The sequence below is a fragment of the Oncorhynchus keta genome, chromosome 34 (assembly GCF_023373465.1).
Source record: "Oncorhynchus keta strain PuntledgeMale-10-30-2019 chromosome 34, Oket_V2, whole genome shotgun sequence".
Classification (NCBI taxonomy): Eukaryota; Metazoa; Chordata; class Actinopteri; order Salmoniformes; family Salmonidae; genus Oncorhynchus; species Oncorhynchus keta.
Genome location: NC_068454.1, coordinates 15,615,004 through 15,759,182, shown reverse-complemented (window position 1 = coordinate 15,759,182; position 144,179 = coordinate 15,615,004). Strand labels below are relative to the sequence as shown.

The 144,179-nt window shown below is 45.5% G+C and overlaps 4 protein-coding genes and 1 long non-coding RNA gene across 15 annotated transcripts; all 5 read left to right on the top strand.

Moving 5' to 3' along the window:
- Positions 1-10,110: 10,110 nt before the first annotated feature.
- LOC118366776 (renin receptor-like) lies at positions 10,111-14,763 on the top strand. Its single transcript, XM_035749431.1, has 9 exons — positions 10,111-10,293; positions 11,354-11,484; positions 11,998-12,126; positions 12,251-12,346; positions 12,586-12,723; positions 12,826-12,879; positions 12,973-13,122; positions 13,276-13,395; positions 13,755-14,763. The coding sequence occupies exons 1-9, from the start codon at positions 10,218-10,220 to the stop codon at positions 13,947-13,949; spliced, it is 1,089 nt and encodes a 362-aa protein (XP_035605324.1). The 5' UTR covers positions 10,111-10,217; the 3' UTR covers positions 13,950-14,763.
- Positions 14,764-15,121: 358 nt separating this feature from the next.
- On the top strand, positions 15,122-19,152 carry LOC118366775 (uncharacterized). Its single transcript, XR_004822034.2, has 3 exons — positions 15,122-15,297; positions 15,453-15,542; positions 18,096-19,152. It is a non-coding gene; the product is annotated as an uncharacterized LOC118366775 (long non-coding RNA).
- Positions 19,153-28,836: 9,684 nt separating this feature from the next.
- On the top strand, positions 28,837-48,163 carry LOC118366774 (sentrin-specific protease 7-like). Of its 11 annotated transcripts, none has more exons than XM_035749429.2 (23): positions 28,854-29,843; positions 31,410-31,556; positions 31,694-31,765; positions 31,999-32,114; positions 34,346-34,597; positions 34,899-34,984; positions 35,296-35,444; positions 35,593-35,986; positions 37,469-37,599; positions 40,151-40,282; positions 40,392-40,425; positions 40,658-40,879; positions 42,737-43,140; positions 43,280-43,410; positions 44,016-44,132; positions 44,263-44,382; positions 44,608-44,700; positions 44,776-44,993; positions 45,433-45,488; positions 45,595-45,638; positions 45,735-45,803; positions 45,882-46,032; positions 46,288-48,163. In XM_035749429.2, exons 2-23 carry the CDS (start codon positions 31,509-31,511, stop codon positions 46,450-46,452), a joined length of 3,204 nt encoding a protein of 1,067 aa, XP_035605322.2. In that variant the 5' UTR covers positions 28,854-29,843; positions 31,410-31,508; the 3' UTR covers positions 46,453-48,163. The 11 variants fall into 11 exon arrangements, 10 of the variants coding, with proteins under 10 accessions (XP_035605322.2, XP_052349227.1, XP_052349229.1 ...); XM_052493267.1 differs by having other exon boundaries at positions 31,410-31,571; XM_052493269.1 differs by lacking the exon at positions 28,854-29,843 and having other exon boundaries at positions 31,965-32,114.
- A 29,572-nt stretch (positions 48,164-77,735) lies between these two features.
- Positions 77,736-110,316, top strand: LOC127914872 (interphotoreceptor matrix proteoglycan 2-like). Its single transcript, XM_052492612.1, has 5 exons — positions 77,736-77,763; positions 79,969-80,006; positions 84,795-85,000; positions 97,762-97,820; positions 110,181-110,316. Exons 1-5 carry the CDS (start codon positions 77,756-77,758, stop codon positions 110,314-110,316), a joined length of 447 nt encoding a protein of 148 aa, XP_052348572.1. The 5' UTR covers positions 77,736-77,755.
- A 679-nt stretch (positions 110,317-110,995) lies between these two features.
- LOC118366608 (interphotoreceptor matrix proteoglycan 2) lies at positions 110,996-127,180 on the top strand. Its single transcript, XM_052492611.1, has 12 exons — positions 110,996-111,003; positions 111,132-111,385; positions 115,145-115,203; positions 117,291-118,151; positions 118,660-119,628; positions 119,863-120,117; positions 120,259-120,478; positions 121,963-122,173; positions 123,502-123,690; positions 124,431-124,632; positions 125,035-125,114; positions 126,086-127,180. Exons 1-12 carry the CDS (start codon positions 110,996-110,998, stop codon positions 126,168-126,170), a joined length of 3,393 nt encoding a protein of 1,130 aa, XP_052348571.1. The 3' UTR covers positions 126,171-127,180.
- The last annotated feature ends 16,999 nt before the right edge of the window (positions 127,181-144,179 follow it).

The following is a 144,179-nucleotide window of genomic DNA, read 5'->3' as shown; positions in this document are numbered from 1 at the left end:
TGTTATGCTCCACATTTTGTTATTACTATTGAAGGGTTTACAAGGACCCAACTAATCTTTGAACATAAGGCACATTCTGGCATTTCAAGACCAAATCTGTCTAGCCTGGACCTACGAAGACATCCAGACAGTTAGTGCAAATCCAAAGTTGGGCGACTTCAATATTTAAGCTGTACACTTTAACCTACATACAGGAGCTACTTGTTTAGCTCCCAAGTGGCGCAGCGGTCTAAGGCACTGCATGTCAGGTTTGAATCCAGGCTGTATCACAATCGGCCGTGATTGGGAGTCCCATAGGGCGGCGCACAATTTGCTCGGCATCGTCTGGGTTTGGCCGGCATAGGCCGTCATTCTAAATTAGAATTTGTTCTTAACTGACTTGCCTAGTTAAATAAAGATTAAAATAGTGTAGCTAGGCTGTTCTGAGCCACATCCTGAATGCTCAACAATAAGGGGTTGGAGAGGAGAAACAGTAGCCTACGCAAGTAGACTCAAACTCCCTCAAGCCAAATGAAGCCAACAAAGTAAAGAAAACACACAGCATACCGTTTGCTGTGGATAATCACAAAGCTTTGGGAGGAGCACTGCTGCTACCTCGCTCTCAAACCAAGGTGCTTGAATTGAGGAACAAACTGCAGTAGAAGATATTCAGCAACTCTTGGAGGACAATGGAAGTAAATGCAAAAAAGCTTGTTTATTGTTAAAAGTGAAAACACACCGCATGGCGCCGACAGAGATGGTCACCTCGTTTCAGGTCCTTAGAAAACTATGCAGTAATTTGTTTTTTAAAGTTTTATTTCTGACATTGTTAGCACAGAAAACCTCAAGTGTTATTACACACAGCCAGGAATAACTATTGGATATAAAAGCGATTACGACCAGGAATACAACTTTCCCGAAGCGAATCCTTTGTCATGGGATCTTATCCCAGAGGCCGACCTAAAACAACGAGGTCGCCACAGGAAAGGCACGTGGAGCAGCCTACTGGACAGACTTAGAAAGCGAGCACACCATCCACCGCTTCCAAGCATATTACTCAACAATGTCCAGTCTCTAGATAACAAGGTGGATGAAATTAGGGCACGAGTTGCCTTCCAGAGGGACATCTGAGATTGTAACATTCTCTGTTTCAGGGAAACATGGCTCACTCGGGATATGTTGTCAGTCGGTACAGCCACCCAGTTTCCTCATGCATCGCGCTGACCGAAACAAACATCTCTCTGGTAAGAAGAAGGGCGGAGGTGTATGCCTTGTGATTAACGACTCATGGTGTGATCCTAACAACATACAGGAACTCAAGTCCTTTTGTTCACCTGACCTAGAATTCCTTACAATCAAATGCCGACCGCATTATCTTCCAAGAGAATTCTCTTAGATTATAATTACAGCCGTGTATATCTCCCCCAAGCAGATACCTCGTCGGCCCTGAAAGAACTTCACTGGACTTTATGTAAACTGGAAACCATACATCCTGAGGTGCATTTATTGTAGCTGGGGATTTTAACAAAGCTAACCTGAGAACAAGACTTACTAAATTCTATCAGCATATCGAATGTGCGACCCGAGCTGGTACCATTCTGGATCATTGCTACTCTAACTTCTGAGATGCATACAAAGCCCTCCCCCACCCTGCCTTCGGCAAATCTGACCATAATGCCATTTTGTTGCTCCCAGCCAATAGACGGAAACTAAAATAGGAAACGCCCGTGCTCAGGTCTACACAATGCTCATCTGACCAATCAGATTGCTTCGATCACATGGACTGGGATATGTTCTGGATCGCCTCAGACAATAACATTGATGTATACACTGATTCTGTGAGCGAGTTTATTAGCAAGTGCATCGGAGACAATTAAAACATTTCCTAACCAGAAACCGTGGATTGATGGCAGTATTCGCGCAAAACTGAAAGCTCGAACCACCGCTTTTAATCATGGCAAGGCGACTGGAAACATGGCCCGAATACAAACAGTACAGCATTTCCCTTCAAGGCGATCAAACAAGAAAAGCGTCAGTATAGAGCCAAAGTAGTCGCAATTCAACGGCTCAAACACGAGACGTATATGGCAGGGTCTACAGTCAATCATGGATTACAAAAAGAAAACCAGCCCCGTCGCGGACATTGACGTCTTGCTTCCAGACAAATTAAACAACTTATTTGCTCGCTTTGAGGACAATACAGTGCCACTGACACGGCCTGCTACCAAAGACTGTGGGCTCTCTTTCTCCGTGGCCAATGTTAGTAAAACATTTAAACGTGTTTACCCTCGCAAGGCTGTCGGCCCAGACGACATCCCTAGCCGTGTCCTCAGAGCATGCGCAGGACCAGCTGGCTGGTGTGTTTACGGAAATATTCAATCAATCCCTATCCCAGTCTGTTGTCCTCCCATGCTTCAAGATAGCCACCGTTGTTCCTGTACCCAAGAAAGCTAAGGTAACTGAACTAAATGACTATCGCCCCATTGCACTCACTTCTGTCATCATGAATGGCTTTGAGAGACTAGTCAAGGTTCATATCACCTCCACCCTACCTGATACCCTAGACCCACTCCAACTTGCTGACCACCCCAATAGGTCCACTGACGATGCAATCGCCATCACACTGCACACTGCCCTATCCCATCTGGACAAGAGGAATACCTATGTAAGAATGCTGTTCATCGACTACAGCTCAGCATTTAACACCATAGTACCCTCCAAACTTGTCATTAAGCTCGAGACCCGGCCCTGTGCAACCGGGTACTGGACTTCCTGACGGGCCACCCCCAGGTGGTGAAGATAGGAAACAACATCTCCACCGCCCCCAGATGGTGAAGATGGGAAACAACATCCACCCCTCTGACCCTCAACACTGGGGCCCCACAAGGGTGTGTTCTCAGCCCTCTCCTGTACTCCCTGTTCACCCATAACTGCATAGCCATGCACACTTCCAACTCAATCATTAAGTTTGCAGACGACACCACAGTGGTAGGCCTGATTACCAACAATGACGAGACGGCCTACAGGGAGGAGGTGAGGGCCCTTGGAGTGTGGTTTCAGGAAAATAACCTCTCGCTCAACAACAACAGTGCCTCTTCAACCTCAGTAGGCTAATGAAATTTGGCTTGTCATCCAAAACATTCACAAACTTTTACAGATGCACAATCGAGAGCATGCTGTCGGGCTGTATCACCGCCTGGTAATGGCAACCACATCGCCCTCAACCGCAAGGCTCTCCAGAGGGTAGTGCAGTTTGCACAACGCATCACCAGGGTCAAACTACCTGCCCTCCAGGACACCTACACCACCCGATGTCACAGGAAGGCCAAAAAGATCATCAAGGACAACAATCACCCGAGCCACTGCCTGTTCACCCCGCTATCATCCAGAAGGCGAGGTCAGTACCTCTGCATCAAAACTGGGACCGAGAGACTGAAAAAACAACTTCTATCTCAAGGCCATTAAATAAAGCCACTTTAATAATGTTTACATGGCCTACATTACTCATCTCATATGTATATACTGTATTCTATGCCATCTAATGCATCTTGCTTATGCCGCACGGCCATCGCTCATCCATATAAACTCAGGAAAAAAAAGAAACGTCCCTTTTTTAGAACACTGTCTTTCAAAGATATTTCGTAAAAGTCCAAATAACTTCACAGATCTTCATTGTAAAGGGTTTAAACACTGTTTCCTCCCATGCTTGTTCAATGAACCATAAACTTTTAATGAACATACACCTGTGAAACGGTTGTTAAGACACTAACAGCTTACAGACGGTAGGCAATTAAGGTCACAGTTATGGAAACTTTCTACTGACTCTGAAAAACACCAAAAGAAAGATGCCCAGGGTCCCTGCTCATCCACGTGAACGTGCCTTAGGCATGCTGCAAGGAGGCATGAGGAGTGCAGATGTGGCCAGAGCAAATAATTGCAATGTCTATACTGTGAGATGCCTAAGACAGCGCTACAGGGAGACAGGATGGACAGCTGATCGTCCTCACAGTGGCAGACCACGTGTAACAACACCTGCACAGGATCGGTACATCCGAACATCACACCTGTGGGACAGCAGGATGGCAACAACAACTGCCCGAGTTACACCAGGAACGCACAATCCCTCCATCAGTGCTCAGACTGTCCACACTAGGCTGAGAGAGGCTGGACTGAGGGCTTGTAGGCCTGTTGTAAGGCAGGTCCTCACCAGACATCACCGGCAACAACGTTGCCTATGGGCACAAACCCACTGTCGCTGGACCAGACAGGACTGGCAAAAAGTGCTCTTCACTGACAAGTCACGGTTTTGTCTCACCAGGGGTGAGGGTCCGGTACACCGAGGCTTGTACTCTGGAGCGGGATCGAGTTGGAGGTGGTCTGGGGGGTGTCACAGCATCCTCGGACGGAGCTTGTCATTGCAGGCCATCTCAGCGCTGTGCGTTACAGGGAAGACATCATCCTCCCTCATGTGGAACCCTTCCTGCAGGCTCATCCTGACATGACCCTCCAGTATGGCAAAGCCACCAGCCATACTGCTCGTTCTGTGCGTGATTTCCTGTAAGACAGGATTGTCAGTGTTCTGCCAAGGCCATCGAACAGCCCGGATCTCAATCCCATTGAGAATGTCTGGGACCTGTTGGATCGGAGGTTGAAGATTAGGGCCATTCCCCCAGAAATGTCAGAGAACTTACAGGTGCCTTTGTGGGAGAATGGGGTAACATCTCACAGCAAGAATGGGCAAATCTGGTGCAGTCCATGAGGAGGAGATGCACTGCAGTATTTAATGCAGCTGGTGGCCACACATGATATGGTTACTTTTGATCCCCCTTTGTTCAGGGACACATTTTTCCATGTCTGTTTGTCACATGTCTGTGGAACTTGTTCAGTTTGTGTCATTTGTTTTATCTTATATTCATACAAATATTTACACATGTTAAGTTTGCTGAAAATAAACACATTTGACATTGAGAGGACATTTCTTTTTTTGCTGAGTTTATTTATATGTACATGTTCTTATTCGTCTCTTTACATTTATGTGTATAAGGTAGTTGTGGAATTGTTAGATTACTTGTTAGATATTGCTACATTGTCGGAACTAGAAGCATTTCGCTACACTCGCATTAATATCTGCTAACCATGTGTATGTGACCAATAAAATGTTATTTGATTTGATTTACTGCTCTTGTGGTGGTGTCAGATCTGCAAAGAAAGTAAATCATTTGACATCAGATGTGATAAAGCTGACCAGGGGCAGACTGGGACAAGGATTCTGCAGTGTATTTTATCCACACCGGCCCACTTCACTGCATGCACACCACCTCGTCAAGCCCCTCACCCAGTCTGTCTGTGTTAAGCATTATGTTATTAAAACCAAGCTAACAACTTTGGCTATATTGCAAATTAGTGCCTGTCATATGTGTTCCCCTGAATCAACACCTACCCTCAGTATTAATTACTGTTACCGGACTTTTCCCCTGGTGTTACTGGTGCCACTAACTTTTACAGTGGGTGGCACCAGCCCTTGATTTGGTCGATGAGTAATCACCTGATAAAGTAATTCATAGTGTTTTATTAAGAAGTATCATAAATAGACTACTGAGCTATTTAAGAAATAAGTTATTTCATCTAAAACGTTCAAGCAGGAATGGATGATTCAAGATATTTTGATGGGAAACCTAATCCAGTGATTGTCATGAAGTTTGGGTTGACAATTAGTTGATAGTTGCTATTTTACTGTCAAAATAGGACTCCAGAATATCCTGATCTTGTTGTTCAATAGAGATTAATTACATGTATATTTTTGTGCACTAACTAATATCATAGGCTAATTAATTTGGGGAAGTTTATGTTTTATTAGTGGTATGTACAGGATGCACATGGTATGCACCGTCCAACTAAACACTTACCTGCCATTTCCTTCTCGACAATACAACAACAATAAGAAAATAAGAAAAGATAAGAATACGAACATAAAGTAAATGGCTCAGTAGAATATAATACATGTTTTAGCATAAGTATAATACAGGCCACAATTTATAGTCCAATATTTACACATGTATCAGGGAAGGGTTGAGGGACAAGTGTTTAAATTGAGCAGTATTACCAATAGTAAATACGATTCTGGTATCAGCAGTTGTGATATGTGTGAGTGACTGCATGTGTGCTGTTCGCTGCAGCTAGCGACTGGAACGAGCCGCAACAAACACTCAAACAGGACAGTTTTATCTCAATATTTTCATTCAAAGACTCATGGACACTCTTACCGACAGTTGTGGCTGCTTTGCGTGATGTATTGTTGTCTCTACCTTCTTGCCGTTTGTGTTGTTGTCTGTGCCCAATAATGTTTGTACCCTGTTTTGTGCTGCTACCATGTTGTGTTGCTGCCATGTTGTGTTGCTACCATGTGTTGTCATGTTGTATTGCTGCCATGCTATGTTGTGTTAGGGTTCTCTTCATGTAGTGTTGTGTTGTCTTTCTTGTCGTGATGCGTGTTTTGTCCTATATTTGATATTTTTAATCCCAGCCCCGCAGGAGGCCTTTTGCCTTCTAGTAGGCCGTCATTGTAAATAAGAATTTGTTCTTAACGGACTTGCCTAGTTAAATAAAGGTTAAATAAAAATAAAATAAATAAAAATATAAACTGTCTCTGAGCCTGTTGGTATCACACCTCATGCTCTGACACTGTCTGCCCGACAGTATGGGAGAGAACATCTTATGGCTGTGTGGGGTCCTTTGTTGGTATCACACCTCATGCTCTGACACTGTCTGCCCGACAGGAGAGAACATCTTATGGCTGTGTGGGGTCCTTTGTTGGTATCACACCTCATGCTCTGACACTGTCTGCCCGACAGTATGGGAGAGAACATCTTATGGCTGTGTGGGGTCCTTTGATGCTGCGTAACTTCCTCAGGCACCATTTCAAGTAGTTGTCCTGGAAGTTGGGAACACGTCCCCAGGGATGGATTGGGCTGTCTTCACCACCAGCTTCCGGTCGTGGATGGAGCAACTCTGTACCAGGCCGGGGTGCAACCGGTCAAGACGTCTCGATGATGCAGTGGTAGTATTACTAGAGAGGACCTTGGGTGGCATGCCGCATTTCTTCAGCCGTCTTAGGAAGTAAAGGAACTGTTGCGCCCTCTTTGCTTGGTGTTGGTGGTCCATGTCAAAACACATTAACTAGATCGCTAACTCTAAATATAATACCCACTGCTAGTAGCAGTGGATGTATTCATCCAACAGTAAATGTAATGTTCTTTAAAAACGTTGCAGTTGTAGGCTACTACCACGAGACCTATAGTCTAAATCCTTGTAATGGCCATTGCACATTTCACACATGCTGCTCCATATCTCAAAGCCATATCAAATATCTTGGTTGTAAAATAGTAGCTATTGAGCTGGATATTGAGAAATGCAAATGATACCTTCAGAAAGCTGAGACACTGTTCTCTTTGACAGGGACAAGGGGACAAATCTTCCAAAACTGTGTTTTTCCCACAATTGCATTTTGAAATATTGTGCCCCTGCTGGGGGCGCAGGGGCAGATACTTCCATTACAGGAGTCATAAGAATAATGCACTTCACTTTTTTGACCAAATCATGGCTTTAGCCGCCCCCAAAAAAGGACGTTTTGAGTGAAGTTACAATGTAGAATGTGCTCTTTCTACGTTAATAGGCACACTTCCTGTTTTTTACAATCCATGATCTAAATGATGACAGTGTCGGAGCAGGTCTCTTTGCTGATGCTGCTTTTGACGTTGAATGGGAGTTTGAGTAACCAGAAAACCAGGCCGGACAATCTGATCAGTTGCCCACTGATCAGGCAATGGCTCATTATAGATTAGTATAACAGAGAAATTGCACAAACATCTTACTAATTAAATATTTACAGGCCCATTGGTCACCTTTTCATTATTCATTTTTTTATTCCAAATCTATATTTTATGTGTGTGTCAATTTTGACCAGTCCATCCAACAAAAAATGGTCTAGCCCATCTGGCATTTGCCAGAGTTGCCAGAGGACCAATCCGCCCCTGAAGCTGACCTTAAAATTAAATAAACATTTATTGACTTCCACAATTTTCCCTTAACATTCACAAATTATTTTTATTGCGTCGTCCGAGTAAGCCCTAAATGGACCCTGGTTGGTTAATTTATGATCATATACCCCCACCCAGTGGATGTACTTGATATTACAGGTGAAGAGGACATGAACGATGAAGATATTTTGTTCAAAAGTTTATTAAAAAGTTCCTACTTCCGGTATTGATTTCCCTTAGCTAAACATGTCAAAGGATGGAAACAATTTACTACATATTTCAAAAGCCATACAATATATTTTTTTGCAGAAATCAATCAATGTTTCTGGCTTTCTGAAAGACCAATTCATGCCCATAATGCATTCCTACCATCTTCGTGACAATAGGTACAATGATGCAAAAGTGTAAGAATGGTGTTAAATTCAGACCTTCAACTCCTGAGTACATACATTCGTCTCCTATATACAAACCAAGTCATCTTATTTTTTAGGTCTTCTTGCTCTCTTGAGAATATTGAAATGGAGTCAGTCATTAGTGATGAGTGCGCTGAGGTTGAGCCAGACCAGGATGAAGTGGGCCTAACTGTGGCGACATGTGTGGTTGAGACTTCCAACGTTTGCCCTGTGAATGTTACCAAAGATTTTTTGAAAGAGTGGATTCCTGCTTTTTGGCCGACCCACACGTTTTGTCAAGCTGGGTAAAGGACAAACTAGGAATGGATCCATCTGGGAAAGTTTGGAGAAGTGGAATTGATTAGATGTTTTGTACATCCTCTGCCCAGAAGAAGCGGTGCTTCACACAGCTCGAGGTTCAACCTGTGGCTTTGCTCTCCGGAACAGGGAGCCACACAAAGAGGTGATCAGTGGGGTAGCGTTCAGTGTCGAGGTGGATCAAATGAAAAATAATATTCCTGGTGTTTCTGACAACCGCAGTTTGGAGAGAAGTAGACCCGGTGGTAATGGTAGGCATGTTGAGAACAAGTTCTCATTTACAATTGCGACCTGGCCAAGATAAAGCAAAGCAGTTTGACACATACAACAACACAGTTACACATGGAGTAAAACAAACATACAGTCAATAATACAGTAGAAAAATAAGTCTATACACAATGTGAGCAAGTGAGGTGAGATAAGGGAGGTAAAGGCAAAAAAGGCCATGGTGGCGAAGTAAATACAATATAACAAGTAAAACACAGGAATGGTTGTATTGTTGAGCTTTGACACAGAGTTTCTACCTGATGAATTCAGGTTAGATTATATTTGCTATTCTATGAGGGTCCATGTTTCCGAACCCGCTACAGTGGTTGAGGTGCCAAGGATTCTGACATGTTGCAGCAGTGTGTAGAAGGGAGATCCCAAGATGTGAGAAAGTTGCAGGAGGGCATAGTCAGAGGGGGTGTACAGTTGGGATAGAGAAAGCACTGTGTGTCAACATGCACAGGTGAGAGAGCGACAGGTTGAGATTGCCAGAGTTTGAGTTGGGCAGAAATGTTCCTATACTGAGGCAATGAAGAGACTAGAGGATAGCCCAAGGGTGAGTGATTCGACTGTGAGTCCCCCAGTGAGTCGGCCTGAAAAGAGAGGTCCAAAGAGGATGAGTTTTAGTATTTTATTTATTTATTTCATCTTTATTTAATTAGGTAAGAACAAATTCTTATTTACAATAATGGTCTACACCAGCCAAACCCGGAAGACGGAAGACACTGGGACAATTTTGGCCACCCTATGGGACTCCCAATCATGGCGGGTTGTGATTCAGCCTGAATTAGAACCAGGGTGTCTGTAGTGACGCTTCTAGCCCTGAGATGCAGTGCCTTATACCGCCGATTTCTTGTATTCATAGACATGGTGATCAAATGCACTGTTCCGTTGGTGCGAAAATCACAGAAGATATACGTGGTAGTTGCAGCAGGGAAATATTGGGGTGAGAGATTTAAGTGCTGATGGTCTATAGGAAGATGGTGTAGGACCTTTTTGGGTGAAAGTAGTGGGTATTGTATAGGTGCAGGGTTAGATAGTGGTGCAATATAAGACTCTCCCATGCCCCTTTTTCTTGTTGTTTGTGACCAAAATGTGCAATCCGCACTCTGACCTGCGACAAGCAGCAAAACACCACACAGCGTCTATTCTTCCGGAAAGCCACACGAAGAAGATATACGTGACACGCGAGTCATCTGATCTACGTTAGAGCGAAAGGGGAATTATGTTGCTGGAAAATCGCCGAAGGATGGAGACTTTATTCAGCGTAGCGTTTATCTTCTGCTCGGCTTTTACGGCAGGTAAAACTTAGAAATCTTATATCTGATTATTTAGCTACTGATGTAGATCGTTTTTGGAAATGATCTCATGGGGATGCTATAACGTTAACGAGTCATTTGCATTAATGAAAACGGTAACGTTAGCTAAGAGGCACTAACAGTTTTAGCTAGATAACGTTAACGCTAAAGAAATTACTTTAAAAAACACTTCCAATCGTGTTGATATAAATATTGTTGGCCGTGTCTTTCCCTTATAAATATGTTATAACGATTAAATACTGCTTTTTAGTTGGGCTAATTTCCCTAGCTTGCTCGTAAGCTAACTTGACAGCCGGACCGCCAGGCAACAACTACCACCGAACTTGAACGACAAAACATGAACTAACATGATGAGCCATTTCCTGCAGTTTTACCCCGCCTGTTGTTGTGCACAACACTATCTAGCAATATGGCTATGGTTCATTAAGCTGTCTTACTAACCAGACTCACAGGGCAGCGTCTCGGCTAGCCAGCTGTATCACGTGACATACAGCATTCATTAGTCGGATTCTGTTGCTAAACGTTTGGTGTATTGCAAATCGTTTAGTCCAAACGGAAGACGTTTTGAACGGTAACGAGAGTTTTATATTGGAAAAATTCATGTCGGTCCCTCCACGTTTCGTTCTACTTGCTTCCGTTTGGTTCCTATAGTTACTATTGCAAAACGTTTGCAACTGACAAAACGTTTTGAATTGGCATCCAACTAATGAATACACACCATATTCGCTTAACTTCCTCAAAAATCCTTCTGCTTTCCCAGTCACGAGACTCCGGCTAACTAACTATCTACTGTAGCTTAGCATTCCCATTCATGAAATGGCTGTCTTTCACAGTTTGTAATTAACAGGCAAGTGGGAGCAAATGGCAACACCATACTATCAGAACCCACCTAGATGAACCTCCAAAAGTGATATTATGTGGCCCTGGTGTCCCCTCCAACTACACCGTATTGAACTCCAAACAGTAGCTAGCTTTGATAAGTTAGAAGTTGTTTATAGACAATATTATTTGAACCAAACCAATTCCTTCTGTTTTCCCTCAGGCGTTCAGGGGGACAGCCTCACCATATTGCAGGCCCCAGGGTACGTGTCCTTCCAAAAGGGAGACTGGCCAATCTCTGGGGAGAAGATTCCAGATATGGTGGCTCTGACTATGGGGTTCTCTGTCCAGGAGGTACACACACACCAGGACCTGAGGACAATCAGACCTGACCCGATCATTGAAAAAAATACAATGGAGACTCAAACAGACCCTAGAACAATCGGACCGGAAGAGAACTTGACCTAACCCATACCCTAACAGTATTGACCACACCCGATTGGACCCCAAACATTATGTTTATCAGCCAAGTTGCTCTTCTGCTTAACAAATAGGTCTTTATTATATTGACCAGGCCTTCTATAAGTCAATAAATTAACCGTATTCACATCAAATAAATGTCCCTTGGGTCCGGGTCAGGTCCTGTTTGATTGTCATCGGGTCTATGTAACTACAGCTGATAGACCAGAGTGGACCTGACCACAGCTCTGCATAGCCTATAGCATAAGTTTGAATTTGGGGGTTGGGTCTCAGGTATATCGGGTCCACTTGCACCCGTGAAGACCCACACAGGCGCATATCCTATGTTTGAACAGGTGCGCAAAGCCTCTGGTATTTTACATGATACTCTAACATCTGTGTTTGTAGGATCTCTCCTGGCCAGGCCTCCGGGCAGGTCAGTTGTTCCAGCGTCCCAGGGCCAACGTGCTGGTGGTGGTGAGGGGGGTGGACAGCCTGGCCCTGCCCCAGAATGTGGCCTCCTATCCCTTGGAGAATGTGAGTGAGGCCAGGCTCCCCATCAGGGGTGATGGTTGAGCAGCAGCAACGTTCTAATTCGAATGAGATTCTTCACCAAGGCTCTGTTATTAATAACTCTTCCCTTGTTCCCTCTCTCCTCCAGCCGGTACCCTTCACCCTGGACAGTGTGGCTGAGACGGTTCATTCTCTCTTTGCTGAGGACACTCCTGTGGTCCTCCAGCTGGCCCCTAGTGAGGAGGTACTGTATGGACCAGCACATGTGTAAAGGTTTCTTTTTTCCAGAGGGTTTGTATGTGCAGGGGGATAGTAATGTTATCAAATAAAAATGTATTTGTCATGTGCGCCGAATACAACAGGTGTAGTAGACCTTACTGTGAAATGCTGACTTACAAGCCCTTAACCAACAATGCAGTTGGTTAGGAGCTTGTAAAACGTCAGCCATCCCCTCTGGCGCCATTATTGTGTGTGTGTCTACAGAGGCTGTACATGCTGGGGAAGGCCAATGCAGTGTTTGAGGACCTGCCTGTGACCCTGCAGCAGATCCGTTCTCGTCTCTCCCAGGATGGCTCCGTGCTGGCCTCCCTGCCACTTAACTCCCTCAACCGCAACGCTGAGGTAACATGCATAACTAGTGCTGGTTCTATCTGCGTCCCTCGGTTAAAGTGAATAAGGGTTGGTTGATCTCTGAACTCTGATCTTCTTCCTCTCTTCTTATAGGCTGATCTGCTCTTCCTGTCTGAGGTCCAGGTTCTGCATGACATCACTGCCCTGGTAAGACTGAATATGTTGTTTGTTGGGCACAGGGGAATTGGATAATTTCAACGGTGGTCATCTGTTGTGGCTAACCCCCTCACCCTCATGTAGCTGCAGAGACACCGGCACCTGGCCCAGGACCACTCCCCTGACCTGTACTCCCTGGAGCTGTCTGGCCTGGAGGAGCTGGGCCGTCGCTACGGACAGGACTCCCCACAGTATCGAGACGCCACCGCCATCCTGGCCAACGTCCTACAGAAGGTAAGCACGGGGGGGTGGGGGCTTCCTGGGGGCATCTATATATCAAATAAAATGGTTAGTGGTAGTGGCACGAGTAGTGTTTCTGGGGTTTTATCGCTATACGTGACCACCTGTTTGTCATCTCACTCTCTTTTGCTCTCTCCTGTGCTGTAGTTTGGTGAGGACGTGTTTGGTCTCTATGGTGACAGTGCGGTGGTCGAGGTTGTCACGGTGAAGAGCTTTGAGGCACCATTGACCAGGAAGTCCCGCTCCATCCTGGAGTCCAAACAGATCGTATGTTTGTTTATATTAGCTTCATCTGCCCAGATCTTCTGTTTTTATGTTTCATGTACATATCTATGGATCAGTGGAGGCTGGTGGGAGGAGCTATAGAATGATGTCTCATTGTAATGGCTGGAATGGAACGTAGTCTATGTGTTTTCTATATTTTTGATATCATTCTAATTATTCCATTCCAGCCATTACAATGAACTTGTCCTCCTATAGCTCCTCCCAACAGCTTCCTCTGCTGTATATATTTATGTATCAAACCATGAGCATTTTTAGATGCCTGAAATTCTATACTTCATAGATGAGATTTGCAACTACTGAAATCCTCTCTCTCTTTCCTCCTTTCTCTCCTCATCACACAGAGTAACCCTGGCAGTCCCTATAACCTGGCCTATAAATATAACTTTAATTATGCAGTGATCTTCAACATTGTGCTATGGCTGATGATCATCCTTGCCTTGGCTGTCATTGTCATTTCATACAATCTGTGGAACATGGACCCAGGATATGACAGCATCATCTACAGGATGACCAATCAGAAGATCAGGTTGGACTGAAGTCTGCCCAGCAACACTCCAGCCCTCCAATTAGCCCTCTCCTAGTGGAAGTTTATTGTTTTTCTTGTTTTGTGTGAAAAATAAAGATGTGGAGCCTTGGAGTCTTAGCCCCTACTCTCTAGGTACTTGTTTAGATCTGAGAGAGTTGGATAGATATAAGCAATATGGTGAAAATAATTCCACCCAGCTTGGTATATAAGCCTTGGTCGAACTAATTATAAACCAAATAGCGTATACCTATCCAAACTCTCAGATATACACAAGGTGATAGGGGTTGATTGTGGACTGAGGAGTAGACATCAGAATAGCAGTTGTTCAGGTGGAGGTAATAGTTTAATCCAATATGTATGTGAGGTGCAGTTCACTGTAATGTCACTGGTAAGTACTGCAAAGGTTGACTATACAGAATTGTAACACTGTAGAGCTGTATCTGAAGCCTAGTCATGTACCTTCTAGCCCACACTTCACATTTATTTTGAGTGTCCACAGTAGTTGTTCTACTTCCTTGGTGATTGAAAATGTCCTGTTTTATTTTTTGTAAAAATAAAATAATTATTGTAATGCCCTGAAAGACTGAGAATTATATGGTGTGTGTGATGTAAATCATTGTATTTTTTGAGAAATAAAACTTAAGTTAAAGTGAAATGTGTATATATTGAAGTTAGAAATGCAAATATCTTGAATAAACTGCTGTATTGGTATGGTGAGGTCTGTAATATTCACTGGCATGTTGCATGAATGTTGCAGTTGTGTGATGATATGAAACAGGAAAATATTATGTACAATATGGGCAATAAATTATTTAAAATCATAAGTTTGTGTACTTCAATCAGCAAATGGAATTATCATGTTTATTAAACCACTATAGTCTACAGCAACCAGTGATACATTGGTACAAATGACCTCGGACAAATTGTCCCACAGTTAGTTTTAGTAAATGTGTCACACGAGTTTATAATAAACACGTTTTCTAATTCAGAGTGATATGTATGACATGTTTACCATCACCAAAAATACTCCTCAATTCACTTATCCAATACATAAGCAGATCACGAGACGAGATCAGACGTAACTATTGCGCTATATAGAAGTAGCCAATCAGTGAAGCCGTGTAGCTATCTGCTCCAATAGAGAGACGAGTTCCTGAAACTTCACCTCTAAGGTTATCCGCATACGTAATTGGGTGTGCTTTTGTGTAACTGGTTTGGTAACAGCAGATCGACTGTACTACTAAAAGACATCGTTCAAGCAGCAAGACATTCATCTATCTATCTGACGACAAAAACATCAATTTTCTGAGGAGAAAGAAGAACAGACTCTCGCGCCATGGTTTGACTGCTGATCAAAGGTGCGCGCCGATCTCTTCATTCTAGTTGTTACAAAGTAACATATATGAAGTCATGTTACTCAGGCTATACACATCTATGCCAATTATATCTTGTGAGGTGTCATTTCAATAATGTTTTTCAAATAATTATCTGTCTCATTCTCTCCATCTTTCAGCCAGCATCTGGACGGTGAGGAAGATTCGGGCCCACATTGCTGAGGGAGAGCAAGAGGAGAAGCCCATCTTCACACCATGTGGTGTTATTGGTAAGAACAGTAATGCCATAGATATGCAACAATGCTGATTGTTATGAACTTATCTACAATGCCATGCAAGAACACTTGCGTTACCTAACAATGCCGTAGTAAAGGGTGCGTTCGTAAATTGCTTCCAGTGTGTCAGAGTGCACTTTGGGTTGTTCGTAAATTCAGAGCGTTGTTCGATTGTCAGTTGGTAAATTCAGAGCGTTTCATTCTCGGAGCGCTCACTGAACGCGCTGGTCGAGAAGGGTTCATCCGAGTGTTCTGACCGAACGTTAACTGGCTATAGTTGGCTAGCTTGTCAGCTACTTCCAGACACAAATGACCGAACACCTCACTGACGATTTTACTCACCATGACAGAGCTGGTTAGGCTGTTATGTTATCTAGAGCGTTAGTGACTAGCTGTGCTGCTGGCAACAATTGAATACCATTTTTGCCGACGTTTGACACTGTTCATATTCAATGGGTGTTGCGTGTTCGTAAAGTCATCAGTTATTTTGCGCTCTGGCACACAGACGAGAGTGCTCTACAATCGGAGTAGATGGCAAGAGTGAATTTACGAACGCACCCAAAGATGCGCTGTCGAAAAAAATCGCTCGACCTTTTCCTGGTTGCTAAAATTCTAATTGTTCGCCTAATTTCAATTTTTTTTGTGATAAAACAACAATTATAGTTTAGAGAAATCTGAATTTTCAGCTGGTGTACAAAACCGAAAGGAAGACGCAAAAACAACTTAAGAACAGGAAGTATACAAATAACGCATGGATTTTTTTTTTTTTAGGTCGCATTATGTCATATCACTCTGAATTAGGAAACGTGTTTATTATAAACTCGGTGTCAGACTGAGTGACACATTTAATAAAGAGCGACCCATTCTTATACTTGCTTTCAATGACTATGGTTACATGCACACAATCTGGTTATTGTGGCTAGTCAGATTAATATCATAGTTTGATTAAAGTTGACATGCTTTGCAAAAAATAATGATTTCCCCAAATTAACCAGTTTACATGGACACGTGAAATCTGGTAGCAGCCAAGACCTATTGCCCTTCAGCTAGCCTGTCTTATCAGAGACTATTGCCCTTCAGCTAGCCTGTCTTATCAGAGACTATTGCCCTTCAGCTTGCCTGTCTTATCAGAGACTATTGCCCTTCAGCTGGCCTGTCTTATCAGAGACTATTGCCCTTCAGCTGGCCTGTCTTATCAGAGACTATTGCCCTTCAGCTGGCCTGTCTTATCAGAGACTATTGCCCTTCAGCTGGCCTGTCTTATTAGAGACTATTGCCCTTCAGCTGGCCTGTCTTATTAGAGACTATTGCCCTTCAGCTGGCCTGTCTTATCAGAGACTATTGCCCTTCAGCTGGCCTGTCTTATCAGAGACTATTGCCCTTCAGCTGGCCTGTCTTATCAGAGACTATTGCCCTTCAGCTGGCCTGTCTTATCAGAGACTATTGCCCTTCAGCTGGCCTGTCTTATCATACATGTAACATAATCAATAAGTTATTATATACTGACGGGAATAAGTGTGTTTCAAGTTAAAACCCAACATTATGCAGCATAAACAGCTTAATATATCCATATTTGATTTTAATAACCACATTGTGGGCCTGTTAGAACACATAAATCATGACTGATTTTATGAATATCCACTTTGTTAGAACCAATTTAGTTTTTGAATGGCTGCCAATAACCACGTCCTTGTGTTTGCTGCCCATGTCAGCTCAGACAGAAATGACCTTTACATCTCTATCACACAAACTGTAGTTCATCAATCCACATTGAATAGAGCCCTGCATTTCATTACCCTCTTTACTGCATGTATACATTTGATATCGGCCATTGATACATTACACTGATATGTAGCACAGACAACCTCTGTTTCTGTTGTCAACCAATGTGAAATCAACAACATTTCACCATGACATTGGATTTATGTTAAAAGGTGGGTGAAAAAGACTAAATTCCATTTTTGCAAATCTAATCAGTTTTTCACATTGATTCAACGTCATCACATTATTATTATTATTATTATTATTTAATGAAGTGGAACAGTGTTGATTCAACCAGTTTTTGCCCAATGGGCAGGCTGGTAATAGGTTCCCTTATCAGAGACTGCGTTATCCTATGGCTTGCAGGCTAAGTCTTCTAATTTCAATTAGCTTATTGCATCTCCACATTTTAAGCACCGGCTGAGAAGGTTAATCTCTAAACCCTGGTTGGACAACATTTCTTAGATCTGTGTCGCAACTTCTATAATAACACTCTAAGGTCACTCCATATGTCTTTAAAATATGTCTAACGTTTACCCTGTGTCAATCGTGATGTCAACTGTTTTGACAATTTGATACTTCTTGAGCTCTTGTTTGATAACCAGCTATGTACGGCTAGGATTTATAAAGCATTATCAGTCATTACGATTAGGCAGGCTAATTGCATCTTTTGGGAACTAAATCCATTTTGGTGCTGGTCTACTAAACCTTGTTTGCCCTTTGCATAACCTTTACATAGAACGTGTGTGTGTGTGAGATACTTCTCTTTATTTCCTGTCTCCTCAGGCTTTAAGAAGGAGCAGTTGACATCAGGTTCTGATCCACCGGCGGCCGTAATGACCCCTGAACCTGATGATGGTATCGCTAACGGCGGCCCGGCGGCGTCGTCAGAGACAGCCGTGCAGAAGTGCGGATCCTGAGGTTAAAGGTCACACTGGATAACTGGTTGGGACCAATAAATTATTATTAAGCATGTCTTGAAAAGGATGCATTCACAGAACTGTATGTCGGCAGACGCAGTCTCCTTGTTCCTCGCTCTCAGACGCAGTCCCCTTGTTCCTCGCTCCCAGACGCAGTCTCATTGTTCGAAAAACTTTTGTACGTTAAATTCTACTTCCTACTTCCCTGATCTGGACTGTCTATAAACAACATTCACATACATTATTCTGATAAGTCTTCCTTTCTTCAAAAGTTTGGATTATGTTTGTATTACTAGATATAACTGCATTGTTAGAGCTAGAAACATAAGAATTTTGCTGCACCTGCAAATCTGTACGCGACCAATAAACTTAAACTTTTTTGTATAGCCCAACATGCTCTTAACTTTGCTATCCTTAATCAAAGGATTCCCATAGAAAATGTCACTACAACCATAATGATGACTAGTTTTGAGACCAAATTATGACATAAGTCATTCCATTTAATTTACGTTGTGTAGGTTTCTGAACCCAAGTATGCTAATACGATATCGCAATAAAAAGTAGGTTATTTACTGATCTATAGAAGATAGTCTTTAACAGCCCTCCAACTGGAAAAATGTTTGTTGTCATGCCCTTGCTGTCCCAGCCTCTGTCCAGTGTGCCCATACTCAGTGGACCAAATACTAAGCTGAGATACTTGCTGTAATTCCAACGTTCAGTCAGTGTGAAGTTATGACATTTTCATATACACTAATCTCAGGTTAATATTGTGTCCAGTGAGCTCTGTTTAACCTCTGACACCAGATGACCCTTTATGGCTGCAGCGTGTGACGACCTGCTCACCAACCCCTCCACCCAGGGACTGAGCTGTTCTGATGCCTCTGCTGCAGCTTCCCTAATAAAAACTTCAACTATCTGGTCAACTTGTCTTTTATTATGTTGTAGGCATATAACTTCCCAGTATATCCATTATGAGCTATTAGGTACAATACTCACTAATGCACATTAAAAATGGTCAAGAAGTGCTATGAATCATAAACATTTCTTACATAATTGCAACATTTTTATTTTACCTTTAACTAGGCAAATCGGTTAAGAACAAATTCTTATTTTCAATGACGGCCTAGGAACAGTGGGTTAACTGCCTGTTCAGGGGCAGAACGACAGATTTGTACCGTGTCAGCTCGGGGATATGAACTTGCAACCTTTCGGTTACTAGTCCAACGTACTAACTACTAGGCTACCCTGACTAGGTAAAGCTACGATCCCTTATTGACGTCACTTGTTAAATCGACTTAAATCAGTGTAGATGAAGGGGAGGAGACAGGTTTAAAGAAGGATCTTAAGCCTTGAAACAATTGAGGCATGTATTGTGTATGTGCCATTCAGAGGATGAATGGGCAAAACAAAAGATGTAAGTGCCTTTGAACAGGATATGGTAGTAGGGGCCAGGCACACCGGTTTGTGTCAAGAACTGCAATGCTGCTGGGTTTTTCCACACTCAGTTTCCCAATCTTATCAAGAACAGTCCACCAGCCAACTTGACACCACTGTGGGAAGCATTGGAGTCAATATGGACCAGCATCCCTGTGGAAGGCTTTCCACACCTTGTAGAGTCCATGCCCCGACGAATTGAGGCTGTTCTGAGGGCAAACGAGGGGAGGAGAACTCAATATTAGGAAGGTATCAGTAAAGATGTGCGTTGAGAGTCAGGAAGCAAGTTCAGGGAGTGAGTGTTTCAATAAATAAATGCAAACATAAAACAAAGCAGGAACAGCACACAAACTCAACACTTGAACAGAAACAATAACGCCTGGGGAAGGAACCAAAGGGAGCAACATATATAGGGAAGTTAATCAGAGAGGTGATGGAGTCCTGGTGAGTCTGACGATGCGTAGGCGCGCGTAATGATGGTGACAGGTGTGCGACATAACAAGCAGCCCTGTGACCTAGAGGCCGGAGAGGGAGCACATGTGACAGTATCTTTAATATTTTTTATTCTCAGTGTATAAAACAGGTTACTTTAAGGTAAAAAACTAAAGGAGGGTGGTTGGTCGTGTTATATAAAGCAACCAAAAGTTGCGTGTTCTAATCTCATCACAGACAATTTTAGCTAATTAGCAGCTTTGTAACTACATTTTATTTACTGTGTAACTATTTAACATGTTAGCTAAGCTTACCGCTAACCCTTTAACCTAATGCCAAACCTTAACCCTAACGTTAACCTATAACCCCTAGCCTAGGTAACATTAGCATTTGACACCTAACTAACGTTAGCATTAGCCACCTAGCTAACATTATCCACAAGAAATTGGAATTTGTATCATATCATATATATGCACTCACATTCACACACACACACACACACACACACAAATTGTAGCACACAAACACACAATTGGCCTTGCTGTTTTCATTTGATTGTCTTTGATGTGTTTTGCTGTTACATTGTTGTTTTTTTCTATTTTTCTCAGTATTTGTATTTTATTGGTTGTTGGCACATCAGGAGGGTAGTTGTTGGGCAGGGATGGTTCCCCTGAGGGGGTGAAGTTGGGGGGGTGGGGGGGGGCCTTGGATAGCTGAGCAGATTCACTGCAGGGGGATTGTATGTTTGTTTTTTAAATGACCCTAACCAGTCAGGCTTGAAGAGAAGTCACTCAACCGAGGCTGCTCTCCTCAGTGTCAGGGAGGCTGCTCTCCTCAGTGTCAGGGAGGCTGCTCTCCTCTGTGTCAGGGAGGCTACTCTCCTCTGTGTCAGGGAGGCTGCTCTCCTCTGTGTCAGGGAGGCTGCTCTCCTCTGTGTCAGGGAGGCTGCTCTCCTCTCAGGGAGGCTACTCTGTGTCAGGGAGGCTGCTCTCTCAGGGAGGCTACTCTCCTCTGTGTCAGGGACTCTCCTGTGTCAGTGTCAGGGAGCTCTCCTCTGTTGCTCTCTCTCAGGGAGTGTCAGGAGGCTGCTCTCCTCTGTGTCGGGAGGCTGCTCTCCTCTAGGCTGCTCTCCTCTGTGTCAGGAGGCTGCTCTCCTCTGTGTCAGGGAGGAGGCTGCTCTCCTCTGTGTCAGGAGGCTGCTCTCCTCTGTGGGAGGCTGTGTCAGGGAGGCTCTCCTCTGCTACTCTCCTCTGTGTCACTCTCCTCTGTGTCAGGAGGCTCAGGAGGCTCTCCTCTGTGTCAGGGAGGCTGCTCTCCTCTGTGTCAGGGAGGCTGCTCTCCCTGTGTCAGGGAGGCTACTCTCCTCTGTGTCAGGGAGGCTACTCTCCTCTGTCAGGGAGGCTGCTCTCCTCTGTGTCAGGGAGGCTCTCTCCTCTGTGTCAGGACTCTCCTCTGTGTCAGGCTGGAGTGTCAGGAGGCTGCTCTCCTCTGTGTCGGGGAGGCTGCTCTCTCCTCTGGTCGGGAGGCTGCTCTCCTCAGTGTCAGGGAGGCTGCTCTCCTCAGTGTCAGGGAGGCTGCTCTCCTCTGTGTCAGGGAGGCTGCTCTCCTCTGTGTCAGGGAGGCTGCTCTCCTCTGTGTCGGGGAGGCTGCTCTCCTCTGTGTCAGGGAGGCTGCTCTCCTCTGTGTCAGGGAGGCTGCTCTCCTCTGTGTCAGGGAGGCTGCTCTCCTCTGTGTCAGGGAGGCTGCTCTCCTCTGTGTCAGGGAGGCTGCTCTCCTCTGTGTCAGGGAGGCTGCTCTCCTCTGTCAGGGAGGCTGCTCTCCTCTGTCAGGGAGGCTGCTCTCCTCTGTGTCAGGGAGGCTGCTCTCCTCAGTCATTTAGCACACTGTCTTATCCAGAGCGACTTACAGTTATTGCATTCTTAAGATAGCTCGGTGGAACAACCACATATCACAGACAGAGAAAGTACATTTTCCTCAGTAATGTAGCCGTCAGTAGAGTCAGAGGTCAAGTGCTGGTTTATTTAGTTATAAATAAATAAAAAGGTGTGGAGGAGGATTGTTTTAAGATACTGTTTGAAGATGTAGGGTTAAATAACACCATAATCTACAAACTAACCATTTTCGTCGTGTAATGTTGACTGATTTTTAAAATTTGAACCTTAGTTGTCTTCTTTCTTCCACAGTGCTTTAGCTTACTGCACCACAATGTGTTGACTTCTGTATAATGTCCTGATCTCATTATCATACTTCTTTACTGTCTGGTGTATTTCTGTTTTTCTGTTTTGTACAGTGCCTTGCGAAAGTATTCGGCCCCCTTGAACTTTGCGACCTTTTGCCACATTTCAGGCTTCAAACATAAAGATATAAAACTGTCAGGTGGACTGGGGACAGCAAGGAGTCATTATGACAAGGTAGTATTGAGGCATGGTCCTAGGGCTCAGCTCTAGGACACCGGACACCGGATCACACAGGACACCGGATAAGACAGGAGACGTACTCCAGATATAACAAACCTACCCTAGCCCCACGACACATAAACTACTGCAGCATAAATACTTGAGGCTGAGACAGGAGGGGTCGGGAGACACTGTGGCCCCATCCGATTATACCCCCAGACAGGGCCAAACAGGAAGGATATAACCCCACCCACTTTGACAAAGCACAGCCCCACACCACTAGAGGGATATCTTCAACCACCAACTTACCATCCTGAGACAAGGCCGAGTATAGCCCACAAAGATCTCCGCCACGGCACAACCCAAGGGGGAGCGCCAACCCAGACAGGAAGATCACGTCAGTGATTCAACCCACTCAAGTGAAGCACCCCTCCTAGGGACGGCATGAAAGAGCACCAGTAAGCCAGTGACTCAGCCCCTGTAATAGGGTTAGAGGCAGAGAATCCCAGTGGAGAGAGGGGAACCGGCCAGGGGGAGACAGCAAGGGCGGTTCGTTGCTCCAGAGCATTTCCGTTCACCTTCACACTCCTGAGCCAGACTACACTCAATCATATGACCCACTGAAGAGATGAGTCTTCAGTAAAGACTTAAAAGTTGAGACAGAGTCTGCGTCTCTCACGTGGGTAGGCAGACCATTCCATAAAAATTGAGCTCTATAGGAGAAAGCCCTGCCTCCAGCTGTTTGCTTAGAAATTCTAGGGACAATTTGGAGGCCTGCGTCTTGTGACCGTAGTGTACGTGTAGGTATTTACAGCAGGACCAAATCAGAAAGATAGGCAGGAGCAAGCCCATGTAATGCTTTGTAGGTTAGCAGTAAAACATTGAAATCAGCCCTTGCCTTAACAGGAAGCCAGTGTAGGGAGGCTAGCACTGGGGTAATATGATAAAAAAAAATGTGGTTCTAGTCAGGATTCTAGCAGGCATATTTAGCACTAATTGAAGTTTATTTAGTGCTTTATCCGGGTAGCCGGAAAGTAAAGCATTGCAGTAACCTAGAAGTAACAAAAGCATGGATGAATGTTTCTGCAGCATTTTTGGACAGAAAGTTTCTGACTTTTGCGATGTTATGTAGATGGAAAAAAGCTGTCCTTGAAACAGTCTTGATATGTTCGTCAAAAGAGAGATTAGGGTCCAGAGTAACGCCGAGGTCCTTCACAGTTTTATTTGAGACGACTGTACAACCATCAAGATTATTTGTCAGATTCAACAGAAGATCTCTTTGTTTCTTGGGACCTAAAACAAGCATCTCTGTTTTGTCCGTGTTTAAAAGTAGAAAGTTTGCAGCCATCCACTTCCTTATGTCTGAAACACCGGCTTCTAGCGAGGGCAATTTTGGGGCTTCACCATGTTTCATTGAAATGTACAGCTGTGTGTCATCCGCATAGCAGTGAAAGTTAACATTATGTTTTCGAATGAGATCCTCAAGAGGTAAAATATATAGTGAAAACAATAGTTGTCCTAAAACGGAACCTTGAGGAACACCAACATTTACAGTTGATTTGTCAGAGGACAAACCATTCACAGAGACAAACGGATATCTTTCCGACAGATAAGATCTAAACAAGGCCAGAACTTGTCGGTGTAGACCAATTTGGGTTTCCAATCTCTCCAAAAGAATGTGGTGATCGATGGTATCAAAAGCAGCACCTCGGTCTGATGCCATTAAAATGTCATTTACCACCTTCACAAGTGCCGTCTCAGTGCTATGATGGGGTCTAAAACCAGACTGAAGCATTTCGTATACATTGTTTGTCTTCAGGAAGGCAATGAGTTGCTGCGCATCAGCTTTTTCTAAATTTTTTGAGAGGAATGGAATATTTAATATTTGCAGATAGTTTTTTATATTTTCTGGGTCAAGGTTTGGCTTTTTCAATAGAGGCTTTATTACTGCCACTTTTAGTGAGTTTGGTAAACATCCGGTGGATAGAGAGCCGTTTATTATGTTCAACATAGGAGGGCCAAGCACAGGAAGCAGCTCTTTCAGTAGTTTAGTTGGAATAGGGTCCAGTATGCAGGTTTAAGGTTTAGAGGCCATGATTATTTTCATCATTGTGTCAAGAGATATAGTACTAAAACACTTGACTGTTTCTCTTGATCCTAGGTCCTGGCAGAGTTGTGCAGACTCAGGACAACTGAGCTTTGGAGGAATACGCAGATTTAAAGAGGAGTCCGTAATTTGCTTTCTGATGATCATGATCTTTTCCTCAAAGAAGTTCATGAATTTATTACTGCTGAAGTGAAAGCCATCCTCACTTGGGGAATGCTGCTTTTTAGTTAGCTTTGTGACAGTATAAAAAATTAAATTTCAGATTGTTCTTATTTTCCTCAATTAAGTTTGAAAAGTAGGATGATCGAGCAGCAGTGAGGGCTCTTCGATACTGCACGGTACTGTCTTTCCAAGCTAGTCGGAAGACTTCCAGTTTGGTGTGGTGCCATTTCTGTTCCAATTTTCTGGAAGCTTGCTTCAGAGCTCGGGTATTTTCTGTATACCAGGGAGCTAGTTTCTGGTATACAGTGACGAGAAGAAGGAGGCTACAGGGTATGATCGTCTTGTAAGAGTCAAGCCCCTTTATCATGACATGGTGGAGGCATGCAAAACCTAATTCCTGCTCAAAACCTATCTATAGATGAAGCAATATATGAAAATAAGCCGACCAAACGGGGCTACAAGCTCTTTGTGCTAGCCGATTCAGCCTCTGCCTACATATAGAACTTTATCTATGAAGGCAAGGCGATCACACCCACTGGGAAGGGCCTTGGTTATGACTGTCATGCAGCTGATGGACTTCCCCTTACTTGGCAGTGGGACATTTTTATACTAGTCCCATGCTTTTCATAGACCTCTTGAAAACAAATAGGGGCTTGTGGCACCATTCGTCCTAACATAATCAGTTTCCCCAAGACCAAGGTAAACAACATGACAAAGACAGCAGAGAGGGGACCATACGTTGGATCAGGACTGACAAGCTGTTTTTTGTCAAATGGAAGGACACTAGGGAATTAACCATGCTCACCACAAAGCATAAGGCGTTCAATAACTACCAATGTCTCAAGGAGGGTGAAAAGTGCCAATGGGGCATGGGGGAGGAAGAATGTCCCTATTCCTGTTTCTGTGAAGGACTACAATGCCAGCATGGAGGGTGTCGACCTAGCTGATGCTCTGATAGGCTACTTACTACCAGGTCCTCCACAAGAACAGGAAGTGGTATAAAACCTTTTTCTTACCACTTTGTGGACACTACAGTAAATGCTTTCATTCTCCACAAGCAGATGACCAAAGCAAAAGATTAAACCCCTCTCTCCCAGTTGAGCCTTCAGAGAGCAGCTGGTGTTGGAAATTGCTGAATTAGGGGCCCAAAGCAACCTCACAACCATCACAAGACCCCCCACTCAAGGTGAGCGCCACTATCCAACACATTTACCAAAAGACAAAAGGAAGAACTGAAAGCATTGCACAAAACACAGGGGTAAAAAAGAGTGAAACCCCAGATATTCTGTCTGAAATGCCAATTTGCTTTTTGTTTTCTGGCAGAGAGGGACTGTTTCAAAGACTATCACACCATGGTGAAAGTTACATCTAATCATCTAAACCTGTGATGTAAAACCAACACGAGTGCCATTTGTAAATAGTTCAGCTTTTTAAAAATGTTTGCACATTTTTATTGAAGGATACGTGTGTAACCAAGTTTGTGTTTGACAAGACACTTTTATATATATTTTTATTTATATCTGTTGCTTTTATAAAAAAGTTAATTTGTATGTGGGACCAATACATTGGATATGCCTAGGCTAAATGTTGAGGCACTTTGGAGACACCTCGATGTTTGAGAGAGATTTGTATTGTAGAAATTGAGGTTTTATAGTGAAAAATAACTTTCAGGCACACCCAGTGTGCAAAAACAGTGGAATTACCATATCCGGACACGTTGGAGAGGTTGAAAGGACACTTGAATGTACCCTGGATATCCCATAACACCACCACAATGTTTGAGTGAGGTTGATATGGTAGAAATTGTGTTGTTATACTGAATAAATAGCATTTAGGGATTGCAAATATGTAATAGCACTGGAATTATATACTTTACAGACATATGCCACTTTGGAGAGGTTTAGGGACACTTGGAAACGTCCCAAGACCACACCTGACACCACTTACTAAAACATCTGCCCATTTCTAGTTGTTAGGTCTATCAATCCCATTTCTTTTCTGATATTGTTCACTTGTTGTGGACGCCATCTAATGTGTTTCCAGCTCTGGTCATCAATAATTCACTTATAGCTTGTCAATGAAAGATGACTTTAAAATGTAAAAAACGGTTATTTGGTGTATTCTGAACTATGTAACTCCTATCAATCTTCTGATCATTTCCTCGTAATCTCCCAGATGTCTTCTTTCCAAATATACCATGTTTTTTCATGTCAGAATCATGTAATTACACATGTATAGTAGTTACTTTTGGTTATGTTTATTTAGGCGGAAATCTACATTTTTACCATTACATTTGAATATGCTCTGCCCATGTAATTTGAGTGTCAAACCAGAACCCCAGGAACCTAAATCCTCTCACCCTCTCCAGATTCCTTCCATACAACTTCAAGTATGTTTCCTCCCCAACCTTCCTTCTAGAAAAAAACACAGTCTGTGTTTTCTCAAGTGAAAACTTGACACCCCACCTGAGGGACCACTGCTTAACTTCACTAATCGCTTCTTGAACTATTCTAGCTCTATGGGTAATATTTCTCCCTCTCTTCCACAGATCCCATCATCCGCAAACAATGATCTCCAAATATCAGGTCTCACCTGGGAGAATACATCATCAATCATAATGGAGAACAAAAAAGGACTAATGACACTTCCCTGGGAGGTACCATTATCTACCTCATAGCTTTCTGACATAGAGATCCTCACCCTCACTTTTATTGATTGCCCAAAAATAAAATATATCCAGTTAAAAACCCTTCCTACAACGCCCATGTTACTCAGCTTGATAAATAGGCTTTCCTTCCACATCATATCATAAGCCTTCTCTACATCAAAGAAAACGGCTCCCACCACCTCCTTATTTGCCTGTGTCTTCCGTATGACTGACTCAAGGCACAGTACAGGATCTATCGTTCCCCTGCCTTTCCTGAACCCACTTTGATCTGGTAACATTAGTCCTCTACTCTCTAGAAAGTAAGTCAGCCTTTCCATAATCATCCTCTCTATAGTTCACATACATGAGATGTCAACGCTATCGGCCAATCGCTTTAAGGACTAGTAGGGTCTTCCCAGGTCTCCATATTGACACCACTACCGCCTGCTTCTAACTTCCAGGCAGTTTCCCTCCCTGCCACACCTTATTGTAAAGGCCCAATACTTTCCACATTGCAGTGTCACTGAGATGAGCCATCATGATGTAACACATCCCATCCTTCCCAGGAGATGTTACCCCAGCTTTAGCTAATGCTCTCTTCATCTCAGCCAATGTAAAAGGGGCATTCAATGCATCCTCCACCATCTCTCTCTGATCCAGAAGAGAGATGGTTCTCCTCTGACGTCCTCTTTCCCACGTTGCCCCTCTTCTGTCAGATTATTTGAGCTGTGCACCTTCACAAATGCCTGGGCTGAGATCTACATTTACATTTAAGTCATTTAGCAGACGCTCTTATCCAGAGCGACTTACAAATTGGTGCATTCACCTTATGACATCCAGTGGAACAGCCACTTTACAATAGTGCATCTAAATCTTTTAGGGGGGTGAGAAGGATTACTTATCCTATCCTAGGTATTCCTTAAAGAGGTGGGGAGATCTCTGCCTTCTCATTATCTCTCACTGCAATCTCCCCACTTTTCAGCCCAGGAAGATCCAAATCTCATCTGACCCCACTCATCCTCTTAAACATCCCCCATACCGCTCCCACAGGAGTGGTCCTGCCTATTTTTCCACAGGACCGGCGCAAATACATCCTCTTAATCATCCCCCATACCGCTCCCACAGGAGTGGTCCTGCCTATTTTTCCACAGGACCGGCGCAAATACATCCTCTTAATCATCCCCCATACCGCTCCCACAGGAGTGGTTCTACCTATGTTTCCACAGGACCGGCGCCAACACTCCCTCTTTGTCCTAATGATCCTCCTTACTACTGCTTGTGCTTGTTTATACTGAATCAGGCACTGGTAATTATGGCACCTTTTCAACATTCTGAAAGCCCTGTTCCTACAGTTCAATGCTTCTCTACACTCATCAGTCCACCAAGGAACTGAGTTAATCTTTCTCCCCCTTGTACCCATAGGAATCACCTGCCTTCATCTGAATTGAGATCAACCTGAGATGGCTCCTGTTCACTCAACTCCTCATCATCACTACTCTCCTCTGACAAGTCCTGCGAAGGCTCCACAGTCTTGGATTCATTTCCAAATAGGCTTTCTCCAACAATAATTAAAAAAAAAATAATATATGCCATTTAGCTGACGCTTTTATCCAAAGCGACTTACAGTCATGTGTGCATACATTCTACGTATGGGACTGACGACCAACGACCCCATGGCGGAGTTTAAGCACAGATAGAACAATGAGACCGATATTTGGTTGGCGTTTCCACTTACTACCAAATATGGTGGTGAGAGGAAGCACAGTGGTTGGCAGTGGGGCAAGATAGATTTTGGCCGACATTCGGCTAATTTTCTAATCGATTAATCATTTGATCTCAGTACAGTTTTCTGTTTGCAAAACTAGAATATGTTACCAACAGAGTGGACTACGTTTTTTAGACTTTACCCTTTGCCATTTTTTTTTAAAGATTGCGTTGTTTGGATGGACAAATTGAGTTATTGCACATGCGTACTTCACAGAGTAGGCGTTTCCCAACGGAAATATGCAAATATATGCTAGAACGCACCAATAGGCTCTCGCTAGCTCGTGCTTGGCTCTGCCCACCTTGCTTATTCTGCCCACTCTGAATGAATTTTCTCCCATTGGAAATGACAGGCTGTGGTCTATCTTGGGTTAGTTATAAAAATCTTTGGTTTAAGTGCCTTCAAAAATATGCCATTATTATTTATCTCTATAGGCGCTAAAGCGGCGAGATCGTACACTTCCGGAAACACCAGGATGTTCTTCTGTCCAGGAAAAGCGTGAAAATATCTACAACCTGCGCGAACAACGCAACGTGTAGCTATTTAGGATTTTATAGGCGTTCCAGTTAATCAGCGAGATGATTTGGAGTGTATGGTAGCTGTTTACATTGCCCTTATCCTCGCTCTTTGGTCACGTTTGTGTATGTTGCACTAACTCGCTGTATTATTGAGTAAGTATGAGAATCGGGAACAAAAGTTGATGTCTGCTAGTGAGCTAGCTAAATTAGCTAGCTTGCTGCTAAAATACAGGCAGGTTTTGCCAATTTTTATTAGGTAGCGTGTCTGTGCATAGCTGGATAATATTGTAGAATGTCAAATGTCACACACGAAGAGAAGCATTGCATGAGCAGTATTTAACTTCAGTGAAATGCAAATTATTAGCGACCTGAGGGCGAGCTAGAAATTTGTAGTAGCACAGCATGCAAATTCTGAAAATAAATGTCCACCAGCACCACGCGTGACAAGATGCTGCCATTCATGTGTCGCTATTACAAGCTTATAAACAATGGTTTTATTTTTCCTGGCAAAAGCATTAAGTTCAAAGTACAGAATAAAATAATAGCTCTTGCATGTACCTAATGATGCTACAGTCACCAATGTACAATATATCTACAAAAGTATGTGGACACCCCTTCAAATGAGTGGATTCCGCTATTTCAGCCACACAGGTTGCTGACAGGCGTATAAAATCGAGCACGCAGCTATGGAATCTCCATAGACAAACCTTGGCAATGGAATGGCCTTTCACAACGTGGCACGTCGTAGGATGCCACCTTTCCAAACAGTCAGTTTGTCAAATTTCTGCCCTGCTAAAGCTGCCTCGGTCAACTGTAGATTGTCCTAGGTTGCAACACTCCCTAACTAGTTCCAAACTGCCTCAGGAAGCAAAGTCGGCACAATAACTGTTAGACGGGAGCTTCATGAAATGGGTTTCCATGGCTGAGCAGCCTCACACAAGCCTAAGATCACCATGCGCAATGCCAAGCATCTGCTGAAGTGGTGTACAGTTTGTAGCCATTGGACTCTGTAGCAGTGGAAATGCTACAGACTTCACCATTTGACAGTCCAACAGACAAATCTGGGTTTGGCAGATGCCAGGAGAACGCTACCTGCCCCAATGCATAATGCTAGTTTTGTGGAGGAGGAATAATGGTCTGGGGCTATTTTTCATGGTTCGGGCTAGGCCCCTTAGTTCCATTGAAGGGAAATATTAACGCTATAGCATACAATGACATTCTAGACGATTTTGTGCTTCCAACTTTGTGGCAACAGTTTGGAGAAGGCCCTTTCCTGTTTCAGCATGACAGTGCACAAAGCGAGGTCCATACAGAATTGGTTTGGCGAGAATGGTGTGGAAAAACTTGACTGGCCTGCACGGAGCCCTGACCTCAACCCCATCGAACACCTTTGGGGTGAATTGGAACGCCGTCTGCGAGCCAGACCTAATCGCCCAACATCAGTGCCCGACCTCACCAATGCTCTTGTGGCTGAATGGAAGCAAGTCCCCACAGCGCTATTCCAACGTCTAGTGGAAAGTCTTCCCAGAAGAGTGGAGGCTGTTATAGTAGCAAAGGAGGGATCAACTCCATATTAATGCTCATGCTTTTGTAATGAGATGTTCAGCTAGCAGGTGTCCACATACTTTCGATCATGTAGTGTATGTGTGATTGTGCGCTTGTAAACTGACAGGTACGAAAGTGAATGTATACTGTACATATTATGTGTGTCTGCTGCAGAGCTTGTTGGCTGCGTCACCATCGCTGCCTGGATTGGTCACAGGAGGCCCTGGAGAAGGAGTGGCCTGAGGTCAAGCCCTAAAGCACCAGAGCCTGGTCATGATGGACCATAAGAGAGCACTCACCATTTCACTGGCCGTTGACAAGGTGGATAACTCTCAAGTATGTCTGGCCTGCCTGGCTATATTAGTCCATTGGGATTCCTAGTCTTTTTCTCAGCCACTATGCAATTACTATAATGAACAACAGTGAGCATTTTAACAGTACCCCATTCTGCTTTTAAGATGGGAAGTCCACTAAAAATTCCCAAGATCCTTCTTTCTTCAGAGTTGAGATGTGGGAATGAAGAGTCACAGGTAAATGTTATTCTCTACAGGTCACCTTTCTCTTTCTTTTCTAACTTTTTTTTATTTTTTTATTTTTACCCCTGTGGCCTCCCTACGAAGTGTACAACACACACATACACTCAAATATTAAAATGATAGAAAAGTAATGAAATGACAGATTGTGTATTTAACCTTGTTCCCTGAGGTTTTGTTATTGTGATCTGGGTAGTGGGTCAGTACCTCTACCTCCATTTCTCCAACAGATTCACTGGACCCAGATTGCTGGAAAGGGAATCAAACTCCAAAATTCTTGTCAGCAGAATGGATCCATCTCTTTGGATCATGGCCAAGCGGCTTTAGCCCAAGCGGCAATGAACTGGTGAGGAGCAGTATTTATGGAGCCACAGATGGAGTTATGTTAGGAAGCAAACCTAATTAGTCTGGTTAGGTTAGACTTGTTGACGGTTCATAGATGATCTTGCTCCATAACACAGTCAGTTATTAAAGCTGCAATATGTCACTTTTTGGGCGACCTGACCAAATTCACATATAAATATGTTATAGATCTGTCATTCTCATTGAAATGAACTCTAAGAAGCAGTAGATTTGTTCTTTGTGCGCCATTTCTATGCTTCCTGTTCTGAAGTTTAGTTTTTGCGTCTTACTTTCGGTTTTGTACACCAGCTTCAAACAGCTGAAAATACAATATTTTTGGTTACGGAAAATATATTTCACATCGGTTTAGATGGTACAATGATTTTCTACACCATACTTGCTTGTTTTGTCACAAACTGAAATTAGAATTTTAGCAACCAGGAAATGGCGGAGCGATTTCTGCATAGTATATCTTTGAGACAGCCTTTGTCTTTATCTGAATTTACTCGGTCCATTTGTACGGTAAGGACGAATTAATCCACTGTGTCATTGAGTGCAGTTTTCCGAACATTCACCAGATGGAGCTCTTTCCCTAAGCACTTTTCTCAGGTACAGTGCATTCAGAAAGTGTTCAAACCCCTTGACTTTTTCCACATTTTGATATGTTACAGCCTTATTATAAAATTGACTAAATAGTCCCCCTCCCCTCACCCATGTATACACAATACCCCATAATGACAAAGAAAAAACAGGTTTTTAGAAACTTTTGAAAATGTATTAAAAGTAAAAAATGGAAATATCACATTTGCATAAGTATTCAGACCCTTTACTCAGTACTTTGTTGAAGCACCTATGACAGCGATTTACAGCTCGAGTCTTCTTGGGTATGACGCTACAAGCTTGGTACACCTGTATTTGAGGAGTTTCTCCCCTTCTTCTCTGCAGATCCTCTCAAACTCTGTCAGGTTGGATGGGGAGCGTCGCTGCACAGCTATTTTCAGGTCACTCCAGAGATGTTTGATCAGGTTCAAGTCCGGGTTCTGCCTGTGCCACTCAAGGACATTTAGAAACTTGTCCCAAAACCACTAATGTGTTGTCTTGGCTGTGTGCTTAGGGTCGTTGTCCTGTTGGAAGGTGAACCTTTGCCCCCAGTCTTGAGTCCTGAGTGCTCTGGAGCAGGTTTTCATCAAGGATCTCTTGGTACTTTGCTCTGTTCATCTTTCCCTCAATCCTCACTAGTCTCCCTGTCCCTGCCGTTGAAAAACATCCCCACAGCATGATGCTGCCACCACCATGATTCACCATAGGGATGGTGCCAGGTTTCCTTTCTCCTAGGCTGGGATGATACTCAGTCTAGGAGAAAGAGTTACATATCAGTGCTTGTGTGAAATGTGTTTTGTCTGAATCCAGCTGTATTGAACCTTTGGGAAGAATTAAACTTGGTTAAGCTTCTCTAGTGTCCGTGAGTAATTTACTCTGAAAATTAGAACCTAACACAGGTGACTACCTCATGTAGCTGGTTGAGAGAATGCCAAGAGTGTGCAAATCTGTCATCAAGGCAAAAGGTGGCTACTTTGAAGAATCTCAAATATAACATATATTTAGATTTGTGTAACACTTTTTTGGTTACTACATGATTCCATATGTGTTATATCATAGTGTTGATGTTTTCGCTATTATTCTACAATGTAGAAAATAGTTTTAAAAAAGAAACCCTGGAATGAGTAGGTGTGTCAACTTTTGACTGGTACTGTATGTAAATAAGGTCTTTTAATTTTTTTAAACATTGCAATCATTTCTAAAAACCTGTTTTCACTTTGTCGTTATGGGGTATTGTGTGTAGATTGATGCTACATGTTTTATTTAATCCATTTTAGAATAAGGTTGTAACGTAACAAAATGTGTAAAAGGTCAAGGCGTCTGAGTGCTTTCCGAATGCAGTGTACCTGACAGTGTGCTGATACTGTTGAGCTATAGCTGCAGCGACAGTGCTTATCTTTATCACTCACACACACTGCCTGGTCCTATCAACCCCATTCCATCTGTCTGCCCCTCCCCCCTGTAGTCTCACGTGTCATTTCCCTATTGGTTAACTTTAAAAGAGATGACCCAGAATGGCCATCAAGATATTACATTTAAGTCCTTTAATAACAGATGCTTGTCAGATGGGGTCACGATGACACAAATGGGTCGTAGGGATCTAAAGGTTCTGACTGGTTCTGTTCCTTCCTTCAGCACGCAGCTCCAGTTGGTCCTCACGGACGTCCTGAAGACGGAACAGGGGCAGGCCTACCTAGACAGGAAGATGCGTGGCAAGATGACAGGAACTGGAGAGAGGAAGAGAGAGTCACCGATGGGGAGCAGGCAAAGGAGGGTGTCTCAGAGTAGCAGAGAGGGGAGGGAGGATTGTAGAGATTTTATAGCACACAGAAAGAGACCTCATGACCACCCCACTCCCACCTCGACCCCGACCCGCAAGGAGAGGAGGTAATGCTTGGTTAAATGTTGCTGAATTCAGCTTGGCTGTTGGAGAGGGGATGCTGTATACAGATGCATTTCTGTAGATGATTACAGTGGAGTCTGTTAAGTGTAGGGAACATGTCTTCCTTTTTAGGATGCCAGTGAGCGATTTAAGAGTTCAAACACAGCACAAGGTCAGCATGCAGTGAGCGATTTAAGAGTTCAAACACAGCACAAGGTCAGCATGCAGTGAGCGATTTAAGAGTTCAAGGTCAGCATGCAGTGGAATAATTGTTTTTCTATGACTTTTTCTTTCTCTCTTGTTTAGGTCACACCACAGAGGGGGGTCAGAGGAAGACGAGGAGGTGAAGGAACTTTTAATAGGAGAGGAAAACATCAAAGACGAGAGATGCAGTGAGTCCGCCATCACACATACACACTCCCCCTGCTACTGCGTTCCCTATCTCCCCCTCTCTGAGGGTTTTCCTTATTGGAAAGGATCTGTAGTATTCCTGGCCTCAATCCTGCTGTAAAGTAACAAACTCTTTTACTTTTATAGAGCTGTAAAACAAAGACCTGCTGAATGTGCTTTTCATCTCTTGCTAACATACACAGGCAAAGTTGATTTAATTCTATGTTACGGTCATTTGTTTTCCCATATCTGCTGCACTACTTTCTGGAGAGGAGTAACACTTTTATTGTTTCACCGTCTCTCTCCTCTGCAGACAGTAGTGTGTCAGGGAGGCACAGTTCACGGGAACCCCTTGAGGAGGTGACCTTTACTGAGGGGAACATGCACCAGGAAAAGCCTTACCCACAATCCACCAGGACTAGGAATGCAGATTCAGGTTCAAGCGAATCCACACATGTTGAGGTAGAGTCTTCGGGTAGAAGTTACTTAAATACTGACATTAAAGTTGACTGACTTTAAGGCTGAAGCCAAGAACCTGCAAGCTGCTAACCAAACCATTAGACAACCTGCCCTGGGGCTAAATTAACACCCTATCTCTCTTTGTTTCTAGAGGGAGAGTTGGAGCAGGGAGTCTGGGCTCTACAGGAATGGACAGGTGAAGGATGGAGGGATGAATGATGGAGTGGCAGAGGGCTTGACCACAGACGCCTCCAGGAGCTCCAGAGGGAGCGTGCTGCGCCTCTCCAGGGAGGCCAGAGGCGGGGGAGGAATGCCCCCCAAACAGCTGTGTCTGGGGGGGACGGGGGGCATAGACACGAATGTAGCATCCATAGAAGTAGAGGTGGACCCCTCAAACTTTGACGGGACCCCAATGGTAGTCACTGTGGGTGAAGACAGGGAAGTTGCCAGCTCCTCTAACCCCAGCTGTGGAGGGGTTAAGGAGAGGAGAGGAACCCTGTCCTCCAGCCAGGATAGGACACCCAAACTCAGTCCTGTTGAACCCAGTGAGTATAGAGCTACGTATAGGCTTATCATATTGTACACTGCATATCTGCACTCCTGGTGTGTCTAGCTGTGTGTGTGTGTGTGTGTGTGTGTGTGTGTGTGTGTGTGTGTGTGTGTGTGTGTGTGTGTGTGTGTGTGTGTGTGTGTGTGTGTGTGTGTGTGTGTGTGTGTGTGTGTGTGTGTGTGTTTCTCATGACTCTCTCAATGAAACAAACACACACACAGATCCCCACCCTTCCCTCCTCCTGGAATAGCGTCATCATAATATAGTCTATTTCTCTGCCTACGGGCACCGACCCTAACATGCTGACCATGCCGCGCACGTTGCAAAATAAATGTACACATACAAGTCATTGAATCATTTCACCCACACTGCTCGCGAGCGTCTGCGTAGCCTGGCGCTAAAATAGAACGCACCTTAAAGTTGGTTGCCGACCTCCATATAGTCCAAAGAAGAAGGTTAGATAAATTGCCATAAATGTTTAATGCTTATCGACCTGTCCCCAAATGAATATAGTTGGTTCAGATTTTTTAAACCTGCGTGTCCTGATGGTGTCTGGTGTGGGTGGACAATATCAACATGCGAGTTGTCTGGTCAGCATGTAACTCTGAACCAACTATATTCATTTGGGGACAGGTCGAAAAGCATTAAACATTTATGGCAATTTATCCAGCTAGCTTGCTGTTTCTAGCAAATTTGTTGTGGAATATAAACATTAGGTTGTTATTTTACCTGAAATGCACAATGTCCTCTACTCCGACAACTAATCCACAGATAAAATGGTAAATCGAGTTTACTAGAAACAATCTCTCCTCCTTCAGCCTTCTTCTTCTTGGGACCTTATAACTTTAAGGTGCGTTACCACCACCAACTGAACTGGAGTGTGGACATCAGTTTCTTTCAATCACCCACGTGGGTATATGCTCCTAAAAACCAATGAGGAGATGGGAGAGGCGAGACCTGCAGCGCGTCACAAATAGAACCAAGTTCTATTTTAGCGCCAGGCTGCGCAGACGCTTGCGAGCAGTGTGGTTGCAGTGATTGAATAACATGTATGTGTACATTTATTTTGCAAAACTCGAGCCCGCGACGCGAGCGGAGTGGTCAGCATGTCAGCCCCCTCACACACAAGCACACATACTGTCTGTCTGTAACACGGACCGCTGGGTCTGTGCTTGTGACTGTCTGTGTCAGTATGCCCAGTGTGTGTTGAGTGTGTTTCTGTGACTGCCAATATTGCCTTTTTAATGTTTTCATTTGTTTGTGTACAGTACATGTCTGTATGTGTCTGAAATAGCTCAAGCTGTGCCTTACAACACTGTCATTGCTATGGTTACTGCCCCCCCCAACATAGCAGGATTACTGCTGTCTGCATCTTTCCTTCACAGTGCATTACACTACGGTCATCGTGTGAGAGAGATTATAATTAGGCTGATATATACAGTATTCCACTGCAACGTGTTTAATGTGTGTGTTCTAGTCGTTCTCTCCAGTGATGAGGAGGTAGTCACCCCGTCCCACAGTTCAGTCCTTTGGCCACAGACTAGTGAGTGTGAGTCCCAGAGAAACCATGCTCAGGAAGACAACGTGGTGGAAGAGACGGACTTTCAGGTGGGCAAAAACAACTTCTACACATGACATCATAAAGGACAGAATAGGGGGATCTCGCAATGTGATGGAGCAAAGAGATCAATCGAATTCTACTGAAACAATGGAAAATCCATGGCAATGCCACTCAGGTGTCCCCCCGTACACCTGAGTGCCATACCCCTACTACAACCAACTTTAAGGTGCATTCTATTTTAGCGACAGGCTACGCAGACGCTCGCGAGCAGTGTTTGAATAACATGTATGTGTACATTTATTTTGCAACGTGAGCGTGGGGGAAAGATTAACAATGTCCTCATTGCCCCCATCAACATGAACCTAGGCTACATTTAGGCTATTGCTTATATGTGCATTTCACACTATTTTGGGGTAAAAATCTGTGTATAATGCTTGTATGGAGGTAAACCCCAATACATGTTCTGTTATCATCACCAATCAACTGCATTACACTTAAAAACATCTTCAAGTACCACCATCAATTTCTATATGGCTAGCTATGCTACCAGCTTATATGAACAGGAGTTACGATATAGCAGACATTTTTCTAACCCTGAAAAAAACATTTCCCAAATATTATGCAGCAAACAGCCACATATATCCAAATCAGATTTTAGTAATCACCTGTTAGAACACATAAATCATGACATATTTGACAAATATCCACTTTGTGCACCAATGACGTTCTTTCCCCCACGGTCTGCGTTCCATTGATCTCTTTACTGCATGTATGGATGACATCACAAAGGGCAGAACAGGGGGAGCTCACAATGGATGACATCACAAAGGGCAAGAACAGGTGAGCTCACAATGGATGACGTCACAAAGGGCAGAACAGGGGGAGCTCACAATGGATGACGTCACAAAGGGCAGAACGGGGGGAGCTCACAATGGATGACATCACAAAGGGCAAGAACAGGTGAGCTCACAATGGATGACGTCACAAAGGGCAGAACAGGGGGAGCTCACAATGGATGACGTCACAGGGCAGAACAGGGTGAGCTCACAATGGATGACATCACAAAGGGCAGAACAGGGTGAGCTCACAATGGATGACATCACAAAGGGCAGAACAGGGGGAGCTCACAATGGATGACGTCACAAAGGGCAGAACAGGGGGAGCTCACAATGGATGACATCACAAAGGGCAGAACAGGGGGAGCTCACAATGGATGACGTCACAAAGGGCAGAACAGGGGAGCTCACAATGGATGACATCACAAGGGCAGAACAGGGGAGCTCACAATGGATGACATCACAAAGGGCAGAACAGGGGGAGCTCACAATGGATGACGTCACAAAGGGCAGAACAGGTGAGCTCACAATGGATGACATCACAAAGGGCAGAACAGGTGAGCTCACAATGGATGACATCACAAAGGGCAGAACAGGGGGAGCTCACAATGGATGACATCACAAAGGGCAGAACAGGTGAGCTCACAATAGATGACATCACAAAGGGTTGGGAACTGGGCAGATTCTGTGACATCACAAAGGGCTTGACCTGGCCTGGATGATATCACAAAGGGCTTGACCTGGCCTGGATGATATCACAAAGGGCAGAACAGGGGGAGCTCACAATGGATGACATCACAAAGGGCTTGACCTGGCCTGGATGATATCACAAAGGGCTTGACCTGGCCTGGATGATATCACAAAGGGCAGAACAGGGGGAGCTCACAATGGATGACATCACAAAGGGCAGAACAGGTGAGCTCACAATAGATGACATCACAAAGGGTTGGGAACTGGGCAGATTCTGTGACATCACAAAGGGCTTGACCTGGCCTGGATGATATCACAAAGGGCAGAACAGGGGGAGCTCACAATAGATGACATCACAAAGGGTTGGGAACTGGGCAGATTCTGTGACATCACAAAGGGCTTGACCTGGCCTGGATGATATCACAAAGGGCTTGACCTGGCCTGGATGATATCACAAAGGGCAGAACAGGGGGAGCTCACAATGGATGACATCACAAAGGGCAGAACAGGTGAGCTCACAATAGATGACATCACAAAGGGTTGGGAACTGGGCAGATTCTGTGACATCACAAAGGGCTTGACCTGGCCTGGATGATATCACAAAGAAAAGCACAGAGGGATGGGATGTCACAAAGGGCTGCTCACAGAGGGATCTGGGTAGAGGCAGGTGGGGGGAAAAGGGACAGTGTTTCATGATTAGACCGGCCCTAGGAGGCAGAACCACCATCTGCTGCCTGTCAGGCTTTATAGGCCAGAGTGGGGATACTGTAGCTCCCACGTACTGCAGTCAGCCAAAACATAGGAGGACAAGCCAAATGCCTTCTGCTGCACTACATACAAGTGAACACACATCATTTAAACCTATCTGTTGATTAACTAAGTCTCTCACACAAACCCCTTCTATGCCTCATTGCTTATCCGGATTCTAAAGTGTCCTCGTTATCAGAAAGCATGTTTGTTGTGTGCTTGCATGCATGCACACGTGTGTTTGTGTGTGTCATTCATCAATATGTGTGTGTGTGTGTTGCTCATCAATGTGTGTGTTACTCATCTGTGTGTGTGTGTGTTCCAGGTGATGCCTGTAGTGGTGACAGGGTTTGGGGTGGCCAGTTTCCCCAGCACTGAGGACTCTGAGGGTATGGCCCTACCCTTCTCTGCCCTGCACTGTGGGGGGGTCCGAGGGGAGTCCAGCGGAAACCTCATGGTAAGGTTCTGTACACTGCTCCAACTGGAGAATGTGTGCAGTACATTCTAGAATAGGCATGCAATGCAGTGGTTATGTGACATGGGGCCCTTTCTTTCGTCCTTTGCAGATCACAAACCACAGAATCATCATACCAATTAAAGGTAACCAGCACCCCTGGACATTGCTTGTGTTCTCACCACACCATTGACCATACAGTCCTGGTCCTCTATTTAAACTTGAATCATTAATCGTTTTCAATTATTACTTGGTCCAACCTGAACATGACCGTGTGCGGTCGCTAGCCCATCTGTGCCCTGTCTGTGACCCAGGGCAGGCGGTGGTGTGGGGTGGTGGCCTAGATTGTTGACCCCTCTCTCCCCTCTGTCGCCTCAGGCCAGGTAGATGTGATGGTGACTGTGGAGCGCTGTCAGCTGTGGAAGTACAGCATCTGGGACAGGGAGGAGCTACAGGAGAGAGGGCTGGGGTGTGAGGTCAAGGGAGAGATGGGGCAGCCTCCCCCCGCCCTCCTCCTCTACGTGTCAGACGCCCAGGCAGTCGCCGTTCAAGAAGACCTGAGGGAGCTGTCAATCAAACAGGCCTTAGAACCACCCACTGGTGAGAGCCTGCCTTTGGAACCAAATTGTGTGTTAGTGTTGCACTGTACCAAAACTTTTTCGATAGTAGAACATGAAAAAAATGGTCCGGTACGAGAATCGTCAGTCACAATGTGTCTCACATCATCTACTGATTGAGAAAGGATCAAGCGTGTCAGCGTAGCCCATGTCCCCTGATAATGCACAGTGCATGTTCCCCTCTCATACTGACTCTAGTCTGTCCTGAGGAACCACTGGGAGTCTGGACTGTATCATGTTATCTCCTCTCTCATACTGACTCTAGTCTGTCCTGAGGAACCACTGGGAGTCTGGACTGTATCATGTTATCTCCTCTCTCATACTGACTCTAGTCTGTCCTGAGGAACCACTGGGAGTCTGGACTGTATCATGTTATCTCCTCTCTCATACTGACTCTAGTCTGTCCTGAGGAACCACTGGGAGTCTGGACTGTATCATGTTATCTCCTCTCTCATACTGACTCTAGTCTGCTGAGGAACCACTGGGAGTCTGGACTGTATCATGACTCCTGAGGAACCACTGGGAGTCTGGACTGTATCATGTTATCTCCTCTCTCATACTGACTCTAGTCTGTCCTGAGGAACCACTTGGAGTCTGGACTGTATCATGTTATCTCCTCTCTCATACTGACTCTAGTCTGTCCTGAGGAACCACTGGGAGTCTGGACTGTATCATGTTATCTCCTCTCTCATACTGACTCTAGTCTGTCCTGAGGAACCACTGGGAGTCTGGACTGTATCATATTATCTCCTCTCTCATACTGACTCTAGTCTGTCCTGAGGAACCACTGGGAGTCTGGACTGTATCATGTTATCTCCTCTCTCATACTGACTCTAGTCTGTCCTGAGGAACCACTGGGAGTCTGGACTGTATCATGTTATCTCCCCTCTCATACTGACTCTAGTCTGTCCTGAGGAACCACTGGGAGTCTGGACTGTATCATGTTATCTCCCCTCTCATACTGACTCTAGTCTGGACTGTATCATGTTATCTCCCCTCTCATACTGACTCTAGTCTGGACTGTATCATGTTATCTCCTCTCTCACGCTGCACAGAAGTTAACACACTTGAGTAATGCAACACAGCATGTAGAAATGTTGAAACTGTTCACCAAACAATGTCCATTAAAGGCTAGAACACTTGCAGGAAGATACTGCTAGCATCCAGCTTTGTAGGCTAACTTTTGTTGCTGAACTAGCAGCGGAAGCTAATGTCAGTTCACTACCCTAGAACCATAACGCAAAATATGCTGATTTCAAAGCTGATTGTCGCCAAAGACCATATTCAATGTCAGAAACGTTGTTCATTCACATCTTTCCTGTCTCTCTCACTGTGTGTGTGTGTGAGTGACATCATTAGGTCTTAGAGACGCACTCTTTCATAGAAGAAGACATTGCTTCGTCTATGCAAATGTTGTTGATCAGTAGAGTAAAATAGGTCCATTCAATGATGACCATTTATGTTATGTGCTAAGATTGATTGTATAGTTGATTCATTAATGCATACATGGCTGAATATGAAAAATGGACGTCAAACATTTCAAGTGTGATATTGAAGTCTACAGATCGTCTGGAATAAGTGCCCTTCTAAAACGTCAGCTTTTTTTATGCAGAGTTGTTGTTTTGGTTTCGTGATACTAAACCTGGTATCAAAGTCAAAATTCTGGTCTTGTGACAACACTAGTATGTGGGTAGGTGGGTGTTTGCTCAAGTGGGTGTGTGTGTGTGTGTGTGTGTGTGTGTGTGTGTGTGTGTGTGTGTGTGTGTGTGTGTGTGTGTGTGTGTGTGTGTGTGTGTGTGTGTGTGTGTGTGTGTGTGTGTGTGTGTGTGTGCGCTCATAGGCCAGGCCAGTCCCTTCCTCCTGCTGACTCTGCATGCCCCTCTGGAGGGGGTGGAAGGGGCTCTACTTCGCTCCATCCTCGACATCATCTGTCTCAACAACGTCGACGCTGCAGGTCTCTGGGGGAACGCTCACATCAACGAGGACCTCCACAGTCCCCTCCTGTCATTGGATGACAGTCTGGCGCTGATCGGTAGAACCGGACTAGACCACCAGCTGCTCTCCCTACTGGGACAGAACAATGCCGAGCCTGTCACAGAACCCGACCAAGACAGGGACACACCTGGGCCAAATCTGGACACTGTGGAGGGAGAGTCACAGACACCACCGGAGACAGAGGTACAGGCAAAGCAACAGACAGAGGAGGAGGAGCAGAGGGAGGCAGAGAGCGTACCCCTCGCTGAGGTTGGTAGTACTGTGTGTGTGTGTTTGGGTGTGGAGACGGATGTCATCAAGCTCAACCATAACAAACCCTAAGCTCTACATGATCAAATGAACAACATGTAACCTATTACACTTCCTCTGTCTTTTGTCCCCCCTCCAGGAGAGTCCAGTCCAGCCCAGACCCGTGTACACAGTGTGTCACAGCAGAACCAGAGGATCCTACTCTGTGTTCCTGGGCCCGAAGCCAGGCTCCAACTGGACCCGATACAAGCACCAGGGCCCCACACGCAGGCAAGCTACACAACTCCCATGATTTGTTGATTCTTTGAAACAGGTGTGTAAGTGCAGGGCTTGAACGAAAGCCTGCACACCATATTGGTCTACAGGACCAGAGATGGAGATCCTTGCTGTAGAGTAGTGGTTCCCAAACTGTGTGGTCGGCAGGGCAGGCGCAGAAAATAATCAAATAATAATAAGGAACTTAGTCTGGCATTAAACTTACTCTTGAATGTTGTAATGTAGAATGCACAAGGTGCAATTTCTAAATTGGGTAGTGCATCATCAGTTCCTCTTGTCATGTTAGTCATTGCATAGAGAGCTATTTATAACTTGTCTAGATCAACTAGCACATCAGCTAACATTTTTTATCACATGGATACACATTAGACATGACGAAATGTGTTAAATTGTAGGAAATAAGCTTTAAATCTGCAAAATTCTCTCCACCAACAAGAGGGGTGTGACCAGTTTGTGTCATGAACAGTGCCTGTGCCCATAGAAAAAGATGCGGGGGAGAGGGGGCCGGGGTGAAAACGTTTGGGAACCCCTGATGTAGACAATCGTTAGTGTAGATATGTGGTTTCACTCTTAGTTATGTTCTTTCTGATCCTTCTCAGGTTGATCCAGTTTCCTCCACCACCTTCCAAAGGAGGGATCGCCGTGACAACAGAAGATCTGGAGTGCCTTGACAACGGCCAGTTTCTGAATGATGTCATTATCGACTTCTACCTCAAGTGAGTGACATCGTCAGTTCGGTGCATGGAGGACAGTTTCAACAACATGGAGGACAGTTTCAACAACATGGAGGACAGTTTCAACAACATGGAGGACAGTTTCAACCTGTGCATGTCTCTGTCCCAACAGGTATCTGCTTCTGGAGAGGGTTCCGCAGGATGTGGCTGATCGCGCTCACGTCTTCAGCAGCTTCTTCTACAAGCAGCTCACTCGCCGAGACAATGCCAGTGAGGACAGTACCAGCGTCTCGTAAGTGTGTGTGTGTCTATTTTAGTTGATCAATTATGGATTTGTATCTTGTGTGTTTTTGTTTGTATGTGTGTGTCTCTTGACGTGTGTGTGTGTGTGTGTGTGTGTGTGTGTGTGTGTGTGTGTGTGTGTGTGTGTGTGTGTGTGTGTGTGTGTGTGTGTGTGTGTGTGTGTGTGTGTGTGTGTGTGTGTGTGTGTGTGTGTGTGTGTTTTGTCTGTCCCCAGAGCACAGCGGAGGCGGCATCAGCGGGTGAAGACATGGACACGACATGTGGACATCTTCCAGAAAGACTTCCTGTTTGTGCCTGTCAATCAGGAGTGAGTGACACACACACACACACACATCAATAAATAAACTGTGTGGCTCATAGTGCTTTCTTCCTTATATGACAGAGCCCACTGGTACCTGGTGGTCATCTGCTTCCCTGGCCTGGAGGAGCCTCAGTGTGAGGAGGGGAGCAGCCCAGCCTCGCTGAGGGGAACAGGGGGAGAGAAGCCAGACGAGGCCCAGGCTGAAGAGGAGGCCTCTGGGTCCAAAAAGCTAAATGGCATCAGTGAAGTCACCCCTGAATCAATTTGCACTGACAACCAGGACAAACTGACAGTTACAGGTATGTGTGTCTGTAGTCCTCTCATCCTGTCTCTCAGGATTTTACATGTCTTTATGTCAAACTGACATAATAGTCACACATTAGTGAACATGTGCGTAGGTTTAGGAGTATAACTCTAATATATGTTTTAGATAAATACGCAGGGTGGAAAACTAGGGCTGTAGTCTGTGGGTAGGATGGAGTCAGAACCGTGAGGGGAGAGCTGCTCAGAACTCCAGTCACAGGCAGAAACACATAATGAGGCTGGAACTCAAGAGGCTTTCATCTACAGGGTTTTTTATGATGCATTCTTTATATCACTGTGCTGCAATAACATCCACAATGACAATAGCAACAACTACAATAGGAACAGGGTTTATGTTATGAAGTACTAGTGCTGAAGTCCTGGGGTTTAGCAGGAGGAGGATAATTGCTGATCCTGCTGCTGTTTTCTCTCTAGTTTCAAATGTTGTGGTACAGAGTGAATCAGTACTCCAGCCACCTCCTGGTCCTCTGGTAAGACATCTCTCTCTTTAGGAATCTCTGTTTCTTCTCACATTCAGTTGTTTTCCTTCTCTCTCACTCTGTTGTCTTTCTTACATTCTGTCCTTCTTCTCGCTAGGACTGCACTGAGAAGACCTGTCACAGAGAGACCATCTGTAAACGGTGAGTGGATGACCACACACACACACACACACACTAAGAAGGTGTGTTCTAGAGATCTTAACTAGATGTTTATATGCACATCTCTTCTCTCCGTAGACCCTGTATTCTCATCATGAACTCCCTCAAGTTTTCCCTCCATGAGCGCGTCTTCAAATTCTTACGGGAGTGAGTCTACTATTGAATGGAATGTTGTGCGTGTGTGTGTGTTGTTCCCTTAATGTACCAGCTATCTCTGTGTGCCAGGTACCTGCAGTCGGAGTGGGAGCTGCGTCGGGGCTCTGTGCGCGAGTTCAGTTCTGAGCAGATGCGAGGCTCCCACTGTAAGGTCCCCCTACAGGACAACAGCAGCGACTGCGGCCTCTACCTGCTGCAGTACGTGGAGAGCTTCCTGCAGGTAACTGTACGCATGGAAGAAGAACATGCATAGGAATTCACACGCTCCCACCTGTAACCAGCCTGGTATTGAACTCTTGTCATGTCTGATCAACTCAAGACCCCGTTAACCAAAGGAACTTAAGCTTGTGTCTTCAGGTCTCAGACAAGGTTGCTCACGTGTTTCTCTTATGAGACCATACTCACCAAACACATACGCTGACATACACCTACATATAACTTTTCTCTCTCTCTCTCCTACCCTTTCTCCCTTTAGGACCCTGTGGTGCACTTTGAACTCCCCCTGTGCCTAGAACGCTGGTTCCCACGGCAACAGGTGAGGAGGAAACGAGACGAGATCAGGGACCTGGTGCTACACCTGTACAGACACCAGAGGGGCACGGTGGGGAGTATAGGAAATATGGGAAATGTAGTCAGCTAGGGCATGGTGGGTAATATTATGGCTGTGACCATATCAGTATCGCAATATTTTTTCCATGGCAAAAATGAAAACACGAAGCAGACCAAACACTTTGGTCCTTTAAAAACCTGCTGTATGTAAAATATTGTCTGCTATAGCTTGGAAAATAAATACATGTGACTCTGGGTGACAACATGAGGATGTTTGTTTCCAACATTAGGACTGTTTTGCTGAAGAAGTTAAATCTGCTTTGTGTTTTGTTTCTTTGACATGATATACTAACGAGTGTCGCGGTACTGGTATTCTCTTGGCCCTAGGTAGTATAGGAAACGTGGGAAATGTAGTCGGGCACAAGTGGGTAGTATAGGAACCATGGGAAATGTAGTCGGGCACGGTAAGCACCGTGGCTGCATTCCAAACACTTAACAGACACCCCCCCCCAGCCCTCAAATTAAGTGGACACTTCTGATGACGGGTCATGACGTCTGGCAGGGCAAGGGAGGAAGGAATGAATTTTAAATGGAGCGCCCTTGCCCGGAAGTTTGTCACTCGTTTGTCCCACAACAATTGTGTTTTCAGCCACCAGTGGCTTGTGGGTGCTTTATATGAGCTACAGTCAATTCTGATTTGATGTCTGCTTATATTAACTATATAATTATTCATATATGTCTACTGTATGATAGCTAGCAAACTAATTAGCTAACTAAGGTTAGCCTGCCAAGCTGGAACTTCTGAACTTTTTATTTCTACAATTTCCAAAAACGAACCAAACAAAAACATCATTACTTTTATGAGATGTGTTTGTGCATTAGTAGCACAATTTCTAACTTATTTACATTCATTTTTACTCACACTTGTATGTTGACTTCTCCATATTGACGTTGAGGTTTTAAGTTTTGGCTGAGTTTTCTTAGCGGAAGTGCAATAATCGCAAATTGAATTATGGGGCATTACAGGCCCGAAGTGAACATAATTGTACACTTGCAAACGAAATTAAAAACAAGGGCTGATGGGGCTTACGTTTTGAACTTCCCTTGTTTGGCTAATCTTTTGGAGCGAAGGCCAAGATGGTGACGGGGATTCCCCCGAGGGCATAAGACATGGGTAAGTGGAGGAAGGTGTTTCTTTTGTGAGTTTGAAACGCAGCCCTTGAGATTCTGCTCATGCTGAGCAACCAGTACATTTACATTTCAGCCTGATATATTCAAATATTATTTAAGCTTTTGTAGTTGTATCACTGGCCAGCTGGCCACCATTCAAATTACATGCAGATGTCTCATGTCAACCTGTAAATTGTCACTAACGTCAAAGGCTGTTGCATTAATGATTTAAATCTCTCCGGGGATGAATATGAAGGACTTCCTGCAGCAGCTGTAGAGTGTCTCTTTCGGTGCTTGTTTTAAGCAGAGGCATTAAAGGGGCCTTCCACTGAAATTCAACAGTTTAAACAGGTTCTTCTTGACTTTTTCAGTATAACATCTCTTTAGAAAGTCTGTCCCCTCTGCACCTTATAGATGGGCCCTACATCCCACCACTATAGCCTCGTTTAAGATCAGACTGAACAGTCTCGCATTTGTTATTTCACCTGTGTTTTACTATTTATTTGTCCCCTAGGTGATTTTATTGTAACTTATGTCAGTTAGATTTTTACATGTGGATTTTGTTTCTAAAATGTACATATTGATGAATGTGTTTTGAATATAAAATGTAATAAATACATTTGTAGTCTGAATTACAGCAATTCATTTTCTGTTCATTTAGTCGATTTTCTGCAATTTTCCGACATGTTGCGTCGCCACTGTTCGTCCACACCCAGCTGGGGGTCCACTGCACTTGGCTGATGTACCCTCAGGGTAGAAACTCCACATACGCACATACACACATGGATGCCGAGAGACCTAAGATTTCTGTGGAATGCTGGGGGTAGGGATTTTGTAGAATTTAGGAAAGAGACTGGCTTGTCCAGAAAGAACCCCTAGCCATAAGCAGTTGTTGGTCGGATTTATGCGGTGGGTGTATGGGGTATGATACTTCAACATTTTGCAAGATCGCCTGCTGTCTTGTAAGATGGTTACACAACCTCCTGGTTAGTCTGAGATCACGCTCACATTTTAACAACACTTCAGCCCGAACTGGACAGACTGAGACCAGGGTGGACAGACTGAGGCCAGGGTGGACAGACTGAGGCCAGGGTGGACAGACTGAGGCCAGGGTGGACAGACTGAGGCCAGGGTGGACAGACTGAGGCCAGGGTGGACAGACTGAGGCCAGGGTGGACAGACTGAGGCCAGGGTGGACAGACTGAGACCAGGGTGGACAGACTGAGACCAGGGTGGACAGACTGAGGCCAGGGTGGACAGACTGAGGCCAGGGTGGACAGACTGAGGCCAGGGTGGACAGACTGAGGCCAGGGTGGACAGACTGAGGCCATGGTGGACAGACTGAGGCCAGGGTGGACAGACTGAGGCCAGGGTGGACAGATATAAATCTCCAAGAATAGTATTGTTGCTTGCCGGGAGGTGAATGGCGATTCCAGGTCAAAGGTTAGCAATCTCAGTTTTTTTAGTGCTACTGTAGTGTTTGTGTCAGTAAGGGAACATAAGAGGAAAACCTGATTGGAAGAATGATTAGACATTGAGTTCTAAGTTCTACATGGGTTCCAACTGTCCCAATCACCCCCATTCACTGGGAGGTCCCTCTGGTCCTTATGCAGATAGACTTCCTCAAGATTCTTAGGAATTATGACCTCACTGTCTACTTTGGTGGTACCATCCCAGATTGTTGTTGACATGAGGCTGTCCAGACACCAGGCAAGGTCTCATTGTCTCTCTGAGATGGTGAAAGGCTCTATTTGGTTAAATCTCTGTTAGAGTTTAAACCAGTGTGAGGAAAAGCTCCTGTTGATAGTCCCAGGCAGCTCTAGAGTGGGTGAACCAGATAAGAACCACAATGTTGCAAACCTCTGTTAGAACGATAAAGAACAACAAACATTAACCAATCAGAAAGAGTTAACATTCTACACTAATTTGATTAAATTATGCTTTTGTTATTCCTTTCTAGTTTTAGTCAGTTTAGCAACAGTGGCAAGGTCATTGTATGGGGTAACCGGTCTCATACACAACAGATGTGTAGCACGTAACTCAGTGATCCATGGCAGTCATTTTGTGCCAAAACACTGTCCACATGCCAGCTATCAATGCAGGATGCTGGATGCTTCTCAATTGCTGCCCAGATAGTTGTCCTGCTATGATCTCAGGTTACAGGGTAAAGAGCTCAGGGAATTACAGAGTGAGTGGGGTTATGCAGGGCATTACAGAGTGAGTGGGGTTATGCAGGGCATTACAGAGTGAGTGGGGCTATGCAGGGCATTACAGAGTGAGTGGGGCTATGCAGGGCATTACAGAGTGAGTGGGGCTATGCAGGGCATTACAGAGTGAGTGGGGCTATGCAGGGCATTACAGAGTGAGTGGGGCTATGCAGGGCATTACAGAGTGAGTGGGGCTATGCTGGGCATTACTGAGTGATCTATGCAGGGCATTAGAGTGAGTGGGGCTATGCAGGGCATTACAGAGTGAGTGGGGCTATGCAGGGCATTACAGAGTGAGTGGGGCTATGCAGGGCATGACAGAGTGAGTGGGGCTATGCTGGGCATTACAGAGTGAGTGGGGCTATGCAGGGCATTACAGAGTGAGTAGGGCTATGCAGGGCATTACAGAGTGAGTGGGGCTATGCAGGGCATTACAGAGTGAGTGGGGCTATGCAGGGCATTACAGAGTGAGTGGGGCTATGCTGGGCATTACTGAGTGATCTATGCAGGGCATTAGAGTGAGTGGGGCTATGCAGGGCATTACAGAGTGAGTGGGGCTATGCAGGGCATTACAGAGTGAGTGGGGCTATGCTGGGCATTACTGAGTGATCTATGCAGGGCATTAGAGTGAGTGGGGCTATGCAGGGCATTACAGAGTGAGTGGGGCTATACAGGGCATTACAGAGTGAGTGGGGCTATGCAGGGCATTACAGAGTGAGTGGGGCTATGCAGGGCATGACAGAGTGAGTGGGGCTATGCTGGGCATTACAGAGTGAGTGGGGCTATGCAGGGCATTACAGAGTGAGTGGGGCTATGCAGGGCATTACAGAGTGAGTGGGGCTATGCAGGGCATTGCAGGGCATTACAGGGTGAGTGGGGCTATGCAGGGCATTACAGAGTGAGTGGGGCTATGCAGGGCATTACAGAGTGAGTGGGGCTATGCAGGGCATTACAGAGTGAGTGGGGCTATGCAGGGCATTACAGAGTGAGTGGGGCTATGCAGGGCATTACAGAGTGAGTGGGGCTATGCAGGGCATTACAGAGTGAGTGGGGCTATGCAGGGCATTACAGAGTGAGTGGGGCTATGCAGGGCCTTACAGAGTGAGTAGGGTTATGCAGGGCATTACAGAGTGAGTGAGGCTATGCAGGGCATTACAGAGTGAGTGGGGTTATGCAGGGCATTACAGAGTGAGTGGGGTTATGCAGGGCATTACAGAGTGAGTGAGGCTATGCAGGGCATTACAGAGTGAGTGGGGTTATGCAGGGCATTACAGAGTGAGTGGGGCTATGCAGGGCATTACAGAGTGAGTGGGGCTATGCAGGGCATTACAGAGTGAGTGGGGCTATGCAGGGCATTACAGAGTGAGTGGGGCTATGCAGGGCATTACAGAGTGAGTGGGGCTATGCTGGGCATTACAGAGTGAGTGGGGCTATGCTGGGCATTACTGAGTGATCTATGCAGGGCATTAGAGTGAGTGGGGCTATGCAGGGCATGACAGAGTGAGTGGGGCTATGCTGGGCATTACAGAGTGAGGGGCTATGCGGGGCATTACAGAGTGAGTGGGGCTATGCAGGGCATTACAGAGTGAGTGGGGCTATGCAGGGCATTACAGGGTGAGTGGGGCTATGCAGGGCATTACAGGGTGAGTGGGGCTATGCAGGGCATTACAGAGTGAGTGGGGCTATGCAGGGCATTACAGAGTGAGTGGGGCTATGCAGGGCATTACAGGGTGAGTGGGGCTATGCAGGGCATTACAGGGTGAGTGGGGCTATGCAGGGCATTACAGAGTGAGTGGGGCTATGCAGGGCATTACAGAGTGAGGGGCTATGCAGGGCATTAGAGTGAGTGGGGCTATGCAGGGCATTACAGAGTGAGTGGGGCTATACAGGGCATTACAGAGTGAGTGGGGCTATGCAGGGCATTACAGAGTGAGTGGGGCTATGCAGGGCATGACAGAGTGAGTGGGGCTATGCTGGGCATTACAGAGTGAGTGGGGCTATGCAGGGCATTACAGAGTGAGTGGGGCTATGCAGGGCATTACAGAGTGAGTGGGGCTATGCAGGGCATTACAGGGTGAGTGGGGCTATGCAGGGCATTACAGGGTGAGTGGGGCTATGCAGGGCATTACAGAGTGAGTGGGGCTATGCAGGGCATTACAGAGTGAGTGGGGCTATGCAGGGCATTACAGAGTGAGTGGGGCTATGCAGGGCATTACAGAGTGAGTGGGGCTATGCAGGGCATTACAGAGTGAGTGGGGCTATGCAGGGCATTACAGAGTGAGTGGGGCTATGCAGGGCCTTACAGAGTGAGTAGGGTTATGCAGGGCATTACAGAGTGAGTGAGGCTATGCAGGGCATTACAGAGTGAGTGGGGTTATGCAGGGCATTACAGAGTGAGTGGGGCTATGCAGGGCATTACAGAGTGAGTGAGGCTATGCAGGGCATTACAGAGTGAGTGGGGTTATGCAGGGCATTACAGAGTGAGTGGGGCTATGCAGGGCATTACAGAGTGAGTGAGGCTATGCAGGGCATTACAGAGTGAGTGGGGTTATGCAGGGCATTACAGAGTGAGTGGGGCTATGCAGGGCATTACAGAGTGAGTGGGGCTATGCAGGGCATTACAGAGTGAGTGGGGCTATGCAGGGCATTACAGAGTGAGTGGGGCTATGCTGGGCATTACTGAGTGATCTATGCAGGGCATTAGAGTGAGTGGGGCTATGCAGGGCATTACAGAGTGAGTGGGGCTATGCAGGGCATTACAGAGTGAGTGGGGCTATGCAGGGCATGACAGAGTGAGTGGGGCTATGCTGGGCATTACAGAGTGAGTGGGGCTATGCAGGGCATTACAGAGTGAGTAGGGCTATGCAGGGCATTACAGAGTGAGTGGGGCTATGCAGGGCATTACAGAGTGAGTGGGGCTATGCAGGGCATTACAGAGTGAGTGGGGCTATGCTGGGCATTACTGAGTGATCTATGCAGGGCATTAGAGTGAGTGGGGCTATGCAGGGCATTACAGAGTGAGTGGGGCTATGCAGGGCATTACAGAGTGAGTGGGGCTATGCTGGGCATTACTGAGTGATCTATGCAGGGCATTAGAGTGAGTGGGGCTATGCAGGGCATTACAGAGTGAGTGGGGCTATACAGGGCATTACAGAGTGAGTGGGGCTATGCAGGGCATTACAGAGTGAGTGGGGCTATGCAGGGCATGACAGAGTGAGTGGGGCTATGCTGGGCATTACAGAGTGAGTGGGGCTATGCAGGGCATTACAGAGTGAGTGGGGCTATGCAGGGCATTACAGAGTGAGTGGGGCTATGCAGGGCATTACAGGGTGAGTGGGGCTATGCAGGGCATTACAGGGTGAGTGGGGCTATGCAGGGCATTACAGAGTGAGTGGGGCTATGCAGGGCATTACAGAGTGAGTGGGGCTATGCAGGGCATTACAGAGTGAGTGGGGCTATGCAGGGCATTACAGAGTGAGTGAGGCTATGCAGGGCATTACAGAGTGAGTGGGGTTATGCAGGGCATTACAGAGTGAGTGGGGCTATGCAGGGCATTACAGAGTGAGTGAGGCTATGCAGGGCATTACAGAGTGAGTGGGGTTATGCAGGGCATTACAGAGTGAGTGGGGTTATGCAGGGCATTACAGAGTGAGTGAGGCTATGCAGGGCATTACAGAGTGAGTGGGGTTATGCAGGGCATTACAGAGTGAGTGGGGCTATGCAGGGCATTACAGAGTGAGTGGGGCTATGCAGGGCATTACAGAGTGAGTGGGGCTATGCAGGGCATTACAGAGTGAGTGGGGCTATGCAGGGCCTTACAGAGTGAGTAGGGTTATGCAGGGCATTACAGAGTGAGTGAGGCTATGCAGGGCATTACAGAGTGAGTGGGGTTATGCAGGGCATTACAGAGTGAGTGGGGCTATGCAGGGCATTACAGAGTGAGTGAGGCTATGCAGGGCATTACAGAGTGAGTGGGGTTATGCAGGGCATTACAGAGTGAGTGGGGCTATGCAGGGCATTACATACCTTAAGGGAAGAATTCGGCAGTACCTGTATGGTTAGTGAGAAAGTCCATATTGCAAATGTACGGTCCCTTACTAGACGTCCGAAATCGTTTGTAAAATTCGCGGACGGCGTCGGGCCGAGCGGCAGGGCCGGACCTACCAGGAAGTCATCAAATGAACGTTGTCGGACATTCGGTTTCCGTTTTACAAAAATAATAAGATTTATGTCATTTTTCCCATGTCCCGGAAATTCCCACAAGAGGGCATAAGCAATCATATGGCTATTGCTACAAAACATCACGATTCACGACGGGGCCTTATCTCGAAAACTGAAAATATTTAGAAGCCGAAACTCGGTGAGCGTAGGGGCGGCATAATGGGCAGTTGGCCCCGAACAAGATGGCGTCTAGGCCTCAACGGTTTTTGAGTTATGGCCATTTATCTGGGATTAAAGGTCCAAAATGAAAATAGAGAAATTATTTTTCCACTTCACGTCAAAGTCAAGGAGCCTCCGGTGTCAATAAAAAAAAGAACCAGCCATTTATCTATCGTCATTTAAGAGAAATCGTACAACGACACCTTGGTGATGTTCACGGATAGGTGTTTTTTTTCAACGGTTACAGATCCAGTTGCAGGTTGTTCTTACGAATCTTTTTAAAGTGTGCTGCGGAGCTCTGCGAGATTTCTGTGATTTTCTATGATTTTCTGAAATAACACACACTCACTAAACCCTCCGTAAATAACTCAGTTCTTAACGTAAAGACTTAAAACTCGGGATTCTGTAAAGGCATACCCCAATCATGATATGAGTTTATTTATAGCTTCCTGTGCCAACCGGAAGTGCCTTTAATGGTGTCACAGTGGCAGTTTCCATGGGTTAAAAAGGTCAGATCTTTTCAAAACTTCATATGTGTGACTAGGTAACCCTCGTGAACTGTAAATCAGTCATTTCTCCCAGCAGATGTCAAAGAAAAGCTCTCACACGCACACACAGCAAGGATGGAGTGAAAAAGTGTGGTTCTTAAAGACACAGAGAGCAGGCAATGGCATAAACATAATGTCTAGGCCGTGCCGAGTTCAACGAGATATCCCGCTTGACCGTAGCTCGCTCGGTCTGAGCGCAGCGACCATTAGAAAAGTAGGCCCAAAATGAAGCCTGCCCCACAACGTCATTTGCTTTTGGGTGACAGTGAGAGAACCGTTAGGGTGAGAAGCACAATTCGACCTCAGGTATGTTCCTAAGGTCCTTCCGATCCGTGCAAGCCTAACGTTGACAGTGTGGCATTAACCCTTAATAGTTAAAAGATGGTGTTTACTTCAAAAAGTTTGCATTGATTTCTCTCCCCATAGGAATACATTGCCTTTACCCCTAAATTCAACCTGAAGTCTATATGGGTTATGAATGCCGTATGAACCTGTCTTTGGTAACAGTCCATCAGGCCAGTATGAGGTCTACCTGTGTTGATTCTAAGCTTCCTGGACCAACCGGAAGTGGTTAAAATCACCCTAAAAGTGTTTTTCCATTACCTGCCTGCAGTTTGATAGACATAGTGCATTCAACCCTGTGTAAATCAGTCAATTCTTAACGTAAGGACTTAAAACTCAGGATTCTGTAAAAGCATAGCCCAGTGAGGATATGTGTTGACTTATAGCTTCCTGTGCCAACCGGAAGTGCCTTAATTGGTGTCTCAGGGGCTGTTTCGAGGGGTTAAAAAAGTCAGATCTGTCCAAAACTTCATATGTGTGATTAGGCAACCCCCATGAACTGTAAATCAGTCATTTTTCCCATAAAATTTCAAAGGAAAACTAAATCACACAGACACACAACTTGGAAGGAGGGACGTATTGGGGGTTGTAGAGACAGACAGTGCCTCCAATAGTTAGCTTTGTTCGAGCTAAAAAGAACCGTCAGACCTAGAGTTCCGAAACTTTAGAAACCTGTTCTAGACCTCGGGTCGATAGTGCGTGGTGAGTTAGGTGGCTCTAGAAGGTTCTCGGACCGAGAAATAGCCTCGTACATTTGCAATGATTTCAATTCATTTTGACCATTACGAAAATGGCGACATTTAGAAAAGTCTCAGAGACACAAGACTAGGTGCATTGGAACCGGCTCGGCCCATAGAGACGGACCCCAACGTTTCGGTCCGATAGCTCATTCAAGGACCCCATAGCAAGGCATGGAAAAAAGTGGATTTTCAGCACCAATTAGGGTTTTACTCGGGCACCGAAGGACCTATCGAGCCGAAACTCGGGATTCGGGGTCGCCTCACATAGGCCTTCACATAATGTCTGACCTGGACCCGCAGCTAGAACGTAACTATGTGTTTTACGTTTTTATTATGTTTTAAACTAATGGCGCTGTGAATTATGGGCCTGCTCTGACATATGTGATAGTTGGCTTCTAAATGAGTTGGAAAAAGTGGGTTTGGTGTCAATTGGTATCAGTTTGGTGTCAGAATGACATCTAATTGACTGGTGGACACTGACTTGCTAGTTGACTTTTGTACATTAGCAATATGTTTAAACGGAGAGGGACCATCACCAAAATGGCATTCTGAAATCAACACAAAAATGGCATCACCATAGTCTCCAGGCTGTGCAGAGTTCAACGAGACGCCCGCTTGACCGTAGCTCGCTCTGAGTGCAGCGACCTTGAAAAAAAAAGAAGGCGCAAAAGGAAGCCTGGCCCTCAATGTCATTTGCTTTTGGGTGACAGTGAGAGAACCGTTAGGGTGAGAAGCACAATTCGACCTCAGGTACGTTCCTGAGGTCCTCCCGATCCGTGCAAGCCTAACCTTGACCATGTGGCATTAACCCTTAATAGTTAAAATAAGGTGTTTACTTCAAAGAGTTTGCATTGACTTCTCTCCCCATAGGAATACATTGCCTGCACCCCTAAATTCAACCTGAAGCCTATGTGGGTTATGAATGACTTATGAACCTGTCTTCTATGACAGTCCATCAGACCACTATGAGGTCTACCTGTGCCAATTATAAGCTTCCTGAAGCAACCGGAAGTGGTTGAAATCACCTTATCAGTGTTGATCCATACACTGCATGCAGTTTGATAGACAGTGCATTCAACCCTGTGTAGATCAGTCAATTCTTAACTTAAAGACTTAAAACTCAGGATTCTGTAAGTGGCTATGTCAATCAAGACATGTGTCTACTTATAGCTTCCTGTGCCAACCGGAAGTGCCTTTAATTGGGTCACACTGTCTGTTTTGAAGGGTTAGAAAAGTCACATCTCTCCAAAACTTCATATGTGTGACCAGGTAACCCTCCTAAACTGTAAATCAGTCATTTCTCCCAGCAGATGTCAAAGAAAAGCTCTCACACGCACACACAGCAAGGATGGAGTGAAAAAGTGTGGTTCTTAAAGACACAGAGAGCAGGCAATGGCATAAACATAATGTCTAGGCCGTGCCGAGTTCAACGAGATATCCCGCTTGACCGTAGCTCGCTCGGTCTGAGCGCAGCGACCATTAGAAAAGTAGGCCCAAAATGAAGCCTGCCCCACAACGTCATTTGCTTTTGGGTGACAGTGAGAGAACCGTTAGGGTGAGAAGCACAATTCGACCTCAGGTACGTTCCTAAGGTCCTTCCGATCCGTGCAAGCCTAACGTTGACCGTGTGGCATTAACCCTTAATAGTTAAAAGAAGGTGTTTACTTCAAATAGTTTGCATTGATTTCTCTCCCCATAGGAATACATTGCCTTTACCCCTAAATTCAACCTGAAGTCTATATGGGTTATGAATGCCGTATGAACCTGTCTTTGGTAACAGTCCATCAGGCCAGTATGAGGTCTACCTGTGTTGATTCTAGGCTTCCTGGACCAACCGGAAGTGGTTAAAATCACCCTAAAAGTGTTTTTCCATTACCTGCCTGCAGTTTGATAGACATAGTGCATTCAACCCTGTGTAAATCAGTCAATTCTTAACGTAAGGACTTAAAACTCAGGATTCTGTAAGTTTCTATGTCAATCAAGACATGGGTTTACTTATAGCTTCCTGTGCCAACCGGAAGTGCCTTTAATGATGTCACAGTGGCAGTTTCCAAGGGTTAAAAAGGTCAGATCTTTTCAAAACTTCATATGTGTGACTAGGTAACCCTCATGAACTGTAAATCAGTCATTTCTCCCAACAGATGTCAAAGAAAAGCTCTCACACGCACACACAGCAAGGATGGAGTGAAAAAGTGCGGTTCTCAAAGACACAGAGAGCAGGCAATGGCATAAACATAATCTCTAGGCCGTGCCGAGTTCAACGAGATATCCCGCTTGACCGTAGCTCGCTCGGTCTGAGCGCAGCGACCATTAGAAAAGTAGGCCCAAAATGAAGCCTGCCCCACAACGTCATTTGCTTTTGGGTGACAGTGAGAGAACCGTTAGGGTGAGAAGCACAATTCGACCTCAGGTACGTTCCTAAGGTCCTTCCGATCCGTGCAAGCCTAACGTTGACCGTGTGGCATTAACCCTTAATAGTTAAAAGAAGGTGTTTACTTCAAATAGTTTGCATTGACTTCTCTCCCCATAGGAATACATTGCCTGCACCCCTAAATTCAACCTGAAGTCTATATGGGTTATGAATGCCGTATGAACCTGTCTTTGATAACAGTCCATCAGGCCAGTATGAGGTCTACCTGTGTTGATTCTAGGCTTCCTGGACCAACCGGAAGTGGTTAAAATCACCCTAAAAGTGTTTTTCCATTACCTGCCTGCAGTTTGATAGACATAGTGCATTCAACCCTGTGTAAATCAGTCAATTCTTAACGTAAGGACTTAAAACACAGGATTCTGTAAAAGCATAGCCCAGTGAGGATATGTGTTGACTTATAGCTTCCTGTGCCAACCGGAAGTGCCTTAATTGGTGTCTCAGGGGCTGTTTCGAGGGGTTAAAAAGTCAGATCTGTCCAAAACTTCATATGTGTGATTAGGCAACCCCATGAACTGTAAATCAGTCATTTTTCCCATAAAATTTCAAAGGAAAACTAAATCACACAGACACACAACTTGGAAGGAGGGACGTATTGGGGGTTGTAGAGACAGACAGTGCCTCCAATAGTTAGCTTTGTTCGAGCTAAAAAGAACCGTCAGACCTAGAGTTCAAACTTTAGAAACCTGTTCTAGACCTCGGGTCGATAGTGCGTGGTGAGTTAGGTGGCTCTAGAAGGTTCTCGGACCGAGAAATAGCCTCGTACATTTGCAATGATTTCAATTCCTTTTGACCATTACGAAAATGGCGACATTTAGAAAAGTCTCAGAGACACAAGACTAGGTGCATTGGAACCGGCTCGGCCCATAGAGACGGACCCCAACGTTTCGGTCCGATAGCTCATTCAAGGACCCCATAGCAAGGCATGGAAAAAGTGGATTTTCAGCACCAATTAGGGTTTTACTCGGGCACCGAAGGACCTATCGAGCCGAAACTCGGGATTCGGGGTCGCCTCACATAGGCCTTCACATAATGTCTGACCTGGACCCGCAGCTAGAACGTAACTATGTGTTTTACGTTTTTATTATGTTTTAAACTAAAGGCGCTGTGAATTATGGGCCTGCTCTGACATATATGATAGTTGGCTTCTAAATGAGTTGGAAAAAGTGGGTTTGGTGTCAATTGGTATCAGTTTGGTGTCAAAATGACATCTAATTGACTGATGGACACTGACTTGCTAGTTGACTTTTGTACATTAGCAATATGTTTAAACGGAGAGGGACCATCACCAAAAGTGACATTCTGAAATCAACCCTAACGAGCCATGGAGATGAACCAGAATCACTGCCCAGCTATCCCGAGTTCATCGGGCCAGTCAATTTCACATTCCTGCAGGATTTTTATAGCATGACAAATTCGTGATGGTACCTGCCCATTGAACCATATTGCAAATGCACAGTGACTTTGCAAAAGTGAGAAAACATAAACAAATGGACATGATGAAATCAACACAACGAGTGATGGAAATGTACAACTATCACTGCTCAGCCATCCTGTGTTCATCAGACCAGTCAATTTTGCATTTTTGAGCATGTCAAATTTCATATGGTAAATGCACATTGAAACATATTGCAAATGCGCGCGCACTTGCAATATGATTCTATAGTGTAAAAACATCACCTAATGGACATGATGAAATCAACACAACGAGTGATGGAAATGTACAACTATCACTGCTCGGCCATCCTGTGTCCATCAGACCAGTCAATTTTGCATTTTTGAGCATGTCAAATTTCATATGGTAAATGCACATTGAAACATATTGCAAATGCGCGCACTTGCAATATGATTCTATAGTATAAAAACATCACCTAATGGACATGATGAAATCAACACAACGAGTGATGGAAATGTACAACTATCACTGCTCGGCCATCCTGTGTCCATCAGACCAGTCAATTTTGCATTTTTGAGCATGTCAAATTTCATATGGTAAATGCACATTGAAACATATTGCAAATGCGCGCGCACTTGCAATATGATTCTATAGTGAAAAAACATCACCTAATGGACATGATGAAATCAACACAACGAGTGATGGAAATGTACAACTATCACTGCTCGGCCATCCTGTGTCCATCAGACCAGTCAATTTTGCATTTTTGAGCATGTCAAATTTCATATGGTAAATGCACATTGAAACATATTGCAAATGCGCGCACTTGCAATATGATTCTATAGTGTAAAAACATCACCTAATGGACATGATGAAATCAACACAACGAGTGATGGAAATGTACAACTATCACTGCCCGGCCATCCTGTGTTCCCATAGCGAGCATTAATATCAGAATGACCGGTAAATGCATTTACAACCATATTTTTATTTTTGGGTTACCAGTTGCACAACAATGCACGTGCATTTGCAATATGATTCTATAGTGAAAAAACATCACCTAATGGACATGATGAAATCAACACAACAAGTGATGGAAATGTACAACTATCACTGCTCGGCCATCCTGTGTTCATCAGACCAGTCAATTTCACATTCCTGCAGGATTTTTATAGCATGACAAATTCGTGATGGTACCTGCCCATTGAACCATATTGCAAATGCACAGTGACTTTGCAAAAGTGAGAAAACATAAACAAATGGACATGATGAAATCAACACAACAGGTGATGGAAATGTACAACTATCACTGCTCAGCCATCCTGTGTTCATCAGACCAGTCAATTTTGCATTTTTGAGCATGTCAAATTTCATATGGTAAATGCACATTGAAACATATTGCAAATGCGCGCGCACTTGCAATATGATTCTATAGTGAAAAAACATCACCTAATGGACATGATGAAATCAACACAACGAGTGATGGAAATGTACAACTATCACTGCCCGGCCATCCTGTGTCCATCAGACCAGTCAATTTTGCATTTTTGAGCATGTCAAATTTCATATGGTAAATGCACATTGAAACATATTGCAAATGCGCGCGCACTTGCAATATGATTCTATAGTGTAAAAACATCACCTAATGGACATGATGAAATCAACACAACGAGTGATGGAAATGTACAACTATCACTGCCCGGCCATCCTGTGTTCCCATAGCGAGCATTAATATCAGAATGACCGGTAAATGCATTTACAACCATATTTTTATTTTTGGGTTACCAGTTGCACAACAATGCACGTGCATTTGCAATATGATTCTATAGTGAAAAACATCACCTAATGGACATGATGAAATCAACACAACGAGTGATGGAAATGTACAACTATCACTGCTCGGCCATCCTGTGTCCATCAGACCAGTCAATTTTGCATTTTTGAGCATTTCAAATTTCATATGGTAAATGCACATTGAAACATATTGCAAATGCGCGCGCACTTGCAATATGATTCTATAGTGTAAAAACATCACCTAATGGACATGATGAAATCAACACAACGAGTGATGGAAATGTACAACTATCACTGCTCGGCCATCCTGTGTCCATCAGACCAGTCAATTTTGCATTTTTGAGCATTTCAAATTTCATATGGTAAATGCACATTGAAACATATTGCAAATGCGCGCGCACTTGCAATATGATTCTATAGTGTAAAAACATCACCTAATGGACATGATGAAATCAACACAACGAGTGATGGAAATGTACAACTATCACTGCCCGGCCATCCTGTGTTCCCATAGCGAGCATTAATATCAGAATGACCGGTAAATGCATTTACAACCATATTTTAATTTTTGGGTTACCAGTTGCACAACAATGCACGTGCATTTGCAATATGATTCTATAGTGAAAAACATCACCTAATGGACATGATGAAATCAACACAACAAGTGATGGAAATGTACAACTATCACTGCTCGGCCATCCTGTGTTCATCAGACCAGTCAATTTCACATTCCTGCAGGATTTTTATAGCATGACAAATTCGTGATGGTACCTGCCCATTGAACCATATTGCAAATGCACAGTGACTTTGCAAAAGTGAGAAAACATAAACAAATGGACATGATGAAATCAACACAACAGGTGATGGAAATGTACAACTATCACTGCTCAGCCATCCTGTGTTCATCAGACCAGTCAATTTTGCATTTTTGAGCATGTCAAATTTCATATGGTAAATGCACATTGAAACATATTGCAAATGCACGTGCACTTGCAATATGATTATATAGTGAAAAACATCACAAAATGGACATGATGAAGTCAACACAACGAGTGATGGAAAGGAACAACTATCACTGCCCGGCCATCCCGAGTTCATCAGGCCAGTCAATTTTGCATTTCTGCAGGATTTTTGAGCATGTCAAATTTCTTACGTCATTTGGCCCAAAAAAATCCTTATGCACAATTTAAAAAAATATATAAAAAAATATGATAATAAAATTGGACAAAAGTATATTCATACAGTTCTTACACATGTGTAATTGACAAAAAAATTGAAAGAATTTCAAAAAACGGTCCAGAAAGCACTTTTTAAGGGTGTGTGAAGTTTTTACAAAATTTTGACATTTTTGACTTTTGACTTTTGACTTCCTATGAAATCATATTGGAATTGGACAAAACATATTCCTTATGCGCATGTAAAAAAAAAAAAAATTATGATAATAAAATTGGACAAAAGTATATTCATACAGTTCTTACACATGTGTAATTGACAAAAAATCGAAAGAATTTCGAAAAACGGTCCAGAAAGCACTTTTTAAGGGTGTGTGAAGTTTTTTACAAAATTTTGAAATTTTTGACTTTTGACTTTTGACTTCCTATGAAATCATATTGGAATTGGACAAAACATATTCCTTATGCGCATGTAAAAAAAAAAAAAAAAATTATGATAATAAAATTGGACAAAAGTATATTCATACAGTTCTTACACATGTGTAATTGACAAAAAATCGAAAGAATTTCGAAAAACGGTCCAGAAAGCACTTTTTTATGGGTGTGTGAAGTTTTTACAAAATTTTGACATTTTTGACTTTTGACTTTTGACTTCCTATGAAATCATATTGGAATTGGACAAAACATATTCCTTATGCGCATATAAAAAAATTAAAAAAATTATGATAATAAAATTGGACAAAAGTATATTCATACAGTTCTTACACATGTGTAATTGACAAAAAAATCAAAAGAATTTCGAAAAACGGTCCAGAAAGCACTTTTTTAAGGGGTGATAAGTTTTTGAAAAAAGTTCATTTTTTCAAAATTTTACTTTTGGACATTAATTTGGGTTACATATCCAATATGAAAAACCCCGGTGGAGCGCATTTGCCCCCTGTTGAATTTTTAAAGTGTTACAACTGGCAATTACCATATGGCATTTGCAATACACTTTGGATGAATCAACGCCGAATTGGGTGGTATTGGCCAATGTGTATATGGTTTGTCCGATGCCAATGACATGCCATTCATTTTTGTCCAATACAGGGGGGTATTCCCTTACAGAGTGAGTGGGGCTATGCTGGGCATTACTGAGTGATCTATGCAGGGCATTAGAGTGAGTGGGGCTATGCAGGGCATTACAGAGTGAGTGGGGCTATGCAGGGCATTACAGAGTGAGTGGGGCTATGCAGGGCATGACAGAGTGAGTGGGGCTATGCTGGGCATTACAGAGTGAGTGGGGCTATGCAGGGCATTACAGAGTGAGTAGGGCTATGCAGGGCATTACAGAGTGAGTGGGGCTATGCAGGGCATTACAGAGTGAGTGGGGCTATGCAGGGCATTACAGAGTGAGTGGGGCTATGCTGGGCATTACTGAGTGATCTATGCAGGGCATTAGAGTGAGTGGGGCTATGCAGGGCATTACAGAGTGAGTGGGGCTATGCAGGGCATTACAGAGTGAGTGGGGCTATGCTGGGCATTACTGAGTGATCTATGCAGGGCATTAGAGTGAGTGGGGCTATGCAGGGCATTACAGAGTGAGTGGGGCTATACAGGGCATTACAGAGTGAGTGGGGCTATGCAGGGCATTACAGAGTGAGTGGGGCTATGCAGGGCATGACAGAGTGAGTGGGGCTATGCTGGGCATTACAGAGTGAGTGGGGCTATGCAGGGCATTACAGAGTGAGTGGGGCTATGCAGGGCATTACAGAGTGAGTGGGGCTATGCAGGGCATTACAGGGTGAGTGGGGCTATGCAGGGCATTACAGGGTGAGTGGGGCTATGCAGGGCATTACAGAGTGAGTGGGGCTATGCAGGGCATTACAGAGTGAGTGGGGCTATGCAGGGCATTACAGAGTGAGTGGGGCTATGCAGGGCATTACAGAGTGAGTGAGGCTATGCAGGGCATTACAGAGTGAGTGGGGTTATGCAGGGCATTACAGAGTGAGTGGGGCTATGCAGGGCATTACAGAGTGAGTGAGGCTATGCAGGGCATTACAGAGTGAGTGGGGTTATGCAGGGCATTACAGAGTGAGTGGGGTTATGCAGGGCATTACAGAGTGAGTGAGGCTATGCAGGGCATTACAGAGTGAGTGGGGTTATGCAGGGCATTACAGAGTGAGTGGGGCTATGCAGGGCATTACAGAGTGAGTGGGGCTATGCAGGGCATTACAGAGTGAGTGGGGCTATGCAGGGCATTACAGAGTGAGTGGGGCTATGCAGGGCATTACAGAGTGAGTGGGGCTATGCTGGGCATTACAGAGTGAGTGGGGCTATGCTGGGCATTACTGAGTGATCTATGCAGGGCATTAGAGTGAGTGGGGCTATGCAGGGCATTACAGAGTGAGTGGGGCTATGCAGGGCATGACAGAGTGAGTGGGGCTATGCTGGGCATTACAGAGTGAGGGGCTATGCGGGGCATTACAGAGTGAGTGGGGCTATGCAGGGCATTACAGAGTGAGTGGGGCTATGCAGGGCATTACAGGGTGAGTGGGGCTATGCAGGGCATTACAGGGTGAGTGGGGCTATGCAGGGCATTACAGAGTGAGTGGGGCTATGCAGGGCATTACAGAGTGAGTGGGGCTATGCAGGGCATTACAGAGTGAGTGGGGCTATGCAGGGCATGACAGAGTGAGTGGGGCTATGCTGGGCATTACAGAGTGAGGGGCTATGCGGGGCATTACAGAGTGAGTGGGGCTATGCAGGGCATTACAGAGTGAGTGGGGCTATGCAGGGCATTACAGGGTGAGTGGGGCTATGCAGGGCATTACAGAGTGAGTGGGGCTATGCTGGGCATTACTGAGTGATCTATGCAGGGCATTAGAGTGAGTGGGGCTATGCAGGGCATTACAGAGTGAGTGGGGCTATACAGGGCATTACAGAGTGAGTGGGGCTATGCAGGGCATTACAGAGTGAGTGGGGCTATGCAGGGCATGACAGAGTGAGTGGGGCTATGCTGGGCATTACAGAGTGAGTGGGGCTATGCAGGGCATTACAGAGTGAGTGGGGCTATGCAGGGCATTACAGAGTGAGTGGGGCTATGCAGGGCATTACAGGGTGAGTTGGGCTATGCAGGGCATTACAGGGTGAGTGGGGCTATGCAGGGCATTACAGAGTGAGTGGGGCTATGCAGGGCATTACAGAGTGAGTGGGGCTATGCAGGGCATTACAGAGTGAGTGGGGCTATGCAGGGCATTACAGAGTGAGTGGGGCTATGCAGGGCATTACAGAGTGAGTGGGGCTATGCAGGGCATTACAGAGTGAGTGGGGCTATGCAGGGCCTTACAGAGTGAGTAGGGTTATGCAGGGCATTACAGAGTGAGTGAGGCTATGCAGGGCATTACAGAGTGAGTGGGGTTATGCAGGGCATTACAGAGTGAGTGGGGCTATGCAGGGCATTACAGTGAGTGAGGCTATGCAGACAGTAGAGTGAGTGAGGCTATGCAGGGCATTACAGAGTGAGTGGGGTTATGCAGGGCATTACAGAGTGAGTGGGGCTATGCAGGGCATTACAGAGTGAGTGAGGCTATGCAGGGCATTACAGAGTGAGTGGGGTTATGCAGGGCATTACAGAGTGAGTGGGGCTATGCAGGGCATTACAGAGTGAGTGGGGCTATGCAGGGCATTACAGAGTGAGTGGGGCTATGCAGGGCATTACAGAGTGAGTGGGGCTATGCAGGGCATTACAGAGTGAGTGGGGCTATGCTGGGCATTACAGAGTGAGTGGGGCTATGCTGGGCATTACTGAGTGATCTATGCAGGGCATTAGAGTGAGTGGGGCTATGCAGGGCATTAGAGTGAGGGGCTATGCAGGGCATTACAGAGTGAGTGGGGCTATGCAGGGCATTACAGAGTGAGTCGGGCTATGCAGGGCATTACAGAGTGAGTGGGGCTATGCAGGGCATTACAGAGTGAGTGGGGCTATGCAGGGCATTACAGAGTGAGTCGGGCTATGCAGGGCATTACAGAGTGAGTGGGGCTATGCAGGGCATTACAGAGTGAGTGGGGCTATGCTGGGCATTACAGAGTGAGTGGGGCTATGCTGGGCATTACAGAGTGAGTGGGGCTATGCAGGGCATTACAGAGTGAGTGGGGCTATGCTGGGCATTACTGCGACTATTTAGGCCCCTGAGGTGACCTGATAAGATCAGATGGGTAGCAATATAAAATATCTCCACTTTGCTCTCTGATTGGCTAGATGGAATTGCTGGCAAGTTGGCAATGGAGGTTCCAAAACAATTGCATTGCAACTAACGAGCTTATCTATGGTGAACAAATCCTCCCCAAAACCAAAGTTTTCTATATACGTTACACAGGTGATGGCCTAGTAGGTTACTGCGTGCAACAGTAAGTGCTACAGTAAGTTGATTAGCTGAAGTTAATTTGCCTGTCCACCCACTGGGCAGCAGGTAGCCTAGCGGTTAAGAGTATTGGGCCAGTAACCGAAAGGTCGCTAGTTTGAATCCCCAAGGTGAAAAATGATCAGGGCAGTTAAGCCCCAAATACAACTGCTCCCTGGGTGCTGATGATGTTGATTAATTAAGGCAGCACCCCTCCCCCTGCAACTCTCTGATTCAGAGGGGTTGGGTTTAAATGCGAAAGACACATTTCGTTTGAATGCATTCAGTTGTACAACTGACTAGGTATCCCTTTCCCATTATTAAGCTGAATTGAGGGTCATTGACCTACATTTTCTGTTATGTAACTGTTAAAGCCCCCCTGTATTTTTAAAAACTTTTGTCCAAAATGCCTAGTCTGATCCTGTGGGCTTTAGGAAACAAATTTGAAGATATTTATATACACAGCCATGATTGGCTGATGGACTAGAGCCCACCCCCTTACCCAGATCAACGGTCATTGGTCTATTATGATCAGATCAGATTGTGACATCATGATCTGGTCCAAAAATTCCATCCCACCTGACCAGGCTGAAATTCCAGCCATTTTTTAGTTCTTCCACAAAAAGTGCATTATCATAATCTTCCAAATTTAATAGTGTAGAAATATAATTTAAAAAACTGCAAAATCTAGTTTTAAATTGCAGTGCCCCTTGTAACCCTGAACCGCCCTTGCTGTCTCTGCCTGGCCGGTTCCCCTCTCTCCACTGGGATTCTCTGCCTCTAACCCTATTACAGGGGCTGAGTCACTGGCTTACTGGTGCTCTTCCATGCCGTCCCTAGGAGGGGTGCGTCACTTGAGTGGGTTGAGTCACTGACGTGGTATCCCTGTCTGGGTTGGCGCTCCCCCTTGGGTTGTGCCGTGGCGGAGATCTTTGTGGGCTATACTTGGCCTTGTCTCAAGATGGTAAGTTGGTGGTTGAAGATATCCCTCTTGTGGTGTGGGGGCTCTGCTTTGGCAAGGTGGGTGGGGTTATATCCTGCCTGTTTGGCCCTGTCCGGGGGTATCATCGGATGGGGCCACAGTCTCTCCAGACCCCTCCTGTCTCAGTCTCCAGTTTTTATGCTGCGGTAGTTTATGTGTTGGGGGCTAGGGTCAGTCTGTTATATCTGGAGTATTTCTCCTGTCTTATCCGGTGTCCTATGTGAATTTAAGTATGCTCTCTAATTCTCTCTTTTTTTCTCTCTCTCGGAGGACCTGAGCCCTAGGACCATGTCCCAGGACGACCTGGCATGATGACTCCTTGCTGGAGTGCTACCCGTCCCAGACCTGTTGTTTTCAACTCTCTATAGACCGCAGGAGCGGTAGAGATACTCTCAATGATTGGCTATGAAAAGCCAACTGACGTTTACTCCTGAGGTGATGACCTGTTGCACCCTCGACAACTACTGTGATTATTATTATTTGACCCTGCTGGTCATTCATGAACGTTTGAACATCTTGGCCATGTTCTGTTATAATCTCCATCCGGCACAGTCAGAAGAGGACTGGCCACCCCACATAGCCTGGTTCCTCTCTAGGTCTGGTTCCTTTCTTCCTAGGTTTTGGCTTTTCTAGGGAGTTTTTCCTAGCCACTGTGCTTCTACACCTGCATTGCTTGCTGTTTGAGGTTTTAGGCTGGGTTTCTGTACAGCACTTTGAGACATCAGCTGATGTACGAAGGGCTATATAAATGAATTTGATTTGATTTGATTTTGAGATACTCTACCTCTGCCGAGCAATAGCTCGAGACTTCCTTGGATATCGTGCACCATCTGTTATTTACAAAAATACATAGTCCTCTACCCCTTGTCTTAACAGACGTCACTCTTCTATCCTGCCGGTACACACAGTATTGTGTGTAGATTGATGAGGATTTTTTTTTTCATTCGTTTTAGAAGAAGACTGTAACGTAACAATGTGGAAAAGGTCAAGGTGTCTGAATACTTTCCAAATGCACTTCATGTATAGCATGAAGCCATGGCATCTATGGGTCAAAGGTTGACAGTGCGATGCTAATCTAATTTCTAATTTCTGTGTGTGTGTACCCAGGTTGTGTATTTATAACATATGTGGTAATACTGGGACCTGAATTGCTTGACGTTATCTGAGGTGAGGCTCCCTAAATTCAGACGGCACCTATTTTGCCCTGATGATTTTTATTTAACTAGGCAAGTCAGTTAAGAACACATTGTTATTTACAATGATGGCCTACCAGAAGGCAAAAGGCCTCCTTCGGGGTTGGGATAAAATAATATAGGACAAAACACACATCACAACAAGAGAGACACCTCAACACTACATAAAGACCTAAGACAACAACATAGCATGGGAGCAAAACATGACAACATGGCAGCAGCACAACACGGTAGCAGCACAAAACATGGTACAAACATGATTGGGCACTGACAACAGCACAAAGGCCAAGAAGGTAGAGACAACAATACATAACACGAAGCAACGACAATTGTCAGTAAGAGTCTCCATGACTGGGTCTTTGAATGAAGAGATGGAGATAAAGCGGTCCAGTTTGAGTGTTTTTTGCAGCTCGTTCCAGTCGCTAGCTGCAGCAAACTGAAAAGAAGAGCGACCCAGGGATGTGTGTGCTTTGGGGAACTTTAACAGAATGTGACTGGCAGAACGGGTGTTGTATGTAGAAGATATCTCAGATAGGGGGGAGTGAGGCCTAAGAGGGTTTTATAAATAAGCATCAACCAGTGGGTCTTGCGACGGGTATACAGTTTACAGAGGACTATAGAGTGCAGTGATGTGTCCTAAAAGGAGCATTAGTGGCAAATCTGATGGCCGAATGGTAAAGAACATCTAGCCGCTCGAGAGCACCCTTACCTGCCGATCTATAAATGTACATTTCCGTAATCTGGCATGGGTAGGATGGTCATCTGATTCAGGGTTATTTTGGCAGCTGGGGTGAAAGAGGAGCGATTACGATAGAGGCTATTACATATGTTTTTATAAATGCTTCTCCAATTTCATTATGCAGTGAACCAACTTTACTGGACCAGTCTCGTTGACACAACATGAATGAATGAATGAATGAATGATCAAGGGGTTGGCTAAAGCACAAACAGATCTGGCTATGGCATTATGGGCAAGATCTCAATTGCATACTCCTCTCCTCGTCTCCTCAAAACCCATCGGATGAGAAAACCAGAGGTCCCTTCCCTTTGACCTTCTCCTCCAATGAGTTTTGAGGAGGTGGCAAGGAGAGAGGATGCGAGGAGTATGCAATTGAGATTTTCCCATGGTTGAGCTCAGTTTCCTGGTCTAGGTCACATGGTCAAGAAGAACGCCTGACCCTATAGGCTATATGAGGGATAAAAACAGCGCTGAGCGACTGGTTCCTTTAGGTTATTGTCCAGCTGAAAGGTGGACAAGGTGGATTATATACCTGAATTAACATTACCCCCAGATTTAGTCCGCAGGATGATTCTTAGTTGAACCACTGGTGATGTAGGCTATCCATTAGTTCTAATGAAAGTCTGAGAAAATAGGCCTCAGCCAGCCCCAGCCTTGAGTTGAGGTTAGTTTTGACCAGGATTGTCTGCTACCTGTCTTCATTAATGGAGGAGCCTATCTTTGCACTTAAAGCCATATCTCTCTGCGGGTGGCCTCTTCACCCTTCCCCCCTTTCCCCTCTCTCTCCTTCCACGTTTCCCTCGCACTAAGCACCCTTTCCAGTATTACACCAGTATCTTCTTGACAAGCTGCTATAAAGGGCTTAGCAAACAAGATTAGAGAACAAAATCTCTCTCAATGGGCCATCTGCCTAGCTGAGCCTGAGCCCTGACCTGGAGCTGTTCGGTTGCACCATGGAACACACCTTCCTCAGGACATAAGCAATGAGGAGAGAATCACTTCAGAATGACTGGTTAAAAAACATATACATTTTCTGGATTCTGAACTATGCAAACTCATAAGGAGGGCCTAACATTGTTGTACGATTCCAAAGGAAGTACCTGTCGTGTCAACGTGACCCCTTTTCAACCCTTCGGAGTTAAAACCACTACGGATTTAAGATGTCGGACTCTTCATTGAAATGCCTTTTGTGTACACTTTCGTTCATCTTAGCGTTTGAACTCTTGGGAGTAAGAACAGGTATGTATGCAGGCCTAACAAACAGTCAAGCTACACTTTCGCAATTAAGATGGAGTTGTTGTCTAATGCGTTTTATCGTTTTATCACAGACGCTGCATCTGGGGAAGGACCTCTTCTTCCTGAGGGACAGGATCTATATTACAAAACAGTTAGAATATCACCTATTCTATCAGTTCCTCAAAGCATAGTTCATTCACCTCTCCTCAAGGTCTCACACAAGGACCATGGCGCTATCCTCCGGCAGAAGCGCAACGTGCTTTTCCCCAGCGGGGTCAAACTTTGTGCTGAAGAGAGCATGCAACAATCCATTTCAAATCACCTCAGCTACTTTCACCTGCGAGGTAAGACCACCACCACTCACCTGTATGTATAATGATGGAGGAAGAAGTGGCCCTCCCCAAATCTGAGGTGGCAAGTCTGCACGTGTGGCCCATTCCGTCAACCCCTACCCAGACCATAGAGAAGGCCTACAGTGGCTTCAGAAATGATTCACACCCCTTGACTTTTCACATTTTTTTGTGTAAACAGCCTGAATTTAAAATGGATTCAATTGAGATTTTGTGTCACTGGCCTACACACAATACCATATAATGTCAAAGTGGAATTCTGCTTTTATACATTTTAACAAATTGTTTTAAAATTAAAAGTTAACATGTCTTGAGTCAATAAGTATTCAACCCCGTTGTTATGGCAAGCCTAAATAAGTTCAGGAGTACAAATTTGCTTAACAAGTCACATAATAAGTTGCATGGACTCACTCTGTGTGCAATAATAGTGTTTAACATCATTTTTTAATGACAACCTCATCTCTGTACCCCACACATACAATTATCTGTAAGGTCCCTCATTCAAGCAGTACATTTCAAACACAGATTCAACCACAAAGACCAAGGACGGTTTCCAATGCCTCGCAAAGAAGGGCACCTATTGGTAGATGGGTAGAAATAAAAAGCAGGGATGAAATATCCCTTTGATCATGGTGAAGTTATTAATTACACTTTGGATGGTGTAACCATATACCCAGTCACTACAAAGATACAGGCGTCCTTCCTAACTCAGATGCTGAAGAGCAAGGAAACCGCTCAGGGATTTTAACATGAGCCCAATGGTGACTTTAAAAAAGAGTTTAATGGCTGTGATAGGAGAAAACTGGGGATGAATCAACAACATTGTTACTCCACAATACTAACCTAAATGACAGTGTGAAAAGAAGGAAGCCTGTACAGAATATTACAAAACATGCATCCTGTTTGCAATAAGGCGCTGAAGTAAAATTGTGATTCAGGAGTAAAATAACTGTATGTAGCAATCAAAAAAGTATTAAACTGATCAAAATATATTTTATATTTGAGATTCAGGCTGTAACTCAACAACATGTGGAATAGGTATGAATATTTTATGAAGGCACTGTATATGCTATAGTCTACAGCCCTAAAAACATGAGGTGTGTGTGTGTGTTATCACAGCATTGCGATTTGGGTCTCAACCTAAAGTATTTTCCCTCTCCAACATCCAATTTTCAGGCAACATCTGCTCTACTTTAGATGAATTTCCTGGCAATAAGTATGTCACACTGTAGGTCGCACTGTATGTGAGGATCAGCCCATTTTAGAGACTTGAGCCAGGTAGCAGCACCTACACAGAGGGGGAGGGAGAGACATTCCTGACTCAGAAGGATGTTGGGCGTGAGCAGGCGGGTTAAAAGTCAACTCTCACAACATATGTCCAGCCACTCAAGGTGAGAGAGAGAGGCTTAGGGTTTTGAGATGGTGGAGTGAGTGGGTCTGTAGGGCCTGTAGTGGGACTAATCAGTGGTCAGTGTGCAGGACAGCTCTGTATGGGATTCCAGTCTTGTGGGTTACTGAGACACTGACCTGGCTGGACTATGTTAGAGGGTTGCTAACATTCCATCCTTGGCTTTTTGGCGAACTCTGGAGTCTCCCGGCATTGTCTCGCGATGAATAGTTGCAATATTTACATTTACATTTACATTTAAGTCATTTAGCAGACGCTCTTGCACTTTACAACTCCACATAATAAAGCATTTATAAAGGATTAGTAAACCATTTATTCAATAATTACTCCCATAATCGTATATGTTGGTAACCTAGTTATTCGCACATTTATAAACAACTTTTAAAGTATTTAATAACAATTCACAAGATCATTCACAAAATGTTTAATATACAAGTAACTGCCAAAATAATGGAAACACGAGAGTAAATGAGGGATACAAAGTATATTGAAAGCATGTTATGTTTGGTTAGGTCAGGGTGTGACTCATGTGGGAAAGTCTATGTTTTCTATTTCTTTGTTTTTGGCCGAGTGTGGTTCCCAATCAGAGGCAGCTGTCTATCTTTGTCTCTGATTCGGGATCATATATAAGTTGTAATTTTTCCTTTTGGGTTTTGTGGGATCTTGTTTTCTGTTTAGTGGTTTTTGCCTGACAGAACTGTTCGCTTTCACGTTTGTTATTTTGTTAGAGTTTTTTTTAAATATTATAATCATGAACACTTTCCACGCTGCGTCTTGGTCCACTCTTCATTCAACAAACGAGAGCCGTTACAATATTTGACATGTAGTCAAATAGTTCATGCAAGCCTCTCATTTGGAAAAATGTAAATTATTCAATTGTGTTGTCTAATTGAGCTGATCGGCCAGGCTCTTTCTCAGAGGTCACTTCAGTCACTGGTCAATCTTTTGAAGGATGCAAAGCCAGAACACTTGACTTGTAACTAACCTCAACTAGAAACAATGTTTACTCTCTTACTTTCATATAAGCTATTTTTGCTTTGATCACAACAGAAGCTGTATTTTCCCATGTGCGCTGTTATTCATTAATCTGTGTTGCTGCTCTTGCGCCTCGGAGTCATTTTTTTGTTGCTATTTGTCTGCGGTTAAAAGACTGAAGCACTGGAAGATTTAAATGTTGTATACAGTATGTAACATTTATACCTGCAAACCGTACGTCAAACATGTATACCTCAATCACCATAGTAGTAGTAATGAAATAACAAACAGGATCCGGTCCAGCCAGCTGTTGTGTGTGTAGGCTACATCTCCCTGTTGTATGATTAGTTCTGGGGGCGTGAGGTTGCCAACTTTAGCAAAACATTAACGTTACAACTCTACCTCAAGTCCTTGCAACAGTTGTTTCACAACCGTTTGTGTTAATAAAATGTTGGATATATTTCCTTTAACGTCCTGTGTTGTGTGCTTATTGTTTTACCATTGATATGTTCTAGAATATTTTGAGACCTTAAGGAGCATCTGGTTTTGTTGGAATGTCTACTCATGACATGTCCATCTTTTTGTGAGAAATTACACTGGCCACTCAATACAGCCCACAAAATACTTAACTAATGATAAGTAGTAATGTCACGTTTGTTAGAATAAATATCGGACCGAGTCGCAGCGGATGTTGAGTTCCACATAATTTAATGATAAAGTGAAACTTCGCAAAGACAAAAACAAACAAACAATAAACTAACAATGAATCGTGACTACAGAGATGCTACGTGCACTAACTCAAAACAATATCCCACAAACACAGGTGGGAAAAACAGCTACTTAAATATGATCCCCAATTAGAGACAACGATTACCAGCTGCCTCTAATTGGGAATCATACACAATAACCAACAGAAAAACAAACCTAGAACCCCACATATAAATAATAAACTAGACTAATCCCCCGGTCACGCCCTGATCTACTCTACCAAAAGAAAATAAGGACTCTCTATGGTCAGGATGTGACAAGTAAATGGTTTATAAGGATGTATAATAAACATCAATGCCGTTCTGACGTTGCTCTCCCTAATATTTACATATTCTTAATTCCATTCTTTTACTTTTAGATTGGTGTGTATTGTTGTGTATGGTTAGATATTACTGCACTGTTGGAGCTGGGAACACAAGCATTTCTCTACACCAACAATAATATCAGCTAGACATGTGTATGTGACCAATAAAACTTGAATTCATTAGATTTTATTTGAATGGAGCACCGATGAATAAATGATTTACAAATCCATTATGAATGCTTTATAACGTGCTGTTATTATAAAGTGCTATCAAGATATTCCAGGATGTTTTCTTTGTACAGTAAATAAATAAATAAATTAACTAATGACTTTCAAGAGATTGGTCCAATTTGGCAACCAAAACTTTAGTTTCAGCCCAGCACTTACTAACAGACCTGATTCAACTCAACATCCGCTCATCAAGACCTTCCTCCAGCTGGACTGGAACAAATCCCACCCTGTTGCTCTGTAGACGGGGGCTGTGGTTGGTAAATGTAAGAGTATAGATGCAGGTAGGTGAGGTAAGCACAGTGATTGAGGAAATATAGTGCAATATTATATAGGTGCACGGCCCCTCCCATGTAGATGAGCTGAATTGGGAAGAGAATAGTTGGGACAGCATTATGGTTTGGGGCAGATACTTTGCTGTATGAACTCATCTTTAACTGTATTAACCCAGGAGAAGCTTGATGATATGGGGATTGGGGAAATACTTTGGGTCCAGGGATGAGACAGTACGTTCTTAGAAAAAAAGTGCTATCTAGAACCTAAAAGGGTTTTTGGCTGTCCCCATAGGATAACCAATGTTTTGCTTTCAGGTAGAACCTTTTTGGGTTCCATGTAAAACGATTTCCATAGAGGGTTCAACATGGCACCCAAAAGGGTTCTACCTGGAAGGTGGTTATCCTATGGGGACACTAAGAACCCTTTTGGAACCCTTTTTCTTAAGAGTGTAGATGTAGAGGAAAAGCAGTGAGGGTTGGGTAGGTAGCTGCAAGTCATTGGGTTGGTGACTTGTAAGCTGATTTATGGAGAAGGGTTACATCACTGGTTTGGCATTGGCATGACAGTGGAGAGTGATACTGAGGTCAGGCAGATAGGCACACAGCAAGTCTGCTTAACCACAACCCTGCTGTGGCAGGGCTAAACATGGAATCAGTTAACTCTGACCTGGTGGGGGGTATGTACTGTAACACTTATAGTCACACTGTGATCGACACATGAGCTAATATGCCAGCTAAGATTTACCTCAGGGGTCACAGCTCTAGAATTAGACAGCCACAGCATACTGTAGTTTTCATCAGTGCCCCTTGTAATCCTCAGAGACAGAAAGAATGGGTTCTATCGCTAATATGTGACCTGTGTGTGGCGTGTGTGTTCAGTGTGTCAGGAGACGGTGTGGGAGGCCTTCAAGATCTTCTGGGACCGCCTCCCAAACCAGGAAGAGTACCAGACCTGGATGAGCCAATGCCTGGACGGCACAGCCACCGCTCTGGCGATGGGCAAAAACTTTAGCCAATCAAAGGAGCACCTGGCCCTGGTTGAGAGTGTGAGTCTCTCCAGTCTCCATGAAATTACCACCATCATGTACAGTACCAGTCAAAAGTTTGGACACACCAACTCATTCAAGGGTTTTTCTTTATTTTGACTATTTTCTACACCGTAGAATAATAGTGAACACACCAAAACTATGAAATAACCCACATGGAAACATGTAGTAACCATGTCAAAACATATTTTAGATTCTTCAAAGTAGCCATCCTTTGCCTTGATGACAGCTTTGCACACTCTTGGCATTCTCTCAACCAGCTTCACCTGAAATGCTTTTCCAACAGTCTTAAAGGAGTTCCCTTATGATGAGCACTTGTTGGCTGCTTTTCCTTCTTTCTGCCCTCCAACTCATCCCAAACCATCTTAAAAATTGGGTTGAGGTCGGTGATTGTAGAGGCCAGGTCATCTGATGCAGCACTCCATCACTCTCCTTCTTGGTCAAATAGCCCTTACACAACCTGGAGGTGTGTTGGGTCATTGTCCTGTTGAAAAGTAAATGATAGTCCTAATAAGCGCAAACCAGATGGGATGGCGTGTGCAAGAATGCTGTGGTAGCCATGCTGGTAAAGTGTCCCTTGAATTCTAACTAGATCACAGACAGTGTCACCAGCAAAGCATCCCCACACCATCACACCTCCTCCATGCTTCCTGGTGGGAACGACACACATGCAGAGGTAATCCGTTCACCTACTCTGTGTCTCACAAAGACAAAATAAATAAAATACATTTTGATTTGCTTCACACTTTTTAAGTTTCATGATTCCATGTGTGTTATTCCATAGTTTTGATGTGTTCATTATTATTCTACAATGTAGAAAATAGTCAAATGTGGAATAAGTCAAGGGGAATGAATACTTTCTGAAGGCTCTGGATGTGCTACAGTCCTCAGCCATATAAACAGCCATATAAACATTCATATAAACATGAGGTGTGTGTCATAACTGCATTGAGTAGGTGTGTTCAAACGTTTGACTGGTACTGTATGTCTGCAACTTCCACATCGTTATTCATCCAAATTGTGATGGCTTTCAGCTATTATTTTGTATGTGTGTGTGTGTAACTACTATATTCACGCTTCAATCGTTACTTGCTGTTGTATCATTTCTGTCTTCCATCTTTGCCATTTCAGAGAATGTTGCTGACAGGGTCAACAAGGTAAAGTATGTAATCCTGTCCTAGTTACTTTCATTGCCATTGTAACATTTCTTGGAGCGTATTCACTGTGCATTACCCTTGTCTTACATGTGTCATTCTTTCCCCCATTGCTGCTCTCTCTCTCTCTACTCCTGCTCCACCAACTGTAGTGAGCCCAACAACTCATGGCTACATATGTGCAGGTAAAGTTCTGAATGTTCTTCAAACTTACCTGGCCATATTACTCCTCATCCTCTCCCCCATTGCTGTGGCCGTACAATTCATTTGGTAACATTTTCAGACCCCTTGACTTTTTACACATTTTGTTATGCTACCACCTTATACTTAAATGGATCCATAAAACAATCATCCTCGTCAATCTACACACAACACCCCATAATGATTAAGCAAAAACGGGTTTCTAGAAATGTTTGCAAATGCATTCAAAATTAAAAACGGAAATATCACATTTACATAACAATTCAGACCCTTTACTCAGTACTTTGTTGAAGCACCTTTGGCAGTGATTACATCCTTGAGTTTCTTGGGTATGACGCTAAAAGCTTGGCACATTGTATAAACAGATAAACGGTATCTACTGTATCTCTATGGCTGCAGATGCACGGTATCTATCTCTATGGCTGCAGATACACAGTATCTATCTCTATGGCTGCAGATACATAGTATCTATCTCTATGGCTGCAGATACACAGTATCTATCTCTATGGCTGCAGATACATAGTATCTATCTCTATGGCTGCAGATACATAGTATCTATCTCTATGGCTGCAGATACACGGTATCTATCTCTATGGCTGCAGATACATAGTATCTATCTCTATGGCTGCAGATACATAGTATCTATCTCTATGGCTGCAGATACACGGTATCTATCTCTATGGCTGCAGATACATAGTATCTACCTCTATGGCTGCAGATACATAGTATCTACCTCTATGGCTGCAGATACATGGTATCTATCTCTCTGGCTGCAGATACATGGTATCTACCTCTATGGCTGCAGATACATAGTATCTACCTCTATGGCTGCAGATACATAGTATCTACCTCTATGGCTGCAGATACATAGTATCTACCTCTATGGCTGCAGATACATGGTATCTATCTCTATGGCTGCAGATACATGGTATCTATCTCTATGGCTGCAGATACATAGTATCTACCTCTATGGCTGCAGATACATGGTATCTATCTCTATGGCTGCAGATACATGGTATCTACCTCTATGGCTGCAGATACATAGTATCTACCTCTATGGCTGCAGATACATGGTATCTATCTCTATGGCTGCAGATACATGGTATCTATCTCTCTGGCTGCAGATACATGGTATCTACCTCTATGGCTGCAGATACATAGTATCTACCTCTATGGCTGCAGATACATAGTATCTATCTCTATGGCTGCAGATACATGGTATCTACCTCTATGGCTGCAGATACATAGTATCTACCTCTATGGCTGCAGATACATAGTATCTATCTCTATGGCTGCAGATACATAGTATCTACCTCTATGGCTGCAGATACATAGTATCTATCTCTATGGCTGCAGATACATAGTATCTATCTCTATGGCTGCAGATACATGGTATCTATCTCTATGGCTGCAGATACATGGTATCTACCTCTATGGCTGCAGATACATGGTATCTACCTCTATGGCTGCAGATACATGGTATCTATCTCTATGGCTGCAGATACATGGTATCTACCTCTATGGCTGCAGATACATAGTATCTATCTCTATGGCTGCAGATACATAGTATCTACCTCTATGGCTGCAGATACATAGTATCTATCTCTATGGCTGCAGATACATGGTATCTATCTCTATGGCTGCAGATACATAGTATCTACCTCTATGGCTGCAGATACATAGTATCTACCTCTATGGCTGCAGATACACAGTATCTACCTCTCTGGCTGCAGATACATAGTATCTACCTCTATGGCTGCAGATACATGGTATCTATCTCTATGGCTGCAGATACATGGTATCTACCTCTATGGCTGCAGATACATGGTATCTACCTCTATGGCTGCAGATACATGGTATCTACCTCTATGGCTGCAGATACATAGTATCTACCTCTATGGCTGCAGATACATAGTATCTACCTCTATGGCTGCAGATACATAGTATCTACCTCTATGGCTGCAGATACATAGTATCTACCTCTATGGCTGCAGATACATAGTATCTACCTCTATGGCTGCAGATACATAGTATCTACCTCTATGGCTGCAGATACATAGTATCTACCTCTCTGGCTCCACTACAAGTAGAACACCAGATAGTTTTGTGCTTCTTAACTATTATAATTTGATTTGATTGCATCTCTGAGGGAAAACTCTCAACTGTGAGTGACTGTTGTTTTTCCACAGCACCTCAACTCCAGCCACAGAACAGGAGGCTCAAGGAGGTCAGTGTCACACACACACACACCTTTTATAACTTCTTTATCCCTCCATCCTTTCTCTCTCTGTTACCTCTCTCTCTCTCCATCTCCTTCTCTCTGCTCTGTGACGTGTTCAGACCGGTAATAGCCCACTATGGCTGTCTAATCCACATTAGTAAGCAGCGCATCCACGCAGGTCACTCACACCAACCCCTCTGGCTATTGATTTCTTGCCCCACATTACAGGCTCAAGCCAAGCAATGCCTCTGACTATCGATGTGTTGTGGTGCACATAGTGCTGTGGCAGTCATGAAATTTCATCAGCTGGTTATTGTCGTGCAAAAGACTGCCGGTCTCATGGTAATTTTACTTTCAATTAGCATAAACACGTCAAGCATCTCCAGTCCTCCATGCATACAACCCGCATACAAAAGTCTAATATATTAATCTAATATACACCATCACAATAAATCCATTATTCATTTTCGTCAGGTCTAAAGGACCATTATGATATGAAGAAACTGTATTTCAGAAGAACAGCATATGAGTTGGCTTACTGTATGTTATCTGGCTAGGCTCCGTGCCATAGGATGTAGGCGTATTCATTTAGCAGACATAATATGCTTATAAGTCCCATGCTATTATTTCATCTTATATGATTTTATAGTAAGAAGAATATACTTCATCTTAGCTGAATATAACAGAAAGGATATTTTTCCCATTCCAGTGTGAGTGTACATATGAAGTGGTTATGTTGAGGTAAAAGTGATCATTTGAAACAGGTTCTATAAGATAAATTTAGAGTTATTAGGTAACTTTAGTTGTGAATGACAGGAACCATAGAAATCAAAACATATATGGGCTGCATGATGCGACCATAGGCTGTTGATGATTTGAGAAAGTCGCAAAAAAAGCTTGTGCTCTGTTCCTTGCCTCAGGCTGCACAGCTCTTCTCTCATCAAGTGCTCATATTTTCACCCATCAGATTATTCTCAATTTAATCTTGTCTTTACTAATATGTACAATTTGTTTTGATTTAGAATGGCCCGTTATGAAATGGGCAGGAACTGGGGCAGGAACAGGGGCAGGAACAGTGGCAGGAACAGGGGCAGGAACTGGGGCAGGAACTGGGGCAGGAACAGGGACAGGAACAGGGACAGGAACAGGAGCAGGAACAGGGGCAGGAACAGGGGCAGGAACAGGGACAGGAACAGGGACAGGAACAGGGGCAGGAACAGGGGCAGGAACAGGGGCAGGAACAGGGGCAGGAACAGGGACAGGAACAGGGGCAGGAACAGGGACAGGAACAGGGGCAGGAACAGGGGCAGGAACAGGGGCAGGAACAGGGGCAGGAACAGGGGCAGGAACAGGGGCAGGAACAGGGGCAGGAACAGGGGCAGGAACAGGGGCAGGAACTGGGGCAGGAACAGGGACAGGAACAGGGACAGGAACAGTGGTAAAAAGACATGTCATCCATATGCACTCTAATAGTGATTGGAGGCCACTTTCCTGCTGGTTTGTTGTTCAATCATGCTGGGTAGGCTACTGTGGTTATTTCACTCCATGGTAGGCTACTGTGGTTATTTCACTCCATGGTAGGTTACTGTGGTTATTTCACTCCATGGTATGCTACTGTGGTTATTTCACTCCATGGTATGCTACTGTGGTTATTTCACTCCATGGTATGCTACTGTGGTTATTTCACTCCATTGTAGGTTACTGTGGTTATTTCACTCCATGGTAGGTTACTGTGGTTATTTCACTCCATGCATCAACCACTGTTTGAGGACCATGCAGCCTCTTGCTGCGTAACAGGTGATATTCCGCCCAAACTCTGTATGCCATGGGCTCTCCAACCCTGTTCCTGCAGCTACCCAGTACTCTGTATGCCATGGGCTCTCCAACCCTGTTCATCGATAGTAACATGTTTTCACAAGAAACATATTTAATGAAACTGTTGACAGACCCTCTCTCTGCGCGCTCGAGGATGGAATGAAAGAGAGAGGGGAGGAGATGGAAAACATGTCGGTGAGATATTCTGTAGCTAAAGGTAATGTGTCAGCCGATTAATTATACAAATATTTTAAAAATGCCCTGAAAGGCGATTACTAGAATTTGCTCAATTTTGGAGTATACAGTGCATTCTGGAGTATGCAGGTATTCAGACCCCTTGACTTTTTTCACATTTTGTGACATTACAGCCTTATTCTAAATTTGATTACATAATTACATACAACATTTTTCCCTCATAAATCTAAACACACTACCTCATAATGAAAAATACTTGACTGGAGTCCAGCTGTGGTAAATTCAATTGATTGGACATGATTTGAAGAGACACACACCTGTCTATATAAGGTCCCACAGTTGACAGTGCATGTTGGAGCAAAGAACCTGACGGTCACTCTGACAGAACTCTAGAGTTCCTCTGTGGAGATGGGAGAACCTTCCAGAAGGACAACCATCTCTGCAGCATCCCACCAATCAGACTTTTATGGTGGAGTGGCCAGATGGATGCCACTCCTCAGTAAAAGGCACATGACAGCCCACTTGGAGTTTGCCAAAAGGCACCAAAGGACTCAGACCATGAGAAACAAAATTCTCTGGTCTGATGAAAACAAGATTGAACTCTTTGGCCTGAATGCCAAGAGTCACATCTGGAGGAAACATGGCACCATCCTACGGTGAATGATGGTGGTGGCAGCGTCATGCTGTGGGGATGTTTTTCAGTGACAGGGACTATGAGACCAGTCAGGATCGAGGGAAAGATGAATGGCGCAAAGTACAGAGAGATCCTTGATGAAAACCTGTTCCAGAGCGCTCAGGACCTCAGACTGGGGAGAAGGTTCTCATTCCAACAGGACAACGACCCTAAGCTCACAGCCCAGACAACGCAGGAGTGGCTTCGGGACAAGTCTCTGAATGTCCTTGAGTGGCCCAGCTGGAGCACAAACTTGAACCGGATCGAACATCTCTGGAGAGACCTGAAAATAGCTGTGCAGCGATGCTCCCCATCCAACCTGACAGAGCTTGAGAGGATCTGCAGAGAAGAATGGGAGAAACTCCCCAAATACAGGTGTGCCAAGCTTGTCGTGTCATAACCAGGAAGACTTAAAGCTGTAATCGCTTCCAAAGGTGATTCAACAAAGTACTGAGTAAAAAGTCTGAATACTTATGTAAAGGTTTTTGCTTTGTCATTACAGGGTGTTGTGTGTAAATTGACTAGGTGACATTTAAAAAAAAATCAATTTTAGAATAAGGATGTAACGTATCAAAATTTGGAAAAAGTCAAGGGATTTGAATATTTTCGAATGAACTGTAGGCTAAACCAATTCTGTACCAAAGACATCTTAAATCAGTTTAAAAAATAAATACAAATCTGCTGTGTGTAAACTTCGGGTAGGCTATGTATTGTGTAATGCCACAATCATTATTTTAATTCAGTTTTTTGGGGGGGGATTGGGCTCGTATACTGTTTTGGCCAGTGCCGATGCATTAACTCTAATATGCATATGGGTGTTTTTAATTAATCATCACCTTAGAAAGTGCTCTCCATTTCATTGTTTGGCTTTGAAACAACATCCACAATGACCATGTTTTCCACTCAGTTTCAACCTGTAGTTCTTCTTCAAATTGATCAATCACAGTGAGGTGAGTTTTAAAAGCATGATACTGTTTTGATGATAAGTGTTTGATGTGATTTTAGATTGATGTCAGAGTTGTTAGAGGGACAGTAGAGACCCGAGTACCAGGCCATTTGAACCTGATGGAGGGACAACAGAGCCCTGAGTACCAGGCCATTAGGACCTGATGGAAGGACAACAGAGCCCTGAGTACCAGGCCATTAGGACCTGATGGAGGGACAACAGAGCCCTGAGTACCAGGCCATTAGGACCTGATGGAAGGACAACAGAGCCCTGAGTACCAGGCCATTAGGACCTGATGGAGGGACAACAGAGCCCTGAGTACCAGACCATTAGGACCTGATGGAAGGACAATAGAGGCCTGAGTATCAGGCCATTAGAACCCGATGGAGGGACAATAGAGCCCCGAGTACCAGGCCATTAGCACCTGATAGAGGGACAATAGATCGCTGAGTACCAGGCCATTAGGACCTGATGGAGGGACATTAGAGACCTGAGTACCATGCCATTAGGACCTGATGGAAGGACAACAGAGCCCTGAGTACGAGGCCATTAGGACCTGATGGAGAGACAATAGATCGCTGAGTACCAGGCCATTAGGACCTGATGGAGGGACAGTAGAGACCTGAGTACCAGGCCATTAGGACCTGATGGAAGGACAACAGAGCCCTGAGTACCAGGCCATTAGGACCTGATGGAGAGACAATATAGCGCTGAGTACAAGGCCATTAGGACCTGATGGAGGGACAGTAGAGACCTGAGTACCAGGTCATTAGGACCTGATGGAAGGACAACAGAGCCCTGAGTACCAGGCCATTAGGACCTGATGTTCATTAGTGAGTTGGTTAATACCAACACATGTCCTGAGTGCATAAGAGGAGATTACCATGAACAGTCACATGGAATTTCACTGCGGTCATGACTCTCTGTGTGGCGGCATTATGGTCACCTCAACAGCCCTCGGTACACTTACCAGGATTTGGCTTAAGAACATACTGATCTGGGTCCCACAACTTTGTGCAGGCTTTTGTTCCAGACCATTACCAATGTACCTGAGTCGGCTAATTAACTAAATATAAAGAGCTTGATTAAGTTGAATCAGACATCAGTGTTATAAGAAAAGTGCTGCTTTCTTAAAAACACCAACCTTTCTCTCCCTAACCCCCAGAGGTCATCATAGAAGGGGCAGAGGTGGAGCTTCCCACAGAACCCACCAATGACATAGAGATGGAAGTGTTAGAGTGGCCTACTCGGGCCCAGTTGGAGCAGGTGGTTGAGCTGAGTATCTTGCTGAAGGGAGAGAGGTACAGCGATGCTCTAAGAGATACGGCCAGCTTCCAGTACCAGACACTCAACCAGCAGTTCATTGACAAGGTACGACTCAGAAATGTCTGTTTCACTCTTTATCTCTCTCCTTCTCCCCTACCTCATTCGCTCATTCCTACTTCACATTCTTTCCTCCCAACATGATATCATAGGAAATCTTTATCATGGCCTGTAAAAAAAGAGAAAAAAGTAGAGAGGTAATGTTTTGATGATGTTTTTCTCAATACATTGCAATCAATGGGAAAGATAAGTGTCACAGGGTTGACAATTTTCTTGTTATTCTCCTCTCTCCCTCTTTCTCTCCCTTCTCTCTTCCTCCTCCCCCTCCATTCTGTCTCTCTCCTTTCTCTGCCTCCCCTTCCTCTCATCTCTCTCTATCCCTCCTCTCTCCCACCTCTGGCTGTACGTTGACTCTCTCTCTCCCCCTTTTGCTTTCTCTCCCCCCTCCTACACCCTCTCCCTCTTTCCTCTTTCCCCTCTCTCCTCATCCCTCACTCTCCCCCTTCTTTCTCTCTCATCCCCCATTTTCTCACAGACACAGACAGACAGAAAGACAGGCAGGCTGGCAGACAGTTTCAAGTTTTCAAGTCAATTGAAAAAATGTGACACAAATCCTCTTCAGAATTAATTACAAAATTCATAAAAAGGCTCTTTGTTTCTGGATCTGCAAGACCATTGTGTCCAATGGAGGTCAAAAATTATTTTGGGTCGATTGACTTCAAATTACATATGCCGTGTCATGATGGTCCCCTGATCACAAATATGTACAATTTGGGAAGATTAAACCTTTTTAACCCGTTGAAACCACCCCTATGATGCCCAATTAAGTACTTCCCTCTAGTCGCAGGAAGCTGAAATTCAATGTACGGCCTCCGTGGGACACTTTTTAACGATGTCCTGTGTTTCAAGACTTTACATTCAGAACTTACCATTCTACAGAGGATGGAAGACCGTGCTTTTGTGTAACTGCAGGGAGAGTGAAGGACCATGTTGAGGATTCCTTTTGCCACAGGAAGCTGAGCCTCAACATAGGGCATCCCTATAAGGTCACGATTGGATGTGTACAAGGATGGTTAGCTAGCTCAATCGCAGGCCATGGGGGAATTATGGTTATGTGAGGGCTGTAGGTAATGCTTTTCTATGGAAGAATCAGGCCTTAATCTCGGTGGGACAAATGTTCACTGTCAAGAGTAAATTTTGCATGGTAGGCTTCATGTTCATCCCAGCTCTGTTAACAAGACCATACATTAATTTTGCTTCCAGCGTCAGCTGTTTCATGTTCACTCCAAAAACACATTAACTCTAGACCAGTCTTCCAGCTGAGACCTAACCCTTCTTCATGTTAGTGGGGAGAGGGGCAAATTAATTGTTAAGCTTCATGTTACTCCCAGGATTGAGGCTTAACCCTAGCTTCATGTTCACTCCCAGCTCAACCTAACCCTAGCTTCATGTCCACTCCCAGCTCAACCCTAACCCTAGCTTCATGTTCACTCCCATCTCAACCCTAACCTTAGCTTCATGTTCACTCCCAGCTCAACCCTAACCCTAGCTTCATGTTCACTCCCAGCTCAACCTTAACCCTAGCTTCATGTTCACTCCCAGCTCAACCTAACCCTAGCTTCATGTTCACTCCCATCTCAACCCTAACCCTAGCTTCATGTTCACTCCCAGCTCAACCTTAACCCTAGCTTCATGTCCACTCCCAGCTTCTCACTCCCAGCTCAACCTAACCCTAGCTTCATGTTCACTCCCAGCTCAACCTTAACCCTAGCTTCATGTTCACTCCCAGCTCAACCTTAACCCTAGCTTCATGTTCACTCCCAGCTCAACCCTAACCCTAGCTTCATGTTCACTCCCAGCTCAACCTAACCCTAGCTTCATGTCCACTCCCAGCTCAACCTAACCCTAGCTTCATGTCCACTCCCAGCTCAACCCTAACCCTAGCTTCATGTTCACTCCCTGCTCAACCTAACCCTAGCTTCATGTCCACTCCCAGCTCTAAACCCTAACCCTAGCTTCATGTCCACTCCCAGCTCAACCTAACCCTAGCTGCATGTCCACTCCCAGCTCAACCCTAACCCTCGCTTCATGTCCACATCCTGGTTCAACCCTAACCCTAGCTTCATGTTCACTCTCATCTCAACCCTAACCCTAGCTTCATGTCCACTCCCAGCTCAACCTAACCCTAGCTTCATGTTCACTCCCAGCTCAACCCTAACCCTAGCTTCATGTTCACTACCAGCTCAACCTAACCCTAGCTTCATGTTCACTCCCAGCTCAACCTAACCCTAGCTTCATTTTCACTCCCAGCTCAACCTAACCCTAGCTTCATGTTCACTCCCAGCTCAACCTTAACCCTAGCTTCATGTCCACTCCCAACTCGACCTAACCCTAGCTTCATGTTCACTCCCAGCTCAACCTAACCCTAGCTTCATGTTCACTCCCAGCTCAACCTAACCCTAGCTTCATGTTCACTCCCAGCTCAACCTTAACCCTAGCTTCATGTTCACTCCCAGCTCAACCCTAACCCTAGCTTCATGTTCACTCCCAGCTCAACCTAACCCTAGCTTCATGTTCACTCCCAGCTTAACCTAACCCTAGCTTCATGTTCACTCCCAGCTCAACCTTAACCCTAGCTTCATGTTCACTCCCAGCTCAACCTAACCCTAGCTTCATGTTCACTCCCAGCTCAACCTTAACCCTAGCTTCATGTTCACTCCCAGCTCAACCTAACCCAAGCTTCATGTTCACTCCCAGCTCAACCCTAACCCTAGCTTCATGTTCACTCCCAGCTCAACCTTAACCCTAGCTTCATGTTCACTCCCAGCTCAACCCTAACCCTAGCTTCATGTCCACTCCCAGCTCAACCTAACCCTAGCTTCATGTTCACTCCCAGCTCAACCCTAACCCTAGCTTCATGTCCACTCCCAGCTCAACCCTAACTCTAGCTTCATGTTCACTCCCTGCTCAACCTAACCCTAGCTTCATGTCCACTCCCAGCTCAACCCTAACCCTAGCCCCAACCTAACCCTAGCTTCATGTCCACTCCCAGCTGAACCCTAACCCTAGCTGCATGTCCACTCCCAGCTCAACCCTAACCCTCGCTTCATGTCCACATCCTGGTTCAACCCTAACCCTAGCTTCATGTTCACTCTCATCTCAACCCTAACCCTAGCTTCATGTTCACTACCAGCTCAACCTAACCCTAGCTTCATGTTCACTCCCAGCTCAACCTAACCCTAGCTTCATTTTCACTCCCAGCTCAACCTAACCCTAGCTTCATGTCCACTCCCAACTCGACCTAACCCTAGCTTCATGTTCACTCCCAGCTCAACCTAACCCTAGCTTCATGTTCACTCCCAGCTCAACCTAACCCTAGCTTCATGTTCACTCCCAGCTCAACCTTAACCCTAGCTTCATGTTCACTCCCAGCTCAACCCTAACCCTAGCTTCATGTTCACTCCCAGCTCAACCCTAACCCTAGCTTCATGTTCACTCCCAGCTTAACCTAACCCTAGCTTCATGTTCACTCCCAGCTCAACCTTAACACTAGCTTCATGTTCACTCCCAGCTCAACCTAACCCTAGCTTCATGTTCACTCCCAGCTCAACCTTAACCCTAGCTTCATGTTCACTCCCAGCTCAACCTAACCCAAGCTTCATGTTCACTCCCAGCTCAACCTTAACCCTAGCTTCATGTTCACTCCCAGCTCAACCTTAACCCTAGCTTCATGTTCACTCCCAGCTCAACCCTAACCCTAGCTTCATGTCCACTCCCAGCTCAACCTAACCCTAGCTTCATGTCCACTCCCAGCTCAACCCTAACCCTAGCTTCATGTCCACTCCCAGCTCAACCCTAACCCTAGCTTCATGTTCACTCCCTGCTCAACCTAACCCTAGCTTCATGTCCACTCCCAGCTCAACCCTAACCCTAGCCCCAACCTAACCCTAGCTTCATGTCCACTCCCAGCTGAACCCTAACCCTAGCTGCATGTCCACTCCCAGCTCAACCCTAACCCTCGCTTCATGTCCACATCCTGGTTCAACCCTAACCCTAGCTTCATGTTCACTCTCATCTCAACCCTAACCCTAGCTTCATGTTCACTCCCAGCTCAACCTTAACCCCAGCTTCATGTCCACTCCCAGCTCAACCTAACCCTAGCTTCATGTTCACTCCCAGCTCAACCTAACCCTAGCTTCATGTTCACTCCCAGCTCAACCTAACCCTAGCTTCATGTTCACTCCCAGCTCAACCTTAACCCTAGCTTCATGTTCACTCCCAGCTCAACCCTAACCCTAGCTTCATGTTCCTCCCAGCTCAACCCTAACCCTAGCTTCATGTCCACTCCCAGCTCAACCCTAACCCTAGCTTCATGTTCACTCCCAGCTCAACCTTAACCCTAGCTTCATGTTCACTCCCAGCTCAACCTAACCCTAGCTTCATGTTCACTCCCAGCTCAACCCTAACCCTAGCTTCATGTTCACTCCCAGCTCAACCCTAACCCTAGCTTCATGTTCACTCCCAGCTCAACCTTAACCCTAGCTTCATGTTCACTCCCAGCTCAACCTTAACCCTAGCTTCATGTCCACTCCCAGCTCAACCCTAACCCTAGCTTCATGTCCACTCCCAGCTCAACCTAACCCTAGCTTCATGTCCACTCCCAGCTCAACCCTAACCCTAGCTTCATGTCCACTCCCAGCTCAACCTAACCCTAGCTTCATGTTCACTCCCAGCTCAACCTAACCCTAGCTTCATGTCCACTCCCAGCTCAACCCTAACCCTCATGCCCCAGCCTAACCCTAGCTTCATGTCCACTCCCAGCTCAACCCTAACCCTAGCTGCATGTCCACTCCCAGCTCAACCCTAACCCTCCTTCATGTCCACATCCTGGTTCAACCTAACCCTAGCTTCATGTTCACTCCCATCTCAACCCTAACCCTAGCTTCATGTTCACTCCCAGCTCAACCTTAACCCTAGCTTCATGTCCACTCCCAGCTCAACCTTAACCCTAGCTTCATGTCCACTCCCAGCTCAACCTAACCCTAGCTTCATGTTCACTCCCAGCTCAACCTTAACCCTAGCTTCATGTTCACTCCCAGCTCAACCTAACCCTAGCTTCATGTTCACTCCCAGCTCAACCTTAACCCTAGCTTCATGTTCACTCCCAGCTCAACCCTAACCCTAGCTTCATGTTCACTCCCAGCTCAACCCTAACCCTAGCTTCATGTCCACTCCCAGCTCAACCCTAACCCTAGCTTCATGTTCACTCCCAGCTCAACCTAACCCTAGCTTCATGTCCACTCCCAGCTCAACCTAACCCTAGCTTCATGTCCACTCCCAGCTCAACCTAACCCTAGCTTCATGTTCACTCCCAGCTCAACCTAACCCTAGCTTCATGTCCACTCCCAGCTCAACCTAACCCTAGCTTCATGTTCACTCCCAGCTCAACCTAACCCTAGCTTCATGTCCACTCCCAGCTCAACCTAACCCTAGCTTCATGTTCACTCCCAGCTCAACCTTAACCCTAGCTTCATGTTCACTCCCAGCTCAACCTAACCCTAGCTTCATGTTCACTCCCAGCTCAACCCTAACCCTAGCTTCATGTCCACTCCCAGCTCAACCTTAACCCTAGCTTCATGTTCACTCCCAGCTCAACCCTAACCCTAGCTGCATGTCCACTCCCCCCCTAACCCTAGCTTCATGTCCACTCCCAGCTCAACCCTAACCCTAGCTTCATGTTCACTCCCAGCTCAACCTAGCCCTAGCTTCATGTCCACTCCCAGCTCAACCCTAACCCTAGCCCCAACCTAACCCTAGCTTCATGTCCACTCCCAGCTGAACCCTAACCCTAGCTGCATGTCCACTCCCAGCTCAACCCTAACCCTCGCTTCATGTCCACATCCTGGTTCAACCCTAACCCTAGCTTCATGTTCACTCTCATCTCAACCCTAACCCTAGCTTCATGTCCACTCCCAGCTCAACCTTAACCCTAGCTTCATGTTCACTCCCAGCTCAACCTTAACCCAAGCTTCATGTCCACTCCCAGCTCAACCCTAACCCTAGCTTCATGTCCACTCCCAGCTCAACCTTAACCCTAGCTTCATGTTCACTCCCAGCTCAACCCTAACCCTAGCTTCATGTCCACTCCCAGCTCAACCCTAACCCTAGCTTCATGTCCACTCCCAGCTCAACCTAACCCTAGCTTCATGTCCACTCCCAGCTCAACCCTAACCCTAGCTTCATGTCCACTCCCAGCTCAACCCTAACCCTAGCTTCATGTTCACTCCCAGCTCAACCTAACCCTAGCTTCATGTCCACTCCCAGCTCAACCCTAACCCTAGCCCCAACCTAACCCTAGCTTCATGTCCACTCCCAGCTCAACCCTAACCCTAGCTGCATGTCCACTCCCAGCTCAACCCTAACCCTCGCTTCATGTCCACATCCTGGTTCAACCCTAACCCTAGCTTCATGTTCACTCTCATCTCAACCCTAACCCTAGCTTCATGTCCACTCCCAGGTCAACCTTAACCCTAGCTTCATGTTCACTCCCAGCTCAACCTTAACCCAAGCTTCATGTCCACTCCCAGCTCAACCCTAACCCTAGCTTCATGTCCACTCCCAGCTCAACCTTAACCCTAGCTTCATGTCCACTCCCAGCTCAACCCTAACCCTAGCTTCATGTCCACTCCCAGCTCAACCCTAACCCTAGCTTCATGTCCACATCCCAGTTCAACCCTAACCCTAGCTTCATGTTCACTCCCAGCTCAACCCTAACCCTAGCTTCATGTTCACTCCCAGCTCAACCCTAACCCTAGCTTCATGTTCACTCCCAGCTCAACCTTAACCCTAGCTTCATGTTCACTCCCAGCTCAACCCTAACCCTAGCTTCATGTCCACTCCCAGCTCAACCTAACCCTAGCTTCATGTCCACTCCCAGCTCAACCCTAACCCTAGCCCCAACCTAACCCTAGCTTCATGTCCACTCCCAGCTCAACCCTAACCCTAGCTTCATGTTCACTCCCAGCTCAACCTAACCCTAGCTTCATGTCCACTCCCAGCTCAACCCTAACCCTAGCCCCAACCTAACCCTAGCTTCATGTCCACTCCCAGCTGAACCCTAACCCTAGCTGCATGTCCACTCCCAGCTCAACCCTAACCCTCGCTTCATGTCCACATCCCAGCTCAACCTAACCCTAGCTTCATGTTCACTCTCATCTCAACCCTAACCCTAGCTTCATGTCCACTCCCAGCTCAACCCTAACCCTAGCTTCATGTCCACTCCCAGCTCAACCTAACCCTAGCTTCATGTCCACTCCCAGCTCAACCCTAGCCCCAACCTAACCCTAGCTTCATGTCCACTCCCAGCTCAACCCTAACCCTAGCTTCATGTCCACTCCCAGCTCAACCTAACCCTAGCTTCATGTCCACTCCCAGCTCAACTAACCCTAGCTCAACCTAACCCTAGCTTCATGTCCACTCCCAGCTCAACCCTAACCCTAGCTTCATGTCCACTCCCAGCTCAACCTAACCCTAGCTTCATGTCCACTCCCAGCTCAACCCTAACCCTAGTCCCAACCTAACCCTAGCTTCATGTCCACTCCCAGCTCAACCCTAACCCTAGCTTCATGTCCACTCCCAGCTCAACCTAACCCTAGCTTCATGTCCACATCCTGGTTCAACCCTAACCCTAGCTTCATGTTCCCCATCTCAACCTAACCCTAGCTTCATGTCCACTCCCAGCTCAACCCTAACCTTAGCTTCATGTCCACTCCCAGCTCAACCCTAACCCTAGCTTCATGTCCACTCCCAGCTCAACCCTAACCCTAGCTTCATGTCCAATCCCAGTTCAACCCTAACCCCAGCTTCATGTCCACTCCCAGCTCAACCTAACCCTAGCTTCATGTCCACTCCCAGCTCAACCCTAACCCTAGCTTCATGTCCACATCCCAGCTCAACCTTAACCCTAGCTTCATGTTCACTCCCAGCTCAACCCTAACCCTAGCTTCATGTCCACTCCCAGCTCAACCTAACCTAGCTTCATGTCCACTCCCAGCTCAACCCTAACCCTAGCTTCATGTCCACTCCCAGCTCAACCCTAACCCTAGCTTCATGTCCACTCCCAGCTCAACCTAACCCTAGCTTCATGTCCACCCCAGCTTCATGTTCCCTAACCCAGCTCAACCTAACCCTAGCTTCATGTCCACTCCCAGCCAGCTCAACCCTAACCCTAGCTTCATGTCCACTCCCAGCTCAACCCTAACCCTAGCTTCATGTTCACTCCCAGCTCAACCCTAACCCTAGCTTCATGTTCACTCCCAGCTCAACCCTAACCCTAGCTTCATGTCCACTCCCAGCTCAACCTTAACCCTAGCTTCATGTCCACTCCCAGCTCAACCTTAACCCAAGCTTCATGTCCACTCCCCTCAACCCTAACCCTAGCTTCATGTCCACTCCCAGCTCAACCCTAACCCTAGCTTCATGTTCACTCCCAGCTCAACCCTAACCCTAACATCATGTCCACTCCCAGCTCAACCCTAACCCTAGCTTCCCACTCCCAGCTCAACCTTAACCCTAGCTTCATGTCCACTCCCAGCTCAACCCTAACCCTAGCTGCATGTCCACTCCCAGCTCAACCTAACCCTAGCTTCATGTCCACATCCCAGTTCAACCCTAACCCTAGCTTCATGTTCACTCTCAGCTCAACCTAACCCTAGCTTCATGTCCACTCCCAGCTCAACCCTCAACCCTAACCCTAGCTTCATGTCCACTCCCAGCTCAACCTTAACCCTAGCTTCATGTCCACTCCCAGCTCAACCCTAACCCTAGCTTCATGTCCACTCCCAGCTCAACCTTAACCCTAGCTTCATATTCACTCCCAGCTCAACCCTAACCCTAACATCATGTCCACTCCCAGCTCAACCTAACCCTAGCTTCATGTTCACTCCCAGCTCAACCCTAACCCTAGCTTCATGTCCACTCCCAGCTCAACCTAACCCTAGCTTCATGTCCACTCCCAGCTCAACCCTAACCCTAGCTTCATGTTCACTCCCAGCTCAACCTAACCCTAGCTTCATGTCCACTCCCAGCTCAACCCTAAACCTAGCCCCAACCTAACCCTATCTTCATGTCCACTCCCAGCTCAACCCTAACCCTAGCTGCATGTCCACTCCCAGCTCAACCCTAACCCTCGCTTCATGTCCACATCCTGGTTCAACCCTAACCCTAGCTTCATGTCCACTCCCAGCTCAACCTTAACCCTAGCTTCATGTTCACTCCCAGCTCAACCTTAACCCAAGCTTCATGTCCACTCCCAGCTCAACCCTAACCCTAGCTTCATGTCCACTCCCAGCTCAACCCTAACCCTAGCTTCATGTCCACTCCCAGCTCAACCCTAACCCTAGCTTCATGTCCACATCCCAGTTCAACCCTAACCCTAGCTTCATGTTCACTCCCAGCTCAACCCTAACCCTAGCTTCATGTTCACTCCCAGCTCAACCCTAACCCTAGCTTCATGTTCACTCCCAGCTCAACCTTAACCCTAGCTTCATGTCCACTCCCAGCTCAACCTTAACCCTAGCTTCATGTTCACTACCAGCTCAACCCTGACCCTAGCTTCTTGTTCACTCCCAGCTCAACCCTAACCCTAGCTTCATGTTCACTCCCAGCTCAACCCTAACCCTAGCTTCATGTTCACTACCAGCTCAACCTTAACCCTAGCTTCATGTTCACTCCCATCTCAACCTTAACCCTAGCTTCATGTTCACTCCCAGCTCAACCTAACCCTAGCTTCATGTTCACTCCCTGCTCAACCTAACCCTAGCTTCATGTTCACTCCCAGCTCAACCCTAACCCTAGCCCCAACCTAACCCTAGCTTCATGTTCACTCCCAGCCCAACCTAACTCTAGCTTCATGTTCACTCCCAGCTCAACCCTAACCCTAGCCCCAACCTAACCCTAGCTTCATGTTCACTACCAGCTCAACCCTAACCCTAGCTTCATGTTCACTCCCAGCTCAACCTAACCCTAGCTTCATGTTCACTCCCAGCTCAACCTAACCCTAGCTTCATGTCCACTCCCAGCTCAACCTAACCCTAGCTTCATGTTCACTCCCAGCTCAACCTAACCCTAGCTTCATGTCCACTCCCAGCTCAACCCTAACCCTAGCTTCATGTCCACTCCCAGCTCAACCTAACCCTAGCTTCATGTTCACTCCCAGCTCAACCTTAACCCTAGCTTCATGTCCACTCCCAGCTCAACCTTAACTCTAGCTTCATGTCCACTCCCAGCTCAACCTTAACCCTAGCTTCATGTTCACTCCCAGCTCAACCTTAACCCTAGCTTCATCTTCACTCCCAGCTCAACCTTAACCCTAGCTTCATGTTCACTCCCAGCTCAACCCTAACCCTAGCTTCATGTTCACTCCCAGCTCAACCTTAACCCTAGCTTCATGTCCACTCCCAGCTCAACCTTAACTCTAGCTTCATGCCCACTCCCAGCTCAACCTTAACCCTAGCTTCATGTCCACTCCCAGCTCAACCCTAACCCTCGCTTCATGTCCAGGTGGGAGGCGGGAGGTTGGAGCGAGAGGTGGGAGCGAGAGGAGGGACCGAGAGGTGGGAGCGAGAGGTGGGAGGCGAGAGGTGGAAGCGAGAGGTGGGAGGTGAGAGGAGGGAGCGAGAGGTGAGAGGAGGGAGCGAGAGGTGGGAGGCGAGAGGTGGGAGGTGAGAGGAGGGAGCGAGAGGTGAGAGGAGGGAGCGAGAGGTGGGAGGCGAGAGGTGGGAGGCGAGAGGTGTGAGCGAGAGGAGGGACCGAGAGGTGGGAGGCGAGAGGAGGGAGCGAGAGGTGGGAGGCAAGAGGAGGGAGCGATAGGTGGGAGCGAGAGGAGGGAGCGAGAGGTGGGAGCGAGAGGAGGGAGCGATAGATGGGAGCGAGAGGAGGGAGCAAGAGGAGGGACCGAGAGGAGGGACCGAGAGGTGGGAGGCGAGAGGTGGGAGGCGAGAGGAGGGAGTGAGAGGTGGGAACGAGAGGTGGGAGCGAGAGGAGGGAGGCGAGAGGAGGGGGAAAGAAGGAAGGAGATAAAATGGGGAGAAAGGAGAGAGGGGAGACAGAGGGAGAGAGGGTGAAGTTGGGAGGGGGGAAAGAGAGAGAGGGAGGAGAAAGAGGGAGGTAGAGAGCGAGAGAGGAGCGTCATGTCTATGAAGTCTTTCTCTATGCGTCCGTATTGTGATGTTCATCTTTCCTCATTGAATGCAAGGTAATCACTTAGACATCAACCATCTGACACTCATCTTTTTCCATTGACTGCAATGTATTGAGAAGAACATAAATACTGTGACAATCATCTTTTCCCATTGACAGCAATGTATTGAGAAAAACAGTAGCTGCATTTGACCTTTTTAGTAAAGAATGTGCCAGAATGAGGTTTTAAGGCTGCTAATGGGCTGTTCCTTTCTCTTTCAGCGTTCCTTCTCTAATTTCTCCACTTCACTCCTTTACAGTACTCCTCTTATTTCTTCCACTCTTTCCATCTCCTTTCTCACTATCCTTTCATCTCGCTCCTCCTGTCATCTGTATCTCCTCTAAATCTTCTCTCTAATCCTCCCTCAACCTTTTCTACTCTCTCCATCCCATTTGTCCTCTTCTGGCATCTCCTAATCCATCACTTTGTTTGTAGGCTCTGAGGCCAGAGTTATTCATTTTAACACACACAGTCAGGGCACTATAAAGAACCCACACAGTTTGAAATTCCCTTCATTTGACTGTTGGTATTGTACACTAGGCATACTGCATACTCTGTGTGAAAAGATGCTGAAAGTTAGAGTTTATGATGTAGCTTGAGGCTGCAAGAGAGACTGGAATAGAGAAAGCAGGACACACACACTCACTCACACACAGATAACTTTCCTCCACCATCAAGGCTTTTTGACTGAGAACAAATAGGTCAGACATTTTACTGCTGCTGGGAAAATAAGATGTTTTCGACTCTCCCCTGGAAGCCTTTAATGTACTCATTATTACTCTGTCCATAGCCCGCGGGAAGTAGTTCGACGGATGGGGTGCTAACAATTTTTTGTTGTCATGGCGGGACAGTGCTGCACAGTGCAGCGCCTTCAGCACCCCTAATTCCCACGGCTATTAAACTTTTATCATTCTGTGTATGGAAAGTGGGAGGGAGATAGACAATTAAAGAAGGAGAGAGATAGGAGGAGGAGAGGGACGGACATGTTCGGAAAAACACAATCTGACGATCAAAGAAGTCGGCTGTGTTGCCAAGTGTGTCAGAGTAATAGTGATTGCAAAAGCAGGGTATTTGCCACATTGATTGGGAAAGGTAGGAGAGGGTGTAATGGCAGGGTTGTTGGCACACTGAAACGTAATTCAACTTTGTCACTGAGGAGGTGTTCCACAATGCTGGGTCCATGAGTCAGCAAAAACATGGTTCTCTTCACAAAACACTCACTAGCATCCAGAAACAAGGTTCAATCAGAGGTCTGAGTGAGTAGTCACTAGATGGCCATGCTAGAAATCAAATCAAATCAAACCAAATTGTATTGGTCACATATTTAGCAAATTTTATTGTGGTTGTAGTGAAATGCTTGAGTTCCTAGCTCCAACAGTGCAGTAGTGTCTAACAATTCACAACAATACACACAAATCTACAAGTAAAATGATGGAATTAAAGTAAAATAACAGAATTAAAGAGCTATAAAATAACGGTTAAATAAAATAAATAAATAAAAAGAGGACATAAACTAGCAATATCCTCAGAATTAACTGTTGAACTCAAGGTGACCTCGTTGTGTTTGCAGATAGAAGATGCTCTGGGGGGACTGCCAGGCTTGAAGAGTGTGACTGTGCTGGAGTTCAGGTCAGTCTCTACTGTAGTGGTGTATTTGCATGGTCCTGGTCACATTAGGATGTGATTTAGTTTAGCCAACTCCCTTAGCTATCATTGGAATGCTATACTCGACATATGTATGGCATGACAGCAATAATCTGAAAAGTTGGATAAAACACACACACCTGTGTGGTGTAGGCCATTGATTTGATATACTGACCTGACCTTCTCACCTGATCTTTGTCAAACATAATTTCTTTAGATAAAGTGTGTTTAGTTGTCCCCCACCATGAAATTGGGAAGGGGACCGTGGATCGGTCTCCGTTCCATCTGTCCGTCCGTTACTCACACGCGATATGTCATACATGACTGGCCCGATTTTGCCGACATTGAATGATGTGTCTTGTCATAGAGATCCAGTATTTACAAAGCCAGAGGAATGACTGGGCCCAAAATCTGTCTTCGACAGCAGGTGGCGTTATTTCTTTGGCACATGACGTGGAGTAGCCTACAGGGAGTGGATTATCTCAGGAGACTGGCTTTCCTGGCAACATCTGCCGAGTTCCCCGGGCCAGTTAATCAAGTTTTCATATGGTTCCCTTGGGTCAGTAGCCTACATGTTAAAACTCCAACACAACAACAAAAAATGTATTGGTATTTAATCCAGATTTTTGTTATCAACCAGCATTCGGTTTCCAAGTGGAAGTAAGAATGTCAAAACCTTCCCTCTCAGTCTCGAGTAAAGCCAGCCGGAGGCGGGAAGCGTATCGACTCAGAGTTGAACATCGGCACTCGCATTCAAAAGTAATTTACACAGGCCGACATTATGGAGCTGCTTGCTTGTCAAGACATAAACATTATTTACATAAATCTCTTGTTGGTTAAATACAAAGGGCCGAGTAATACTATTACAGTGCCTTGCGAAAGTATTCGGCCCCATTGAACTTTGCAAACTTTTGCCACATTTCAGGCTTCAAACATAAAGATATAAAGCCACAAGCCACCTGGGAGACACACCAAACATGTGGAAGAAGGTGCTCTGGTCAGATGAAACCAAAATTGAACTTTTTGGCAACAATGCAAAACGTTATGTTTGGCGTAAAAGCAACACAGCTCATCACCCTGAACACACCATCCCCACTGTCAAACATGGTGGTGGCAGCATCATGGTTTGGGCCTGCTTTTCTTCAGCAGGGACAGGGAAGATGGTTAAAATTGATGGGAAGATGGATGGAGCCAAATACAGGACCATTCTGGAAGAAAACCTGATGGAGTCTGCAAAAGACCTGAGACTGGGACGGAGATTTGTCTTCCAACAAGACAATGATCCAAAACATAAAGCAAAATCTACAATGGAATGGTTCAAAAATAAACATATCCAGGTGTTAGAATGGCCAAGTCAAAGTCCAGACCTGAATCCAATCGAGAATCTGTGGAAAGAACTGAAAACTGCTGTTCACAAATGCTCTCCATCCAACCTCACTGAGCTCGAGCTGTTTTGCAAGGAGGAATGGGAAAAAATTTCAGTCTCTCGATGTGCAAAACTGATAGAGACATACCCCAAGCGACTTACAGCTGTAATCGCAGCAAAAGGTGGCGCTACAAAGTATTAACTTAAGGGGGCTGAATCATTTTGCACGCCCAATTTTTCCATTTTTGATTTGTTAAAACAGTTTGAAATATACAATAACTGTCGTTCCACTTCATGATTGTGTCCCACTTGTTGTTGATTCTTCACAAAAAAATACAGTTTTATATCTTTACGTTTGAAGCCTGAAATGTGGCAAAAGGTCGCAAAGTTCAAGGGGGCCGAATACTTTCGCAAGGCACTGTATGTAGTCTAGGCCTATATAATTATTTAGAAGCTGTTCATGATCTATGTTATTTATTTATCAGCTTAATATAACCTGTCTGGTAGCAAGTGTGTGCAACTCCGCACACAGCTGATTGGTGCAAGGGAAGAAATGGGTTCTAATAAACTCAGTCGCTGCACAATATTCCCAAATGCAATCTTGGGAAAATACAACAGTTCTGACTGCAATTATTGAAAAGAGCAGGGTCCCAGCTTTTCACTTCTGTGTGATTTATTCCTCAACTCAAATTGTTCCGCAATTGTCAGCGTTTTACAATCTTGAGTGTCTGGCATTACAATAAAAGTAATGAATGGAGGGAAGCGCATCAGCCATTCGAATGCATAAACGGTAGGACTATAGAGAACACAGGAGGTTGGTGGCATCTTAGTTGTGGAGTACGGGGTCATAGTATTGGCTGGAGTTTAAAGATTGGAATGGTATTAAATACATGAAACACATGGTTTCCTGTGTTTGATCCCATTCCATTTACTCCATTTCAGTCTTTATCATGAGCCCGTCCTCCCTTGATAGAGTACCACAGTATGAGTTATAATACCCATTAAACCTAGAGGTCAAATAGGGAGGTCATATTTAGAGTCTGTGATCTATTTTCATTTATTTAATTTGACCCCCTTTTCTATCTTGTCTCATCGCTGTAACTCCCCAACGGGCTCGGAAGGCGAAGGTCGAGTCATGCGTCCTCCGAAACATGACCTGCAAAACCACACTTCTTAACACCCGCCCGCTTAACCCGGAAACCAGCCGCACATGAAACACTGTTCACCTGACGACTGGCGTCAACCTGCAGGCGCACAGCCCGCCACAAGGAGTCACTAGAGCGCAATGAGCCAAGTAAAGCTCCCCGGCCAAAGCCTCCCGTAACCCGAATGACACTGGGCCAATTGTGTACCGCCCTATGGGACTCCCGATCACGGCCGGTTGTAATACAGCCCGGGATCGAACCTGGGTCTGTAGTGACACCTCTAGCACTGCGATGCAGTGTTTTAGACCGCTGCTCATCTCGGGATGCCTGAGATCTAGTTTTTTATTTGTTTTCAGGTTTCAGAAGGATGTCCAAGGGTGAGTATAGACCCTTACCTGTAGTCTTGGATGTGTATAGCCAGTAGGCTAGTAATCTGACCCTAGATCTGTGGTTAAGGATAACCTAGTCTTGAGTGTTTGTGTGTGTGTCCATACTTGCGAACATAAGCAACTATTTCCATTTAAACAGATTCTCTGGCACAAAATGCATATCAGCCAATTCAATTCGTTGATTTACTTGCAGGCAACAGAAAGCTAAATTGAAGCTGTTTCCATCAGACAACATGGCACACGTCAGCCATATGCTAACCTCAACAGGTGGCACTGATCACAAATTCTTCATAAGCCTATCAAAGATCTTAGACTTTGTATCCACCAACCAATGGCATTTCTTGAAATAAGTCAACTCTAGCCACTACAGGGATATTTAAAACCTACAAATTCAAGGTTTACTTTTGTTTCGTTGGTCTGTGACAAAATGGTGTGTGCCAATATTGCATTGATGCATCCTTGACGAGGCTACTAGCTACTACTAACATTAGACAACGTTTTCACGTTTTTTCAAATATGACAAAATCCTACTTGTTTATCTGTTTCACACACATCCATGTGCTTTTATGGAAAAAACATGTACATTTAACATTCATTTAAAAAACAAAGAGCCTTATGGATTTGTCAAACAACAGTCATCTAGACCAGGGGGTTCTCACACTTTTACCACGTCTATTTCTACGTGCACAGGCACTGTTCATGACACAAACTGTTCACACCCCTCTTGTTGATGGAGAAAATTGTGCAGGTTTTAAGCTTATTTCCTGCAATTCAACACATTTTGGCATGGGGTGCAAAGAACATTTAGCTGTTTTAAAGCTAAATGTATTGCAATTCTATACATTTTGGCATGTCTAATGTGTATTCATGTGATTTTTCAGTTACCAAATAATGACAAAAATATCTATCTACTAAAAAACATTAGCTGACATAGGCTAGTTGATCAGGACATTTCTGAGTTATAAATAGCTCTCTATGCAATGACTAACATGACAAGAGGAACTGATGATGCACTACCCTGATGATACACAAGGTGCATTCTTTTGCACCTTGTGTATCCAATTGGTAGTTACAGTCTTGTCTCATCGCTACAACTCCTGTATGGACTCGGGAGAGGCGAAGGTCGATAGCCTCTGAAACACAACCCAAGCAAGCCGTACTGCTTCTTGAAACAATGCCCACTTAACCCGGAAGCCAGCCGCACCAATGTGTCGGAGGAAACACTGTGCACGTGGCAACCGTGTCAGCGTGCACTGCTGCCCAGCCAGCCACAGGAGTTGCTAGTGAACAATGGGACAAGGACATCCCTGCCAGCCAAACCCTCCCCTAACCCGGACGGCGCTGGGTCAATTGTGCGCCGCCCCATGAGTCTCCCGGTCGCGTCCGGCTGCGACAGAGCCTGGACTCAAACCCAGAATCTCTAGTGGTACAGCTAGCACTGCGATGCAGTGCCTTAGACCACTGTGCCACTCAGGAGGCCCTCAAGAGTAAGTTTAAAGCCAGACTGAGTTCCTTTATAAAAGGTATAAAAGGTGTACATGTCCATGTAATATTGCTTATTAATAATATTATTAGCTTATCGAATAAAAACGTGTTTGTCACATGCTTTGTAAACGACAGTGAAATGCGTACTCATGGGCCATTTTCCAACAATGCAGAGATAAAGAAGATCAAATAGAAATAGTGACACAAGGAATAAATACATAGTGAGTGTATGTGGAGTAGTAGCAGGAGTGTATGTGGAGCAGTAGCAGGAGTGCATGTGGAGCAGTAGCAGGAGTGTATGTGGAGCAGTAGCAGGAGTGTATGTGGAGTAGTAGTAGGAGTGTATGTGGAGTAGTAGCAGGAGTGTATATGGAGTAGTAGCAGGAGTGTATGTGGAGCAGTAGCAGGAGTGTATATGGAGCAGTAGCAGGAGTGTATATGGAGCAGTAGCAGGAGTGCATGTGGAGCAGTAGCAGGAGTGTATATGGAGCAGTAGCAGGAGTGTATGTGGAGCAGTAGCAGGAGTGCATGTGGAGCAGTAGCAGGAGTGTATGTGGAGCAGTAGCAGGAGTGTATGTGGAGCAGTAGCAGGAGTGTATGTGGAGCAGTAGCAGGAGTGCATGTGGAGCAGTAGCAGGAGTGTATGTGGAGCAGTAGCAGGAGTGTATGTGGAGCAGTAGCAGGAGTGTATGTGGAGTAGTAGCAGGAGTGTATGTGGAGCAGTAGCAGGAGTGTATGTGGAGCAGTAGCAGGAGTGTATATGGAGCAGTAGCAGGAGTGTATGTGGAGCAGTAGCAGGAGTGTATGTGGAGTAGTAGCAGGAGTGTATGTGGAGCAGTAGCAGGAGTGCATGTGGAGCAGTGGCAGGAGTGTTTGTGGAGCAGTAGCAGGAGTGTATGTGGAGTAGTAGCAGGAGTGTATGTGGAGCAGTAGCAGGAGTGTATGTGGAGTAGTAGCAGGAGTGTATGTGGAGCAGTAGCAGGAGTGTATGTGGAGTAGTAGCAGGAGTGTATGTGGAGCAGTAGCAGGAGTGTATATGGAGCAGTAGCAGGAGTGTATGTGGAGCAGTAGCAGGAGTGTATGTGGAGCAGTAGCAGGAGTGCATGTGGAGCAGTAGCAGGAGTGTATATGGAGCAGTAGCAGGAGTGTATGTGGAGCAGTAGCAGGAGTGCATGTGGAGCAGTAGCAGGAGTGTATGTGGAGTAGTAGCAGGAGTGTATGTGGAGTAGTAGCAGGAGTGTATGTGGAGCAGTAGCAGGAGTGTATGTGGAGCAGTAGCAGGAGTGTATGTGGAGCAGTAGCAGGAGTGTATGTGGAGTAGTAGCAGGAGTGTATGTGGAGCAGTAGGAGTGTATGTGGAGCAGTAGCAGGAGTGTATATGGAGCAGTAGCAGGAGTGTATGTGGAGCAGTAGCAGGAGTGCATGTGGAGCAGTAGCAGGAGTGTATGTGGAGCAGTAGCAGGAGTGTATGTGGAGTAGTAGCAGGAGTGTAGAGCAGTAGCAGGAGTGCATGTGGAGCAGTGGCAGGAGTGTTTGTGGAGCAGTAGCAGGAGTGTATGTGAAGTAGTAGCAGGAGTGCATGTGGAGCAGTAGCAGGAGTGTATGTGGAGTAGTAGCAGGAGTGTATGTGGAGCAGTAGCAGGAGTGTATGTGGAGTAGTAGCAGGAGTGTATGTGGAGCAGTAGCAGGAGTGTATATGGAGCAGTAGCAGAGGATGTGTATGTGGAGCAGTAGCAGGAGTGTATGTGGAGCAGTAGCAGGAGTGTATATGGAGCAGTAGCAGGAGTATGTGGAGCAGTAGCAGGAGTGTATGTGGAGCAGTAGCAGGAGTGTATGTGGAGCAGTAGCAGGAGTGTATGTGGAGCAGTAGCAGGAGTGTATGTGGAGCAGTAGCAGGAGTGTATGTGGAGCAGTAGCAGGAGTATGTGGAGCAGTAGAAGGAGTGTATGTGGAGCAGTAGCAGGAGTGTATGTGGAGCAGTAGCAGGAGTGTATGTGGAGCAGTAGCAGGAGTGTAGGCAGTAGCAGGAGTGTATGTGGAGCAGTAGCAGGAGTGTATGTGGAGCAGTAGCAGGAGTGTATGTGGAGCAGTAGCAGGAGTGTATGTGGAGCAGTAGCAGGAGTGTATGTGGAGCAGTAGCAGGAGTGTATGTGGAGCAGTAGCAGGAGTGTATGTGGAGCAGTAGCAGGAGTGTATGTGGAGCAGTAGCAGGAGTGTATGTGGAGCAGTAGCAGGAGTGTATGTGGAGCAGTAGCAGGAGTGTATGTGGAGCAGTAGCAGGAGTGTATGTGGAGCAGTAGCAGGAGTGTATGTGGAGCAGTAGCAGGAGTGTATGTGGAGCAGTAGCAGGAGTGTATGTGGAGCAGTAGCAGGAGTGTATGTGGAGCAGTAGCAGGAGTGTATGTGGAGCAGTAGCAGGAGTGCAGTAGCAGGAGCAGTAGCAGGAGTGTATGTGGAGCAGTAGCAGGAGTGCATGTGGAGCAGTAGCAGGAGTGTATATGGAGCAGTAGCAGGAGTGTATGTGGAGCAGTAGCAGGAGTGTATGTGGAGCAGTAGCAGGAGTGTATGTGGAGCAGTAGCAGGAGTGTATGTGGAGCAGTAGCAGGAGTGTATGTGGAGCAGTAGCAGGAGTGTATGTGGAGCAGTAGCAGGAGTGTATGTGGAGCAGTAGCAGGAGTGTATGTGGAGCAGTAGCAGGAGTGTATGTGGAGCAGTAGCAGGAGTGTATGTGGAGCAGTAGCAGGAGTGTATGTGGAGCAGTAGCAGGAGTGTATGTGGAGCAGTAGCAGGAGTGTATGTGGAGCAGTAGCAGGAGTGTATGGAGCAGTAGCAGGAGTGTATGTGGAGCAGTAGCAGGAGTGTATGTGGAGCAGTAGCAGGAGTGTATGTGGAGCAGTAGCAGGAGTGTATGTGGAGCAGTAGCAGGAGTGTATGTGGAGCAGTAGCAGGAGTGTATGTGAGCAGTAGCAGGAGTGTATGTGGAGCAGTAGCAGGAGTGTATGTGGAGCAGTAGCAGGAGTGTATGTGGAGCAGTAGCAGGAGTGCATGTGGAGCAGTAGCAGGAGTGTATGTGGAGCAGTAGCAGGAGTGTATGTGGAGCAGTAGCAGGAGTGTATGTGGAGCAGTAGCAGGAGTGCATGTGGAGCAGTAGCAGGAGTGTATGTGGAGCAGCAGGAGTGAGTGTATGTGGAGCAGTAGCAGGAGTGTATGTGGAGCAGTAGCAGGAGTGAGTGTATGTGGAGCAGTAGCAGGAGTGTATGTGGAGCAGTAGCAGGAGTGTATGTGGAGCAGTAGCAGGAGTGTATGTGGAGCAGTAGCAGGAGGATGTGGAGCAGTAGCAGGAGTGTATGTGGAGCAGTAGCAGGAGTGTATGTGGAGCAGTAGCAGGAGTGGAGCAGTAGCAGGAGTGTATGTGGAGTAGTAGCAGGAGTGTATGTGGAGCAGTAGCAGGAGTGCATGTGGAGCAGTAGCAGGAGTGTATGTGGAGCAGTAGCAGGAGTGTATGTGGAGTAGTAGCAGGAGTGCATGTGGAGCAGTAGCAGGAGTGTATGTGGAGCAGTAGCAGGAGCATATGTGGTGAGTGTGAAAATGTGTGTGTGTGTGACATCAGTATGCTTGTGTGCGCATATTGTGTGTGTGTGTGTGTGTGTGTGTGTGTGTGTGTGTGTGTGTGTGTGTGTGTGTGTGTGTGTGTGTGTGTGTGTAGTGGTCAAAGTGTAAGTATGTGTGAGTGTGGTTAGTGTCCAGTGTTTGTGCATAGAGTCAGTGCGAGAGAGTTAGTAAAAAAGGTAAATGCAGGCAATTCGGGTAGCCATTTGATGAGTTATTTAGCAGTGTTGTTGAGCAGCCTTACGGCTTGGGGGTAGCTGTTCAAAGGTCCTGTTGTTTCCAGACTTGGTGCCCTGGAACTGTTTCTCTATGGTAGCAGAGAGAACAGACTATTGCTTGGGTGGCTGGAGTCTTTGACAATTTGATGCCAAGGCAGCAGCTACTCTTCCTGGGGTCCAGCAAAATTAAGGCAATTGTACAATTTTTTAGAAACATTACAATACATTCACAACAGATTTCACAATACATTAATACGTGTGTTCCCTCAGGCCTCTACTCTACTACCATATATCTGCAACACAAAATCCATGTGTACATGTGTGTATAGTGTATATGTTATCGTGTGTGTGTATGCATGTGTCTGTGCTTATGTTTGTGTTGCTTCACAGTCCCTCTGTTCCATAAGGTGTATTTATATCTGTTTTTTAAAATCTAATTTTATTTTACTGCATGCATTAGTTACATGATATGGAATAGAGTTCCATGTAGTCATGCCTCAATGTAGTACTGTGCGCCTCCCATAGTCTGTTCTGGACTTGGGGACTGTGAAGAGACCTCTGGTGGCATGTCTTGTGGGGTATGCACGGATGTCTGAGCTGTGTGCCAATAGTTCAAACAGACAGCTTTGTGCATTCAACATGTCAATACCTCTCACAAATACAACTAGGAATGAAGTCAGTCTCTCTTCCACTTTGAGCCAGGAGAGAGTGACATGCATATTATTAATGTTAGCTCTCTGTGTACATCTAAGGAACAGCCGTGCTGCCCTGTTTTCTGAGCTAATTGAAGTCCCTCTTGGTGGCACGTGACCACACGACTGAACAGTAGTCCAGGAGCGACAAAACTAGGACCTACTTTGTTGATAATGCTGTTGAGAAGGCAGAGGAGGGCTTTATTATGGACAAATTTCTCCCCATCTTAGTTACTGTTGTATTTGGACCATGACAGTTTACAATCCAGACTTACTCCAAGCAGTTTAGTCACTTGCTCAATTTCCACATTATTCATTACAAGATTTGGTTGAGGTTTAGGGTTTAATGAATGATTTGTCTCAAATGCAATGCGTGAATTTTTTTAATATTTGGGAATAACTCATTCCTTACCACCCATTCTGAAACTAACTGCTTTACTCAAAGACAATGGCATGTCGTTAGTCAAGATTGAAAAAAGTAAGGGGCCTAGACACCTGCCCTGGGGAATTCCTGATTCTACCTGGATTATGTTGGATAGGCTTCCATTAAAGAACACCCTCTGTGTTATGTTAGACAAGTACAGTAACTCTTTATCCAGAATATAGTAGGGGGTGTAAAGCCATGACACATACGTTTTTCCATCAGCAGACTATGATCGATAATGTCGAAAGCCGCACCGAAGTTTAACAAAACAGCCCCTACAATGTTTTTATCATCAATTTCTCTCAGCCAATCATCAGCCATTTGTGTAAGTGCTGTGCTTGTTGAATGTCCTTTCCTATAAGTGTGCTGAAAGTCTGTTGTCAATTTGTTTACTGTAAAATAGCACTGTATCTGGTCAAACCTTTTTCCAAAAGTTTACTAAGCATTGGTAACAGGCTGATTGGTCAGCTATTTGAGTCAATAAAGGGGGCTTTACTATTCTTAGGTAGAGGAATGACTTTTTGCTTCCCTCCAGGCCTGAAGGCACACACTTTCTAGTAGGCTTAAATTGTAGATATGGCAAATAGGAGTGGCAATATCATCCGCTATTATCCTCAGTAATCTTCCATCCATGTTGTCAGACCCCGGTGGCTTGTCATTGTTGATAGACAACAATACTTTTTTCACCTCTTCCACACTCACTTTACAGAATTCAAAATTACAATGCTTGTCTTTCATAATTTGGTCAGATATACTTGGATGTGTTGTGTCAGCATTTGTTGCTGGCATGTCATGCCTAAGTTTGCTAATCTTACCAATGAACAAAATCATTAAAGTAGTTGGCAATATCAATGGGTTTTGTGATGAATGAGCATTCTGATTCAATAAATAATAAAAATGGCCTTTTTACCCAAAATGTTATTTAAGGTGCTCCTAAGCTTTTTACTATCATTCTTTGTCATTTTCCTTTGTTTCATAGTGTAGTTTCTTCTTCTTTTTATTCAGTTTAATCACATGATTTCTCAATTTGCAGAACATTTGCGAATCAGTTGTGCAGCCAGAATGATTTGCCATTTATTTTGCCTCATCCCTCTCTATTTTTCAATTCCTCATCAATCCACAGGGATGTAACTGTTTTTCTTAATTTTCTTAATGTGTGCATGCTTATTAGTAACTGTGATAAGCAATTTCGTAAATGCGGCAAGTGTAGCGGTTGCTTCTCATTACACACCACAGACCAACACACATTCTTTACATCAACAACATAGGAATCCCTACAAAATGTATTCTATGAACTCTTATAAACTATATTAGGCCCAGCCTTTGGAACTTTGGTTTTCCTAGATATGGCTACTATATCGTGATCACTACATCTAATGGCTCTGGATACTGCTTTCAAAGCTCATTTCTGCAGCATTAATAAAGATGTGATCAATACACGTTGATGATTTCATTCCTGTGCTGTTTGTAACTACCCTGATAGGTTGACTGATAGCCTGAACCAGGTTGCAAGCACTAGTTAAATAAGCTTTATCTTAAGTGGGCAGCCTGATGAAAGCCAGTTAATATTTAAATGACCCAGAAAATATATTGATCTGTTGATGTCACATACATTATCAAGCATTTCACACGTTATCCAGATACTGACTGTTAGCACTTGGTGGTCTATAGCTGCTTCTCACCAGATGAACCTGTAGTCATATTATTTCAACAGTAATTAACATGATATCCTCTCTAAGTTTTTGTTTTTTTGTAAGCAGGAAGCAGAAAGATAGAGTTATGGATTGATTTGCCAAAAGGAGAGCGGGGCAGAGCCTTGTGTGTGGAATAAGTGTGGTCTAGAGTTGTCTAGAGGTGACATGCTGGTAAAAACGAGCTAAAAAGGATTTCAATTTCCCTGCTTTAAAATCACTGGCCACGAGAAACGCAATAGCAGTGTAAGGCTGAAGAAAGAGAGAGATTTTAATTGGCTGATACTCATTTTGTGCCGGAGGACTTATTTAAATGTGTGTGTGTATGTCTGAGGGTCATGTGAGATCCATGCTGGCTTTATCTGTAAGTGTGCGTAGGTTCGTGTGAAGTTGTGATGATACCCATAGACTTCCAGTCATTGGCTCGCCAAACTACCTCTAACTTCCTTCATACTGGACACAGAGACATAAACATGGTATCCATGAGTTCATCTGACTCTGCGGAAGTAGATAAAGGGCCTCATTGTTAAAATCTCAAAGTATCCCTTTAATGGTGTTAGGGTGGTCGCTGCTTCTTAACCCCAACCCAGGAGAGGAGCTCATCTATGGCGCTTTATGGCTGCTACCTAACCCCAACCCAGGAGAGGAGCTCATCTATAGCGCTTTATGGCTGCTACCTAACCCCAACCCAGGAGAGGAGCTCATCTATGGCACTTTATGGCTGCTACCTAACCCCAACCCAGGAGAGGAGCTCATCTATGGCGCTTTATGGCTGCTACCTAACCCCAACCCAGGAGAGGAGCTCATCTATGGCACTTTATGGCTGCTACCTAACCCCAACCCAGGAGAGGAGCTCATCTATGGCGCTTTATGGCTGCTACCTAACCCCAACCCAGGAGAGGATCTCATATATGGCGCTTTATGGCTGCTACCTAACCCCAACCCAGGAGAGGAGCTCATCTATGGCGCTTTATGGCTGCTACCTAACCCCAACCCAGGAGAGGAGCTCATCTCTGAGGTTTTATGCCCACTGCAATCAGCTTCCTGGCCTGTCACTGTCAACAGTTGGGACAGACAGGTATGGAGAGATACGCACACACGCACGAGTCATGCAGCAGTCCTCTGCTCATGCAATTACGTGGGACTTTACTAAGAAAAGCCTTGCTCTCTTCTGAGTGGTCATTCCAGATTCCCAGGTCAGCAGCGCTACAGTGTGGATCTGACTGGAGCTCCGCAGTAGGGCCAGCAGCAGAAGAGTATAAAAGAACATCAACTAGTTTCAAGTGTCATTAAACACTTGTGAAAGTGTTCGTACTGTTTTCCCAGTGTGAGCTGTCAGCAGGAAAACTGGGATCTGGGATGTGGTGGTGCAGTGGGCCGATTACAGGCACGTGCCTCATACTGGGCCAAGCCAAGCCTGCTGAGAGATCTAGGTCACAGGGAGAAGAGAAGGGCTCTCTGAAGCCATATGAAGTCTGATAGATGGCTTTTTCCACACAGTCAGGTTCCACATCAAGAGTCTGTTGTGGGGTGTTTGTCGTGTTTATGACCATATTGATCACTCGGGTGGCTGGGCTTGTTGGATGGAAGTCATGGAAGTTATAGATGATGCTTCAGACGGGTGTAAATCTATCACACTACCATCTATCATTTCAGAATAGTCCAAAAAAGTACTGTGTTTGGAACTCTACTCTTCCCAGGGTAACTGTTTTCCTGTTAGAGACTGATTCTAGCTAATCATATTATATACAGTAGATACATAAACTGATCAATAAAATTATGTATCAATTGATAGTGAAATTTGATGTGTTTTGTATGAGTGGATAGATGTTGATGGTGGAGGAATGGATGGATATACACTACCTTTCAAAAGGGTCACTTAAACATTTCCACATTTATCAGATCAATTAGCATTTTAAAATGATAAACTTGGATTAGCTGACACAACGTGCCATTGGAACACAGGAGTGTTGGTTGCTGATAATGGGCCTATGTACGCCTATGTAGATATTCCATTAGAAATCAGCCGTTTCCAGCTACAATAGTAATTTACAACATTAAGAATGTCTACACCGTATTTCCGATCAATTTGATGTTATTTTAATGGACACTAAATGTGCTTTTCTTTCAAAAACAAGGAAATGTCGAAGTGACCCCAAGGTTTTGAATGGTAGTGTATATCTACTAGATTGCTAGATTGATATATTGATAGATTGATTGACAGATCAACTGACAGATTAACTGACTGATGTATCTGTACATGTATTGCCTGTGCAGGTTGGATGGCGTAGTGGTGGTCTATGCGGTGACGGTGGAGGTGGAAGGGGAGGGGGTGAGCAGTGAGCAGTTGGACTACCTGACCCTGCAGTCCAACCTGGTGGAGAACTCCTACAGAGAGCTGAAGGAGAGGCCCACAGTGGTCTACAACATCACTGACTTCAGGAACAACATCACGGAGGCCCTGCAAAATGACAGCATCATCAGAGACACAACCCTGGCCCTGGACCCTGACTTACTGCATCTAGAGAGTGGTAAGACACACCGCACTACTCAACACTGCCATGCAATACACTGTCTATACACTACCATACACAGTAAAATGACTATACACAGTACTCTGGCACTGTAGCCAGACTAACTGTGAGTGGTAAAATATACATTATGAACCAGGTGGTTTGAGCCCTGAATCCTGATTCGCTGAATGTCATGATATATTTAAGTGAGAATGCCCAAGATGCTGGTGTTTGGAGGATATATTGGCATGGGTGTTGTTAGACCCGAGACAAAGCCAATATATATCCTCCAAACATCGGCTTCGAGGGCATTATCACTTTTAACGGGTTACCAACCTATTCAAATAATTATTTAAATATTTTCATTAAAAACATTATTTTGATGAATTTGTTCAAACTATTTCATCCTTCAAGGAGATATAGTCCCGACACAAATCTAGGGTTACTATCCAAACTGGCTGGTCGTTCATTCTATCGGTTCGGTTGTCAGAGACGTGACCCAGTCGTTAAGCCTTTTCTAAATCTATGGATGCGACACAGTCATTCTTTCTAAATGTTCCATTGCCATGATGGCTGGCAACATTCTTACCCCTTGCTTGTCAGCTGGCCAACTTTGGCAAACACAGTCACCTCAAACGAAGTGGTGTTGAAGGTCCAGTAGGAGGCACCCTTTCCTCTGGTCAGTAAAAATATCCCATTGCCCTCTGTAGGGTGCCGTCTTTGGAATGGGATGCGAAACGGGTGTCCTGACTCTCTGTGGTCAGTAAAAGATCCCATGGTACTTATAAGAGTAGTGGTGATAACACCAGTGTCCTGGCTAAATTCCCAATCTGGCCCTCATACCATCATGGTCACCTAATCACCCGCTTCCAATTGGCTCATTCATCACTCCTCCTCTCCCCTGTAACTATTCCACAGGTCTTTGCTGTAAATGAGAATGTGTTCTCAGTGAACTTACCTGGTAAAATAAGGGTAAAATAAAAACATGTAAAACAGTGGGGCCATAGTAACAGCAAAGTAGCTTTGCGTTTAAGATGTTTTCTAGTGATTTTTTGGGATTCATTCATAACAATGAGCTAATGACATGCGATTTCACCTGGCATAGAAAATCTTCTCTCTCGCCAGGCCACTGTTCAGCGAACACATTTTTTGTATTTTGGTATTTTATCAGGAGTGGAAAGACATACAGCACTACCAAACACTACTGTACAATACACTGTATATATACACTACCATACACAGCAAAACCACTATAATAAACTGTTGCGATAGCAGCATCTTCTCTTCCTGGGGTCCACACAGAACATGAAACATGACATAATACAGAACATCAATAGACAAGAACAGCTTAAGGACAGAACTACACAATCACTTCAAACTGAAGCTGTAATGACAGTAAACTATCTGCATTTCATTTTTTAAATATTTTATATATATATATATATATATATATATATATGCTGATACATTATTTTGACTGGCTGAGAAAAGCTGCCAGCCTGTCTGTCTGTCTCATCCTGACTCCTGACACGTTCATTACCATAGGACAGTCTAAGATTGAATTTCAATGTTGAAACAATGTTGCAAATGTCAGAGAGACAGACAGCAAGGTTATTACACATCTCTGCTGTTGAAAACCAAATGCTGGTCTAAAAGAAATACAAGATAATGTATAGATGCTTTTTTCAGTGTAGATCTAATAATAATATATGCCATTTAGCAGACGCTTTTATCCAAAGACTTAAGCGAGTCATGTGTGCATACATAATGGGTGGTGAATCGAACCCACTACCCTGGCGTTACAAGCGCCATGCTCTACCAACTGAGCTACAGAAGGACCACAGATCTAGTTTATGAATTGCCTGGCTGGGCTGACGAGACAGTGGATTGTGCAGTCAGAACAGAGTAAATAGGCATTTCAACGTCAGATTTAGCCTGAGCTAACTTGTGGAATAGACACCGCCTGGAATGCGGTTTTAATCAATCAGCATCCAGGATTAGACCCACTCGTTGTATAACAAACCGTATACCATGGGTATGACAAAAAATGACAATTTACTGGTCTAATTACATTGGCAACCAGTTTATAATAGCAATAAGTCACCTTATATGGCCAATATACCACAGCTAAGGGCTGTATACAGGCACTCTGTGTTGCGTCTTGCTTAAGAACAGCCCATAGCTGTAGTTTATTGGCCATATACCACGCCTCCTCGAGCCGTATTGCTTAAATATACAATACAATTACATGGGACCAAACACAATACAATAAAGCCAACATCACCAATTGGGTCACTGTATCTGATTGTAAGACACCTAGTTCCACCATAGCCAGCCCCATCTTCCCTTAGTTGTCCCACCTATCCTGTCAGTGGCTCTCTGGGGCCTGATTTCCTTCATTCTATTCAACAGCGCTTTGTCTTACCCAGTGTTTTGTGGTGACTTCTGTTCAGAAGTGGGTCCTTTTTGATGAACAAATAACAGACTCCTCATTTATTGGGACTATGATTTTACTCTGCAACAGTTCAATCTAGCTCATTAAACAGTTTTTGATAGAATTGAGACAACTGGATTTGAAAAATCAGAGCCCTTTACCTCTCTCTCTCGCTCTCCCTCTGCTTCATCTATTATTTTTGCTGGGTTCCAGTGCTTCAGTTACAAACACACTTACACACACTTACACACACACACACACACACACACACACACACACACACACACACACACACACACACACACACACACACACACACACACACACACACACACACACACACACACACACACACACACACACACACACACACACACACACACACACACACACACACACACACACACACACACACACACACACACACACACACACACACACACACACACACACACACACACACACTAGATTTAGCTAGCCAGTAAGTAGGTTAGCTCTAACTCCTGGCAGGGTTTTGTCCAGCGAATGGAACACGTTCTATGGTAATGATGATAATACCATCTCCCTGGTCTGTTGGAATACTCCCTGACAGTGTTGTAAAAGAGTTGCTGTCATTAGTTTACTGTGTTTCCCTGAAGATGGATGCAGTCTGACGGCCTGATTCATTATGTGCCGAGACATCTGATATGAGGGGTAAATAATGTCAGATGCCTGCCTGGCACAGTGTGTGGTGACTTACAGGCACTGCTTGGTTCCAAGCTGTCGCCACCAGGCTCCAGTCCCAGGCTCCAGGCCTGATGGTAAATGCAGTAATGGTCTTGGCCCATAGTGGCAGGTATAGGGGATAGATCTCTAGGGTGATTAGTAGTAGGTGATTAGTTTCCTCTTAGGTAAACACATAGTCGGCACCACCGCTGTCAGGACTGGGGAGAGGACAAATGGATTATACAGAAAAGATGGAGAGTGTTTAAACGTCATTCCTCTAGTACATTATTAGAGAAAGTTTGACTTATTATGCAGTTAAGTTTGGTTTCCAACTGCTATCTTTGTTGGGTGCATGGACTCAAGTGTGGGAAGGGAAAGGGGATACGTAGTCAGTTACACAACTGAATGTATTCAACTGAAATGTGTCTTCCGCATTTAACACAACCCCTCTCAATCAGTGGACATCAGGGGCGAGCAGTTGAACCAACAACCCTTCGGTTACTGACCCAACGCTCCTAACCACTAGGCTACCTCCCTCCACTATAGGGAAGAACCTGTTGTTGTTTTAATGATCAGGTTTGAATGAATAGGCCTCCCTATGACTCACAGTATTGACTCTGTCCTCTTTGACTCTACAGTGTCTAGTGTTCCTGAGTCCATCGAGTCCACGGCTGGAATTACCAAGGATGACTGCTTGGTAAGTCAGCCTTTGACCCTTAGCCTCCAGTTGGTCCAGAGGTTATTTCTGGGAAGCAGTGAGAGGCAGAATCCTATATGGCTGTGATGATGTATGCTGAACATTCAGCTATATAAATATCAAAAACAAATCCACAGAGGATTGCTTGTCAGCATGGAGTATATTAGAATGTTGTGGTGGAGGCAATGTCTTACTGTCTAGTGGTGAGACTGCTGCTAGGTGGTGTTAACCAGGACTCTCCTGTCTAGTTGTGAGACTGCTGCTAGGTGGTGTTAACCAGGACTCCCCTGTCTAGTGGTGAGACTGCTGCTAGGTGGTGTTAACCAGGACTCTCCTGTCGAGTGGTGAGACTGCTGCTAGGTGGTGTTAACCAGGACTCTCCTGTCTAGTTGTGAGACTGCTGCTAGGTGGTGTTAACCAGGACTCTCCTGTCTAGTGGTGAGACTGCTGCTAGGTGGTGTTAACCAGGACTCTCCTGTCTAGTGGTGAGACTGCTGCTAGGTGGTGTTAACCAGGACTCCCTGTCTAGTGGTGAGACTGCTGCTAGGTGGTGTTAACCAGGACTCTCCTGTCGAGTGGTGAGACTGCTGCTAGGTGGTGTTAACCAGGACTCTCCTGTCTAGTTGTGAGACTGCTGCTAGGTGGTGTTAACCAGGACTCTCCTGTCTAGTGGTGAGACTGCTGCTAGGTGGTGTTAACCAGGACTCTCCTGTCTAGTGGTGAGACTGCTGCTAGGTGGTGTTAACCAGGACTCTCCTGTCTAGTGGTGAGACTGCTGCTAGGTGGTGTTAACCAGGACTCTCCTGTCTAGTTGTGAGACTGCTGCTAGGTGGTGTTAACCAGGACTCTCCTGTCTAGTGGTGAGACTGCTGCTAGGTGGTGTTAACCAGGACTCTCCTGTCTAGTGGTGAGACTGCTGCTAGGTGGTGTTAACCAGGACTCTCCTGTCTAGTGGTGAGACTGTTGCTAGGTGGTGTTAACCAGGACACTCCTGTCTAGTGGTGAGACTGCTGCTAGGTGGTGTTAACCAGGACTCTCCTGTCTAGTGGTGAGACTGCTGATAGGTGGTGTTAACCAGGGATCTCCTGGATGTAAGGGATGAGGTGAAGGCTTTGAGGATTAGATTGGCTCTTGATATAATAATCCACTACTATTCTGGGGCTGCAGAGAGAGAGAGAGAGAGAGAGAGAGAGAGAGAGAGATCTTTGAGAGAGAGAGAGAGCTCTTGATATAATAAGAGACTAGAGAGAGAGAGAGAGAGAGAGAGAGAGAGAGAGAGAGAGAGAGAGAGAGAGAGAGAGAGAGAGAGAGAGAGAGAGAGAGAGAGAGAGAGAGAGAGAGAGAGAGAGAGAGAGAGAGAGAGAGAGAGAGAGAGAGAGAGAGAGAGAGAGAGAGAGAGAGAGAGAGAGAGAGAGAGAGAGAGAGAGAGAGAGAGAGAGAGAGAGAGAGAGAGAGAGAGAGAGAGAGAGAGAGAGAGAGAGGGGTTATCACTCAGTTTGTGAATGCAGGACCCTATGATCTTTGTGGATTCTGCCAGTAGACTAGCAGCTGTATTGTGATAAACAGAGCAGGAGCTCCAGTCTTGGTCTTGGAGTGTAACTGGGTCTGCTGGTTTACTTGCCTGCTAAGGTCCTACATGATTAATTGGAGTAATTACATGGACTGGTAGAGGTTGGCAAACTACCAGTCAGTAACTGGCATTTACAGCCAACTACACATAACAGAAGCACGAGGCATCGAGCTGCCCAGAAACAGACTACAATATCTTAGACTTTAGAGTTCTCTTTATCAGACAGAAGCTGCCTTTTCCAATTCAAGTTTTATCAGGTAGTGTTATGCCTTGGAGTAGCTGTCACACCATGTAGGTAGATTAAACTTAATAACAATATGCAAAGGATGTGTATGTAAGTAATTCATTTTTGTCAGTCATTAAGGCATGGAAACCGATAATTCACCATTTTGATTATAATAGTATGGAGTTCAGGGTTGGGGTCAATTCCATGTCCTGAATTGACTGAAATGGAATGGAACTCCAGCCTAATTGTGTGACAGTTTAGGTTATAATGTGTTTCTCCTCTAATGTCCAGGAGGAAATCTTGGCTACTGAGATGACCCCAGATGCCTCTGAGGTTAAAGCTGAGGATGTGGCGACAGGGGAGAATGATGTCATCGTTCTGGAGGAGAGCGTGACCCTCCCCCCTGAGCCAGAGGTGACCATCGATGACAAGGGGATGGAGGAGGAGGGTCTGCTGTTGGGGAACACTGTGGCTATAGAGAGCCCTCCCCTGGAGCTCCTCCCTGCAGACCCTATCTCCCCCGAGCAGCCAAAGGGCACTATGCTCCCCAAGCCTCCTCTGGAGATAGAGGCCTCTGGGTCAGGTGTTGACAGACTTGAGGACCTGCCCTTCCAGCCCGAGGAAGAAGAAGAGCCAGCCTCAGCTGCAGAAGAGGAACATACCATAGAAGAAGAGGTAGTTTTGGAAGAGGTGATCATAGAGGAAGAGATCTTAACAGAGGAAGCACTGGAGGTCCCTGAGGAAGAAGAGGTAGAGGAGGAAGCAGTGGAGGTCCCTGAGGAAGAGGAGGTAAAGGAGGAAGCAGTGGAGGTCCCTGAGGAAGAGGAGGTAAAGGAGGAAGCAGTGGAGGTCCCTGAGGAAGAGGAGGTAAAGGAGGAAGCAGTGGAGGTCCCTGAGGAAGAGGAGGTAGAGGAGGAAGTAGTGGAGGTCCCTGAGGAAGAGGAGGTAAAGGAGGAAGCAGTGGAGGTCCCTGAGGAAGAGGAGGTAAAGGAGGAAGCAGTGGAGGTCCCTGAGGAAGAGGAGGTAGAGGAGGAAGCAGTGGAGGTCCCTGAGGAAGAGGAGGTAGAGGAGGAAGCAGTGGAGGTCCCTGAGGAAGAGGAGGTAAAGGAGGAAGCAGTGGAGGTCCCTGAGGAAGAGGAGGAAGCAGTGGAGGTCCCTGAGGAAGAGGAGGTAGAGGAGGAAGCAGTGGAGGTCCCTGAGGAAGAGGAGGTAAAGGAGGAAGCAGTGGAGGTCCCTGAGGAAGAGGAGGTAGAGGAGGAAGCAGTGGAGGTCCCTGAGGAAGAAGAGGTAGAGGAGGAAGCAGTGGAGGTCCCTGAGGAAGAGGAGGTAAGAGGAGGAAGCAGTGGAGGTCCCTGAGGAAGAGGAGGTAAGAGGAGGAAGCAGTGGAGGTCCCTGAGGAAGAGGAGGTAGAGGAGTAGAGGAGGAAGCAGTGGAGGTAGAGGAGAAGAAGAGGTAGAGGAGGAAGCAGTGGAGGTCCCTGAGGAAGAGGAGGAGGTCCCTGAGGTAGAGGAGGTAGAAGAGGAAGCAGTGGAGGTCCCTGAGGAAGAGGTGGTAGAGGAGGAAGTAGTGGAGGTCCCTGAGGAAGAGGAGGAATCAGTGGAGGTCCCTGAGGAAGAGGAGGTAGAGGAGGAAGCAGTGGAGGTCCCTGAGGAAAGTGGAGGTCCCTGAGGAAGAGGTGGTAGAAGAGGAAGCAGTGGAGGTCCCTGAGGAAGAGGTGGTAGAGGAGGAAGTAGTGGAGGTCCCTGAGGAAGAGGAGGAATCAGTGGAGGTCCCTGAGGAAGAGGAGGTAGAAGAGGAAGCAGTGGAGGTCCCTGAGGAAGAGGTGGTAGAGGAGGAAGTAGTGGAGGTCCCTGAGGTAGAGGAGGAAGCAGTGGAGGTCCCTGAGGAAGAGGAGGAAGCAGTGGAGGTCTCTGAGGAAGAGGTGGTAGAGGAGGAAGCAGTGGAGGTCCCTGAGGAAGAGGAGGTAGAGGAGGAAGTAGTGGAGGTCTCTGATACTGCAGAGGTTCTAGAAGAAGAAGCTGAACCCTCAGAAAACCTTGAGTACTACATCCTAGAGACAGAGACCATAGAAGAGTTGGAGGAAGTGAAACCTGCCTTTGTCCCTGTGGAAACGATGGAAGATCCCGAGCCAGCTGAGAGCCTTAATGTCCCCGAGAATGCCATGGAGACTGTACCCCCAGATGAGCCTGAAGAAGAGGCTAACGAGGTGTTGGGTCATCCAGAAATATCAGGATATGGAGAGGAAGTTAAGAGCTTAGAGGACGGACCAATCATCGAGGAGTCAGTAACTGGAGAGGATGCCTTGGAGGTGGAGGAAGAGGTGGCAAAAGAAGAAGTGGTGATGGAACTTCTGGACATGACTGAGACCTCGGTGGAGGACCTGGTAGAAGATGAGATTATGTTGGTTGACGAGGCTGTTCCAGAGGTCGCTTACCCTACCACTCTTTCTGCAGTGAAGGAGTCGCCCTTCAACCAAGTCTCTGATGCCATAGTAGAAGAAGAGGAAATAGAGGCCACGAGCCTAGACACAGCCCCAGAACCGGAGGCAGAAGCAAAGGACCAGGGGGTCACCCCAGCTCTCACACCTGCCAAGTATTACCCTGGCCCAGACATTTCCATCACTCTGGAGGTAATAAAAGATGATGGAGAGATGATGGTTGTAATGGATATTAGTCAGGATCCTGAGTTTTTCCTGTTTGAGTGACCATGTAACCTGACTAGGAAAAACTCCTCTTGTTATAGTACTTTACTTAGTCTATTCATCTGTTAGCGCAGACATTTCCTTGTTGTATCATAAAAGCTACCAAATGTTGTTCCACATTGACCAATTGCACCATGAATTGTTTCATGTCTGTTAAACCAGCTGCAGACGATCGACCCTGTGACAGACTATGACCTGGTCCCCTTCGGTGGCACCAACCAAACAGAGGAGGGAAGCAGCGGGTACCCCTCTGGAGGGGTACATGGTGTGGACCACAGCGTTGCCATGCCAATCAACCCTGGGCGGGCGCTGATGGTGTTCTTCAGTCTGAGGGTAACCAACATGAAGTTCTCAGATGACCTCTTCAATAAGAGCTCCCCGGAATACAAGGCCCTGGAACAAAGGTTCATAGAGCTGGTGAGCTATTCATTTTAAGCCTTTATTCCCCCTTTCAATTAGAAATAGATGTTTTACTTGATGTGTGATACTATATGTAGAGGGTGCGCTCTCTCTGTATCTCTCTCTCTCCATCCCTCCGTCCCTCCTTGCCCCCTCTAGCTGCTCCCCTACCTCCAGTCCAACCTTAGTAACTTCCAGAACCTGGAGATCCTGAACTTCCGGAACGGGAGTATTGTGGTCAACAGCCGGATGAAGTTCGGGAAGCCGGTGCCACGCGGCGTCAACAATGTAGTCTACCTGATCCTGGAAGACTTCGCTAACACAGCCTACAAGACCATGAACCTGGCCATCGACAAGTACTCACTGGACGTAGAGTCAGGTAAGCTTGACAACTACCACATATTTCACCAGAGACACAACGGAGGGTTCCTAATTATTCCTAGGCACTCCTCCTTTTGGTTTTGGGGAGTTCAAATGCATTAAAATGTGCATATCCACATGGATTGTCAGTTAAAAGCATGGCACATGGATTGTCAGTTAAAAGCATGGCACATGGATTGTCAGTTAAAAGCATGGCACATGGATTGTCAGTTAAAAGCATGGCACATGGATTGTCAGTTAAAAGCATGGCACATGGATTGTCAGTTAAAAGCATGGCACATGGTTTCTCAGTTATAAGCATGGTACATGGTTTCTCAGTTATAAGCATGGTACATGGTTTCTCAGTTATAAGCATGGTACATGGTTTCTCAGTTATAAGCATGGTACATGGTTTCTCAGTTATAAGCATGGTACATGGTTTCTCAGTTATAAGCATGGTACATGGTTTCTCAGTTATAAGCATGGTACATGGATCAATTTTGGCATGAAAGCTCTCTCCAGGAAGGTTCTAATCTCGACTGAAGACAAAGAGAATGAGTCACTTTTCAAAATCAGAGACTGCGGGTATCTTTGTGTGTGTGTGTGTGTGTGTGTGTGTGTGTGTGTGTGTGTGTGTGTGTGTGTGTGTGTGTGTGTGTGTGTGTGTGTGTGTGTGTGTGTGTGTGTGTGTGTGTGTGTGTGTGTGTGTGTAAGCTAGATGTTAAATGTCTCGGGCATTCTCAGGCTTTCCTTCAATTACTCAATGTCTTGGTCACACTGATTGTGTAACTACAGCAAGATAACCCATATCCCACTGTGGAATAGCAAACTGTGAGAAGACATCCACTTCCTCTTCCCTCCCGTTGGACATTTAGTATTTTCATTGGTGATACTTGTTATTAGCATCATGAGGTGAAGTTATGTTAAGTTATACAGTATATTACGTTAAGTTTATGAAGGTATTGAACATATGACGCATGCATCAATATACCATCCTGTAATACATTTCTATGTGTGGAATCTTTTCCTCTTTCTCCTAGAGGCTCAGAGACTAGCGGGACTGTTTGACTGTATGTGACAGTGACGGTGTGTTTGTTTGTGGTTGTGACAGTATGGGATCATATGAGGCCTTAGATAATATCAGACTGATGACTGTTTTTGTCTCATCATGACAGATGAGCCGTCATAATCTGTCTGAGCCAATCACAACAAAAATAGCTAAATCTTATTAGGATTATATCCCAACATGACATTTCTAGGATTATATAATGTTCTTATAATAACCTTTTACCTCTACTAATGGCTATATCCCCCCGTTCTAATGCAAGGAGAAACTATGCAGTATATACTGTATTCTATGACTCAGGACTAAACTTCAAATAAATATCCAGAGCAATTCAAAATAATGTATTTGAATTGGAACTGGTGAACTGGATTTATCCAATGTGCACTTACCAGGAGTTGACTGTATCTACCCTAACACTTCCTGTGTGTTGTTGCCAGGTGACCAGGCGAACCAGTGTAAGTTCCAGGCGTGTAATGAGTTTGCACAGTGTTCTGTGAACCGCTGGTCTGGCGAGGCGGAGTGTGTGTGTAACGCTGGGTACTTCAGTGTGGACGGACTGCCCTGTCAGAGCATCTGTGACCTACAGACAGACTTCTGTATGAATGACGGGAAGTGTGACATCATACCTGGACAGGGGGCCATCTGCAGGTAGGTGTGTGTGTGTGTGTGGGGGGGGGGACTGATCCCACTCTTTATTCAATTACAATACATTTCCATATTGTAAAGCAGACTCTGACATACTGACATAATGAACACGCTCACATTCATGTACACACACAGTGTGCATAAACATATTTGTGTGCCAACATGAGTGTGAATCCTCTGTTTCACACCCGCCATCACAAGTTCACACACCCTCGATGGAACGTTTAATTTCCAGTTCACACACCCTCGATGGAACGTTTAATTTCCAGTTCACACACCCTCTATGGAACGTTTAATTTCCAGTTCACACACCCTCTATGGAACGTTTAATTTCCAGTTCACACACCCTCTATGGAACGTTTAATTTCCAGTTCACACACCCTCGATGGAACGTTTAATTTCCAGTTCACACACCCTCTATGGAACGTTTCATTTCCAGTTCACACACCCTCTATGGAACGTTTCATTTCCAGTTCACACACCCTCTATGGAACGTTTCATTTCCAGTTCACACACCCTCTATGGAACGTTTAATTTCCAGTTCACACACCCTCTATGGAACGTTTCATTTCCAGTTCACACACCCTCTATGGAACGTTTAATTTCCAGTTCACACACCCTCTATGGAACGTTTAATTTCCAGTTCACACACCCTTTGGAACGTTTCATTTCCAGTTCACACACCCTCTATGGAACGTTTAATTTCCAGTTCACACACCCTCTATGGAACGTTTAATTTCCAGTTCACACACCCTCTATGGAACGTTTCATTTCCAGTTCACACACCCTCTATGGAACGTTTAATTTCCAGTTCACACACCCTCTATGGAACGTTTCATTTCCAGTTCACACACCCTCTATGGAACGTTTCATTTCCAGTTCACACACCCTCTATGGAACGTTTAATTTCCAGTTCACACACCCTCTATGGAACGTTTCATTTCCAGTTCACACACCCTCTATGGAACGTTTAATTTCCAGTTCACACACCCTCTATGGAACGTTTCATTTCCAGTTCACACACCCTCTATGGAACGTTTCATTTCCAGTTCACACACCCTCTATGGAACGTTTCATTTCCAGTTCACACACCCTCTATGGAACGTTTCATTTCCAGTTCACACACCCTCTATGGAACGTTTCATTTCCAGTTCACACACCCTCTATGGAACGTTTCAATTCCAGTTCCTGTGTGTGTGTGTGTTTATATATGTGTTATTGAGTTGCTCTAACAGATCATTCTTACTATTCTAGCTGTCATTTAGTTGAGTACCGGTAGTGTTCTAGCTGTGTGTGTGAGTGCCACTGATTGTTGTTCTTTATGGTTCTAGATGTCGTGTAGGGGAGAACTGGTGGTACCGTGGAGAACACTGTGAGGAGTATGTGTCAGAACCTCTGGTGGTCGGCATAGCGATTGCCTCCGTAGCCGGTTTCCTATTGGTGGCTTCCGGTGTGATCTTCTTCCTGGCAAGGACACTACGGGATCAGTACGATAAGGATGAGACAGAAGACCCCTTACGGTGAGAGTCAACACACACCACTCCTTTGTCATTGCCTCTCAGAGGCATGGTACAGTCCGAGTTTTGTATGTGTACAGTATGTGTGTGTGGAGGTCCTGTGTGACTCAGTCGGTAAAGCTTGGTGCTTGCAATGCCAGGGTTGTGGTTTCAATTCCCACGGGGGACCAGTACAAAATTGTATGCACTCACTATTGTAAGTTGCTCTGGGTAATGACAAATGACAAAAATTATGAAATAGATCATGTTTGTGTGTTAGTAGCTGAACAAAGTGTAGGTGTCTCTAATCCTGTCAGGAACACTCCTGGCCTCTACGTTATACTACAGTACAATACAGCTGCTTTAGGGGTGTCATGTTAGTTGTAAGTACCACCACAAACTGAACCTGTCTGAACATTCACTGTAAGAAGGACATCGAATATTCAAGCCTGGGTCAGACATGACCTCTCTCTCTCTCTCTCTCTCTCTCTCTCTCTCTTTCTCTCACTCTGTCGCTCTCTGTCTCTCTCTCTCTCTCGCTCTGTCGCTCTCTGTCTCCCTCTCTTTCTTTCTGCTCCTCTCTCTCTCTCTGTCCCTCTCTCTCTCTCCCTCTCCCTCTCCCTCTCCACCTCTCTCTTAATGTTACTCTCCTCTCTCTCTCTCTCTCTCTCTCTCTCTCTCTCTCTCTCTCTCTCTCTCTCTCCCTCTCTCTCTCTGTCTCTCTCTCTCTCTGTCTCTCTCTCTGTCGCTGTCTGTCCCCCCAGGCGAAGGGAGAGTATCCCGTCTCTAGAGAGGGCCACTAAGTACAACCCCATGTATGAGAGTGAGGCTACGACGGGCTATAGCCACTACTACCGCCGCTACCCAGAAGCCCCGGTCTACAGCAGCGCCAGCGCCGAGGCCTCCACAGACTTCAGCAGCGAGGAAATACGCCACATCTACGAGAACAGCGAACTGACCAAGGAGGTAGGTTTGTGTGTGTGTGTGTGTGTGTGTGTGTGCGTGTGCGTGTGCGTGTGCGTGTGCGTGTGTGTGTGTGCGCGTGCGCGTGCGCGTGCGCGTGCGCGCGCGTGTGCGTGCGCGTGTGGTGTGTGCGCGCGTGCGCGTCGCGTGTGTGGGCGTGTGCGTGTGCGTGCGCGTGCGTGTGCGTGTGTGTGTGTGCGTGCGTGCGTGCGTGCGTGCGCTGGTGGGGTGGAGGGACGGTGATAGCCAATGTGTGGGATCCCTTCTCATACTTATTTTATACGTATCGTTGCCTTTCTTAATCTAATCTGTACTCTCTGGACATAGACCTACCGATTGGACACAACGTCTGTCTGTCATGTAACATTTCTCACCCTGTTAACCACACCCACCCTTCTTCCACAGGAAATCCAGGACAGGATACGCATCATCGAGCTCTACGCGAAGGACCGGCAGTTTGCAGACTTTGTGCGGCAGCATCAAACGTGAGTGTGGCTCAATTCATTCTGTCAGCTTTAACTTGATATCTGAGAGTGTAAATCAGACTTTAATCAGAATGACGTTGGCTGGGAAGACAATACCAATCCCAGAAACATCTAACAAGCTACAGTATGTCTGTGTCAGAGAGACAGGCCACGTTAGTGGAGACAGACGGTCACTCTGGTCTCACTTTGACTGGCAGCGTATGTCTGTGTCAGAGAGACAGGCCACGTTAGAGGAGACAGACGGTCACTCTGGTCTCACTTTGACTGGCAGCGTATGTCTGTGTCAGAGAGACAGGCCACGTTAGAGGAGACAGACGGTCACTCTGGTCTCACTTTGACTGGCAGCGTATGTCTGTGTCAGAGAGACAGGCCACGTTAGAGGAGACAGACGGTCACTCTGGTCTCACTTTGACTGGCAGCGTATGTCTGTGTCAGAGAGACAGGCCACGTTAGAGGAGACAGACGGTCACTCTGGTCTCACTTTGACTGACAGCGTATGTCTGTCCCAGAGAGACAGGCCACGTTAGTGGAGACAGACAGTCACTCTGGTCTCACTTTGACTGGCAGCGTATGTCTGTGTCAGAGAGACAGGCCACGTTAGAGGAGACAGACGGTCACTCTGGTCTCACTTTGACTGACAGCGTATGTCTGTCCCAGAGAGACAGGCCACGTTAGTGGAGACAGACAGTCACTCTGGTCTCACTTTGACTGGCAGCGTATGTCTGTGTTAGAGAAAAGAAGTGTGTGAGTGTGTTGGGTTGCATTGCTTGGTGATTTTGCAGTCGTATTAGTGTGATCATGTATGACTGCGTGTATATGTGTGTGTGTGCACGAATGTGTGTCACTGTGTGCGTGTGTGTCTAGTCTGTATGTGAGGTACTGTATTTAGTTAGTGCCAAGTATCTGCTGCTCAGTATCCACACTGCCCAGTCTAATCAGTGTGTGTGTGTTTGTGTGTGTGTCTTCCACAGTGCCCTGGATACACGCAGAGAGAGTGCTCTTGATACACGCAGAGAGAGTGCTCTTGATACACACAGAGAGAGCGTGTCCACGTAGACCTGTACAGGACTCTCAGCTGTATGCTGTGAAAAACGGGGTGCCCTATTCTCTTGTTCCACCCTTCTTCCTCTTTTCTCAGTGTCTTCTCTCGATTGGGTGAGCTCTGCTGGAATGGGTGTGGTGGCTGGGGGCAGATCCGCTGCTCATTGGATGTCTTCCTTTTGGGGGAAGACCCGCCTCCCTCCATTTGGAATCATATTTGTTACCTGAAATTATGACATACGAAATGCAATGCTGTCTAGGATACCTGTTCTTCAGGTAGCAGATAAGACATGATAAAGAGTCTTTCCTCTTGCATTTAACGTCATATCTCAGCTCGTAGTGGTTGAGGAAAGTGTGAATGTTGGATGTGTACTTTAACGTGTCATTGTCACTCTATCTGCTGTTGTACATATTATGTATGAACTAGAGCCAGTTCTCAAAGGAATGGTTTATATCAGGGGTGCATAGCTCAGGCCTTCAGGTAACTCAGGTCCTCTGCAGGGACTAAAACCAGCCGACATTGTTGCCCTCTGGACCAGAGGTGTGTGCCCTTGTTCTATACCCAGCTGTAGGTTGTGGGAGATTGAGAGCAGCTGACTGGCCAGTGTCTGTGCTGTCATTGGTGCTATGGGGCCTGTCTCTGTTGTCTGGGTTTCTGGCCAGTAGTAAGCCTCGGTAGTGTTCTCCTGAAGTTGGGCAGAAACTTGCTGGATGCACTTTGTTGGCAAATCTCAAGTCTCAGCCCTGTATGGCACTGGTGAGAAGTAATGCACTTTCTTTCAGGAAAAGTGGAAAATGTGGGGTACATCTTCCATTTGAATTCTGCTGCAATAAATTCCCTTCTTTCTCTCCCTTTCTCTCTCACTCTACATCAGGAATCAGTTTGTTTTCGGTAGAAATAAAATGTTATGAGAGGGAGGGAGATGGCGAGCGCGATTAGAGAGAGACAGGGAGAGAGAGACCGGGAGAGAGAGGGGAGAGATCGAGAGTAAAGAGAGGGGAGAGGAGAGAGAGAGAGGGGAAGAGAGGGGAGAGGTGAGAGAGAGAGGGAAAAGAGGGGAGAGGAGAGAGAGAGAGGGGAGAAGAGGGGAGAGAGGGGAGAGGAGAGAGAGAGAGGGGAAAAGAGGGGAGAGAGGGGAGAGGTGAGAGAGAGAGGGAAAAGAGGGGAGAGGGAGCACAGAGAGAGAAATATTTTGCCCGAGGACCAAAATATAAAAGAAAACACATTTAGAATGGAAACAATCTTCAAGGGAAAAGAAAGCAAACCAAAGATTTGATCAGGCTGTCTGTTTTCAGATATAATGCCATAGAAAACATTCAAAAAAGAGCATTACATGTAAATGGGTACACAACATGTGCTCTGTGGTTAAGCAAACTCTTAGCTGCAGCTTTTACTTCAATTGAATTCACCAGCAATGTGAAAAAGGTCCATTCTGGAACCACTAGTTTCACCATTATCCATGATTTTCAACCTGTTAGCATTTCACATCGAGAGGAGTGGTTTCCATGTTGTTCCTTTGGTACTTTCATCTGTTCCTCCACGGGGTCACATGCTTGACCCTTATGTCCAGAGTGAATCCTCAAAGTTGCAACTCTTCACGCTATAGATTTACTTTATCACTTTTGTTTTGAATGTGAATAGTCATAGGTCATAAGAATATACCGAACGAATCTCAAATGGCCTCCTATTCCCTATATAGTGCGCCACTTGCCTGAAGTAGTGCACCATATAAGGTAAAAGGTCCAATTTGGGATGTAGCCACAGAAATCTAGGAGATATTTAATGTCTGAGGTTCATGTTATCCTGTCCTCTTCTCCCAGTCCTCTGTATGTCTCACAGACAGAGAAAACACAGGTTATTCTGGTAAAGCATACGCTTACCTTCCACTTATGACAAAGGCATGCCTTTGCAATCTGTGTCTGCATTTTTATATCCATTTTCTCGTGTGCATAAAGTGGTTTTCTCGACATTCTCCATCTCCATCGGGACACAAAGCCAACGGTTGGATACAGAACTCTGTGATGTAAATACTATCTATGAGTTGGTGATATGTAATTTACACTAGAATGTCAATTTGAATGTGCTTGAAATGTTGACATGTTTCATTGTACAGTCTGTTTATTTATTTTTTACAATATTACATTACTACTTGCAGTTTTGTCAATGTTTATTCTTAAAAAAGATAGATTAAAACAAAGCAATGATTAAAAATACATGTTTTATACTAAATGATGACTCGTGCTGTGTTTGTTACAGAAGTCTCCCGTTGACATACTTGTGTCATGGATTGCTCATATTTTCTGTAAGGTCTGTGTAAGGTCTGTGTAAGGTCTGTGTAAGGTCTGTGTAAGGTCTGTGTATGGTCTGTGTAAGGTCTGTGTATGGTCTGTGTATGGTCTGTGTAAGGTCTGTGTAAGGTCTGTGTAAGGTCTGTGTAAGGTCTGTGTAAGGTCTGTAAGGTCTGTGTAAGGTCTGTAAGTTCTGTGTAATGTCTGTGTAAGGTCTGTGTATGGTCTGTGTAAGGTCTGTGTAAGGTCTGTACGGTCTGTGTAAGGTCTGTAAGGTCTGTGTAAGGTCTGTAAGTTCTGTGTAAGGTCTGTGTAAGGTCTGTGTATGGTCTGTGTATGGTCTGTGTAAGGTCTGTGTATGGTCTGTGTAAGGTCTGTGTAAGGTTTGTGTAAGGTCTGTGTAAGGTCTGTGTATGGTCTGTGTAAGGTCTGTGTAAGGTCTGTGTAAGGTCTGTGTATGGTCTGTGTAAGGTCTGTGTAAGGTCTGTGTAAGGTCTGTGTAAGGTCTGTGTAAGGTCTGTGTATGGTCTGTGTAAGGTCTGTGTATGGTCTGTGTATGGTCTGTGTAAGGTCTGTGTAAGGGCTGTGTAAGGGCTGTGTATGGTCTGTGTAAGGTCTGTGTAAGGTCTGTGTAAGGTCTGTGTAAGGTCTGTGTATGGTCTGTGTAAGGTCTGTGTATGGTCTGTGTAAGGTCTGTGTAAGGGCTGTGTAAGGGCTGTGTATGGTCTGTGTAAGGTCTGTGTAAGGTCTGTGTACGGTCTGTGTAAGGTCTGTAAGGTCTGTGTAAGGTCTGTAAGGTCTGTGTACGGTCTGTAAGTTCTGTAAGGTCTGTGTAAGGTCTGTAAGGTCTGTGGAAACGTGATTTGTTTACAGTAGTTTCACTGCGAGCTTCAATTTAGGGCTATATTCATTGTGGTTGTTTTTGCTAGTGTCGGAGGTGGAACTGCGTTAGAACTGTCAAATCCACAAGTGGCACGTTGCGTTACCTTATCGAGGACACTACCATTAGATGCAACAAAACCACACCCGACTACGACCCGACAGCCGTGTTACAAGTTCAAACACTCTAATTTGACTGATAGGCCAAAATCCCTCCATCCAAATGAACATGAAAACATGCATCAGCCTAACATCAATGGTTTTACATTTGACAGTCATTATTTCTATTATCGATAGAGCCTTCACTTTCTAGTGCTGTTTTCAACTTCTAACACGATAGGGACAATAGAGGATTGGTTTGTGACACACGAGGAGCTGCCCACCAACAGGTCAGCTCATACCGCAGTCACACCGCCAAAACATCTGATATGCGAGTGTTGGTCAACGCTGGTTAAGTCTCAACCTGATTGAATCTATTGGAGCTGTTCTGCTCGTCAATCTGTTCAATTGATCCAGTATTGACGGGTTGATGAGCGCTAATCCAAAAAAGTGATCAGCATTAGGAGCTGTGGATTGGGCCAGCCAGCTTGAGGTACATAAAAGAATGTGTGCCAGTAATCACACACACTTCCATTACCAGGACCCGCCTATCTTTAGTATGGTTGCATGTGACACAAACATGCATACACGGTCTCGCTCTCTCACACACACCATATGCATGCAATATGTATGATCTGTAATTTGGTGGAACCTCTACTGAACTTTAGGCATCATGTTCAGTCACTTCTAATAGAAAATACATTTGTTGGGTCAGTCAATGTGTATAAGTCCAGTGTTCGTGTCAGAGAGAAGTCTTGGCATTAAGGCCTAATGTGTTGAAGGTGAGTGGCTGATGCATTGTGACAGCTCACATTAGGGACAAGAGCTTCACTTCCTGGAACAGCCTTATCCGCCTGATGTCACCAGAGGAGGGACGACAGAACCACAAAGAGGAGAGGGGGGGATACTTTCCTAACTATGATTCGTCTTGGTTCACCCCGCATTTGGAAATGGTTGAGCCATGTGAGTGTTATTTGGAGGCTATCTGCCTTTAACCTCAGTACATTGCCCTTCCCATGCCAACTTAATGTCCATATAATTAATGAGCATACTGCCTCTAGTAGTATACAGGGGGAAAAAGTACAATTACAGCACAACTTTGTCCTGAAGTCCTTCTCAAACCTTGTTCGTGTAGAGAGTGACTCATCTTGGATCAGATGCATGAGACTCAGATGACTTAATACAGTTTGTAGACATCATGCCCCTTCACCGTCTTGCCTTAGGTACACATACGCAAACACACACCTAGATTGCTCCACTACACCTGCCATCTGTGTGGGACTTCTCAGTGACCACAGTGTGTGTATACATCATTAGACCCAACACACTGAGCTCCTCCAGGTGGCTCACTCTGGACTCAGTTCTCTGGCTATGGGCTCAGTTCTCTGGCTATAGTCAATCTGGGTGATCCCTGGCACTCTGTCAGACACACACACACACAGAGTGAGATTGGCTCACAATAGGAGGGTGCCCCTAAACACTGACCTGGTGTCGGTTAGGATTTTGAGAAGGTAAACTGATCCTAGAATTGTGTCAATTCCTACCCACTCAGCTACAGCAGGCAGTGACGTCAGGACAGGACATCACAGTTCCTTGGGCTTTGTCAATGTGTCTGGGACATGAGCATACCTGCTGCCTACTGCAGCTGGGTAGTGGATAGTACAGTGACTGGGTCTGAAGGAGCAGACCGGGTTGCATAGGAAAACCCATGGAGCTGCAGTGCATTCTGGGACATTGAGTTAGGAGGAGCTTTACAGGCTCATGAAGGCCCCCCACATGGCTATTATCCATTCTTTTTTCTCTCTCTCTATGTTCTGCTTTCTGCTATCGTCTCCTCTTGATCTGTCCTCTTCTACATGTCTACAGCTAAATTCTGAGAAGTTGAGCTGCTCTCATCAGGTTTTAACACTGTGGGGTTCTGCAGCCCTCACCTACTCTACTCTGCTGCACTCTTATGGGGGACCGAGTGGCGCAGCAGTCTAAGGCACTGCATCACAGAGGCGTCACTACAGACCCAGCTTTGATCTCAGGCTGTATCACAACCAGCCGTGATCAGGAATCCCATAGGACGGCGCGCAATTGGTCCAGTGTCGTCACGGTAGGGCCTCATTGTAAATAAGAATTTGTTCTTAACTGACTTAAAATAAAAAACTCTGCTCTCATTTGTCACCTATCCTCCTATTTCACATCCACATTGCTTTTGACAATGATGAGAAAAACTATGAAAGATCTGTGTTGCTCAACCGATCAACTGATCAATATGAGGAGTGATGAGAGATGTTTACTGCCTAGAGTAAGGCCTGATCTCAGTGAGATGTTTACTGCCTAGAGTAATGCCTGATCTCAGTGAGATGTTTACTGCCTAGAGTAAGGCCTGATCTCAGTGAGATGTTTACTGCCTAGAGTAATGCCTGATCTCAGTGAGATGTTTACTGCCTAGAGTAAAGCCTGATCTCAGTGAGATGTTTACTGCCTTGAGTAATGCCTGATCTCAGTGAGATGTTTACTGCCTAGAGTAAAGCCTGATCTCAGTGAGATGTTTACTGCCTTGAGTAATGCCTGATCTCAGTGAGATGTTTACTGCCTAGAGTAAGGCCAGGGCTCAGTGAGATGTTTACTGCCTAGAGTAAGGCCTGATCTCAGTGAGATGTTTACTGCCTAGAGTAAGGCCTGGTCTCAGTGAGATGTTTACTGCCTAGAGTAAGGCCTGGTCTCAGTGAGATGTTTACTGCCAGGTGTAAGGCCTGGTCTCAGTGAGATGTTTACTGCCTAGAGTAAGGCCTGATCTCAGTGAGATGTTTACTGCCTAGAGTAAGGCCTGGTCTCAGTGAGATGTTTACTGCCAGGTGTAAGGCCTGGTCTCAGTGAGATGTTTAATGCCAGGTGTAAGGCCTGGTCTCAGTGAGATGTTTACTGCCTTGAGTAAGGCCTGGTCTCAGTGAGATGTTTACTGCCAGGTGTAAGGCCTGGTCTCAGTGATATGTTTACTGCCTTGAGTAAGGCCTGATCTCAGTGAGATGTTTACTGCCTAGAGTAAGGCCTGATCTCAGTGAGATGTTTAATACCAGGTGTAAGGCCTGGTCTCAGTGAAATGTTTAATGCCAGGTGTTAGGCCTGGTCTCAGTGAGATGTTTAATGCCAGGTGTAAGGCCTGGTCTCAGTGAGATGTTTACTGCCTAGAGTAAGGCCTGGTCTCAGTGAGATGTTTACTGCCTAGAGTGAGGCCTGGTCTCAGTGAGATGTTTACTGCCTAGAGTAAGGCCTGGTCTCAGTGAGATGTTTACTGCCTAGAGTAAGGCCTGGTCTCAGTGAGATGTTTAATACCAGGTGTAAGGCCTGGTCTCAGTGAGATGTTTAATGCCAGGTGTAAGGCCTGGTCTCAGTGAGATGTTTAATGCCAGGTGTAAGGCCTGGTCTCAGTGAGATGTTTAATGCCAGGTGTAAGGCCTGGTCTCAGTGAGATGTTTAATGTCAGGTGTAAGGCCTGGTCTCATTGAGATGTTTAATGTCAGGTGTAAGGCCTGGTCTCAGTGATATGTTTACTGCCTTGAGTAAGGCCTGATCTCAGTGAGATGTTTACTGTCTAGAGTAAGGCCTGGTCTCAGTGAGATGTTTACTGCCTAGAGTAAGGCCTGATCTCAGTGAGATGTTTAATACCAGGTGTAAGGCCTGGTCTCAGTGAGATGTTTAATGCCAGGTGTAAGGCCTGGTCTCAGTGAGATGTTTACTGCCTAGAGTAAGGCCTGGTCTCAGTGAGATGTTTACTGCCTAGAGTAAGGCCTAGTCTCAGTGAGATGTTTACTGCCTAGAGTAAGGCCTGGTCTCAGTGAGATGTTTACTGCCTAGAGTAAGGCCTGATCTCAGTGAGATGTTTAATACCAGGTGTAAGGCCTCGTCTCAGTGAGATGTTTACTGCCTGGAGTAAGGCCTGGTCTCAGTGAGATGTTTAATGCCAGGTGTAAGGCCTGGTCTCAGTGAGATGTTTAATGCCAGGTGTAAGGCCTGGTCTCAGTGAGATGTTTACTGCCTAGAGTAAGGCCTGGTCTCAGTGAGATGTTTACTGTCTAGAGTAAGGCCTGGTCTCAGTGAGATGTTTACTGCCTAGAGTAAGGCCTGATCTCAGTGAGATGTTTAATACCAGGTGTAAGGCCTCGTCTCAGTGAGATGTTTACTGCCTGGAGTAAGGCCTGGTCTCAGTGAGATGTTTAATGCCAGGTGTAAGGCCTTGTCTCAGTGCGATGTTTAATGCTTGGTGTAAGGCCTGGTCTCAGTGAGATGTTTACTGCCTAGAGTAAGGCCTGATCTCAGTGAGATGTTTAATACCAGGTGTAAGGCCTCGTCTCAGTGAGATGTTTACTGCCTGGAGTAAGGCCTGGTCTCAGTGAGATGTTTACTGCCAGGTGTAAGGCCTGGTCTCAGTGAGATGTTTACTGCCTAGAGTAAGGCCTGATCTCAGTGAGATGTTTACTGCCTAGAGTAAGGCCTGGTCTCAGTGAGATGTTTACTGCCAGGTGTAAGGCCTGGTCTCAGTGAGATGTTTAATGCCAGGTGTAAGGCCTGGTCTCAGTGAGATGTTTACTGCCTTGAGTAAGGCCTGGTCTCAGTGAGATGTTTACTGCCAGGTGTAAGGCCTGGTCTCAGTGATATGTTTACTGCCTTGAGTAAGGCCTGATCTCAGTGAGATGTTTACTGCCTAGAGTAAGGCCTGATCTCAGTGAGATGTTTAATACCAGGTGTAAGGCCTGGTCTCAGTGAAATGTTTAATGCCAGGTGTTAGGCCTGGTCTCAGTGAGATGTTTAATGCCAGGTGTAAGGCCTGGTCTCAGTGAGATGTTTACTGCCTAGAGTAAGGCCTGGTCTCAGTGAGATGTTTACTGCCTAGAGTGAGGCCTGGTCTCAGTGAGATGTTTACTGCCTAGAGTAAGGCCTGGTCTCAGTGAGATGTTTACTGCCTAGAGTAAGGCCTGGTCTCAGTGAGATGTTTAATACCAGGTGTAAGGCCTGGTCTCAGTGAGATGTTTAATGCCAGGTGTAAGGCCTGGTCTCAGTGAGATGTTTAATGCCAGGTGTAAGGCCTGGTCTCAGTGAGATGTTTAATGCCAGGTGTAAGGCCTGGTCTCAGTGAGATGTTTAATGTCAGGTGTAAGGCCTGATCTCAGTGAGATGTTTAATACCAGGTGTAAGGCCTCGTCTCAGTGAGATGTTTACTGCCTGGAGTAAGGCCTGGTCTCAGTGAGATGTTTAATGCCAGGTGTAAGGCCTTGTCTCAGTGCGATGTTTAATGCTTGGTGTAAGGCCTGGTCTCAGTGAGATGTTTAACGCCAGGTGTAAGGCCTGGTCTCAGTGAGATGTTTACTGCCTAGAGTAAGGCCTGGTCTCGGTGAGATGTTTAATGCCAGGTGTAAGGCCTGGTCTCTGTGAGAGATGTTTACTGCCTAGAGTAAGGCCTGGTCTTTGTGAGAGAAGGCTCTGGACGGGTCCTGTCCACAATCCCAGGGTTTACTCAAGCTGTTAGCTAATGTTAGGGTTGGCACTTACTGTGGTGTCAGACAGCTTTTTCCACAGCATGACTTCCCATAACAAATCCTGGTACCCCCAAGTATGACCTCTTAATGTGGAAACCCCCATAATAACTCAGAATACTGTGGCAATGTTGGACCAGCTCACTATGTGTCAGGAACCACCGATAATTAATGTGGACTTTGAACCCTGATTGTGACCACACGTTATAACGTGATTATTGACATTCTCTTTGCCACCCCTGGGAGGCCCTGTCTGTGTTTGGAGGTCCGAGATTGACACCTCTATCTCCGTACAAGTAATGTAGGATGAAGTTTACCCTGGACACAGATCTGAGGTGAGCTTGTGTTTCCCCTGTTATGGTTATGGTTGGGGTTTGGAGATGGTAAGCTGATCCTTTAATATCTGAGTGCAACTTCCGAGTCCTGGAACGCTGGGTAGCTATGTGTTTTGAAACCTAGAATCCTCTCTACACCCTCATTGTTATATTTGGGTATTTTCAGAGCATATTTCAGAGACATGCTATTACATTGTGGGTTTTTATGACCCTTACAAAAAGGTTATTCGGCTGTCCCTATAGGAGACACCGTTTTTGGTTCCAGGTAAAACCGTTTTTGGTTCCAGGTAGAACCATTTTGGATTCCATTTAGAACGCTCTGTGGAAAGAACCAAAAGGGTTCTACCTGGAACTAAGAAGGATCCTTCAAAGGGTTCTCCTATGGGGACAGCCGAAAAACCCATTTTAGGTTCCTTTTTTTCTAAGAGTGTATCTTACCCAGACATAGATACAGAAATGGGTACCGCCTGGAGGGGGAAACATTTGGCTTGGAGGAACTCCAGAACCTGTTAGAGATGAATTAGCCTGTTGATTAGCCTGCTGATCGTTTTCCCAGGGACTGGTTATTAAACTGTATGTAGGAACTCCATTGAATGGCTGCGTGCCCAGGGGACTCACTTCCCTGACGGACATTGCAGATAAATCCAACCAATCCAGCTCCTTCATCACCAACATGTGCTAAAGGAAAAGGCCTGGTCCGCTGGTGCCTCTGATGAATGGAACACAGAACGGTACAGCAGGAAACGCTGAGTCAGGTAGACATGGAGCCCATGCATCATGTACACACACACACACACACACACACACACACACACACACACACACACACACACACACACACACACACACACACACACACACACACACACACACACACACACACACACACACACACACACACACACACACACACACACACACACACTATAGAGAAGAGGCACTCACCCTCTGCCACTGATTCACCTCTCCAACCCCATGTCTCTGATACAGGAGTGTCGTTTGATAACTCAATCAGGTAGCAGCTCATTCCAGGGTGTCAGGACAGACCCCTGTTCAGTGTCCTGTAAAATGCTGCTGATTTACAACCAGCCTGAATGCTCAGGATCCAGCACAACTCTCAAAAGAAACTGCTAATAGTCGCAGAGAGAGCACTGTATGAAACATGTGGTCTTGTTAGGGACTGCTGTTGTCTACTGATAATATGGTCATGGAAAAGAGATTGGCTAATTGTTTAACTATAGATGACAGAAGACTATGTACAGACAACTACAGAGAACAGTGTGACCATATGTAGAAGTTCCATGTACTCTCATTTCAGTGCAAAATGGTGTTTTATTCCTCTTTTTGCCAGTCTCTCACTTTCTTTCCCTTCTCTTTCTTTCACTCTTACTTCCTTTTCCCCTCTTCCCTCTCTCGCTCTCTCTTTCCTCTTTATATCAATCTTTCTTTTCTTTTTCCCAATGGTTTATTTTGTGTTATTTTATCACACTTTGCATTCTCCCTCTGTCTGATTCAGGCCCACTAATGTCTCCAGCGTGTTTTTCATGAGCGAGAGAGAGAGAGAAGAGGAAGAGGAAGAGGGACAAAGAGAACAGCATGTGGCTGTATGTAGAATGGCACCGGAGTGGATGGCTGACATCCTTACCAACTGTGTTATTTTTTTTGCGTTGTTTGTAGCTTATTTTTTAACTTATTTTGTACTTAATGTTGCTGCTACCATCTTTTATGACCGAAAATAACTTCTCAACATCAGAACAGTGATTACTCTCCACGAACTGGTATAAGCTTTTTCCTTTAACGAGTCCGACAAGTCTGATGTGAAGGATATACTGCTTTTCTGGGAACAGGCCCAAATCCCCGTCATTTGCGTGAAGAGAAAAAGAGGGCTGAGGTCAGGCGGCCTTCTGAGAATTCATAGGCAAGCGAGTAAAACCCCACTGCCATCTATTGGCAAAGATTAAACTACCAACAAGACATTAAAAACTGTAATATATTATGTTTTACCGAGTCATGGCTGAACGACGACATGAATAACATACAGCTGGTGGGTTTTACACTGTATCAGCAGGATAGAACAGCAGGCTCTGGTAAGACAAGGGGTGTGGATCTATGTATATTTGTAAACAACAGCCGGTGCACGATATCTAAGTATCTCATGATAAGCTGTAGACCACACTATCTACCTAGAGTTTTTATCTGTATTTTTCGTAGCTGTCTACATACCACCACAGACCAATGCTGGCACTAAGACCACACTCAATGAGCTCTATACCGCCATAAGCAAACAGGAAAACACTCAATCAGAGGCGGCACTCCTAGGGGCCGGGGACTTTAATGCAAGGAAACTTAAATCCGTTTCACCAAATTTCTACCAGCATGTTAAATGTGCAACAAGAGGGAAAAAAATCTAGACCACCTTTACTCCACACACAGAGACACGTACAAAGCTCTTCCTCGCCCTCCATTTGGAAAATCTGACCATAATTCTATCCTCCTGATCCTTGCTTACAAACAACAATTAAAGCAAGAAGCATCAGTGAATTGGTCAATAAATACTGGTCAGATGAAGCAGATGCTAAGCTAAAGGACTGTTTGCTAGCACAGACTGGAATATGTTCCTGGATTCTTCTGGTGGCATTCTATTCTCGGGCCAACTCTCTTCTACATCAATGATGTTGCTCTCGCTGCTGGTGATTCTCTGATCCACCTCTACGCAGACGACACCATTCTGTATACCTCTGGCTCTTCGTTGGACACTGTGTTGTCGTGTCTTTACTATCATTAGCTGAAGACTGATAGTTTTTATCAAAGATTCTCTGTAATTAGTTATTACACAATTTGGGGCAGCAGGGTAGCCTAGTGGTTAGAGCGTTGGACTAGTAACTGGAAGGTTGCAAGTTCAAACCCCCGAGCTGACAAGGTACAAATCTGTCGTTCTGCCCCTGAACAGGCAGTTAACCCACTGTTCCTAGGCCCTTATTGAAAATAAGAATTTGTTCTTAACTGACTTGCCTAGTTAAATAAAGGTAAAATAAAAAATACAATAAAAAAATTGACTGATTAATCATGTAACCGTAATTACTAGGAAGTTGGGGCACCAAGGAAAAATATTCAGATTACAAAGTTATAATTTCCTAAAATAACTTTTCAGATATTTTATCTGATAAATTATTCTTCAAATTAATTAATTATTTACTTTACCTCACGTTAGTCTCATTCCAAACGTCGTAAATTGTTGGTTATCTGTACGAACCCAGTCATCCATCCTATGAGTCATCCATACATCAATTGTCTTAAAACATTTATTTATTACTAACTGAGTAATTCACAGAAATGCATAAACAAACAAACAAACAAGGTAAATGTGGTTACATGAAATGATAGAATGTGCCCTAGTGGGCTAAACCGGCATGGCGGCTTGTTAGACAAAAGGGGAAGTGGGGGTCGACTAAGAAGTCACTACAGAGTGGTATTTATAACAATTGAAATGCTAATCCTTTGCACATGAACGCTCACTCATTCGGGAACAATTGCAATCCATATATATATTTACACTCAGTGTGTCGTGTTGATCGCTGGTGAAAAGTTCATTTCTTTTGTAGAATTGTCCGTCTCTCTCCCTCTCTCTTTCTGTCGTGGATTGTTCAGAGTGACATCCGTTATAGAATGGATGTTTCAGCGGTTGTCGTTCTTCACGTTCATTGATACTGATTTCCTAGCTGCAGACTAGTAATTAATATCAAAGACTTGTTCTTATTCTGTCGGTATTGATAGTCTAAGAGTGTAACCACGTGGTATGGTTAAAGGATTCAGCAATGGTCTACAAGTTTTGTCCCTCCTAATGGAGAAAAACATGGTCTGCAACCTTTAGCCTTCTCGTAATTGAGGTAAGCTCGGTCTGCTGATCGAAAACCCGAGTGGGGGTTTTATTCGGAAGGGCCGAATAGGGCTGTCCCAGGATGTCTGACCCTAACTGGGCTCAGGGGCGGTCCTCTGATTTAGTTCAAATCAAAAGGGAATTGTATTTTTCTTCATTAAACAGTCCAAAATAATATCACACAATTATACAAACAGTATCATACTCACTCATTCATCTTATACAACAATTAGATGTAAACCTCATATCTGAGGCTATTCTATAAACAGCGTTATTGTAATGTGGCCACACCGTCTCCCATGAGGTTCCCAAGTTGTGACAAACGGACCAGTTCGTAGCTGGATTCTTCACCAATCTTTTATACTTTCTCCGGGAACATGAAATTTGTTCGTACCTCAAGTTCTTTGAGGTGGAAGAAATTCGCTTGTACTCCATGAAAATCTACTCTCTCTATACTGTGTGTCCATGAGGAGGTCTTCTCAGGAATTTACGACCTCTGACCACAGCAGCCTTTTTGAAGGAGGCAAGGCGGAGGCAGGGAGAGGGGGATGGGGTTGCTATAACCAAAGAGGCCAACGTCATGACAGTGTTAACTATCATCCAGATGAGCTACAATGTCATACAATTCTCCATCCCTGACCTCCAACTGCTCTTAAATGCAAGTAAAACTAAATGCTCTTTAACTGATCGCTGCCCGCACCTGTCCGCCCGTCCAGCATCACTACTCTGGACGGTTCTGACTTAGCATATGTGGACAACTACAAATACCTAGGTGTCTGGTTAGACTGTAAAATCTCCTTCCACACTCACATTACACATCTCCAATCCAAAATTAAATCTAGAATCGGCTTCTTATTTCGCAACAAAGCATCCTTCACTCTTACTGCCAAACATACCCTCGTAAAACAGACCATCATCCCAATCCTCGACTTCGACAATTTACAAAATAGGCTGCAACACTCTACTCAACAAATTGGATGCAGTCTATCACAGTGCCATCCGTTTTGTCACTAAAGCCCCATATACTACCCAAAACTGCAACCTGTATGATCTCGTTGGCTGGCCCTCACTTCATACTCATCGCCAAACCCACTGGCTCCAGGTCATCTACAAGTCTCTGCTTGGTAAAGCCCTGCCTTATCTCAGCTCACTGGTCACAATAGCAGCACCCACCCGAAGCACGCGCTCCAGCAGGTATATCTCTCTGGACACCCCCAAAGCCAATTCTTCGTTTGGCCGCCTGTCCTTCCAGTTCTCCGCCGCCAATGACCGGAACGAACTGCAAAAATCTCTGAAGCTGGAGAATCTTACCTCCCTCACTAGGTTTAAGCACCAGCTGTCAGAACAGCTGCACCTGTACATAGTTCGTCTGTATATAGCCCATCAAATCTACCTCATCCCCATACTGTATTTATTGACTTATTTATCTTGTTCCTTTGTACCGCAGTATCTCAACTTGCACATTTGTCTTCTGCACATCATACCATTCCAGTGTTTAATTGCTATATTGTAATTACTTTGCCACCATGGCCTATTTATTGCCTTACCTCTCTTATCCTACCTCATTTGCACATGTTGTATATAGATTGTTCTACTGTATTATTGATTGTATATTTGTTTATTCCATGTGTAACTCTGTGTTGTTGTATGTGTCGAACTGCTTTGCTTTATCTTGGCCAGGTCACAGTTGCAAATGAGAACTTGTTCTCAACTAGCCTACCTGGTTAAATGAAGGTGAAAAAAATAATAATTGAGGAGTACACCACACGAGATCAGTCACTGGATTTATCAATAAGTGCATAGATGATGTCAGCCCACAGTGACTGTACGTACATACCCCAACCAGAAGCCATGGATTACAGGCAACATCCGCACTGAGCTAAAGGGTAGAGCTGCCACTTTCAAGCAGCGGGAATCTAACCCGGAAGCTTATAAGAAATCCCGTATGCCCTCTGATGAACCATAAAACAGGCAAATATAGGACTAAGATCGAGACGCACTACACCGGCTCCGACACTCGTCGGATGTGGCAGGGCTTGCTAACCATTACAAACTACAAAGGGAAGCACAGCCAAGAGCTGCCCAGTGACATGAGTCTACCAGACAAGCTAAATTACTTCAATGCTCGCTTTGAGGCAAGTAACAATGAAACACGCATGAGAGCTTCAGCTGTTCCGGACAACTGTGTGATCATGCTCACCGCAGCAGATGTAAGACCTTAAAGCAGGTCAACATTGACAAAGCCGCAGGGCCAGATGGATTACCATGTACTCCGAGCATGGACAGACCAACTGGCAAGTGTCTTCACTGACATTTTAAACCTCTCCCTGTTTGAGTCTGTAATACCAACATGTTTCAAGCAGACCACCTGTAACGGGATTCTTTCTGGGAAGGAGAGGCGGACCAAAATGCAACGTGGTTGAAGTTCATGTTTTTTAATAAGAAAACTAAACATGAACATAATACAAAACAATAAACGTGGAAAAACCGAAACAGCCCTATCTGGTGCAACAAACACAAATACAGGAAACAATCACCCACAAAACCCAACACCAAACAGGCTACCTAAATATGGTTCATAATCAGAGACAATGACTAACACCTGCCTCTGATTGAGAACCATATCATGCCAAACACAGAAACAGACTAGACACACAACAACATAGAATGCCCACTCAGATCACACCCTGACCAAACAAAACATAGAAACATACAAAGCAAACTATGGTCAGGGTATGACAGTACCCCCAAGGTGCGGACTCTGGCCGCAAAACCTGAACCTATTGGGGAGGGTCTGGGTGGGCATCTGTCCGCGGTGGCGGCTCCGGTGCTGGACGTGGCCCCCACTTCACCATAGTCTTATTCCGCCACACTGTCCGCTTCCGTGGCCTCCTAACCATGGCGACCCTTCTAAATGACCCCACTGGACTGAGGGGCAGCTCAGGACAGAGGGGCAGCTCGGGACAGAAGGGCAGCTCGGGACAGAAGGGCAGCTCGGGACAGAGGGGCAGCTCGGGACAGAGGGGCAGCTCGGGACAGAGGGGCAGCTCGGGACAGAGGGGTAGCTCGGGACAGAGGGGTAGCTCCGTACTGGCTGACTGCTCCCGGTCGCCCTGCCAGTGCGGCGAGGTGGAATAGCCCGCACTGGGCTATGCAGGCGAACCGGGGACACCATGTGCAAGGCTGGTGCCATGTAAGCCGGCCCAAGGAGACGCACTGGAGACCAGATGCGTAGAGCCGGCTTCATGGCATTTGGCCCACTCTAGCCCGGCCGATACACGGAGCTGGTATGTACCGCACCGGGCTATGCACCCGCACTGGGAACACCGTGCGCTTCACAGCATAACACGATGCCTGCCCGGTCTCTCTCGCCCCCCGGTAAGCACAGGAAGTTGGCACAGGTCTCCTACCTGGCTTCGCCACACTTCCTGTGTGCCCCCACCCAATAGATTTTTGGGGCTGACTCTCGGGCTTCCATCCACGCCGCCGTGCTGCCTCCTCATACCAGCGCCTCTCCGCCTTCGCCACCTCCAGCTCTTCTTTGGGGCGGCGATAATCTCCTGGCTGTGCCCAGGGTCCTTTACTGTCCAATTCGTCCTCCCATGTCCATTCCTCTTTGCGCCGCTGTTGCTGTTGCCTGTTACCACGCCGCTTGGTCCTGTTTTGGTGGGTGATTCTGTAACGGGATTCTTCCTGGGAAGGAGAGGCGGACCAAAATGCAACGTGGTTGAAGTTCATGTTTTTTAATAAGAAAACTAAACATGAATATAATACAAAACAATAAACGTGGAAAAAAACTAAACAGCCCTATCTGGTGCAACAAACACAAAGACAGGAAATAATCACCCACAAAAGCCAACACCAAACAGGCTACCTAAATATGGTTCCCAATCAGAGACAATGACTAACACCTGCCTCTGATTGAGAACCATATAAGGCCAAACACAGAAACAGACAAACTAGACACACAACATAGAATGCCCACTCAGATCACACCCTGACCAAACAAAACATAGAAACATACAAAGCAAACTATGGTCAAGGTGTGACACCACCATAGTCCCTTTGCCTACCAAATGACTACTAACCCATAGCACTCACGTCTGTAGCCATGAAGTGCTTTGAAAGGCTGGTCATGGCTCACAACACCATTATCCCAGAAACTCTAGACCCACTCAATTTGCATACCCCCGAAACAGATCCACTGATGATGCAATCTCCATTGCCCTCCACACTGCCTTTTCCCACCTGGACAAAAGGAACACCTATGCTATGCATTGACTATAGCTCAGCGTTCAAAACCATAGTGCCATCAAAGCTCATCACTAAGATAAGGACCCTGGGATTAAACATCTCTCTCTGCAACTAGATCCTGGATTTCCTGACGTGTCACCCCCAGGTGGTGAGGGTAGGTAACAACACATCCGCCATGCTGATCCTCATCACGGGGCCCCTCAGGGGTGCATGCTCAGTCCCCTCCTGTACTCCCTGTTCACTCATGACTGAACGGCCATGCACGACTCCAACACCATTATCAGGTTTGCTGATGACACAACAGTGGTAGGCCTGATCACCGACAATGACGAGACAGCCTATAGGGAGAGGTCAGAGACCTGGCCGGTTGGTGCCAGGACAACAACCTCTCCCTCAACGTGATCAAGACAAATGAGATGATTGTGGACTACAGGAAAAGGAGGACGGAGCACACCCCCATTCTCATTGACAGGGATTTAGTGGAACAGGTTGAGAGCTTCAAGTTCCTTGGTGTCCACATCACCAACAAACTAACATGGTCCAAGCACGCCAAGACATTTGTGAAGAGGGCACAACAAAACCTATTTCCCCTCAGGAGACTGAAAAGATCTGGCATGGGTCCTCAGATCCTCAAAAGGTTCTACAGCTGCACCATTGAGAGCATGGTTGCATCACTGCCTGGTATGGCAACTGCTCGGCCTCTGACTGCAAGGCACTACAAAAGGTAGTGCGTATGGCCCAGTACATCACTGGGGCCAAGCATCCAGCC

Excerpts from the sequence above, each read along its gene's own strand:
- LOC118366776 (XM_035749431.1), top strand. The coding sequence starts at position 10,218 with ATGTTGCTGGAAAATCGCCGAAGGATGGAGACTTTATTCAGCGTAGCG. Across the intron at positions 12,127-12,250 it reads CCTCCTATCCCTTGGAGAAT|CCGGTACCCTTCACCCTGGA; the intron begins GTGAGTGAGGCC and ends TCTCTCCTCCAG. Across the intron at positions 13,396-13,754 it reads TCCTGGAGTCCAAACAGATC|AGTAACCCTGGCAGTCCCTA; the intron begins GTATGTTTGTTT and ends CTCATCACACAG.
- LOC118366774 (XM_052493267.1), top strand. The coding sequence starts at position 31,509 with ATGATGGACCATAAGAGAGCACTCACCATTTCACTGGCCGTTGACAAG. Across the intron at positions 44,701-44,775 it reads TTTGTGCCTGTCAATCAGGA|AGCCCACTGGTACCTGGTGG; the intron begins GTGAGTGACACA and ends CTTATATGACAG. Across the intron at positions 44,994-45,432 it reads GGACAAACTGACAGTTACAG|TTTCAAATGTTGTGGTACAG; the intron begins GTATGTGTGTCT and ends TTTTCTCTCTAG.
- LOC127914872 (XM_052492612.1), top strand. Across the intron at positions 80,007-84,794 it reads AGAACAGGAGGCTCAAGGAG|AGGTCATCATAGAAGGGGCA; the intron begins GTCAGTGTCACA and ends CCTAACCCCCAG. Across the intron at positions 85,001-97,761 it reads ACCAGCAGTTCATTGACAAG|ATAGAAGATGCTCTGGGGGG; the intron begins GTACGACTCAGA and ends TTGTGTTTGCAG.
- LOC118366608 (XM_052492611.1), top strand. Across the intron at positions 115,204-117,290 it reads TTACCAAGGATGACTGCTTG|GAGGAAATCTTGGCTACTGA; the intron begins GTAAGTCAGCCT and ends TCTAATGTCCAG. Across the intron at positions 118,152-118,659 it reads AAGAGGAGGAAGCAGTGGAG|GTCCCTGAGGAAGAGGTGGT; the intron begins GTCCCTGAGGAA and ends AGGAAAGTGGAG.